The sequence below is a fragment of the Bidens hawaiensis genome, unplaced genomic scaffold (genome assembly GCF_021521415.1).
Source record: "Bidens hawaiensis isolate Kalapana, Puna unplaced genomic scaffold, B.hawaiensis_p1.1 tig00006061_1, whole genome shotgun sequence".
Lineage (NCBI taxonomy): Eukaryota > Viridiplantae > Streptophyta > Magnoliopsida > Asterales > Asteraceae > Bidens > Bidens hawaiensis.
In genome coordinates this window covers 565166-675811 of record NW_027491400.1, presented here as the reverse complement: position 1 = coordinate 675811, position 110646 = coordinate 565166, and the positions used below count along the sequence as shown (strand labels likewise).

General features: G+C 39.7%; 3 protein-coding genes, 1 long non-coding RNA gene and 4 pseudogenes across 9 annotated transcripts; 4 read left to right on the top strand and 4 right to left on the bottom strand.

Annotated features, from left to right (window-relative positions):
* The first annotated feature begins 1681 nt into the window (after positions 1-1681).
* On the top strand, positions 1682-3453 carry LOC143631355 (wee1-like protein kinase; annotated as a pseudogene). The gene is made up of 6 exons (XR_013153337.1): positions 1682-1715; positions 1844-2029; positions 2178-2245; positions 2328-2556; positions 2644-2997; positions 3105-3453. The product of XR_013153337.1 is annotated as a wee1-like protein kinase (transcript).
* Positions 3454-4573: 1120 nt separating this feature from the next.
* LOC143631332 (cullin-1-like) lies at positions 4574-21698 on the top strand. 2 transcript variants are annotated; one of them, XM_077100126.1, is made up of 20 exons: positions 4574-4861; positions 4947-5046; positions 6134-6319; positions 6400-6447; positions 6524-6727; positions 7524-7601; positions 7871-7960; positions 8043-8123; positions 8201-8260; positions 9036-9065; positions 9151-9237; positions 9317-9466; positions 9556-9611; positions 9699-9819; positions 10039-10200; positions 10275-10418; positions 10556-10774; positions 10859-11026; positions 11174-11277; positions 21687-21698. In XM_077100126.1, the coding sequence occupies exons 1-19, from the start codon at positions 4668-4670 to the stop codon at positions 11273-11275; spliced, it is 2280 nt and encodes a 759-aa protein (XP_076956241.1). In that variant the 5' UTR covers positions 4574-4667; the 3' UTR covers positions 11276-11277; positions 21687-21698. The 2 variants fall into 2 exon arrangements, with proteins under 2 accessions (XP_076956241.1, XP_076956239.1); XM_077100124.1 differs by lacking the exon at positions 21687-21698 and having other exon boundaries at positions 4575-4861; positions 11174-11573.
* LOC143631295 (bifunctional 3-dehydroquinate dehydratase/shikimate dehydrogenase, chloroplastic-like) lies at positions 13914-18280 on the top strand (annotated as a pseudogene). The gene is made up of 9 exons (XR_013153324.1): positions 13914-14120; positions 15868-15985; positions 16115-16686; positions 16870-16933; positions 17026-17134; positions 17288-17437; positions 17511-17659; positions 17750-17912; positions 18080-18280. The product of XR_013153324.1 is annotated as a bifunctional 3-dehydroquinate dehydratase/shikimate dehydrogenase, chloroplastic-like (transcript).
* LOC143631333 (rho GTPase-activating protein 2-like) lies at positions 19838-21861 on the bottom strand (annotated as a pseudogene). The gene is made up of 3 exons (XR_013153333.1): positions 21579-21861; positions 20813-21285; positions 19838-20398 (listed from the first exon to the last, which is right to left on the bottom strand). The product of XR_013153333.1 is annotated as a rho GTPase-activating protein 2-like (transcript).
* Positions 21862-45924: 24063 nt separating this feature from the next.
* Positions 45925-50688, top strand: LOC143631331 (nodulin homeobox-like). Its single transcript, XM_077100123.1, has 19 exons — positions 45925-46165; positions 46278-46327; positions 46397-46490; positions 46587-46627; positions 46690-46848; positions 46892-46975; positions 47098-47214; positions 47318-47507; positions 47617-47738; positions 47830-47925; positions 48054-48215; positions 48293-48569; positions 48963-49085; positions 49169-49238; positions 49359-49419; positions 49530-49745; positions 49827-49973; positions 50063-50097; positions 50208-50688. The coding sequence occupies exons 2-19, from the start codon at positions 46301-46303 to the stop codon at positions 50644-50646; spliced, it is 2460 nt and encodes an 819-aa protein (XP_076956238.1). The 5' UTR covers positions 45925-46165; positions 46278-46300; the 3' UTR covers positions 50647-50688.
* Positions 50689-51967: 1279 nt separating this feature from the next.
* LOC143631294 (uncharacterized) lies at positions 51968-52729 on the bottom strand. Its single transcript, XR_013153323.1, has 3 exons — positions 52615-52729; positions 52276-52306; positions 51968-52188 (listed from the first exon to the last, which is right to left on the bottom strand). It is a non-coding gene; the product is annotated as an uncharacterized LOC143631294 (long non-coding RNA).
* Positions 52730-55060: 2331 nt separating this feature from the next.
* LOC143631354 (putative E3 ubiquitin-protein ligase RF298) lies at positions 55061-57612 on the bottom strand. Its single transcript, XM_077100147.1, has 3 exons — positions 57545-57612; positions 55793-57176; positions 55061-55719 (listed from the first exon to the last, which is right to left on the bottom strand). The coding sequence occupies exons 1-3, from the start codon at positions 57610-57612 to the stop codon at positions 55240-55242; spliced, it is 1932 nt and encodes a 643-aa protein (XP_076956262.1). The 3' UTR covers positions 55061-55239.
* Positions 57613-60547: 2935 nt separating this feature from the next.
* LOC143631335 (hyperosmolality-gated Ca2+ permeable channel 1.7-like) lies at positions 60548-64976 on the bottom strand (annotated as a pseudogene). The gene is made up of 10 exons (XR_013153335.1): positions 64407-64976; positions 64207-64342; positions 64037-64138; positions 63852-63971; positions 63692-63772; positions 63261-63601; positions 62934-63179; positions 62306-62618; positions 60990-61223; positions 60548-60897 (listed from the first exon to the last, which is right to left on the bottom strand). The product of XR_013153335.1 is annotated as a hyperosmolality-gated Ca2+ permeable channel 1.7-like (transcript).
* Between the last annotated feature and the right edge of the window lie 45670 nt (positions 64977-110646).

Genomic DNA, 110646 nt, shown 5'->3' with positions numbered 1-110646 from the left:
TAAGCGGAAAAACAAAGTAGGAGTCACCTGCTTTGCTGCCACGCCATCATGTGCTCAAAATAATGAAATATCTTGCTTCTTGGAATTGTGCATTGTTTTTGTTTATATTATATTGCATGAATGATCCCTTGTTTTGGTATATTATAACAACCATAGATTGACTAGGCCATTGGTTCATAATACATCATAAACCAACTTTGAAAGAAGAGTATATTATAAACTTAGATCCAAGGACAATAGAATGTGTTATTTGTCATAATATATATATATATATATATATATATATATGTATTTCTTCTAATAATTCATAAATGTCGATATGGTTATCCGACAATGCATATGTAAAAAGGGTTATCCCTCAACGGATAAAAGTTACACTATTGATAGCATCATGGTTACCTTCTACAAGAGCTCACTTACACCAAAAGAATTGACGTTGTAATGTCGGGTGTTAGCCCCCAAGTGTAAATTGTGCAAGGTTTGGACAACAGTGTGTTACTTGGGGTTAGAATTGTTCGACAGTTTGTTTTATATTCAATGTGTACAATAATGTAGTGAAATGCCATTTTCCTAGCACGGGAGGAGCAAGAAGGATGCACCACGAATGTACTCATAGTGAATGCTATGTATGTTGGGTCGTATCAAATAATTGTTGAAAGCATTCGAAGGAAATCATGTATCCATATTGGGATATGAGAGCTGCGACCAAGAGCAAGATGGTGAACTAAACTCTCATAAACTTGGGTGCGACTATTCAATGCAATAAATATATGTTTCTTATTATTTCTTATAAACATGTAAAAAAGATTATACACATTAATCCATTACTCGTCAATGTTATCTTTTACACATGTAGTATTTTCTCATCAAGATGGAAAAACTAAATACACATTTATTTACTTAAGGAGTTTTCATTAAAAAAAAACTTAGTACATAATCTGAATAGTTGATACATAATATGGTTTTTATATCTTGAATACTTTATTTAAATGATGAAGTTAAATCTTAGCAAGATCAGTGAACAAATTCGTGTGGAAATAAAATTTAGATTTAACAATCTTATTTATATATTTTGGATATTTATTTTAATGATGAATTGATTATTTTAATTCATAGTCATAGTCAGTCTAGCTATGGGCTTTCAGTAGTTGAGTTAAACGGCCTTACATCATATGAAATGGAGATATAAATACATGAAAATGATTGATAGTATTAAAAAAATAATACATAATAGAAGAAAAAAGACTTGAAAATATAAAAAAATTAAGAGTTCGATACGGTTTGGTTCGATTTCATCAGTTTTAAGGTCTTAACCCATAGCTTAGACAGCAGACTAGCTGGCTGAGTGGACGATGGGCTCCACAATCCACAGCAACTTGGATAATAAAATAACAATTAAAAAACGGACGGTTTCGATTGAATAAAAAGAAAACACATCGCACAAATCAACGTGCCTCGAAAGAAAAAACATTTAACCCGCGCATATTTTGAATCCATTTCATTTCACCCCCAAAACCAAACACACAACGGAGATTGTGTTCCGGTGATAGTGATAGATTGATTGATGAAGAGCACAAGCACAGCCGTGAAGAGGAAGCAAGCTCATGAAAGGCTCACTCGCAGGTCATCTCTCGGTAAAATTAGGTGGAAGAGCTGCCATGCCCAAAATCACCAGAAAAAGATGAAGTCTGTTAGAAGCAAAAGGCAAAGAGAAGGTTAGTTTGCTGGTTGATTTATTAACTCTTTCAAGTGGCTTTAGAATTCTCATATGTATTTGTTTAACGGTTTCAAGTAGCTCTAGAATTTTCATGTCTCTTAGTTTGCAATTTAATATGCTAACCAGAAGAAGCTGAAACTGATAATCAACCATTAACTGAACCTAGCATAAACAAGCAGGGCTATGTTTCCCAATCTGCTGTGGCATTACGTTGTCGGGTAATGCCTCCACCTTGTATGAAGAACCCTTACATTAAGGATGATTCAGGAAATGATGTCGATCCATTTGGAGACCGCAGATCAAAGTGTGCAGGTAGATACATCTGAACTTGTTTGAAGTATCACAAAAGTTTGTATCATAACTCATAATACTCGTGGATGATATCTATACTTTTACTGAACAAGTTAGGAGTTTGGAAGTCTGTTTTCTCTAACTGTTTAGTCTACTTTTGAATCAACAGTTTTCTTTCCTGCTGCACTTGGTGGTGACGGTCTTTCTCGCTATCGAACAGATTTTCATGAAATAGAGGTAAAAAAGATGTTACCATTGTCTTACTATTTTTTTAAAGTGTGCCACCTACAGTTTTCGAAACTAATTTCCTCTCTTACAGCAAATTGGCACTGGAAACTTCAGTCGGGTATTTAAAGTTTTGAAGAGAATTGATGGTTGCATGTATGCTGTCAAATGCAGGTTATCATGAAAACATTGTTGGATATAATACTTCTTGGTTTGAAAATGAGCAATTATACATTCAAATGGAACTCTGCGATCACAATATATCTACCAACCATTCCTCTAAAATATGTTCAGAAGGTGAAGTGTTGGAAGTAATGCATCAGGTTAGTATGCTTTATACCACTCATGTGTTAAGTTTTGTTACATAAAGTCTATAAGGTCAGTTATAACATTTATGGTGTTGGTTACAGATAGCCAAGGCATTGCAATCTATACACGAAAAAGGGATAGTTCACTTGGATGTGAAACCCGAAAATATATATGTGAAGAATGGTGTTTATAAGCTTGGTGATTTTGGCTGTGCAAGTCTTCTTGATGGGAGTTTACCGATTGATGAAGGTGATGCAAGATACATGCCACGAGAAATCTTGAATGATAACTATGATCATCTAGATAAAGTTGATATATTCTCTCTTGGAGCTACTATTTATGAAATCATAAGGGGTTCAACATTGCCAGATTCTGGGCCCTATTTTCAAAATCTCAGGGAAGGAAAACTTCCTCTTCTTCCTGGTCATTCGGTGCAGTTTCAGAATATACTTAAGGTACAACTAATTTCTCGATTTACATGTTAAAGTGGCTATTTTTCGTATGCTTTATTCTTGATGGTGTATTTTTATTGAACCATGTATTCATCAATCTGTTGTTGCAGGCAATGTTGGACCCTGATCCTGTTCGGCGTCCGTCTGCTAAAGAATTAGTAGGCAACCCAATTTTTAACAGGCCTCACAGACCCTTTAAAACCAAATAAACTTAATTCTGTATCGGAGAGCACGAAGTACAAAAGCCGTAAAACTTGTTTGCACCAAATTTTGTACTCTAATGGTGCTTCTACATCCCCTTTTTTGTAAAAAGAAACCTTGTGCTATGATTGTTGCAATATCAACATTGTTACCTTCTTTGTAACTTTGTTTAATCTTATGGGGGTTATTATTGTTTGATGAGTTTTAGAATGATGGATTGAGGTTGAAAATGATTGTAGTTGTTTGGTTAGGATTTAAGTTCTGAGTATAAAATTCATGTTTAAAGCTAAATAAAAACTGAAGGTAACAATTGTAAATAGCCAAATCAAAAATTATGTTTGATTCTGATTATTAAACTCAAATTAATTTTAATATTCAAGTCGTTCAAAGCTATTTCAATAGAATTAAAAGCATAAGGCCAAGGTGTATATTTTAAACCCTCTTAACTTCGTATAAGCAGCACATTACTAATTTTTCGCTCTTTCACTACATCAATCCATCTCTCATTCTCGTCCAAAGGAAATGGTTTAATATATTATTCTTTGTCTTTTTAACCTATGAAGAGCACAATCCATGGCCCCATTTTTAACAAATTTAGCATAGGTGAGAAGTGGTTTAATCTATATTGAAAGTGTCATGTCATTCTAATTTATGTTGGGCGTTAGAGCATACCAGTAGGCCTAACTATCACCGGTTTAACTTTCACAACATTTATTTAGTTTAATGATATTGGTGAATTCTCATTCAATGACATGTATAAATAGTATCTTCAAGAGAAAATATATCAAAACCACACACAGATACAATATGTTATATTGATAAATCACGTGAATAAAAACCGTATTTAACTTGACTCAAATATAGAAATAAAACAAAGGTGGAGTGGAGTCCGGCTTGGCAGTTTGATTATTTGCTTCTTCCACCACAAACACAAATACAAACCCTAATACTCCTAATCTAATCGCTGATAGATTGATTGTTACAGCAGGTTCTCATCATTACTCTTTTCACTAGCTTTATTTACGATTTCACGCTATTATTATTCTTATTATTCGATTTCATATTGCTGATTGATCGTAAAACGTCTTTCGATTTCATTTTTGGGGATTTTATTTGTCGTCTGATTGTAATTGTTAGGCTTAGTTGGTGTACTTTCCTGTCACACACACACACATATTGTTGAAGAAAATACATGTCAGGTAGTGTAAACTAGGGTTTGACTTTGATAATTGTATTGATTTGTTTTGCTCATAAATGTTTAGGAAATTATTAATTTTCACATCAATTCAAATTCATTATCATTAGTTGTTTGATACTTTAATAATTTAATTAATTTGAGAGTATGCTCATTTATGTTATGTGCTAACTAAAATTCTTAATGTTTATCGAGATGTCTTCCTTCATCTGCAAGTAAATGCTGGCAGATTTTACATACTATACTCTTATTCTAGTATGACCTTGAGTTTTCTGTGATGAATCAGTTTTTCTCGTTCGGTTTCTACTTTGCTGAAGGAAGGTTTACCGTCTCAATGACGATGTCTAATATCAAGACAGTGGAATTGGATGACGGTTGGAATTTCATGCAGACTGGGATACAGAAGCTCAAGAAAATCTTGGAAGGACAACCCGAACAATTTACTTCTGAAGAATACATGATGCTATACACGTATCTTTATTTTTCCTTCATATATGTTTTTTTTAAATTTTTATTAGTAGAAAAAGATTCCGACTTGCTCTTTTTTCTCGTGCAGCACTATCTATAACATGTGCACTCAAAAGCCTCCTCATGACTATTCTCAACAGCTGTATGAAAAATACAGGGAAGCCTTTGAAGAGTATATTAGATCAACGGTAAACCCTTTATTCCTGTTGTGTTGAGTTCAGTATAAGTTGCTATTTATTTGTAAATCAGAGCATGTGAATTGTGATGTAAATATGAAAATAATACATACGTAAACATCATGATAGCAGTAAACCTATTCAAAAGGGGATTGGGCCTGGACCTGGACCAGATATGAAATATGGGTCAAGTGGACAAAATGGGCCAGTGGGTACCGGGTTGAAGTTAATTCAAGTGGAGCCCCATGAGGGAGGTTGAAGAACCCATGGGTTTCCAATACCCACGTTGCCACCATGAGTGGGTTATCCCCACTCCTTTTTCAGTTTTTATGTTCCTGTCTTTTGTTTTAAGCTTTGGCTAGTTGTTCTTTATGTTTTTTAGGTAGTACTTTTATTTGTTTGTTTTCCTAGAATTAGAACGTGGGTAGGGTTCTTTACTTCATATATGTACTGTTATTTTATTGAATGGAGGCAGTTTTGTTATGATTCAATTATGTTGTTTCTCTCTCGTTGAGTAACCAACTTATTATTTACATTGCTAATCCAAGCTTGGCCCCTTGGGTGGTGTTCTTTGGAACCCTAAGTCCTGAATTGGGTGGTGTTTCTGTATCCTAATTCATCTTAGGTTTTGCCCAATCGATCCAATTGAGTGGTGTTTCTGTATCTCAATTGAGTCGTTTGATTCAAATTCAAATTCCCTATACGTTTTCATACTCTGACTGCTATCACATCATGCATACCATACAGTGAGTGGTAGTTAATAGACAGCTATATCTAGTCTCTACTTCATTAGCTCAAACTACTGTGCACGTCATGTTTCTTTTACTACTGAAAATGTTAAGGTGGTTATCATAGATGTTAAATTCAAAAGATTCATGGTTCAGGTTGTACTTTGACAAATCTGGATTTTGTCTCTTTTGCCATGTTATTGATAAACTGCCAGATTAATCAATTATAATCATATCATATTACAGTATTATATAAATATTTCCCCAAGTCTTTTAAGGACTTTTGGGTAAAGCATATGCACCCACATGTAAACATAGCTTACATATTTTTGCTATCTTTTCTCATGGCTGCGTTTGACTTCGTTTTTAAGGTGCTGCCATCGTTAAGAGAGAAGCATGACGAATTCATGTTACGGGAGCTTGTGAAACGATGGTCAAATCATAAAATAATGGTCAGGTGGCTTTCACGCTTTTTCCACTATCTTGATCGCTATTTTATTACTCGGAGGTCCCTACCTGCCCTACATGAAGTTGGTCTAACTTGTTTTCGTGATTCGGTTAGTATTTAATTTAGTTACTTGAGCATATTTCCTTACAGGTTCTGGTTCTTTTTTTTTGCTAATGATGTTTCATACAGGTTTATGAGGAGACTAAGGGTAAAGCTAGAGATGCTGTTATTGCCCTTGTAAGTTATATGTTATTCAGGCAACAATTTCTTTGTCTGTCATGTGAAGTTGATATTAATAATTGTTGTGATCCAGATTGATAAAGAACGAGAAGGAGAGCAGATTGATAGGGCATTATTAAAAAATGTTCTTGGTATATATGTTGAGATTGGGATGGGACAAATGGATTGCTATATTAATGATTTTGAAAATCATATGCTTGCTGATTCTGCTGCTTATTATTCTCGAAAAGCTTCTAACTGGATTGTGGAAGATTCTTGTCCTGATTACATGTTGAAGGTACAATTATTTTAAAGCTTTTTGTTGTCGTTTTTGCTATAATCATTGTCGATTAGAGGTAGGGGATTTTGACCCGTTTACTTTAATTGGGTCTGTTTTGGCTATGTTTTTATAACTTATGGATTAATCATAAGCATTTAACTAAAAAGGTGATGGGTTAAATGGGTCAGATTGGTGACACGGGTTGAAAGTCATTTGGAGTATATTCAAATTTGTAAAAGTTGGTAATTCACTAAATCACTTTAATAAAGACTAAATTATCTTTTGTTATTTAGCATGCTATTGCTATATTTCGTATGACATAAAAAACTGTGGGTTAAATGGGTCAGATTGGTGAAACGGGTTGAAAGTCATTTGGAGTATATCCAAATTTGTAAAAGTTGGTAATTTACTGAATCACTTTTATAAAGACTAAATTATCTTTTTGTTATTTAGCATGCTATTGCTATTTTTTTATGAAATAAAATTGTATGAAACGGCTTTAGAGGTTGGCTTAACACTGAAATTGACTCTTTTTGACTTGCCCTTTCACCATATCTATTAATAATAGTTACTGCTGACTACCTTGTCAGTGTTAGAATGTTTATCGTATTATGTATTAGTTTATCTTATTTGTTGGACCAAGGTTAGCTTAACACTTGAATTGACTCTTTTTGACTATTATCTGTCTCGTCTCTTTGTCTTTTTACCATATCTATTATGATAATTACTGCTGACTACCTTGTCACTGTTATTATGTTTACCATATTATGCATTAGTTTCTTATTATTTGTTGGACTTCTATTGTGGAACACAGGCTGAGGATTGTTTGAAGAAGGAGAAAGATAGAGTCTCAAATTATTTGCATACAAGCAGCGAACCAAAGCTCTTAGAGGTTAGTTTTTCTGATGAATGTTGAAGTTTAAAAAATTTGGTGCGTAGATATTGCAGGATTATATCCACCAGAATAATGACAAGAATACAGTGATTGGTCTTACATGTTAATTTTCTATCCCAGTTGTAGTTTTCATGATTTCTTTCATTTAGTTGACTAGTTGTAGGAGATCATTTTATATATGCTCTTTAGCACACAGAATTTCTTCCGTGATGATTTAGCTGTTTTATACTTAGTCTTATCTATACTTTGCTTTTTTTCTTTCATAGAATGTGCAAAATGAGTTGCTGGTCGTATATAGCAGTCAATTGCTAGAAAAAGAGCATTCTGGATGTCGTACCTTGCTTCGAGACGATAAGGTATAGTGATTTTCACGTTAAGGGTTTGCCATCGAGCATCATATCAGTTTATTTATCAAATTCATAATTTTCCTTAAAACAGGTGGATGATCTCTCAAGGATGTATAGGCTTTTCTCTAAAATTCCCAAAGGGCTGGATCCCGTTGCTAATATGTTCAAGCAGGTATTATTTTGCTCATAAGTAGTGTGCATACTTTTTATTATAGTGCTGACACTTTGTGTTATTTTTTGGGGTGCCAGCATGTTACTGCTGAAGGAATGGCCTTAGTCCAACAGGCTGAAGATGCTGCAAGTAACAAGGTAGGCAGTAATCACAGTTTAAATGCGCTTGATTTACATATCAACTGCTAGGGTTGACTGATTGGGTATCAAGTCAAAATGGGTTTAGGTTAAAACAAGCATTTTTTTTAGTTCAGGTCGGGTTGAGCCAAACCACACAGCTTCTGTTCTTTTTTAATTCTTTTGTTGTAAATAATTAATGTGTTAGGTATGATTACAAAACCATTTGACCCGCTCAACCCTTTCGATCTTTTTGAGATAAATTCCAACTAAATGACACATTTGTATATGATTGGGTGATTGGGTCAAAATAGCCACCTTTAGTATCTGCCAGCCTGTTTTCTCATATTAATTTGGCGCTTTTCATATTCTTGGTGGTACTGTAATCAGTTCTAGAATTTTCATGACCCTTACAGCTAATTCAGTTTATTTACCAGCATAATTTGTTATATTTAACATGCTACTTCATAGTTCATTTTAAGGTTTATAATTGTAAGCATTTTTGTAAGTAAGAAAAAAATGAGATTTTTAAATCAGAGGTCAACTGTGAGCACATTGATGTTTAGAAAGACATTTTAAAGTTGTACATGTCATAGGGGTCACACTTGTGAGTACTATGGTTTGGATTATGGCTATTTTTGTAATGGGTTAAGTCATTAAAAACCAGCTAAAAGAGAAGCAGTCAGAACCCCTTTTAAACCCTGGACCAGCCCATCTTGCCACAACATTCTTGTAAATTCTTGAATACTCCTTTATAGTAATTGATAAATTTCTGTTTTATGTGTTTGCACCATAGGCGGATAATGCTGGTGGTCCACAGGAGCAGGTAATATTCTCAATTTATAATTCAGTAGAAAATATACATATGGCTTTAGGTGATTACTTACGAACTAAAGTGGTCGACTTTTCAGGCGTTTGTCAGGAAAGTAATTGAGTTGCATGACAAGTTTATGGCATATGTTACTGATTGTTTCTCGAATCACACGCTATTTCACAAGGCCAGTCTCGTATTTCGCTGCCTAGTTTATACGTGTTTTCTGTTAGCAAAGTTTTACCCTGTTTTTAATTGTTCTTTAGGCCCTGAAAGAGGCATTTGAGGTTTTCTGCAATAAAGTTGTGGCTGGTTCTTCTAGTGCTGAGCTGCTGGCTTCATATTGCGACAATATTCTTAAAAAGGGAGGTAGTGAGAAATTAAGTGATGAAGCTATTGAGGAAACCTTGGATAAGGCATACCCTTTAATCCTTCTTTAAGTATTGTTTTGCTGTCATATCATTCTTACATTTCGTTGTGTTGACATGCTTTTTCTTTTTTCCAGGTGGTTAAGCTCCTCGCTTACATTAGCGATAAAGACCTTTTTGCAGAATTTTACAGGTCACCATCGTTTTTTAATAATCTTCAGAATTGGTGTAACATTGAAATTTAAGATAAATTAAATCCATTTTTCCAATGTGTTTGCAGAAAAAAACTTTCACGGCGTTTACTTTTCGATAAAAGTGCTAATGATGATCATGAAAGGCTAATCCTTTCAAAGCTAAAGCAACAATGTGGTGGGCAGTTCACTTCAAAGATGGAGGGCATGGTAATTAATTGACTGACTTTGTGTCATATGTAGTGGTTGCAACTTTTGACCCATTTACCTATAGATGGGTCGCTTTGGGTTATGTTTTGTTTGAAATGTGCAAAACTTGGCCTGGTTTTAACCCAAACCTATACTTGTTGCCCAACATGCCTATCTTGCCACCGTTGGTCATGTGGATGATGTTTTTGTGTCTTGACAAACTTTGGTCATTGCTCACAGGTAACAGATTTGGCATTGGCAAAGGAGAATCACAGTCAGTTTAATGAGCACCTTTCCAATAATCCTTTAGCCAATCCCGGGATTGACTTGACTGTCACGGTTTTGACTACGGGTTTCTGGCCGAGTTATAAATCTTCTGATCTTAGCTTACCTATAGAGATGGTAAATTGCTTCCAAAATATTGATTGATGCACAGTTGGATATTTAAAAGGTACTTAATGTTCATTTGGGTTTAGGTGAAATGTGTTGAAGTATTTAAGGAGTTCTATCAGACTAAAACCAAGCACAGAAAGCTCACATGGATCTATTCTTTGGGGACATGCAATGTGAATGGTAAATTTGATCAGAAAACCATAGAGCTGATTTTGGGAACCTACCAGGTAAAACTTGAGTGTGAGGGTGTAATACTCGTGTGCACAAATTAGACAAAAAAAAACAGTTGTAAATCCTTTTGTAGTTTTGTTTTTCATATTATACACTCCCAGCTATGCATTAATTCTCTTGTTTTCGTTTCCAGGCAGCAGCTCTCTTACTGTTCAATGGCTCAGATAGACTAAGTTTTTCAGAAATAAAGACACAGTTAAATCTTGCTGATGAGGACGTGGTTAGGTTACTCCAGTCGCTATCTTGTGCTAAGTATAAAATTCTCACCAAGGAGCCAGCCTCAAGAACTGTTTCGGACACTGATTATTTTCAGTTTAATTCAAAGTTCACTGATAGGATGAGGAGGATCAGGGTGCGTGTCCTACTTAACAACTTGCTATATCTGGTTATTTTATTTTTCTTTTGTTTTTAATAACTGTGTAAGTTGATTTATCAGATTCCTTTGCCACCTGTGGATGAGAGGAAAAAGGTTGTGGAAGATGTAGACAAGGACCGGAGATATGCAATAGATGCTGCCATCGTGCGCATAATGAAGTCTAGAAAAACTCTTAATCACCAACAGCTAGTCTCCGAGTGCGTAGAGCAGCTAGGCCGCATGTTCAAGGTTTGCTATTTACTCATCTTAACTTATGAGTTGTATTTTTTTGTCTTATTGCCTATTAAGTTTACCTTAATTGATCGTTGCCTTAATTTTGAGCTTTGTTTTTATTAATATGGAGTTTTTAAAGGTTGTGTTGTATTTAATGTGCAGCCTGATTTCAAAGCAATCAAGAAGAGGATTGAAGATCTGATCACAAGAGAATACTTGGAAAGAGACAAGGAGAACCCTAATGTCTTCAGGTATTTGGCATGATCGAAAAGCCCAATTATCCATGTACTTGTTTGGCAAATTCACTTTCTTTGCAGAGGAGTCTTTTATGGTAACCATCGAGACACTGCCACTTCCTACATCATTCGATCAACGACAAGGGTCGACCCATTATCTATGGATATATTTGATTGGTTGGTTTTTGTGTATCAAGAACCTTTTTTAGATGCCACGAAGTTTATGCTATTTGATTAAACCGCTGTGTATTATACAAGGTATAAGTTTAACTAAGTGGGTATTTGAGGTCTGGGATTGTGTTATTTGAAAATGCCATGATTGCGTAGTTACGATCCTTGATCAGCGAGTGTGCTTTGGTTCAATTGTGCTTTATGTATTGGTTGCTTTATGTTAGCAAAATTACACCGAGCGTCTTTTGTTTTGAAAATTTATCACACTCGGGTTCCTTGTTGCCATGGTTTCTGATAAACAAGGAACCCAAGTGTTAACTTCTTAAATCTTAACACAGCCATTAGATTAGACTGCCTATTTTTGAAATTTTGAAAACACACTCAAAAACAGGATTCAAGTGAACAAAATGTCATCACAAGGGACGCCCACGTTGAGGCTTTTAACCAAATCAGATCAAGAGCGAACAGTGTATTCGACAAAGTTGTAACCAAATTCATAAAACAAAGATTTCCAAATTGATGTCATTCTCATACATATAAAGTTCCAAGGTTCACATGGTGGGTCATGTTCTATACAAGGAACTATAAATACAATACAATTATTTGCCAATGCTTATCATTTTATTTTATGGTTAAAGTGAATCTTTTTTATGATCTTGTGGGCATCTGAAAGTAACCTATCATGAATAGATACATGCAATTATCAGTGGAAGCCAAATAATTCAGTTAATCAGTTACAATTATAAGAGAAGTGATTGATATATAGTTTGATAATGCAAGTTTGTAGGTTGTGGCCATTGAGCCAACACCTCATGTAACGTAGGGTCATAACTCTCACATGTCTTTTGTATCTTAATATACTTTTTTCAATGAAACTTCCAATCAACAAAAGATGTCGGCCCATACTTGTAGAAACATACATATTATGGTTTCATTTTCGGTTTGTATACGCACGTTTAAGTTGTCATGTCTTAAAAACTGCTATGGCTTGTGTTTCGATACGATGTTGCATTTACCATTCTGATATTCCAACTCTAGTTCCAATAATTGTTTAATGATTCAATGCAAATAATTAGCACATTTTAATGTGGTGGCCGGCTAACATGTAACGGGAGTGGTGAATACACCGTCTTGGACCAAAACTGTGTAACGGGTCAAAATCGTTTTTATTTGACCAGTTTCATACACCGAATATTTTAAGCATCATATACTAAGTACGTACTAACAGGATCACATTTGATTAGCAATAAAAAGAGACATTCATTGTACCACAGACTGGACTCTCCCGCTTGTAGGATTCTAATTGAGAGTTATTAATAAAAAAATTAGTTCTAACTGTAGAAAGCAGAAATAAAATAAAATATACATCTAGGAAGTCGTACAAAATGTATTATTATTCAAAGTGAAAATGCTTAAAAGAATAACTTATTTATTTATTTTAAGTGATTGTTTGAAAAAGATTTTGGTTGTTAAATGGTCAATTCTTCTCTCTTCTGTTATTTAATAATGAACCAAATCTTATATTATTATTATTATTATTATTATTTGTTGTAATTCAAGTCTATAACTATGCTTTAGAAATTTTGTTAATAATTAAGTAATATTTTTTAAGACTGATTGATTTTTGGTAGTAAAGAATGTTTTTTTTAAACACAAAAGAACTTCTAAAACTGATAAAGGGCTTATCGAATGAAACACCAACGATTAACAAATATTACCCAAATCACGGAAAATGGCATACACACGTAACACACTCATATTGCAGTTTGGTTTAACGGTTTTTTTATAAAAAAGAAAAAAAAAACAGGCTACGAAACATCTAGTCATGGTTGCATTTTTTTTAAGTTAATTACATCAAACGATAGTTTTTATAAGTTCATATCAAAATTCATATTTAGATAAAGTGCACTTTGTTGCATATATAAAAGATCTATATATACCTGCAAAAGGTGGTATCTTTTTCCATATTCATAACACTGGTTCATCCAAAATTGCTTATTTCTTCATGAAAGGGTAATTAACTCCATAGGGGATATATATATACATATTCAATCTTATACATGTGTTATTGTATACTTTGGGTTTTAAAACTCATCAAAGCTAGGTGTGTGTATTTAAGAGAAAGAATGAAACTTTGTGTAAATTTGTAAGTTGAATTATTTAATGAAAAGACAAGAAGATGAAATAAGCACATGTTGTTTGGAGATTAGATTATAAATAATCTTATATTTAGATTCCCATGTTTCTTTCTTTCTTTTGTGTTTATGAATATGGACAAACATAGAAAAGCTAAAAGGAAAGGAGGGAGGGAGGCAGGCAAACTCCAACCTCTGAGGGAGAGGGGGGTAGGTAGCAATATATATATCTATCACCTTTTATTTATAAATTGTGGCCATATAATTATATATAATGCCACATATACGTACATATGATATGACATATTGATTTTTGCCTATATAAGGCACCTTAGTTATACCACTGTGACCACACACACAGATGGGCTTCAAGAACAAACTATTGGTATGTGCAACAATAGAAAGTGAAAGTAAAAAAGAAATGGTGAAATCTATGGAGAAAGCTAAAGAAGAAGGGGCTGATATTGTTGAGCTTTGTATCGACTCCATCTCTCACTTTCATATTTCTGATCTTCAACTTCTCTTTAAACAAAGAACTCTCCCTGCTATTGTTTCGTTCAGGTACCTGTCTGTCACTTTATTGTAATCAGATCGTTGAATAGTTATAAAACAGTTAAATCTCACCTAGCTCTTATCTGGTGTGTGTCGTTGTTCACAGTCCATTGGCTAGGGATATTATATTACGCTCATATTTTTGTGCAACAAAAAAGATACAAAATGATATTAATTTCCTAAATGTCATTGACCGTGGCATAATACGTTCTACCCATTATTGGATGTGAACCAATGACTCCTATAGTTAATGTTTTTTTTTCTTTCTTGTAAAAAAAAAAGCGTCACATATAATAAAAAAGCGAGTGTGTATTCGCCATATGTTCTCGTGGACATGTTATCTCCATTTTGGCAAAGGCTGTTTAGTTTATAATTTTGTGTTGTTTAGAGAAAAATACCCATTTCGCCCTTGTGATATATTGTAGACGATGTTTGGTCCATAGAGATCGAAAAACAAAAAGGATTAGATTAATATATTAATGGTGGGGATAAATGCTTAAAACAATTAAAGTTGGAGTAGACGACGAAAGTGCACATGGAAACTAGACATACGCCACCAGCGGTAGGTGACTAGGTGGCTTGGCTTGGCTTGCCTTGGCTATGCAGCAGCCATGTCTCGCAAATAAAATATATTATATATTATAAGTTTATAAATATAATAACTAATTAAGCCACTCTATTTTATCAAAAGTTTACACTGCATTCAAGTATCATTTACTTTTATCTTGTATTTTTGGTTGTATGTAATATTTTTTTATTATAAGTAACATGTAAATGATGGCGTGGCATATATACATCACATCATAAAAAGGTATGATATTTTGTCACCATTTAATCAATTATAATTGTTTGTTTTTAATAAGAACTTATTTGTAAGAAGAAAATCTTTAATAATCTGTTTTACTTATAAATAATCAGATAAGTATTTAATTTAAAAAACTTATTATTTTCATATTATATATGGTACCTTTGTTATCATTTATTAAAAGGACATGTGTTGATAGATAGATTCTCTTTTCTTAAACAAACTCGTGAATGCATTTCATGATAATGAAATCTGTAGACAACCAATGAGAAATGAGCATCATATAATAATTTACAAGTCCACTTTCAACCAAAACATAATAATAATAATAATAATAATAATAATAATAATAATAATAATAATAATAATAATAATAATAAGTCAAGTGGCATCAATGGCTGCCAAACACATGGTGAGAAAAACCAGTCAGTCAGTCAGTCAGTCAGTCAGTCGATAGTTGTTGAGCCCAAAGAGACTGCCTGAAAAGTAAACTCGATCATGTTGTAAACAATAAGATAGCCTAGTGGAAGAAAAAACATCAAAATCTGAATTTTGGTTTTTTATTTTTATACCATGTACTACCAACACAATAAACAAAATGATTATCCATTCTAATAACACATCTCTTAACTTCATAAATAACTTAATCATCTGCTTACTTTTTAAATTTCAAGGTAAGCTGGTATTGAGACCAACTACACTTGAGCTCAACTTGGTTAATTGAAAGAAGGCGATTTCAATCATTATTACGTACGAACTTTAAATCTAAGTTTAGCTCATGAGTACTTTTAAAAGCTCGAGCTATCATTTGGCTCGATTCATTGTTTACTTATTTTTGTTTATGTATGTACTTACACATTTAATTATATTTATAATAATAATAATAATAATCAAAGTTTATTTAACTGAAAACCGGTTTTGACTTTTATTTGACCAACCCCGAACATGTTTTTACAGATTAAATTCGCTACAGAAAAGTGGATGCAAAGTAGGAGTAGATTTAAAATACAAATGCTTACAGATATTGAGGCTGGCCGTCGAATTGAATGTTGAATTTGTAGAAATCGACTTTGAGGTTAGTTAGTTAGTTAGTTAGTCATATACAACTGTTTGTTTGTTTGTTTGTATATATATGTAAACGTAGCTATATAATGCTGCTGCTGCTGCTGCTGCTGATTAATTAGTTAAATTTCGGTGCGTACAGTTGGCTTCCGATGTGAATGTGATGGATGAACTTATGCAGAAGCGAGTGAACAGCAAGATCATTGTATCAGGCTATGTGAAAAATAATAACATTACTCGTTGCTGCAGAGAAAAACTCGGCAATCTGCTTGTAGGCCTTCAATCAACCGGAGCAGATATAATAAAAATAGTGACAGAGGTGGCTTACATTACAGACGTTGCGCCTGTCTTCCATCTCCTTACTCATTCTCATGTTCCTGTGATTGTAAGAGCGGTTGGAGATCGAGGTCTTATAAGTCAACTATTGGGCCCAAAATATGGTGCCTTTATGGTCTGCGGTTCACTAAGAAGAAAATCCATACCTGGTTTGCCGCCTCTTGTCAGCATCAAGAATGTTTATGAGCTTGATAACATGGATGCCGATACAAAAGTATTTGGCGTTGTCTCCAATCCAGTAGGTCATAGCAAAGGCCCGTTGCTGCATAACCCTGCTTTCAGATATTGAGGTTATAATGGAATTTATGTCCCACTCCTTGTCGATAATATTAAGGACTTCCTCAGAATCTACTCTTGCACAGACTTTGCTAGTTTCAGGTATGTATGTACTTCATCTATTAACAATGCTTGAAAAATGAATAACTGTTAGCTATTTATTTAATTATATTAAAAAGATATATTTGTTTATGTTTGGTTAAGAAATGTAACACTGTATATTGACTAGGTTATTCTAATGCATGCTTGTTATATATATATATATATCTTTGATGGAACACGTAGTATTGGACTGCCACATAAGGAAGCAGCGGTTGCGTGTTGTGATGAGGTTGACCCCCTTGCTAAGGTAAATATATAAATTTCACAGTTGTTTTATCCATGCCACTAAATATGAAAATATTATTATCCGCATATATACTGATTTTTGATTGTTATCAGTCAATAGGAGCTGTAAACACCATTGTTAGGCGGCCCTCTGACGGAAAGCTGGTTGGTTACAACACAGATTGCGATGCTTGTATCACTGCGATAGAAGATGCGCTGCGAGGTAACATAATAAAGTTTGAAATTTGAATAAGAAAAACTCTAGTTTTCACATATATACTTTGCAATGATAAATAATAATAATAATAATAATCAAAGTGTGTTTAGTCAAACAAGCCATATAGATAGAACTTAAAGAAAGTGCATTAACTAACAGAGAGGCAGAAGTCAAATGGAGAAGTCGGAAACGGGTCCCCCATTGCGGGAAGATTATTTGTATTGGTTGGAGCAGGAGGTGCAGGAAGAGCACTGGCTTTTGGTGCCAAAAGCAAAGGAGCTCGTGTCGTCATATTCAACCGCAATTTCGGTAAGCCCTTTCATTTTATTACATGTTGACTAATTAATTTGTAACTTTTCTGACCTTAAAACTTGTTGGACAGATAGAGCAAAGTCTCTTGCACGGGCAGTTTCAGGCGATGCGTTTCCTATTGAAGAGTTGGATACGTTTTGTCCCGAAAATGGAATGATACTTGCAAATAGTTCTGCGATAGGCATGGAACCAGATGTACACCTAACACCCGTATCCAAGGTAAGTATGCATGTGTGATTGTGAATGGATTGTTTTCATTAAGTATATATATATATATATATATATATGACGTTGCAAGTTGATGATTAGGAGCATTTAAGATCATATGATCTTGTATTTGATGCGGTTTACACACCTAGAAACACCCGACTGCTGCAAGAGGCTGTAGCGACTGGAGTCACGGTTGTGAGTGGTGTTGAGATGTTTATCAGACAAGCCCTTGGCCAGTTTAAATTGTTCACCAATGGATTAGGTACATGATTGATTCGCGACTTATTATATCTTTAGGACATGATATATATAATATATAGTATTTGTCCATTTTTATAAACAACTAATGTATTCGGTATGATTAAAAAGCAATAATATTATAATTATAATAGTAATCTGAATTGAGTTGTTTATGTTATGTAACTGCAGCTCCAGAGGACTTCATGCGCAAGGTTGTATTAGAACATTTTTGATCATCCAACCATTGTCTCGGCTTTCTTCACTAGAAAAAGATAAAAAAAAAATAAAATGATATCCATTGTGGACGAGTACAAGCAACAAATGCATATACCGAGTTACCAAAAGAAAGAGAGAATGAATTATGTTGAGAGCATGATATGTGAATTATTATTAATGTCTCATTAATCTTGTATTTCTATTTCTATTTCTATTTCTATTATTGTTGAAGCTATTGGAGTTATGCTCTCCTCTCCTCCTGTATATAGCTTTCCATTGAACCATGGTTAGAACATCTTCGGGTCGGCCCCAAGTAGTAATACCTTTTTGGGTTGGCTGGCTGGCCATAAGTAATAATACATTAGATGATGTTTACGATAATTCTGTTGAAAACAGTACATTGTAAGTTTCTAGTCATGGATCGTTTATTATATATTTATATGCATGGTACAAGAGCACTCACATTTCATTCTCTATTTCATCATAATTTGATCCTTTTATATATAACACAAACCAAACTACATCTGGATAATGGGTAAGCGAGCAACAAGCTGAGCCGCTATCCCCTTTTGAATCGCAAAGCCTATTCTACTAAATATAAATCCTTGGTTCCTCGGGCTCTGCGAGTCACTGTGGACCACTTTCTGCACCCGTTCAAGAAGCGAACCGCCTCGGGAGCTAGGGATCCAATATAAGTTGTTAAGCAACATTAATTATATTAATAATTGTTTGAAAGTAAGTAACATCTTTCTTTTGTTATATATTCTACATGTCCTTGTCTTTTGTTATATATAATCTCTGGTGTGCTGGCTACAGTGGAGCACAGGGCTGCTGCTGGGGTGACCTCTGCTGCCACTGTTGCAGAATGCGTGCAAAAGTTTCCCTCTGCTTTCTGATTTGTCAGGGTCATTGAACAAGTTGTCGATTTTACCCCTGGATTTTGAAGGGAAGACGAAGATGAAGGAGTGGATCGGACAGCTGGAAAACATGGGGGCTGCGGATGAGCTGACTGAGCAGCAGGCTAGGCAGCTTCATTTTGACCTCTTATAACTCATTTATGGCTGCATTGCCAACAACTGGGGCATCATGGTTCTGACGTGTATGTGTGTGCAGGTGATTATCAAAAGAAATTTTTTTTTGTTATATAGAAACATATAATGTGTTTGTGGATTTTGAATGGTTGTAACTTGTAAGGTTAAATTTTATCATCTTTTGTACAACTCTTTAGTTTGAGATATTATTATCATTTCTCGTTACAACCAGTCTTTGTGCTAAGTTTCGATTGTATGTTAGGTGATCGTTGGTTTGGATGTCTAGTTGTCGGGAATTGCATAAAAGCGCTGAGGACTATAGCTTGTTAAAGCAGACAGTACTTCTGTTTGTATGTAGCTGGTAGCATTGTAGTGTTTCGTTGGTGACGACTGTGGAACCTCGGTCAAAGTAATTGGGACTGGTTTGAATATTTTTAAAATAATTGTTTCCAAAAGGTTGGTGTTTAACCCTGGTCAACATAGTAATCAGAGTTATATTATGTAAAAAGTGAGTCTGTTGACTATTGAGACTTGCATTGGACTATTTCTACAATCAAAATATACATGGGGGTTACAACTACTGCAGGCCTGCAGCATACAGTACCTGGATTAATTATCCAATGAAAAGTTACAAAATAACCAGCTGGTGAAATACATGTTCAGCCGCCAGCTGAACCACAAATTAAGTCAATCCAAACGCTTCTCAAAATACATAACCACTAGCTGCTGCTACTAAACAATTTACAAGGAAAACAAACATAAAAGCATGACCAGTTTCAGTTGACACATTCCACAATCTTGTTCACCTTTTCGACTTGTGACCCCACCCCGGGGCTAACACTCACACTCATACCTGATGACATGTATCCATCAGTCATCACAGACGATTCCTCCTGGAAATCAAACCCGCTTGTCGAGCTAGACCGTTGTTGTTTCACCAGATTTCCTAACTCTTTCTTGAAACAATCTTTTGCATTTTCATTTTCAATCAGTTGTTGTAGGAAGCTTTCTTCCATTTCACTTAACGATTCAACCTCATCTTCATCTTTTCATCTTCCTCAATCTCATCTTCTGATGACGGTCTTCTCAGTTCACAGCTAGTTTCGATTTCTTCTTGACTTTCAGAACAGTACGACATGGGGGAATACCCACCATCCGTTGTACCCGCCTCTTCACGCTCTCGTAGTGTTTTTGTAATCAGGGTTTTGAGCAAGTTCATGACTTGTACCGCATGCATCATGGCTGTTAACGGATCCGACATCTAATCCAAATAAAAGGGAAAAAAGAAAGAACAGTTATATTAGTATACGATATATATAATACTAAGATGATTACATCAAAATGGGCCTAAATCTTTAGTAAGAAAGCTCCCTACAACAATAAAAGGAGGCACATTATGCCATTTCTATATAAAAATGGTCCATTGTTTATCATCATAAATGAAAACTTTATAGAATCTTGAATATTTAGTCTTTCTAGCCTGATTTCATACAACAAGAAGGATTGTGTGATCGTGTGAATGGTCCAGTTTTTGTCATAAATGAAAACTTTATAAAATCTTGAATTGAGATAAGAAGGAACATGTGATCATGTGAATTGGTCTGGTATTCATACCATTTAAAAAGAATTAAAGTATGGTACAGTTATAACATGAGGATTAATTAAAGAGATTTACCTGAGTCATGTTTGGAGCAAAAACCATGGCAATGTTTCTGGCATTCATTTTGTTGGACTCTTCATGGTCAACAACATCTGACATAAGATCAACCGCCCAATTGAGCAATGCAGTTTCGGTTGGCTTCAAATGTTTGACAAGCTCAGCGCACTCGTCTTCAGTGTTACACTGCAACACCTTCTTCAGGAGAAAGGCCATCAAGCACACCACATGGCAGCTCTCTAAACCATGCTTTAATCAACCCTGCTAGACAGTGAACCTCAATGTCCTCAGGGACGGTGCCTCGGTTTAGCTGGTCCCTCACCTCTTCCTCTTTGCTGTTTTCGGCATTGATACGAAAGATCCCCTCGGCCTTGAGACCCCCTTGGGCGTACAATCTTTGCTGCATGAGTAAAAGGATTGTAGGGACACTGTTGCCTCTAGAGTCATAAGAGCATTGCATTGATTCTGCTGAGACACCAAACACACTAACACTGCATAAAGGAGATGATAATCAGTAATTAAGTAGTTGTATGTATGTTGATGAAAATACTAGTAATAAATTTGGTAGGTGTTGAAACTAACTTTGAATACTGAATAATTATATTAGTTGAAGTAAGTAAGTAAAGGAAATTAAAATGAAACTGACAATCTTGATAGATAGATATTGGGTTTAAAAATGAATGAAGTTAAAATTCCAAATCTAATAATTGAAGCACCTTTCTTGTGATGAGTTAATTAAATTAAACAAAACGCTCTACATTAAATGAAGCAATTAGACTTCAACCTGGCACTGGGAACGCGAGAGGGGATTTGGACTTGGAACTCAATGGAAGCGATCGAAAGTAACATGAGTCAGATGTTGAACATTTGTAGGCCATCCGATTTCCATCTGATGCTGCAGAGCTGTCTGGTCGTCTCCTTCGTTGACTCGACAGGCCACCATTGACTTCCTTAAAGCTGAAATCAGCAAGGCTACCAGTGACACCTCCTGCTGCTGCTGGTTTTGCTCTTCTTCAGTAGCAGTAGCACAGCGAGTGTTTTCGTCACCACCTTGTTAGCATCACCATACCTGTCATACCTCAGCTTCTTTCTCTCTCTAGGGTTCTGAAGGTATTGAAATGAAATGGAAGACTGATTTTGAGTGCTGCTGCACAAATAGAAATAATGAATGAATGTGTTGCTTTTATTATTTATTTATCTGGGTGGGTACGTAGGATTCTTTCTTTCAAACGGCCATCAGTTTTCAAATTTTTACCTTTATGTTCCCAATTTACCAATATACCCTTCCTCCTAATCTTTATTATTATTATTATTATTATTTTCTCAATTGCTAACTTCATTTCACTGACTTGAAATGTCAAATGTGTGGATTGTGACATGTGAAATTGATATCTAATATGCGTTTATCTCCTACTTACTTTCAGTGTAACAAGATGTTAGGGGGTAGTTGTAGAGTCATTGAAGAGGTAGGTCCCAGCAGAGCCCAGTTGGACCCGCAAGACTCACCTTAAACAGGGACGTCTGCGCAGAGACCAACTGGATCCGCAGGACCAACCATGCTCAGAGAAGTGACGTCCTTACGCGCAGTATGCAAGCTGGTCCCGCAGGAAATGCCTCCCATGGTGAAGGACTCCGCCTGTTCCCGCAGCCTCGGATACAAGCCATGAGGGAAGGCCACCCGCGCAGCATGGCTACACGCACTAGGTACTTAGCTCTCGATCATTCAGTGTCACCTGAAGGAATGAGCAAAGCCGGGAGCAATCCCGCACAGAGGCGGGAGGGGGAATACTCCTGCCCAAATAAGCCAGTCTATACTGAAGGACCTTTCACTGTACCTGACGAGGTATGGGCGAAAGATCTGATCAGGGATACGACAGCTCACTGATACAGTATGGCGAGCAGCATGCTCCTGTACTGTATCACTATTAAGCCGCTGCCTACTCACCAACTACTGTCATACCACGTGCGTAGCCGGCAGTTGGTAGAAAGGGAATAGTGTGCAGCAGGCCTGGTCACTATCAGCCACTGCCTACCCACCAACTACCAGCAGGGCACGTGCGTAGGCTACTGTTGATGAACAGGAACACTGTTGCAGCCGGCCATACCTCCTTGGAAACCTACCTTCGGCTATAAATACCCCAAATGGTATGACCATCTGATCTTATCTGGTATTATCCAACAACATATCTTACTACATTATCATCATATTATACCTGATATCTGCTCTAGCAATCTCTTAATATACTTTTATATTTAAAGAGCAATCTAGTCTGATTCTCACGCCGGAGGGTGGTCACAAGGAGGAACCCCCCCCTTCTCAGTGACGAGCTCACGGTGTCTGTTTTGCAGGTTATCAGAAGAACCATCTTCCAAGGGTCTAACCCCTCGTGGGAAACAGCTATCCAACCCCCAGGTTACCAGTAATCTGTCCGGGGTCAGGTTAGTGTTTCTTCATTGGCGCCATCCGTGCATAAAGCTAGAACTTTATTTTTCTCCAGTTTTTTCAAACTTCTACAAAGATGGTTAGAGAAATTCCGGTAACCACAACCCCAGCTACTGGGGGGAATACCGGCAACACAGTTTTTACGAACACTACCCCGGCTACCAAAGCCGGGGCAAGTGAAGTAAATTTTACGAACACTACCCCACTTACCAAAGCTGGGGCAAGTGCAGTAAATGATCGCCTACTGGGATCCACCGATACCCAGTTTGAGAAACGAAGACTCCCCCGCCAGACTCTCGATGAAGTTAAGGCATGGGCGGAGGCACGACAAAAGGAATTCCAGGCTGAGTTGGACGAACGCTTGCGTTCCGTGCAACAGGCCGACGAATTCGAATACTGGGAGGATGACTCGGAGGAATCCGACTCCGACGCGAACCCTCGCCATAGGGCAAAAGGGAAGCATAAGGAAACGGAATCCCAACCGAAAAGGCATTTTGGACAAGCCTTCAAACCAAAAAGCACAGGTGGAAGTCCACGAGACTTCTCTAAAACGTTCAGACCAAACGTTGCAAATGCAGGAACGTCCAAATTTGCGAGGGACATTGCTGAAGCAATCGCCCCAAGGAGTGCCAAACAAATGCCCAACATAGGCACATATGACGGTATATCTGATCCAGACGATCATTTGAACAGGTTCATAGCAGGGGCAACCGTCAGCAATTGGACGGAACCCACGTGGTGTTACATGTTCCAAATGACGCTGGTTGGGGCTGCTAGAGCATGGTTCGATCGTCTACCGGTCAACCACATCTACGACTGGGCAGACTTCCAACAAAAGTTTAGCCAACACTTCAGCCAGCAACGGAAGTATACCGAGGAGCAATGGACAATCCTCAAATGCATACGAGAGGAAGACGAATCTCTGCCAAACTTCATCACTCGCTTCAACTCAAAGAAGCTAAGTTTGGGCAATATCAGTGAAGATCTTGTTCGCGCTGCCTTCATCCAGGGCGCACATGACCCAGAGCTCATCCGCACCCTAACGGGTAAAGATGGCATGCCATCCACATGGGATGGCATCATGACAGCAGCAAAACGCTATGCGGAAACAGAGAAGCAACTGGGTAGAGATCTCCCACAGAGCACAAACCTCTACACCCAGAGGACGAGAGAAGACAACGTCCTCACCGCCCGATTAAATAAAAAACGAAAGCTAGGCATCTGGCAGTCAAGGGTAAACTTTGACACCTCATCCGGCTTGCAAAATCGGTTGGGCGGAAGGGATAATGTACAGTCGCACCGGAACTCCAGATGGACGCCACTCACCAAAAGCGTCACTGAGATATTCGCCACTGAAGGGCTCCCATGGCCAAAACCGCCAATAATCCGACATCGTCACGATGCAGATCGGAACAAATACTGTGACTTTCACAGGACAAAAGGCCACAACACCGAAGAATGCATAGACGTAAAGGACATGGTCGAAGCATTTGTCAGAGATGGGACGCTCGCGCACCTCGTGGCGTAATAAAGGCTGAGCAGGCGGGTGCGTATAGAACCCCAGCTGGGGAAAACACGAATCAATTCCAGCTTCAAAATCGAGACTACATGCTGCGTAAAGAACGAGATCCCGAACCAGGTGCGTATCGGCTCGATGGCACTCCCATCCCGACAAGGAAGGGAGCTCATTTACACAGTTTGCATGTAAATCAATTCCAATTTGTAAAGAAAAGGCCAAGAGCCACTTCTAATGGAAATGATTCTCTTAAGAATATCGAAGCTGATGATTTTACATTTAATACTTTTCTGGACACTAATATGCCGGTTTTCACCGCATAATTACGTGAAGTCATTGCATGGGAAGGCGGTCCTAACCGCCCGAACCCAATAACGTGACAAACCTTCACGCAGGTCAGTTGAAGGGGAAAAAAAGTTCAGCACCCAAAAATGAAAGTGCCGGTCTATCCGCATGAATCATTAAGGAAACTGAATAATAACCTATCAACAACCGAGCGTCGAACGGTTAAAACTATCCAACACTGGTGACGGCATTCACATTACGTGAAGTCGTTGCGTGGGAAGGCGGTCTTACCCGCACGAACCCAATAACGTGGCAAACTTTCACGCAGGTCAGTTGAAGGAGTTCAATTATTCCATTAAATGAAAGTGCCGGTCTATCCGCATGAATCATGAAAGGAAAATGAACACTAACCTATCGACAACCGCGCGTCGAACGGTTCAAAACAAAATTCTTATAAAGGTAAGAAAAACCTACACGCAGGTCAGATAAGGGTAAAGTTTTGCCATCCTACTAAGTGCAAGTGACGGTTCTACCCGCACAATCACGAAAGAGGAAGCAAAACTTCACACCTATTATCAACCACGTTCAAAGGTTAACTTATCCTCAAAAGGTAAGAAAAACCTACACGCAGGTCAGATAAGGGTAAAGTTTTGCCATCCTACTAAGTGCAAGTGACGGTTCTACCCGCACAATCACGAAAGAGGAAGCAAAACTTCACACCTATTATCAACCACGTTCAAAGGTTAACTTATCCTCAAAAGGCAAGAAAAACCTACACGCAGGTTAGATAAGGGTAAAGTTTTGCCATCCTACTAAGTGCAAGTGACGGTTCTACCCGCACAATCACGAAAGAGGAAGCAAAACTTCACACCTATTATCAACCACGTTCAAAGGTTAACTTATCCTCAAAAAGTAAGAAAAACCAGCACGCAGGTTAGATAAAAGTTAAAGTTTAGCCATCCTACCAAGTGCAAGTGACGGTTCTACCCGCACAATCACGAAGGAGGAAGCGAAACTTTAACCCACTATCAACCACGTTCAAAGGTTCTTATTCTAAACACTTGGAAAATTGCTAATTTAAACTAAGTATGCAAGTCATAAGTTTATAAAGCAAGGAACCCAAAGAAGGAAATAACAATCTTATACGCAAAAAGATTAATATTTCAAGAATATATTACAAGAATGGCCGGGTAACTACCAGCCTAAAAGAAAAAATAAAAAACTATACAAGTCTTAGCAATGGGAAGGGATCTTCAGGATCAAGCCTCAGGGCCGCTACCACTTGGACCCGCTCCGTCAGAACGGGGTGGTTCGAGGAACGCTTTGAGGACAGCTAACCCATCATCAGCAGCAGCTACTTCGTCCACCTTCTCCACCACTGGATGCGGGAAGGCGGCGTATTGGTTCAATGCTTGGTCATAAATGGCTTCAGTATCCACATTGAACAAAGGGAAGTTGGAAGGCGGGACGCCTTTCTCAACAAACCCTAGACCAAGCATGAAGCCGGCCTTTTCCCCATCATCATGAGAAGCGTTGAGGGCTGCGGTCATAGCATCATCGTAAGAGGTCTCTGAAAAGACCCGACGCACAACCTACAAAGAAAACACAAGTATTAGAACCTTTTCTTACAAAAGAAATGCGTGAAGATAAATCTAAACATACCTGAGGCAACGCTTCTCGAAGAAGCCATCGGAGGGCAGCTTGAGCTTCGGTATGGGCGCGTTCGGCTTCGCTCTTGTTAAGGTTGGCAAGTAAAACTTCCTTAGCGGCAGCCTCTTCGACGCCCTTAAGCTTCCGCTGGGTCTGGTCAAGCACCCCCCTTTGGTCCAGGATTTCCTGGAGTTTCTTGGCATCTTCCATTGCCAAGGCATCATGAGCGCGTTGGAGAGCCTCTAATTTGGCCTTGAGCTCCTCATTCTCCACACGCAAAGGCTCAGCAACGGCTTCAGCCTTGGCAGCCCTCTCGGTTGCGTTTCGCGCAGTCTCCCTGGCCAACCGAAGCTGTTCATTCACAGCTTGGGCAGCCTTGGAGCGGGCCTCGAGTCGCGCCTGAACTTCAACCTCGAGGGCCTTGAAGGCCTTCTCCTTGTCGGCGGCAGCTGCCGCCAGCTGTTGGTTCTCCTCCCGAAGAGCACGCGCCTCAGATATGTCCTTGGCGTGAGCTGCTTTCAACTTGTCGTTTTCACGACAAAGCAGCTCGACGCGCGGCTGCATCCGGGCCTGGAGAACCCGAAGCTCATTAGTTAGCCTACCCTCCTGGTAGCTAACCATGGCTTCCCCCAACGCGCCCGGAGGAGCAGCGTGGCGAACCCAGTCCACGCACTCCACGGGTGTGCGAAGGGTTGTTCCTCGGCGTATGTTCCATCGAGGAACATACACTTCATTGGAATCCGACACTGCAAAAGAAACAAAAGCAGTAAGGAAAAGATGATGAAAAACATAAGAGAAAAAGAAAGGAACCCTACGCACCTGTAGGGTCAATGACAGGCCGATAGCCGCCAAACCCATCACCTGAACCTAAAGGAAATCCATCCAACAGGTCAGGCAGACGGGAAGGTGGCAAAGATCGGCGTGAAGCCCTGCGCGTACCTGATGGTCCGGCCATTGGTGCCGGTGGCGCGGGCATGGTGGCAGCCGCCGTGGTCGCCGTCGTTGTCTCCGCCGCGGTCGCCGCCTCCTTAAAAGCAGCAGTAACCGCCGGTTCCGTGAAGGATGCTGTAAAAATCGCACTCACGGCCGGCGGTGACGTCATCTCGGCCGGAACAGTTGGCTCGACGGAACGACCAACTGGACCAGCGGATGCAGGCGCAGGCGACTGGGTCGACGCCTCAGGAAGGCTGACCGAGCCTACCATCATTGGCGAGGAAGTACTCCCCTGCGTTTCACCCAGGATTGCGTCAACATCCACGCCTGCACAAAGAAGAAAGTGTTAAAAGAAAATTATTGACAAATCTACAAAGGCATTATGATTATACTTACGGGTTTTCTTGACCCTGAACGTACGGACGGGCGGGGAGGAACCCGATGGAGCCGGCCTCTTGGTACCGGTCACCGTCGTCTTCGTTGGTTCTCCGGAGGTAACGGTCGTAGCCTCCGGAGCAGTGGTCTTCTCACCACCGGGCTTCCCCGCCACCTCTTCACTATCTGACTCCGTGTCAGATAGAACCACTGGATCAGCTGTGGCCTTCTCCTTCCCCTTCACGCCGGCAGCAGTCTTTTTCTTCCGCACCAACGGAGGACCTTCTGCGGATTCCTCAGAAGAAGAAATGTCAAGAACTCCAGCAGCAGGCACAGCATTGAGGGGTTCAGGGTAGAAGATAGGCTTACCAGGCCGTCGGTGGCTCAGGATCTCTTGGCCCGGCGGGTAAACCTCCACGAACCGACACGCAGTTTGCTCTAGGATGGGCAACTCGTTCTCGTCCAGAGCACGAGTACCCATCCGTGCGGGACCATCTTCCTCCCGCGGATTCAGGAGCGACTGTAGGTCGTTCCCCTCTGAAATAAACAGGAAAGTTAGAAAAAAGTCAAAATCAACAAAAAGAAACAAGACATACCATAAGGGACAGAGTTCGAACCATATTCAAGGACAATCGGAACCTTCTGCGCATTCGCCGCCTTCCACACTCGGCTCATCCCCAGCATTACCATCGCTGACTCCGGAAAACGGAAAACCGGGGATTGGACCCGGGATATCTTCGAGAACCATTCCGCCTCCTCGTAGTTGGGGGCGTGAAGGCTCTGAAGTGCCTGGCCGTTCTTGAACTTCATGGCAATGGGGATGGCGCGAGCGGATATGAAGAAGAACTCTCTTCTCCACGAGCGAAGACTCCGCTCGGTGGTACAAATCTTTAAACCCTTAATCCGGGTTGTAAGACTGTACCACCCCTGGATGCACCTCCAAGTGTAGAAGGTCATCAGGCGGTCCACATGGGGCTCGATGCCCAGAATCCGGCACACCCACTCAAAATGACGAATCTTGGCGATCGCCATGGGGTGCAGCTCGGTCAAATGAACGCCGTGCCTCTCAAGGACACGGTACACAAACTTTGTCAACGGGAACCTAAGGTTCCCGTAGACAAAGAATGCAGCATAAACCCCGATCTTGCCACTAGGGGCATCGTACACAGTATGGTGGGGTTCAGGAAACTCAGGCTCAAGAGACTCGAGCATGAACTTCCTGACGATATACTGGTACAGATCGACAGGAAGAGAACACTGGCACTCGCCAGCAGTCTTCTGATCGTCGGCATCATGAGAAGACATTTTTGCAGAAAGAGAAGTGATTTCGGGAAAATGCTTGCCTGAAAAAGGGGAGTATTTGCCGGAAATCACTAAGAAGAAGAAGAAGAAAGGTGAAAGTGTGAATTGCAAATAACCCTCTTCCCCTTTATATAGTAATCGCAATTAATGCGGTGAATTTAATGCGGAGGAGAGAGAAATCGAAGGTGCAATGAAACTATGACACGTGGCAAAAAGCAGGCTGGCAACAGCTGTTGACAGGACGCGTGCCAGTAATTTCGCGGCCACGCGCCCGAAAAATCGTGCCCACGCGCCAGGAAAAGCGTCTGGAATGACCATGTTCTGTTACGTCACCATAACTTCCTGCACGTCCTGACAGTCAGAAGAAACCGTCGCACGACGTTTCAGAGGTTTGGACTGTTCTTATCTTTCCACCAACTCTTCGAATTTCAAAATTCAAAATTTAAAAAATATTAAAAAGTAAGCGGGAAAATACCCCTTACCCCTTGGCAAACAAGTAACCGTTAGACGGATGCGGGTACAGTGTAAAGGCAAAACCCTTCACATACCTAGCACCCGCAGGGAATTGAAGCCAAGTAAACCTTGGCAAACAAGTAACCGTTAGACGGATGCGGGTACAGTGTAAAGGCAAAACCCTTCACATACCTAGCACCCGCAGGGAATTGAAGCCAAGTAAACCTTGGCAAACAAGTAACCGTTAGACGGATGCGGGTACAGTGTAAAGGCAAAACCCTTCACATACCTAGCACCCGCAGGGAATTGAAGCCAAGTAAACCTTGGCAAACAAGTAACCGTGAGACGGATGCGGGTACAGTGTAAAGGCAAAACCCTTCACATACCTAGCACCCGCAGGGAATTGAAGCCAAGTAAACCTTGGCGAACAAGTAACCGTTAGACGGATGCGGGTACAGTGTAAAGGCAAAACCCTTCACATACCTAGCACCCGCAGGGAATTGAAGCCAAATATTCCTCGGCAACCAAGTAACTATAAGACAGGCGCGGATACAGTGTAAAGGCAAAACCCTTCACGTACCTAGCACCTGCAGGGAATTGACGCTAGGAATACCTTGGAAGTAAAGTAACCGTAAGACGAGCGCTGGTACAGTGTTAAGGCAAAACCCTTCACATACCTAGCGCTCCGCTGGGAATTGAAACCAGGAAGGATCTTCTGGGCAATGCTTGCGGAAACGGAAATAACATCCCCGCATAGCGGGAACGTTGAGAACTACGTTGTTTGAAGCGCCAGGATGGAATTGGTGGTTTTAACATAATTGATCACTATGTTCAAAACTACCAAAACCTCATGGAGAATCCACACAACTGGGACTCAATGCTCCTGACTTGCGAGGAGGTTACAGACCTACCCGCATCATACCCAAAGACCAAGCAGGAAACTCGGGCATTTCTGCAAGTGACAAGGACTTCCCATGGAAAACCTTACAAAACCCTTTTCAAAACCCTTTGCTTAAGTCCAAAAGTTCACCTCACTTTATTAAACACGCATGAGAAGAACATTGGACTGGGGGGACTTGAAGAGGTAGGTCCCAGCAGAGCCCAGTTGGACCCGCAAGACTCACCTTAAACAGGGACGTCTGCGCAGAGACCAACTGGATCCGCAGGACCAACCATGCTCAGAGAAGTGACGTCCTTACGCGCAGTATGCAAGCTGGTCCCGCAGGAAATGCCTCCCATGGTGAAGGACTCCGCCTGTTCCCGCAGCCTCGGATACAAGCCATGAGGGAAGGCCACCCGCGCAGCATGGCTACACGCACTAGGTACTTAGCTCTCGATCATTCAGTGTCACCTGAAGGAATGAGCAAAGCCGGGAGCAATCCCGCACAGAGGCGGGAGGGGGAATACTCCCACCCAAATAAGCCAGTCTATACTGAAGGACCTTTCACTGTACCTGACGAGGTATGGGCGAAAGATCTGATCAGGGATACGACAGCTCACTGATACAGTATGGCGAGCAGCATGCTCCTGTACTGTATCACTATTAAGCCGCTGCCTACTCACCAACTACTGTCATACCACGTGCGTAGCCGGCAGTTGGTAGAAAGGGAATAGTGTGCAGCAGGCCTGGTCACTATCAGCCACTGCCTACCCACCAACTACCAGCAGGGCACGTGCGTAGGCTACTGTTGATGAACAGGAACACTGTTGCAGCCGGCCATACCTCCTTGGAAACCTACCTTCGGCTATAAATACCCCAAATGGTATGACCATCTGATCTTATCTGGTATTATCCAACAACATATCTTACTACATTATCATCATATTATACCTGATATCTGCTCTAGCAATCTCTTAATATACTTTTATATTTAAAGAGCAATCTAGTCTGATTCTCACGCCGGAGGGTGGTCACAAGGAGGAACCCCCCCCCTTCTCAGTGACGAGCTCACGGTGTCTGTTTTGCAGGTTATCAGAAGAACCATCTTCCAAGGGTCTAACCCCTCGTGGGAAACAGCTATCCAACCCCCAGGTTACCAGTAATCTGTCCGGGGTCAGGTTAGTGTTTCTTCAGTCATCGACAAGAGAGTTGGAAATTCCAATCATTTGGTTGAATTTGAAAGAAATATTCAATTTTTTATAACAAGACAAATTTCAATTTCATTTATATCTCAACCAAATACGTTATCTTTAGAATATATATCTTAACTCAAACATGATAGAAATGAAATTCAACTTACATTAAAGTTACATTATGAAAATATAAATACGCTCTAAATTCATACCCATCTTATATTCAACTTTAGAATTATAATCATACTTAAAATTCCGCTAAGTGAGTATGAACTAATGTTTATTTCTATCTATTATTTTGTTTTGTTACTTTAATAATATAAGTAGTTATGTACCTCTTAATGTTCATTAAAAAATGACACCACGAGATATTAAAAGGGATGAAAATAATAAATGGTCAATGACGGACAAGGCAACATAATATTCATGGTCAGTATCACTACTTTAGTCTATTAAAGAATAACAAATATGTACACTTAAAATTAAATATAAACATTTGATTCTTCTTTATTTTATTTTTCATATATAAATAACTCATTGTTAATTTAATATCATTATAACAAAGACCATTACACCTAACGGTAACAAAGTGTTAAATAAGTATTTACCCTCTATAATGGTGAATGTTATAATCAAAAAAATATGTGTAATTTTAGAAGTATAGACAAAAACTGTGTGAGTAGTCGTTGTAAAAAATAAATTATTATATGCGTCGCTATTGCTAATGATAAAACTCATTCCACGACATCACTTCTATATTTTATAAACAAGCATTACCAACTTAAACTTTTTTTTTTGTTCATTTATTATTAGATTAATTTATATATAACACAAACCGAGCTACATTTGTATAATGGGTAAGCGAGCAACAAGCTGCGCCGCTAATTAATCGCAAATATTAATTATAATTCAGTAATAACTTATAAAACAAGTATTTTTTTTATAATAATACTTTCTAATATTTTTGAAATCTATACTAAGCTATATCATTTTATGAACTTCATATGAGCTATATTTTATTAAGAAACATACGAATAAAAAATTAAGCACACTTACCTTTTATGTTTGATGAAGCCAATGCCTAAGATATTTACCGTGGCAAAAAGAAAATTTGAATTTGAGTGGACGAACGTTGGGCTCATACCCAACCCCACAAGTGAACAGTGGCTTGGACCGACATGCGGGTCAAGACAAGATCCAGGATCCATTTATCATCACTGGTTTTTTGCTTTTTACTAAAAGAATAGCAAATGCATTCCACTTTGTACAACTCACTTTTCTATATATTTTTTTTATAAAGAATTACAAATTTATTTTCTATAATATTCTTTGTCGCATCGGAAACATTGACTACGACAATTAACTAACAAATATACTCATACCCTCATCAATAACAAACGTATGACAAGAATGACTTTTTACCAAAACAAAACTTATTTATACAAATTTGCAACTATAGCAAATCTTGTCTATTGTCCAATTTTTCATCCTAATTCAAGTTGGTTTGTCACGACTCCTCCCTACATAGTGAGGTTTCCACAGTTCGAATCAATTTCGTCGTGTATCTCCGCTTTGCATGCCTAAATCATCTTGATGTTTTCTCATTTATCTTACCAGATATTCGAGTCGTAGTTGGCCTTCTTGTCTAATTGCATGTGTGTGATGGTTAAAGCTTGAAATATTAAGATCTCAAGTTCAAACCTAACTCAATAAAGATTCAACACTTATATGATCTTAATATGTATAATGAGGGGGTGTTTAACTTATTAAAAAGTTAAAAAGTGTATGTGTTTGCTTAATATGTGAGAGGAAAACTATCATAAGTTACAATAATGTAATTTATGACTTTGCCATTAGTCATATGAAGATAAAAATAAGAAATCCCAAACGTTCATTGAGTAGAGTATATCAATAATTTGTGCCTAATAAATAAGTTAACTGTTGTTTTTGATATTACAATTTCATGAGCCTATATTGTTTTTCTTTCTTCTCTCATTTCACCAATTTGTATTTATTTATAGTAAATAAATAGAAGGGACGTGTTCAAAAACCAATAAGATACTTGGAACTTATAAAAACAACTTTTAAACACCAATCCTTTATTTATTTAATTTTCTTCATTCTTTTTATATGTTTTTAATCTTTATCAAAACCATAAAGAAATAAAAAATATATATATATGTTGCTCTTGAAAATACATTTATGTAGTTCATATATATATAAATATAGCAAGGTACATATATTACACCTATGTAATCAACATAATTTTTTTAAATTCTTTTTTATTTTGGTAAAATTTAATAGCAAATAAAATGTATATGAAAAAAATAAAGATTGTTAAAAAGGGTTTTTTACAATGTGGGTTTTATTGAAACCCTCACCTAAAACAAAATATATTAAATATAGCAATTTATGTGAGATATTTGACTTCAAATATATTAAATTATTAGTTTGTAGCTTATAAGTAATTTCAGTTATTGGATTTTTTAAAATATCGTTTTAAAATTCTATTTTCATTACTAACCATTAAATATTTCTTTTACTCAACTCGTATAATACACAAGTTTATAACCTTATATCTAAATGATCATTTGTAGTTAGCGTTTTCTAAATTAGTGTCAAGTCAATGGTTTATGTATTAGAGTGTCGACTCGATATGCATATATACTTTCGTACATTGTACATTCGCATACACAATTTACAAAACTTTTATGGTTTACGAGTTGAAAGGTTTTATAACTATCTTCAAATGAACTAAAGAAAAATTGAGTTTTAAGTTAGCATAGAGAACTCATTTGTTAACAAAGACGTATGAATGATCTAACTGGATAATGATCCTCGTAACATGATGTATTATCAATTGGATAGTTATCCAATCTTCTTTTAATAGTTGATGTGGAAGTCTATGAAAGCAACCTACCTAGCAATCACAACTACCAAACTAGGCTGTCAACAAAATCGTCAACACGCACACTAGGTCTTATAATGGCCGCTCCAATAGCACAATTGTATAATATACAATGTTTTCAAACCCTAATAAATCCTACATGACATGATTTCCTTCCGAAACACTGATATGACATCTCTTCTTCAGGCTCCACGTAACGTCTTGTTTTCGGGTAGAAATTCACGAGGTAATTATGGTTATATATACAGGTCTTATTTACATTGAAACCTTTATTAAATTACGCCAATTTTGGTGATGATAAGGGTTAATGTAATTCAAGTGCTAGCTTTAGAGTACAATGAATGCATGTAAGTTGAGTTAGTAAACACACATTGGGAAACATGAGCAACTGAAGCGACTAGTTGGAAAACATATCTTCTAACATTTTTAATGATGTTTTGGTCGTGCAGGGGTATCGATGTATAACTCAACAAGGGCCTCGGCCCGGGAAGGGGAGAGTGAGAACACTAAAAGCTCGTTCACAAGCTACACTAAAAATGAGCATTATATATCCATGTCATCAACAATCGGTAAAAGTAATTCGTTTCGTATCCAGAACTTTGTCCTGAAAATGTCAGCACCTTATTGACAATCTTCGACGAAATAATCTTCCATAAGATGTTTATGAGTAGCTACACAACCTCTATCTATCAATGTCCCCATGCTCGAAGTTGGTGCATCCCTTTCAGTCATACAATTATTCCAATTCTTTTTCAATTTCAATTAACCTGTATTGGTAATCCTCCCTTGTTGTTGTGACATATATTCCTATAATCGTACAAAGGAAAAAAAGATCATTGGAACAAAATCGAGTTTGATTACTATAGTGACACATAGTGGCAAAACAGATAACATGTAACGAAGGGGTTATACATAACCCACATGTACAACATGCTTTAGAATCTATAAGAAATAAATTACCAATGTTGTGAGTAGCAGTCCCAGGGTTGTTTTTTAACCGGACTTGGCACACAGTCATCTAAATCCGAATGAGAGAATACTCGAAAAACCCAAACTCGAATCTTAAATGGTCCGGTTATCAAGTCTTTTTTTCTCAACAAAAAACCCGAACAACCTGACCAAAACAACTCGAAACACATAGCCCGAACATTTATTGTGTTTTCTTTATAAATGCGTTTTGGTTTGTAGTCTTTTGTATTTGAAACATAATGCTTTATAGTTTGTTTTGAAATTTTTAAACATTATCTATACTATATATAATGAGGGAAATATGAGCAAATTAAGACACTTCTTTTTAAGTAAAATACAAATTATAATACATAAGTTACAACCTAACAGAGCATGTTAAAAAGGGCAAGATAGTCTTTTAAAAGATAAATATCACAGCACTTTCATATCATTAAATATACTTACAATTTATTCTTTTAACTTTAATCACCTTTTGTAAATTTAAACAACACTTACAACTATAGCCCACAATGTTTTACATATATACTCTTTTCATTTTACTTTTAACCCAACTACCCCCACGAAAGTTTAACGACCATAACCTTTTTATACGTTAATATTTTTTATAAAGCATTGCACCATAAAAACGGGTATTTTATTTTCTTTAAATTGAGTATCATATTGCTATAGTTTTTTAAGTTAAAAAAACAATATTTTACGTATGAGTGTTTGTGGTCTGGTTTTTGATGGTTTTTAAATTAAACCATGAACCAAAACGTTAGTAACATTTTTTTGTCGTCGAAAACCGAAATCACCCCGTTGAAAATTGAAATCGGCTGGCCAAAAGTTAAACAACAAAATCAATCGTGAAATCAAACCAATAACCGGTTTGAACGTTTCATGGTTTCAAACCGAACAATGAACATACGTACACTTGTAATGTGATTACCGAAGTCTGTATTTCCTGCTGCATCATGCGGGCACCCGTCAAGTCATAAAATATGGTGATGTTTGAACTTTTATGCTATTTATATAGTATCATGATGATACTTGTGAATAAAACATTTTTTTTTCAATTTTGTCCCTTTGGCTTTTGATACCTGAAGAGGTAGGTCCCAGCAGAGCCCAGTTAGACCCGCAAGACTCACCTTGAAGAGGGACGTCTGCGCAAAGACCAACTGGATCCGCAGGACCCACCATGCTCAGAGAGATGAAGACATTACGCATAGTACGCCAGCTGTTCCCGCAGGAAAAGCCTCCCAGTGGTAAAGTACCCCGCCTGTTCCCGCAGCTGCGGATACAAGCCATGAGGGAAGGCTACCCGCACTAATAGTAAGGCTACACGCACAAGGCACTAACTCTTAATAATTCAGTAATGTCACCTGAAGAAGGAATGAGCAGGGCGGGAATACTCCCGCCCAAATGAGCCAGTCCGTACGTTTCTGGAAGATCTTTTGTACCATACCTGCCAAGGTATGGACAAAATAGACAAGATCTGACCAAAGCAGCCCATGAACCAATCACAGGGTGACAGCTCACCAACAATAGTACGAGGAGGAGCATGCTCCAGTACAAAATGTCACTATCAGCCGCTGCCTACCCACCAACCCTCATCGTGGCACGTACATAGCCTGTAGTTGGTGGAAAAGGAATAGTACACAGCCGGCCATGTCACTGTCAGCCGCTGCCTACCCACTAACCACCAGCATGGCACGTACGTAGCCCACAGTTGGTGGAAAAGGAATATTATACAGCCGGCCGTACCTGCTTGGAAACCTACCTTCGGCTATAAGTACTCCAACACCTTGGAACGGTATCATCATCTTATATCATCTGATATTATCTTATCGTCTAGTTATTTCTCTTAATATACACTTATATTCAGAGCAATCTAGTCTGATTCTCACGCCGGAGGGTGGTCACAAGGAGGAACCCCCCCTTCTCAGTGACGAGCTCACGGTGTATGTTTTGCAGGTTGAGAAGAATAACCATCTTTGCCGGACCTAACCCTCGTGGGAAACATCTACTTAACCCTAAGATTATCCGTAATCTGCCGGGGTCACTTAGTGTTTCTTCATTGGCGCCATCCGTGCATAAAAGCTAGAACTAATTCTTTTTCAGTTTTTTCAAAACCTCTGGAAAGATGGTTAAGGTTACTCCGATGCCAAGGCCAACGAGTGACCAAGAAACTCCGGTAACCACAACCCCAGCTACTGGGGGGAACATCGGCGAGTACACAATTTTTACGAACACTACCCCGGTTACCCAAGCCAGGGCAAGTGCAGTAAACAATCCTTCACTGGGATTCACCGATACCCAGTTGGAGAGACAACAGACGAGGCTCCCCCGCCAAACACTTGATCAAGTTAAAGCGTGGGCGGAAGCACGTCAGAAGGAATTCCAAGCTGAGTTGGATGAACGCTTACGTTCACTCCAACAGGCTGACGAATTCGGAAGCACTCGACAACAGCTCAACATGAGCAATGAGTGCGAGTACTTGGACGATGATTGGGAGGAGTCCGATAGTGACGTAAACCCTCGTCATAGGGCGAAAGGGAAGCGCAAAGAAACGGACTTCCAACCGAGAAGGAATTTGGAGAAACCTTCAAACCAAGGAAAGCGGGGGGAAACCCACGTGACTTCTCCAAAACCTTTAGACCAACTGTTGCAAATGCGGGAACGTCCAAGTTTGCAAGGGACATTGCGGAAGCAATCGCCCCGAAGAGTGCCAAACAGATGTCCAACATCGGCACTTATGATGGTATATCCGACCCAGACGATCAATTGAACAGATTCATAGCGGGGGCAACCGTCAGCAACTGGACGGAACCCACGTGGTGTTATATGTTCCAGATGACGCTGGTTGGAGCGGCCAGGGCGTGGTTTGATCGTTTACCGGTCCACCACATCTATGATTGGGCGGACTTCCAACACAAGTTCAGCCAGCACTTCAGTCAACAGAGGAAATATACTGAAGAGCAGTGGACGATCCTCAACTGCGTTAGAGAGGAGGATGAATCTTTACTAGACTTCATCACTCGCTTCAACTCGAAGAAGCTGAGTCTGGGCACCATAAGCGAAGATCTTGTTCGCGCCGCTTTCATCCAGGGCGCCGAATACCCAGAGCTTATCCGCACGTTGACGGGTAAAGACGGCATGCCATCCACATGGGATGCCATCATGACGGCGGCCAAGCGCTTTGCCGAAACGGAGAAGCAACTGGGTAGGATTCTTCCCCAGAGTACAAACCTCTACACGCAGAGGACTAGAGAAAACAACGTCCGGACCGCCCGGCAAAACAAAAAGAGGAAGCTAGGTATTTGGCAGTCAAGGGTAAACTTTGACACCTCATCCAGCTCTCGCCCTCTAGTAGACGGAAGGGATAACACGCACCCATCAAGCCGGAACCCCCGGTGGACGCCACTCACCAAAAGCGTCACGGAGATATTCGCCACCGAAAAACTCCCATGGCCAAAAGCTCCAATGACCCGGCAACGACATAACGCGGATCAGAGCAAATCTTGTGACTTCCACTGGACAAAGGGTCACACCACTGAGGAGTGTACATCCTTGAAGGATATTGTTGAAACATTCGTCAAGGATGGAAAACTTACACACCTTGTGGCATCAATCAAGAATGGAGGGAGGAATGATAACCGATACAAAGGCAACGGACGAAAGCCCGTTGACATCAGCATCCACATGGTTCATAGTAACGTCAGAGGAAGAAAAAGACGAACGACAGAACCATGCGCGTGGAAGGAAGCTGAGGTGCGCTTCCCGCGAGTGCCAGGAGGACCCAGCAAAGAAGGCCCTATCGTCATCAAAAGCCAGCTGGGGCACTACATCACTTCCCGCACTCTTGCTGACAACGACGCCTCGTCAACAGTTATGTACAGGCAGTTCTTCGACAAGCTAGACGACGAAGACAAGGAACGCCTGGAAACGGTCTACGCCTCGATGGAAGGGTTCGACGGCAGCACAAACACCCCCCTGGGTATCCTATCTTTCCCCGTCATTCTCACGGACGGGAAACACTCCCGCACAGAAGACGTGGACTTTGTCGTAATGAGGAAGCCACACCACACATACGACATTCTCTTCGGGAGAGACGGGATGGCAAGATTCAATGCCGTGGTATCTTCAGTCCACGGCATGATGGGATGGCCAACAGCTGAGGGTGTAGCGATGATCACCGGTATTCCCCAGGTATGCATCGCATCTGTCTCATCTAAACCCAAACCAAATATGGCTAAACCAACCATCACCGAACCAGAAGAATGGGCCTTCAATGGCAAATACCCTGACCAGGCTGTTACCATTGGCCCAACAGTCACTGATCCTACGCGCACCTTACTCAAACGCTTACTACAGAAAAACGCTGACATCTTCGCGTGGACACCAGCTGACATGACTGGTGTACCTCGAAGTAAGGCAGAGCATAAGCTCAAGTGTGACCCGGCTTTTACGCCAGTCATACAAAAGCGCAGAGTAATGGGGGCGGAACAAGCTAACGCGTGTAGAACCCAAGTCAAGGAACTCCTTGACGCGGGCATCGTACGCGTTAGCAGATATCAAACATGGGTTGCAAATCCCGTCATGGTACCGAAATCTAACAAACAATGGCGCATGTGCATAGATTTCAAAGACTTAAACAAAGCATGCCCCAAAGATTGTTACCCGTTACCCGAAATTGACCTTAAGGTAGATTCGTTAGCACCGTTTCACCTTAAATGCTTCCTTGATGCGTATAAGGGGTACCATCAAATCCACATAGCCGTTGACGATCAGGACAAAACCGCATTTCGGACGCCCGATGGCACATTTTGTTATCAAATGATGCCATTCGGACTTAAGAATGCCGGGTCCACATACCAACGCCTGATGGACAAAGAGTTTCATGCCCAAATTGGGAGGAACTTGGAAGTCTACATGGATGACTTGGTCATCAAAAGCCCTGAGCCAGAAGCGATGTTGAAAGACATCGAATAAACTTTCAACACGCTCAGAAAGATAAACATGAAGCTCAATCCGAGCAAGTGTTCATTTGGGATGGAAGAAGGGAAGTTCTTAGGAGTCATTGTTACTAAAGATGGCTTCAGAGCGAACCCTGAAAAGGTCGAAGCCATTATCAAAATGGAATCACCTACTACCATCAAGCAAGCTCAGACACTGAATGGACGACTAGTCGCACTTAACCGCTTTTTGGCAAACCATGTAGATAGGTCGTTCCCATTCGTGTCAACATTGAGAAACTGTTTAAAGAAAACGCACTTCCGCTGGACACCAGAAGCGGAAGCAGCTTTTCAGGAAATTCGGTTACGCTTGATCGAACTCCCAACGCTCACAGCACCAGAAGCGGGGGAGGAATTAATCCTATACCTTTCCGCCACAGATAGAGCAACCGGGGCAGTCCTGCTAGTAGAGCGAAAAGGCATCCAGATGCCAATCTACTATGTTAGCCGTGTCCTAACAGACGTAGAAACCCGGTACTCTACCCTGGAAAAATTAGTCTTAGCACTTGTACAGGCTTCACGCAGGCTAAGACGATATTTCCAAGGTCACCCAATCACCATTCTCACCAACTTCAAACTTGCAAACGTTCTAGGCAAACCCGAATTGTCAGGACGCCTAGCCAAATGGGCAATAGAATTGGGAGAATACGCGATAAAGTACAAGGCAAGAACAGCTATAAAAGGCCAGGTCTTGGCCGACTTTATTGCAGAAGTCTCTGCTTCGCCGGAGAAAGAGTGCCAGGAGGAGGCTTAACCCTTTCCAGCACAGGACATCGATGATGTCTGGCGACTCTACACTGATGGAGCAGCCAACAACGAGGGTTCAGGCGCAGGGTTGACACTAACCAACCAAGCAGGCCAAGAATACACTTACGCTATTCGACTGGATTTTCCAAGTACGAATAACGAAGCGGAGTATAAAGCATTCTTGGCCGGGCTGAGAATTGCGCGTAAGATGGGAGTGAAAAACTTGGAAGCCCACGTGGATTCCATGTTAGTAGCCAACCAAATAAACGGGACGTACACGGCCGTGAACGACACAATGGCCCTGTACCTCGCACAAGCAAAAACCCTTATGCGCGATTTTAACGATTGTAAAGTCATACACGTCAAGCGTAGCGAAAACAAATCTGCGGATGCGTTAAGCAAGCTTGCATCATTAGCTTTCACCCACTTGGGAAAGGACATCCGCATTGAACTCCTTGGAGCACCATCAGTCCCGCACAAGGAAATCTGTGTCATCCAAACCGGCATAGAAACGTGGATGACACCAATAATAAATTACCTTGCGGCGGGTATACTACCAGAGTCAAAAACACAGGCAAGAAAAATACGCTGTAAAGCACTGAACTATCAACTCATCGATGACATCCTTTACAGATGTAATTTTCTTGGCCCACTCCTAAGATGCGTGGACAACCAAGATGCTGGCTACCTCCTAAGGGAAGTGCACGAGGGCATCTGTTGAGTACACGCAGGTCCACGCGCTGTTGTAGCTAAGCTAAACAACGCGGGATACTTTTGGCCGGGGATGCATACGGATGCGCTGGCATACATCAGAAAGTGTAGGTCTTGCCAACTCTAAGCACCCAACACGCATCGCCCGAAGAATGAACTTGTTCCAGTCACCTCTTCATGGCCATTTCAGAAGTGGGCCATCGATGTGACAGGCCCATTTCCCACAGCAGCAGGGAACGTTCAGTTTCTAGTGGTAGCCATCGATTACTTCACCAAGTGGATAGAAGCAAAACCATTAGCCCAAACAACCGCAAAGCATATCAAAAAATTTATTTGGGAATTTATTATTTGTCGTTTTGAACTTCCACAGAATTTGGTGAGCGATAACGGCACCAACTTTGCTGACAAGAAGCTACAAAAGTGGCTGGAAGAACTTCAAATCACCCACACCTTTACCTCAGTGGCGCACCCGCAGGGTAATGGTGAGGTGGAAAGAGCAAATAAGAGCATCGTCGACGGCATAAAGAAAAGACTCTTGGAACACAGATCCGGCTGGGTGGACGAAGTTCCACACGTCCTTTGGGCAAACAGAAAGCTGAAAAAGGCAAGTACGGGAGAAACCCCGTTCAGCCTCACTTATGGCACTGAAGCCATGGTCCCGGTCGAAATTGGTCTACCCTCACCAAGGGTCTTGACTCAGCCCGAAGACAATGATGCAGAAAGACGGTTAGACCTTATGCTAACCGAAGAACGCAGAGACTTAGCCGCAGCGCGTGAAGAGAATTACAATCGACAAATGCAAAAATACTACAACACGCGGGTAAAACTCTGCAACTTCAATGTAGGAGACTACATACTGCGTAACAACGAGGCTTCGAACCAAGAGCGCCCAGGAAAGCTGGCCCCGGTCTGGGAAGGACCATACATTATCAAAGAAGTTTTGGGAAAGGGCGCATACCGGCTCGAAAGGCTCGATGGCACCCCCATCCCAAGAACATGGAATGGAGCTCAATTACGCAAATGTTACATGTAGATCAGTTCCAAACTTGCAAAGAAAAGGCCTAGAGCCACTTCTAATGGAAATGATTCTCCTTTATCACATTGTGTTGATAGCCTTACCTTTATACTTATGAACTTTCCACACTGATATGCCGGTATTCACCGCATAAATAAGTGTGAAAAGAAGTAAGTCGTTGTGTGTGAAAGGCGGCAAAACCCACATAAGCATAAAAACGGTAAAAATTTATAAGGAAAAGATGAGGAAAACCTTCACGCAGGACAGATATAGGTAAAGTTTAGCCATCCTACTAAGTGAAAGTGACGGTCTCACCCGCACAATCACGAAAGAGGAAGCAAAACTTTAACCTATTATCTGCCACGTTGAAAGGTTAACTTATCCAAAGTACTCAAGAAATTGCTAAGTTAAACTAAAATATGCGTGAAACAAAACATATAAGGTTTACAAGACAAGGCATTAACAAATAATTTATATTTCAAAAAGATTCAAAAAGATTCAAAAATAAGAGGAAATATACCCCCTTACCTTGGTAACCAAGAAACCGTAAGACGAGTGCGGGTACAATGTCAAGGCGAAACCCTTCACATACTTAGCACCTGCAGGGAATTGAAGCCAAGAATACCTTGGAAACCAAGAAACCGTAAGACAAGTGCGGGTACAGTGTCAAGGCGAAACCCTTCACATACTTAGCACCTGCAGGGAATTGAAGCCAAGAATACCTTGGAAACCAAGAAACCGTAAGACGAGTGCGGGTACAGTGTCAAGGCGAAACCCTTCACATACTTAGCACTTGCAGGGAATTGAAACCAAGAAGGATCTTCTGGGCCATGCTTGTGGAAAGGGAAATAACATCCCCGCATAGCGGGAACGTTGAGAACTAGATTGTTTGAAGCTCCAAGATGGAATTGGTTGTTTAACATAATTGATCACTATGTCTAAAACTACCAAAACCTCGTGGAGAATCTACACAAGTGAAACTCAACGCTCCTGACTTGCGAGGAAGTTACACACCTACCCGCATCCCCCAAAGATCAAGCAGAAAAGTCGGGAATTTCTGCACGTGACATTAGGAAAACCGCGGGAAGAATCCCCACGGAAAACCTTAAAACTAAAAACCCTTTTCAAAACCCCTTGCTTAAGTCCAAAAGTTCACCTCACTTATTAACAATTCATGAGAAGAACAATGGACTGGGGGGACTTGAAGAGGTAGGTCCCAGCAGAGCCCAGTTGGACCCGCAATACTCACCTTGAAGAGGGACGTCTGCGCAAAGACCAACTGGATCCGCAGGACCACCATGCTCAGAGAGATGAAGACCTTACGCATAGTACGCCAGCTGTTCCCGCAGGAAAAGCCTCCCAGTGGTAAAGTACCCCGCCTGTTCCCGCAGCTGCGGATACAAGCCATGAGGGAAGGCTACCCGCACTAATAGTAAGGCTACACGCACAAGGCACTAACTCTTAATAATTCAGTAATGTCACCTGAAGAAGGAATGAGCAGGGCGGGAATACTCCCGCCCAAATGAGCCAGTCCGTACGTTTCTGGAAGATCTTTTGTACCATACCTGCCAAGGTATGGACAAAATAGACAAGATCTGACCAAAGCAGCCCATGAACCAATTACAGGGTGACAGCTCACCAACAATAGTACGAGGAGGAGCATGCTCCAGTACAAAATGTCACTATCAGCCGCTGCCTACCCACCAACCCTCATCGTGGCACGTACATAGCCTGTAGTTGGTGGAAAAGGAATAGTACACAGCCGGCCATGTCACTGTCAGCCGCTGCCTACCCACTAACCACCAGCATGGCACGTACGTAGCCCACAGTTGGTGGAAAAGGAATATTATACAGCCGGCCGTACCTGCTTGGAAACCTACCTTCGGCTATAAGTACTCCAACACCTTGGAACGGTATCATCATCTTATATCATCATATATCATCTGATATTATCTTATCGTCTAGTTATTTCTCTTAATATACACTTATATTCAGAGCAATCTAGTCTGATTCTCACGCCGGAGGGTGGTCACAAGGAGGAACCCCCCCTTCTCAGTGACGAGCTCACGGTGTATGTTTTGCAGGTTGAGAAGAATAACCATCTTTGCCGGACCTAACCCTCGTGGGAAACATCTACTTAACCCTAAGATTATCCGTAATCTGCCGGGGTCACTTAGTGTTTCTTCAATACCTTTGGCTCCTTGGCATCGGAAGCTATCCGTTTCCTAACCAGGGTCCAACGGGTTGTGCATAGCAATGTGTCGACTTCAAAGGGGCAGGTTATGTCTTTAGCAGGTTAGGGTTTGCAATTTAGAAAGGGGTGGCGGCGCAGCTTATTGCCCGCCTACCTGCTATGTTGATGTAATATCTATGTTTTTTTACTAATTTCACCTAAAAAAGAATTTATATTTAAACCTAAAAACCGAACTACTCAAAATTTAAAAAATTAACTCAAAAAACACCTCTAAGTATCACGATGATTCACAATAACTAATAATCTGTAAATAAGTTTGAAAATATGCATAACTTTTAAATTTCTAGTATGATATAAAATAATATTACATTAGATTACATACATATAATTTGGTTCCCAATATAACATATTTTATTTGAGAAGACACAATATTCACATGATATCCCTTGGTAGTTTAGTATTCATTCATTCATTCATTCATTCATTCATATACCGCACGCACGTCTCCCCTCCTAATCTCCTATAATAATAATAATAATAATAATAATAATAATAATAATAATAACTACTTACTACTACTTGACTTCCGCAACGATTGTATCTATCTATATCTATCTGTATCTATCTATAGTCAGTCAGTCAGTCAGCCAAGACGGACGACGACATCATCTCTACTCTTCATTCGGGATATTATTATAATAATATTATTATGCAGCAGCAGCAGCAGCAGCATTTCATTCATCATCAACATCATATTTAGCCTCAAATTCCTATCTTCAATTATTATCATTTCATTGCAGCAGGTATGTACTTCTACCTTTCATTCTCTTGTCTTTCCAATTATTATTATTATTCACACCTTTACTTATAATTTCTAATTCCCACCCCCTTACAATAATAATAATAATAATCTAGGGTTTTTTCTTGATGCTAATCAAATGAGGCCTGCAAATGGAGATACACAAGTGAGTCACAATTTGATCCTGCTGCTAACACTCATCTTATTAATTAATTTTAATTGCTTTTGTATGCAGCAGCCTCCTATTGATTTGGTTTCAGCTGTCAAGGAGTTACATGTATTCACTTCTCAGGAGCTTACCAACTTAATCAGGGATGCACCTGATGATAATAATAATAATAATAATAATAATAATAATAATAATAATAATAATAATAATAATAATAATAATAATAATAATAATAATAATAATAATAATGATCATTATATTCACTGGACTACCACTAATATTGGATCATCCAAACAGGTTCGTTGGGTGCTTTTTCGTCCCATCATTTTCATTTTCGGCAATTAATATTCTTATTTCAGATTAATTTGGAAACCCTAGCACGGCATTTGACGTGGCACCTAAACGCAAAGCTTTTGGAATCCAAACGAGACCAAGAGCTTTTCAGATATTTGTTAGCCGGGATTAGACTTTTGCATGCCTTGTGCGATCTTGCACCGCGCAATTCCAGACTTGAGCAGGTCAATGCATTTGTTTGTTTATTAACTGTTTTACGCGATACAGGTTTTGCTTGAGGATGTGAAAATATCTGAACAGATGTTTGATTTGATTTTTTTCATCATGCTGGTTCTTAGTGGATTTACACAGGTTTATGTAGTTCTATGGTTTACATAGTTTTGGCTCTGAATTATATATATATATATATATATATATATATATATATATATATATATATTGTTCTGCATTGACACGTATCTTTGTTGACTCAGGACAGTCAACTGGTTCTACTGCATTCAGCACTGTTGACCTGCAGTCTATATCTGTTAACAGCATTTGTTTCTTCACAATGGAACGAGCTCGCACAAGTTCTGCTTGCACACCCTAAGGTGACATGTTAATGTAGAATACATCTTTAAAGCATACAGGTCCAGCAATAAGCTGTTCTGTTGAAAAAGTCTTCTAAAACTATGGTCAACGATTACGTGACAGGTTGATATATTTGTGTTTGGAGCATTTTCTGCTGTTCATAGAGACATTCAGTTTCTTCAAGTGAGGCTGACTGGAATGCAGTCAGATCTTACTGAAGTCAACCGCCTGTGCCAGCATTGTGAGGCATCTCTACAGTTTCTTCAGTCGCTTTGCCAACAAAGCTTCTTTAGAGAGCGTCTCGTTAAGAATAAGATTTTCCATTAATTAAATATGTATATCTATTCGTATAAAACTGCTACAAGTATCCCCTTTAGGTTCTTGTTATGTTGGAATACATATGTGATGCTGTTGTTTTCTTCAGGATCTATGTGAAGAAGGTGGAATTCTTTTATTGGCTCATGACATCATGAAACTGCCATTTTGTGAAGACTCTTATCTAATGGCTGTGGTTTCTAGACTGAAATCGAAAATCTTATCTATTGTAAGATCTTTTTATTAACCGTGCTTTATGAATTTCACCTGTGTTTATATATTAATCGTTTCGTGAATATATGCCAATACTCTTTATGCAGCTGCTGCATCTTTGTGAAGTAGAAAGTGTCTCTTTCTTGGATGCGGCTGCCAGCACTACGAAGAGTTTGAATTTAGCAAAGTCTACTGTATCCCAGGTCCCATTCATATATATGAAGATTAAAGTTTATTTATCTACCAACTAGTTACCCTTGTACCTTTTTATAGTCTCATATCAAGGTTCCATGCATTATGTGCTCACTGTTTTACTGGCGAATATTAATAGGTTCTTGAATTGCTGAGGACCATGTTTAGGGGAGATCTGAATGGGCTTGTTGCTTCCTCAGAAAAAATCTATCCAAGGGGACTTCTGCAACTCAATGCAATGCGATTGACAGATATTCTTTCTGATGATTCTAATTTTAGATCTTACATCACCCTGAATTTTGTAAGCTTTTTACAACTACATGTTAATTTGATTCATATTTTGGTCCACAATTAATTTATTGCCCTTATTCTATGCAGACTGAAGTTTTGACCACTATATTTTTGCAACCACATGCGGATTTCTTGTCTAGTTGGTGCTCTTCTGAATCTAGGCCTTCTGAAGAAGATGCTACTATTGATTTTGATTCTTTAGCAGCATCTGGATGGGTTTTGGGTGTGCTTACACCATCAGATGTTTCAGAATCCACTTTCAATGCATATCGTGTTCCTCGGACTTCGTATGCATTTCAAAGAACGTCTTTACTGGTTAAAGTTGTGGCAAATCTCACTTGTTTTATTCCTGATATATGTAAAGGTGAATACTTTAACCATTTGTTTTCTGCATGGGATATTAGTAATGATCACACTTTTGGCCCATACACCATGAATCATGAATGGGTTGATTTGGTTATGATATTATCCTAATGGGCTAGATAGAAAAGTTTAGCTGATGGTGTAATGGGTCGAGCAGGTTCATAGTTGTCCAAACTTATTTTAAATACTCTTTGCCTATCGTTTTTGTAGAGTTTGATTTTTATTGTAATAACATGTAATCATGCTTAACGTGTTAACTTACAAAATTTGGATAAAATGGCCAGAAATTTGCAGGTCAAATCCTTTCAACTTGACCACGTGTTGTGACCCATACTGCTAAACTTGGTATCCAGTGTGTGTTCTTAACAAAGCTATTTTCTTTTTCTTTTCACAGAGGAGAAGGATCTCTTCCTTAACACATTCCTGCAGTGCTTACAGAAGGAACTTCCTAATTTACCATATGGAGTTCCAGATGATTCTAGAACTGAACGAGCGGCTATCATTACCCAAAATCTGCGTATCGATCGTTTCAATAGCTCTTCTAGTTTATTAAAAACATATGCTTTTGCTTTACATGATAAAAATTCTTTATGTTTGCAGGTTCTCTGTTCATTCATGCGGAATCTTTAATTCCTGCATTCCTAAATCAAGATGATTTACAGCTGTTTAGGTAAATTCAAATCTTCTTCCTTAGCTTGTAGCTTACATAAATTATTGGTTATTTGGTAATTACAGTCCGTTTCAACTTAAATCGACCTATTTTCATTTCATATATATTTGGTTTCTATAGGGTTTTCATTACACAGTTGGAGCCACTAATTACTCAGGAATTTAGTATCGACCGAGTTACAGTAAAGTCTTCATTACTTGTCTATATTTTTTGGCGAGTTATAATGTTTGTAATAATTGTCACATTTAGTTCAGATGACGAATGTAATAAAATTTAGACCTCATTGCGTAGGAGGCCAATGGTAGAGGTCAAGAATCTCCAGATGCATGTGGGAACAAGGGTCTGTATGACAATTCGCCTTTGGAAGAAGCGAACCAGTTAAATATCCATGGAAATGAAGACCAGAGGACAGATGTACCTCAAATTTTAAGTGCTAGGGGTGTTCACGAGAGTGATGGAGATGCTCAAAATGTTGAAACCAATGGATTGGATCCAAACACCATGGGGGTAAAGAATTTGTTTAAAAAAATAAAATATTTGGATTTTTCCAACAAGCAATGATGAGATCAGAGTTTTGAAAATGTGCAGGGTGATGAAAAGCAGTTTAGAAAAAGGAAACGCAACATAATGAATCACATGCAAATAAGCATGATCGAACAGGCATTACAGAACGAGCCTGATATGCAGAGAAAATCGGCCTCAGTACAATTTTGGGCTGAAAAAATTAGTCTTCATGTATGTAAAGATTTACATTTTTTAACTCGGGAAAAAAGCTTCACAATTGTCTGAAGTAATAGTTGAAGTTTCCTCATTTGATTTTGCAGGGTTCGGAGTTATCTCCCTCACAGCTGAAGAATTGGTAAATATGCATATTCTTGTTTTCACAGTAAAGCCTAATTTTTTAGCCTTCGTATTATAAATTACCTTCACTTGTTTTACTGTTGTTTCTTATATGATTGTTGTCAACAGGTTGAACAACCGTAAGGCCAAACTAGCACGTGCAGCTGCTAAGGACATCTGTGCACCTTCTGGGGGTGACAACAATGACAAACAAGGTGGCTCAGGAACCGATGCTGACCCTGAGGAGTTCTTTGACCCGACCCCATCTACTACCCAACCCCAAGGGATTCACGAGCCAGGGCAAATGGTGGGGCTTACAGATGGTCAAGGAGAGGAGATTGGTAAGGGTTGTGTGCACCAAGCAAGCGGCTCATGGTCTGGCACCAATCTTGATGAATCTGGGTTGTGTGTTGTGGATGTTACTTATCTTAAGGTGGATCAGTGGTCAAACCTTCCACACCCGTGTGATGCTACTGGCACGTCCTTTGGCCATTCTGAACAGATTACTGGTGTAAAGAGAGTGCTGTGGGATTCCAGCAAACTTGTTCTACAGCACAATCCTAGATAGATCACAACTTTTCTTTTTTTCTTTTTCTTTTTCTTTCCTGTTGGTTGAACATAACATAAGTTATAAATATTAATCTTATATTCTTTTATATATTAATAAAAGATTGTACAAGTACTTGTATTTTACTATAGGTTGAGCGTATCAATTGTCAAGATGCAGTAGAAAACGCTATTGCGTGTTAAGAGTTGGCAATGTTCAATAATTTACTGGTAAGCTTGTTGCTAAAAAGTCACTGTGAAATACTTCATTAGTAATTACATACCTTTTTATACCTTTACCAAGTGCAACAACGATCAAATAGTATCATTCATTGTTCTTGATTATTGCAAGGTGCCAAGGTTGTATATTGTTATTAAAGATTGTATAACCGTTTAAAAGATTAAAATTTATGTTGTTCAAAAGAGTTGCTACAAACTACCGTTAATGATTTTGGTGTTTAATGTCATTTTAGTATAACCGGATATACTTTAAGCCGGTGAGCACTCCTACGGGGTTATACATGCACGGTTTGTTCATGCAAGAGCGATAACACTTCACGGGTAATAGAATACGTGTCAAGACTCGGAAGCCTCATCAAGAATCAGTTTTGATGATAAAGATTTTGAACCCAGAAATATGCTATTACTCTTCCTCTTTTTGGTTAAAATGAGTGACATCTCTCAATATTATGATATAACAGTTAAAATGAGTCACAAATATGAAACTTTATAAAAAGGATATCATAACGTAACATAACATCCCACATCGCTTGGTTAGAGAACGCATAGGAGTGAAACTGACTATTTAAAGCAAGCTGGTAAGGGGTTGTAAGGCATGCAGCGTTTGCTCGCTGCGCTAAGTGGCATACGCCTATTTTTGAAGAGACCCTTCTTCTTCAGTGAAGATAGGGCTCCAACCAATATCAGTCCTAAGTTTGTTAAGTATTTTTTCAGCTATCTCTCAACTTCTTTTTTGAAATTCATTTGACTTTCTACTTGGTATTCCACATATATTATCGAGTCACTATTAGAGTATGATGTACAGCTTGTGAAGCATGTATGCAGTATATATTAATAAAAAGGTCAATTTTGGCCAAAGCTTTGGTATGTATGATGATGAACTTTAGTGTTCATTTTTAACTCATATTATTCTAAGATTGATGTGTAGTAAACACAATTAAACTTGGTCCGACCAAGACATCATATACATAATGACATTAGTTGAAGACGATTGACCGGAATGGTTCACGCACGAGTAGTATATATAAATACAATTATTTGTGAATGATGTGTAATAATAGACAACAATAGCTTGAAATATGCTAATAAACAGGAGAGATTTATTGGATACCATCTTAAATCCCAATGACCCTAAATATGGGTTATGGGCATTTAGGTTTACCATCTCGTGTTTTTCGATCTCTGTAACAAGGACATTCATCTTTATGCCCAACAACGCCTGAAGGTACGCATAAGCATGCTCGACAACAACTATTACATGTATCTAGACAATTTCCACGATGATGCGTTTTAGAACAACGGATTTCACATGCATGCGGGCATTCTGTATAATCCATATCATCTTGATTTTAGATCTAATTTCGGTAACCTTAATTAACAACAATAATTTACATTGAGAAAGAATACTTACGAGCTCGCGTTAAAGATCCTTCTCCTCCGGCCTAATTCAATTCAAAACAAAAAGAACTCTTATTTTTCTTGTTAGAACAACTAAATGACAGATGGAACTGTAACAAGTTTTCAAATAAACTGAAAAACAAGTAAAGCACATAAAAAAATTGTGTAACAATAATATCAACAATTTCAGATTATATTAGTAAAGCACATAAAAAATACATGTATGCTTTAATCACAAGAACGATCCATGTAATTTATACAAGTATAATAATTTTCACCACCTAAGTTAGTTTTATGAATATTTTATTTAAGGAAGTTAAGACATATAACCGGGGAAAAAAAACTTGCTTACATATGAAACGTTGACGATGGCGAAGGAGACGAGAATGAAGATGAGGAACGTCAAACTTACTTCGAGTTTGGCCATTATTAACACCACAAAAATGAAACCCGTTTGTTCACAATCTAGCCAGATAGTACGTACACCTGGCCGATATATATATTTACATTGTAGTTATTTTCTATGTAGAAGTTTTATGGCATTAAGCTAAATTTTAGCTAAGGGTTAATTCAATATTCTATGTTTTAAACATACACATCATAATGACATAAAAATATATATGTTTGGTTATTCGTAATAAACTTGTTTTGTATGGTTTGTAAAGTTCAAACAAGCACAATAAGGAGACAATGACGAACACAAACTTCAGTTGCCTAATCCTTTTGTTTTATTACACCAACTATATACATTATATGATGTCTTTGTCAAATATCTCTAAGAACACGTGCGATTAACAAAAGACCAACGACTAAGACTGAACACAAAAGGCCGTAAACTTTGTTAGACCGCATCGAAATCATCATCCATTCATCCTAGCTTTATGCTTTGCATTTTGGTTTTAAGTTTTTAACTCATACTATTTTATTATAAATTGTGTTTACAAACTGATAATCACAAGAAAAACATTCATTCCTAGTATTAAATATAGACAAAGATGGAACAAATTAAATTAATTAGATATATATTAAAAAGTGTGGAAGTTTGAAACTTACAACTTTGATCACAAAAAGTTTAAAATGCAAGTTAAAAAGTTTTGGTTGCCAAAGTTGGAAATTTCCAACTTTCCCACTTCTTTTTATTATATATTAACTAATTAATTAATTTTGGTCACAGGATTTATATATTTGTTTCTATAAATTTTAGCAACCTTTCATACATTCACACTTTTGGCCTAAGACTTTTAGCACTTCAACTTTGGCCACAACACCTTTCTTTACAATAATGTAACGGATCGAACTAATACTGACCAAGTTAGCGCCCAACCCTGCCGCAACACACCAGTTTAAAGCATCTACAAGGAGAGGGTTTAAATCCTTTCGGGCTTCGACGTAAGCAACTGCCTTTGCGAGTTAAGTTCAAATCGTTGCAACGCGCGTGTTCTCCAACTTGTTACAATAGATAAGGTAACTATCTAACTAATTGATTCTATGTAAATCATATACAAAATTACAAATAAATCAAGAAAACTAGATGGTTAAATTCAGTTAACAAGGAAGTTGTTTTGCTTAAAGTATTCAAAGATGAGACTTACATAATAAGTACTGAGCTGCATGACAAAGCTTTGAAGTAGCAGGCATAGGAATTGCAAGACACTTACATCAAGCGTGTTCGTTCGTTCATAGAATACTTACTACTCGCGCGGTTGTTAACCATTGCTATGCACGAAGCTTCTGAGGGAGATCAATGTATAATGTGAGCGAATTCAAACATAAAAGATGGTCACAACATGGTCAAACACACAAAATCCTCAAAATCAGTAATTGCTAAACACATCTAATACTTCGCAAAAGAAAAACGAACATTCAATTTGATGTACACCAAAATGAAATCAATATATACACAAAGAAACTAAACGAAATAATGAGTCGGGTATTCATGCTCATAACTGTATAATCACAGTGAGCAGCCGCAATGGGCCAGTGGTGGACTCATGGGGCAGACGGTGACTGCAAAGGCAAGTAGTGGTGCAGTGTGGTTCTGTGGTTGACTGGCTGTGCAGCGGAGGAGCAGGCATCATCTAAATTAGTAACTATTGCTTTTTACAATGACTGTGTTTAGAGAAAGTGGGAGGGGTGGCAGCAGTAATATAAGGCAACGGTGAGTCTAGTTCTAAATGTGATTGATCACATCTAGTACTGTGGTATTTAAAGATGGCAAAATAGCTGAAATTGTTATATGGCATTTATTTCAGATGTCAAATAATATATTTCTACATGCGATTAAAAGACTTGAAAATTTAATCATTATAACGTTACAGTTAGCCAAGGACTATATTTCTACAGTGAGTCTGGTTAAACAGGCTTGAACGCTTGATGATTTTTACTGCAAATGTTATTTTGCATTTTAAGTTAATTTTTAGTGCCAAATAATATATATCTTGGGAGATCTCTTAAAATCTGTTTTTGCTTTAAACAAGTGGTTTTTGCTATTTTCTAGCATGAGATCTGCATTGAACTTAACCAAGAAATTTGCAGCCGTAACTAAACAGTCCCAAGTTCTCAGAAACATGATATGCAGTGTGAGAAGAATGCGTTTCTTGCAGGAATCCAATCAGAAGTGTTCACTTCAGTAAACATTTTGCCAAGAATAATGTTTTTCGGTCTTTTAGGTTAAAGAACTGGATAACAAACCACAATAAGCTTCATACATTGATCACCAATAAACAATTTTAGATGTAAAAGAGACAAGAAATTTAAACATAAACAAAATCCTAGGGGCAATAAAACAACTTCATATAAATACCAAAGTTCTTAATGTACAGGTTTCTGTTAGCTATCTTAAGAAGGCAGTAGTTAACCTCTGTCTGCTATACCCCTAAACCAACTTTCTATCTATTTCTTTAAGGTGTGCCATAACAACACCCTCTTGCCAAAAGAAGCAACATAACCAACACTCAAAACAAGTCAATCACTAGCATTAAATCTTGATGGTTTTAGCAGCAAACAAGCAGTTGATCCTCTTCTGAATTGGAGTCCTGCAAGACGGACACTCCTTCATTCCATTATCTTCATGGACCAGATTGCATTCACCACACAAAACTTGATGACCACATGGAACAAAAAGCACACTCGTTTCCTCAGTCAAACACATCACACACTCGTGATGTGTGAAACTGCTTCTGGAACATTCAGACGGTGACATCCCTTCAGAAAGCTCCCAGCTCATGCCTGTTAACACTGCAATTTTCTTGGTTTCTGCTTCTAAGTTCAGTGCAGCAATCTCATACTGAATTCTTTTGATTTCAGTTTCAAATTCATTCAACTCTTTGCCAACCCTTTTTATAGCCCTCTCATCACCTGCATCTGCCAATGCCTGTAGGCGTTCTCTTTCATTTCTTATTGCTTCAGCCTGTTCATGAAACTTAACTGCTTCTTCTTCTTCCCTTGCTAATCTTGCCTGAAAATTATCAATTTTGAGTTAGTTTAACATATTATTCATTAAGTTAGGCGGTAGCAAAAAACAGATGTACCTCGGTCTCTTTAAGAAGATGCTTAGCCTTCTCAAGATCCCGTTGCTTCGGACCCACTTCCCGTTTCAGTGTTTTAAGACCCTCCTCCAGTAAATTCTTTTCAGGCCCACACAATTCGGACTTCTTCAAAGCTTCTCGCTCTTTACATAGAGCTTCCTCCAAACTTTTAGCTTCAATCAGGGTTTGTTTTTCGGCTATTTCCTTCTCATGTTTCAAGGCTGAATTTTCAGACTCCAGCCTAGCAATGGTTGCATTAGACATCTTAAACTGGCAGTCAGTATCAGTCAGCGCAGCTGTCAATTCTGAGAGCTTCTTGTTTGTACTCTCTTCATCTTTCTTTGAATTTTGTGCGTCTGCCTTTTCTGCTTTCAGTCTTTTTATTTCGGGCCCGTCTGGACTAAGCCTCTTAGCTACTTGCATCACCTTCACACTGGCCCAATCCTCCCAACTTTTAACTTCTTTCTGCAATGATTGAAGTCGACCAACTGCAGCCAGTATGATTTTATCTTTGTCATCTTGTGGCACATGGACTCCCTTCGACTCATCAAAGGGGATTCCCGCCAAATAATAAGCGGCAGTCGTACAAGGTTCGGGTGGGACTCCTTCGGGCTTTGGTGCCGTGACTTTTGGCAATTTCGGGTCTTTCTTGCTTACATAAGAAGGCCCAGATGGTGACTGTTGATTATCTAAACACAGATTTCCCAAGCTAGCAAACTTTGCCTTTAGGGCCTTTTTTGACATTTGTCCCATAAGTTTCTTTTCAAAAGAAAATGCTTTATGTCGAAGAGCGTCTCTTTTGTTCGATGAGCACCATTTTTTACAGCATCGGCATTTTTCCTCACTTACCTCGGGTTTAGAAACATTTACGGGTATGGATTCTTGATCTTGAGACGGGATTTCTGTTTCAATTTGGGGTTTTGAAGACGTGAGCTCTTGTTGGGCGGGTTTAAAATCACTTACCAAGAACTTGTTAAGGTCAATTTCAGCCACAGTTGCAATGAGTATATTCAAATCACATATCAAAAGAGTCCACATTGCTTGATGAACAGATAGATACGGTTTAACATATCTTATTATAGTCACCATCTCCAGCATCATATACTCCACCAGGCTATTGATATCTTTAAACGTATACCATGTATGACATCTTCTCCTTTCAAGGGAATCGAAAGCACGGTCCACTATACATGAGACCATGTCTTTGAGGCCATAAAAAGGACCACATTTCAAAAGGGTGTCCTCAGCGGTCTCCTTGCTGTAACCAGTGTCAGTGATCTTTTTGAGAGCGGTTTGAAAACATGTATGTAAGTTTTTAGAAAAGAGTTTAGAAAGGTCAACTACAGTTTCACAATCCCAACGGAATCCCGAGCCATAACTTAAAATTCTGCATATTAAAAGCCTAAAGTTAGAGATTTGATTTTACAGGGAAGGCGAAAAATAATATTGAAACAGGAGCGATATGGTTATCTGATAAATGAAATAAATTTGAAAAATTTAAAAAGTTTGGTTTGGTTGAGTAAATAAAACAAACAGTTGGTGTGCATAGATAAAAAGCAATGATAAACATAATCATCTTCTTATAGTACATTAGATTAGAATGAAATGATAAACAGCAGCAGCAGCAGCAATTAAGAAAGAAATTAAGAAATTGAAGAAGCATATTATACGAGTGAGTGATGATGTTTGTTGAAGCAGACAGACAGACAAAACCCAACTCAACTTCTCCTCCGTTGATGAAATGATGAGTTTTACAACACAACTTCTTCTTCTTCTTCTTCTTCTTCTTCTTGGAGAAGAATACCAACAACAAGAAGAAGCATTAATATGATGAAATCAGACTGTAGAAGAAGAGGGTTTTGTATTGAAGGACCAATTTCATTTATTTATAAACCCATTTCTTTTCATTTCAGGGTTTAAGTCAAAACTAATAAAAGGGGCCACTTTTTCAATATTCACCAAATTTATTGTATTTAAGTTACCACGTTGCTCAAATTTAAAGAGATTTGTTGTCTTACTTTAATCATACTATATCGTCTTAACCCGAGTCAGTATTATATAATAATAGTAATAATCCCCTCAAAATATTGACATATTTGAGTCAATTAATTAAATACAAGTTTTTTAAAACATCAATATATACATATACTGATAATATTTTTACTTTTTTGGAACGGATGATACTTTAAATATTAATCCATTAACGATGTAAAATTTATTATTAATTAGTGTCGCTTAAATTATTACAAGTAATGAAAAAAAAAAACAAATATACTTATTATGCTTATTATAATGACATTAATGATCATTAAATGCTCAATATAATTCGAGGAATATATATATTTTTATTATATAGGGGAATGTTAACGTAGAAATAAAACTAACGTGTTAAACGTGAGAATCAAGTAGAGTAATTATGTAATTACATTATAGAGTAATTATGTAATTACATAATTACTTTACTTGTATATATTATTACTCTAATTGATTCTTACATTTAGCACGTTAATTTTATTTGTATTTGATTCAAACCCTATCTCTAATGTACTCGTAATTTAGGAGAGAATGGTAGATCAAGCAAAATAACTATTTTGATATCATTGAGAAAAAGCATTTTGTATTCTTAGAATATTGTTACTTGAAAAATATAAGATAATGTAGCCTAAATATAACAGGAACCTATGGAATATTTTCATTAAATGAATATAAAATAAAGTGGTTTATATTCAAAGTTATTTAGGCAAATTTATTTAAAGATTAAACAAAAAGAGTCAACAACCACATAAAAGATACAACAATTATTACAATTTCCAAAACATTGTTAGTTTTACTTTATTAATTTGAACGTCAATATTACTCATTGTTAGTTTTAAAGACAGAAATAAAATAATTCAACTTTTTAAGATATACATTAAAATTAAAAATAATGATAGCTTAATATCTATTATTTATTTTTTGTTTTGTTAAAACTGCTATTTCACACATCAGTGGGCTAGAAAGCTTAACTATTATTACACACTAATAGCTAGTCTAGAATAGTAGAATCCCTTTGGTAACATGCTATTAACGAGTTGAAATCGCACCGGAGCCATGTTGATCATCTTGTTGAAACCGCACCATTACCGCACTCACATCATCTAGCTCGTGTTGACCGCGACTCGAGCATCACCTCCGAGTTATGTCTTCTTTGTATGGTTGGTGGATCCGTCTTTACCACCCGAAGCTATCTGCAAAAGTGCACAAACTAAAGTTTCCGGTTGTGGCTTAGGATTTCTGTTAAACAGAGGTCCATTAAAACAGATTTCGATCCACCTCCACGAGCCCGTCTGTTTCCCATGGTACAATAACCGAAGCAGTATGTACTGCCTAGATCGCATTTGCAACGCGAGTTCGGGATCATGAAAGTTAGAAACGAACTGAACTATCTTTGGTGCATGACAACCGTGACTTGCTTGTTGTGTGTGCATACGGGTTGTGGCAGGTCTACCTGACCCTACCACCAAAAATACCAAGTGCAAAGTGTGCCATCAAAACGTCACATTACGCACCCGAGCCCATGCTCCACAAGTGTGTGTAGTCACATAAGAATAGAATCTTGTGAGCCCTCCTACTTGTAAGGAGCTCACAAGTTTATCATTTTACCAATATGAGACAAACCCATTTCCCATTCCACCGAAGTTTAAGTTCTCTACATACTTTATAGTATTGATATTGCATTCATCTATACTCTTTACACTTGTTTATAGCTAGATTATTAGTAACACAAACTAATAAATATTATTAATACAAAAATTTTCAACACAAACAAGCATATGTTGTATGTGAACTTAACATTCTTATGTGTAAGTGATATTTTGATATAAAAAACAGTAGCCGATTAAGTATACATTACATTCATATTATTGTATGCAACAACCTCACTCGCTCTTTGGAGCGGGGACGTGAAGTTGTGTTAGTTGGTTAGTGAGAAAACCAGACGCGTTATTGGTTCACTCGGATGCATATATATTTTCAAATATAAGAAATTGAATTGAATGTTTATAAAATACTACTACTAGTACTAGATCTGGTGAAATAATAAGTGGTTAACTAAAAATAGATTTGAGAGTTTGATTTTGAAATAAAGAATGAATAGTTGTTTGTTTGTTATCGGCGGGCGGAAAATGGAGGAGAAGAAGAAGAAGAAGAAGAAGAAGAAGAAGAAGAAGAAGAAGAAGAAGAAGAAGAAGAATGGTCTCCAAATCATCGTTGGCGGCTAAGATCCTCAATTTCTACTTTCTTTCATTTACTAGGGTGCTTAGCCCGAGCTTCACTAAGCTAGAGCTCGGCTTGTGAGTTATTTTTTCAAGCTCGGGCTTGACTCGTTTATTATTTATCAAGTAATAATTTATATGCGTTTTTAATTATTTTGACAAGACCGTTAAACGAGCCTAAGCTCGTAAAGTACCTTAAATCAGGCAAAGCTTGACTTGAGCTCGGCCGTTCAGTGTGAAATTAATATATTCAAGTCCAAAAGAGGTAATACTTGAAAATGCACAAGGCCTGAGATGGATAACTAAATAAGCTTTATTTAAGGCTCACTCAACCTCAAGCTTGGCTCGTTTCGAGGTTTTTATCTATCGGTAGCTTGGCTGAGTTCGTTTGGAGTGCAAGGGTGATGTGGAGTCGTTTTGGTGCTTAGCACGCCATTATTTTAACACGAAAGTAGTACTCGTAGCATACACTCGCTTATCATTTTAAATCTAAAAGACAAAATATACGAAAACATTTTAAATGCATGCTCCGAAATCAAGAACTGGACTCATATAACACACAAAAGTTAAAACTTATTTATACAAAGAATAAGATATGATGAATGTTTAAACAACATATATACCCATTCTATAATCCTCAGGACTACCTTCCTGAGTTCCAGGTTGACTTCCCCTACGCGAAGTCCTCTTTGTAGGAACTAAATTATAATGATCATCGTCGTCTTCATCGTCAATATCCATCAGTTCAGCCTCTCCCCCTTTAAAAACCGGATGTATATAAGCATCTTTTAAATATGCTTTCAGATCGAATTGCGGTTCGGTTGCCCTTTCTAGAGTATCTTTGATCATTGCATCCTGTTAGTTAACAAGCTAGCAATGTCAAAACATAAAGGGTAGTTTTGTCTTTTCCACTCGGGTATACATTAAAGAATAAAGAGATTTGTAACCTGTAATGGGAATTTCCTGAATGCAGACTCGAAGCGGTTCTTGCAGAACCTATGGAACCAGAAGGTTAAGATAGGGAGTGCGACTAGAAAAGGTGTCGAGTTTGTTGCCTCTTTTGTGCTCAGCAATCCTAACAATGTAATCTGTGAAATCATCAAACCGATTAGAATACGCCGATGAACACCTGGCCAATATGATGCTGCACTCTCATACTTCTGGTGGTATACATTGATCACCTAACAAACACCATATATTTATGATATATCCAACCGTTAGTCTGTCACACTGGTAATTCAATCAATCAATCAATCAATCATGCCCAGTAAAATCCCACCGACAGCAAAGCTATAAGTAGGGTCTGGGGAGGGTGGGATGTAGGCACACCGTACCTCTATCCAAAGGAATAAAGAGGTGGCTTCCAGAGAGACCCTCGGCTCTAAGTACATGTGTATGAAGCAAAATAAAGGAAATCAAAGTTTAACAGTTATATAAAAACTACTACTAATTATAATAATATTAATAATAAGATCACAGTTTAACAGCTATATAAAAGCTAATAATAATTATAATAATAATAATAATAATAATATATGTAAGGGAAATACCATTATGGTATGTGACCTAAATAAGTTAAGTCTAAGCCCTAAGGTATTCAATTCTCTCTAAAAATCCTTAACTTTAATTCTACTTCTCCACGAATTCCTATCCTCAACCATGTCCTCGGAGAGGTTTAGGTCTATAAAATCCTGCCTAATCCTCTCATCCCAAGTCAATTTCGGTCGTCCTCTACCCCTCCTCCCCTCTATAGTAATGTTTTCTACGGATCTAACAGGATTCGTCGTCTGTCTTTTCTTTACATGTCCAAACCATCTCAATCTCCACTCTCTTATCTTGTCTGCTATGTTCGCCACCCCTAATCTCTCGCGAAACACAACGTTTCTTATTCGGTCTAGCCTTGTGTGCCCACACATCCAACGTAGCATTCTCATTTCTGCTACCTCCATCTTCCGCACTTGTGCCTTCTTGATGGCCCAACAATCTGTTCCATATAGCATTGCAGGTCTAACTGCCACCCTATAGAATTTTCCCTTTAGTTTAGTCGGGAAACTCTTGTCGCACAATATACCTGTGGCTGCTTTCCATCTACACCATCCTACCTGAACTCGTTGGGTCACATCACTGTCTAATTCCCCATCGCTCTGTACAAAAGATCCTAAATACTTGAACTTCGTTACCTGCGGGACCACCTGCCCTTCAATTGTGATCTGTCACACTGGTAATTAAACGAGGCAATTAAAAATGATAGCTATAATGTTACCTGATGACGAAAAACCAGATAGGCGAAAGCAAAGAAGACGATTATGAAAGGGAGGAGTATAGGAGTGACCGTAGAGTACACTAGTCCAAGTAAGAAGTACAACTGTAAACGAGACTCGGTTATAGGCCAAAGCAATGAGCCAGGATCCATTGCTTCATCTCTGTCCTTTGGTGAAAACGTTCTTCAAGTGATAAATACTAATGGAACAACTCTCAAGATCTCAGCAGCCACACCAGCCCAGCCATCAACCATAATGTATGTAATAAAAAAAGTTGCTTTCATTGGAATCGACACACCCGCGGTTTCTGGAATCCTGAAGCAAAATGAAAAATGGCTTGATTTAGAAACTAAAACTTTTTAAAAGCCCAACATGTCAAATGGACAAATTTTTTTTTTTTGACTTAAAAGCTCTTTAAATCAAGCGGGTTGAAAGTCGGCCAGTATTATTAGAATGTTTTGAGCATACTCAAATCAAGTTATTCAAACAAGCTAAATATTATTCAGATAATACTGTTTTGTTAATCATCTGCAAAATTCGAAAGTGTTAACCTGTTTTGACCCGCTACCCATTTTGACACATTACCCAACCAGGCAGTTAGCCATGAAACTGCAAAGGATAACAACATACTTGGATGCTGACTGTTTCAAGAATTCTTTAGGTTGCTGAAGAGCGGTTCCTGTGACAATGCTTCCAAAAAACACATTCACTAGCAAAAAAAGATGATATTTTCCAGCCGATCTTGCTTCTAAAGCCGAAAATGCAACATAACCTTCTATTTTAGACATTTCCATTAAAATCATTGGAAGAATAAGGAGAAAGATCTTCAACACTATCCCAGGAAGAAACCCTTGAATGAAAGACTTGACGGATCGTCTACAACATGATCACGAAATCAAGATTTAAGAAAAAGAAAAAAAAAAGGTATAAATTTGATAAAGACGGGTTTCTACTTACGTGTTGATAAGGGGTTTCAAAAAGGGAAGAACTTTCCCGATTGATTCGATGTTGGCTAAAGTTTGAACAATGGCGATTGGGATCATGAAACAGAAAGTAAGACCAAATAGAGCGACCGCCATGATCAACTTTCTCAAATTGAGTTCCACAAATGGTATGGCTAAGTTGTTCCAGTAAACATCGCGTGGTTCAGGAGCCCAATCTGTGAGCCAGCGGGTCGGGTTCCTTGTTTGCTGGGTTTGAGCACATACGGCCGCACCCCATCGTGATCTAAACGAAACAAATGCAGCCGGGAGTACGGATTTTGGGTCATCAATCACCCGCTCTCGTTCTGCTAGTTCCTACTTTACAAAATCATTTCATGTAAGAACTAAAAAAAGGTTAAGAGGTGACAAATTATGATCTATATATTTTTGAGGATGAATGCTCACTTCTTTGCTCAGCTTTTCGATTTCTGCAGTATAGTAATCAATTGCATCGATCTTGTCTCCCCAAAGAGCCCAAAAACCTGTCTATACAGATAACCAAACATGAAATTATAAACTTCAAACTAAAGGTAAAGAGAGTATTAGAAAAGGCTTAAACTCAAACCTTTGTGGTTGGCCTTTTATTGGGCTTCCTCTCGTGCTTATTAGTGTAGTAAATAAGCCGATTCTGCAAATCCTTTTTCTGTTCCACCATTTTTGCAAGCTTGTTTGCATTGTGCACCACCTAAGAAATTTAAACCAATATATAAAAACCATTCATTAGGAAATAGAAAATATTGGAAAGCCAACCTTATGTAGAAAATATTGATCAGGGTGATTAACACGGAAAAAATGATCAACATGTTCACTAACAGACTCATCAGGGTCCGAGGGGACGTTTCTCACTAGAACCTAAACAAGAAACAGAATAATCAAAGCATATTATTTTCAAGCAACATTCATATATGAATTTGACTTACAGTAAACTGATCTGGACGACGGCTTTGAGAAGCAAGGAAATGCAGTCTCATGTCAGTGACATGTTTGTATTCCTTGTAAAGAACGTAACACGTCCAGAATGTGAAGACATATGCCATTAATATATGTGCAATCAACCTGATAAAGACAGAGTCGGTGTTTCAAATGCTTGCAACTAGAAACAGTTACTGCGTGTTGAGACCTTTTAGATGCAGGGGGGACATTGGATATTGAAAACTTGTCTATCTCGCCGTATGTCAAGTCTTTCATACTAGCGCTCATCGTCTGGAAATTTCCGCCTGTATAATTGACAGGTAACAGCACAACAAAAGCAAGTAGAGAAATAGGAACAAATATTTTCAATCTGCATAGAGTTGGTGATCAACATTAACAAACAAGTGAAGCAAGCAGTGAGTACGTTTAGGGTAAGAATATTACTAACCCGAGAAGATAGATTCTAATGTAGACGGCAGAATCAAGGCCTGCATGATCTATAAGCTCGGGTTCGGGCATTCTTAAAGCAGCAGGCACCCAATTCAAGAACCTTAGATACATTCTAACATCTAAATTGACAAAGTGTTTTACAAGAGGTCCGGAAGTGCTTGGATTTTCTCGAATGCCTTTGAGATACCATTTGGGGAAGTAAACTCGATCGTTAATGGGCTGAAGACGTAGGATTGCAAAGGCCACGAGAAAGAGTAATGCAGATAGACTGTTAATGGCAGCAGAGACGGTGATGTCGGAAACAGTCGCCATTCCAATTCCAAATGCACTAGCTGCTGCTACCTTAATTGCTTACTTACCTATTATTATTATTATCATTATTATTAGTTTAGAATATGATTGATTATTAATGAAGCATGCATGATCTAGATATATATGCATTAAAAGAAAGAAAGTGAGATTCAAAGAATTAATAAGAAAATTGATTTTGTTATCAAGGAGTGAGTAATGAAACAAGATCCAATTATAAATTGGATTAGAAACAAAGACTAACCAAAATGAATGAATGATTCAACCCATGCATAAATCCGGTGTGGGTTTTTGAATTGAATGATGAAATTAAATCTTAATAATATACCTTTTCTTTGTTTTGTGGGCTGGCGAATGATACAATGATAGATAATAATATAATAATAATTAAATATAGAAGAAGAAGAAGAAGAAGAAGAAGAAGAAGAATGCAGATGGCAGTTTATTTGTTTTGTTGAAAGACGGCAGCACCGGTAAGGTAACGACGAGTGTGCCACCAAACCAACATCATATTATTATTATTATTATTATTATTATAATAGCTTGCTTAACCGCTGCCTAGCCTAAGTAATAATAAATAAATATTATAACTATAACAATAAAAATATTTATTATTATGACTATGTATGTATGCATTTTTTTTTTATTTTGGTATCAGAAATGACATGAGGAATGAAATGATTTATTACGTGAGAATGAAGAAAGTGGTGTTTGATTACTCAATATAATTGAATCATCTATTACACATGGAATCTCATTCCATCAAAAATCATTCATTCCCACCTTTTTTTTTTCATTTCATTCCTCTCTCACCCTACTTTCTCAACACCACTACCACCTAACAACAATCACCACCACTACCACCACCGCTACCATCGTCACCACCACCACCACTTGACCATCACTGCCACTGTCGCCACCACCTTCGCCCTACCACAGGCGCTACCACCACCACCTGACCATAACCGCCACCACCACCGCCGCCGCCACCCTATCATCGCCATCACTACCAATGCTACTACCGCCACTCCCACCACCACCACCACCACCCCGCCTAACCACCACCACCCCCGTTTTCGTCGCTGGAGTTACCACCACCATTGTCGCTATTTCAGTTTATTTTTTTTTGGAAAAAAAATACATTTTGGAATAAGAATATTTTTATTATTTCTATTTCATTCCTACAATTTTTTGGATACCAAACAACATATAGTAATTATTCATTTCATTCTTATAGGTTAACCAAACGAGACAAATGGATGGTAATGATCCATTTCATTTCCTTGTTCATTTCATTCATTCTCTCACTCCATTCCCTATTCATTCAATTGCTTCCAACCAAACATACTGATGTACATAGAAATATACATCTTTTCGGCATCAAATAATATCTAAAAACTGCAATTTCTATCTAATAACATAGCATAAAAGACTACTTATCATAATAAAACATAATTTCAGGTGAAACCAATCCCCAAACGAAGAAACAAGCAAAAAGACGAAGAAAAACAGAAGAAAACACAAGAAAACAAAGAAAACACGCCCCCGTGCTTCTAACACAAGAAAAGACAAAATCTGGAAGCAAAAGCACGGGGTTGTGGACGAGAATACAGAAAAGACAAAGAAGAATTGATCACATGTCACTAAAAAACACTGGGCCGTGCCTACCAACCACGGGGCCGTTGCCACCTCACAGAAAAGACAAAACAAATCTGGCACATGTCATAAAAATGTACGGGGGCGTGCTCATCAAGAACGAGGTCGTGCCTCACTATCCAGATTGCCTATAAATAGTGGCTCATGTTGCACTCATTTCGTGTGCCTTGATAAGAGTTCTCTCCGGTTTTCACTTATAAAAACGCACACTAACACTCACTTTGAAGATCTAGTGAAGAGTTTGAAGGCTTGGAGGTCATCACCTAGAGGTGCACAAATCGGTTTTTTTAAAAAAACTGGTTCGGTTATTAACCGGACCGGTTTTTTTTGGCCCGGAAAAAAACCGGTTCGGTTAATAACCGGACCGGTTAATAACCGGTTTTTGTCTGTCAAAACCCTAACCGGTCTAACCGGTTAGGACCGGTTTAGAAACAGGTTAGAACCGGTTAATAAACCGGTTAACCGGTTTTTTTTTTTTTTTTTAAATAACCATTATTTTTTCACAGTATAAAGAAACCGGTAACTACAAGGCAAACCGGTAACTACAAGGCAAAACGGACTGACCGAAGCCATTCTTTGCTTTCGTTGTTAGGGTTCTTTGCTTTGAAGATTAAAAACACATAACTTTCATTTATAGTTTTTACATTAAAAATACAAACATTAAATCGTTATCGCATATTCGTAACTCAAAAATACAAACATTAAAGAATGCTTAGACACGATTACATGAACAACTTGCTGTTTCTTACTCATTATTTGCCTCCATGTTTGCTGTTTCTTTAACTAATTTTCTTCGCTACCCGATCCCGAGCTATTCCTTAGGTAATCGTCGTACACGGCTTCTTCATCGGTCATTGGTTGAGTGTGTCCTTCATTGACCTCGTCTTCATACAAGCCCGCCTCATATTCCATTTCCCCCTCGAGTGAGCGTTGATGTTGTGCCCTATCTAAAGAGTCCAAGTAATCCTTGTAGCAAATCGACATCTCTATAGCTGGTGGAGTGAGTCGAGTCCTCCTAATCGATATAACCCTGCCAGAAACAGAAAAAGCAGACTCCGAAGCTACCGTGGAAGCTTGGACCGTTAGTAAATCTTTGGCCATGGCGGCGAGGATCGGAAACTCATCCTCCTTACCTCTCCACCAAGCCAGCAAATCAAGACTTCTAAATTCATCCGGAGTCATGTGTTTCACAAAGTTGGTACCACCATACCTTCCAAGTTCACTGCTTGGGGTGTTTACCTTTTGACGTTTACCGGCGTCTTCCCAAATCATGTAGTACATCCCCATTTCAAGGTCGGTTTGGAATTGGGATTGGGCAACAGCTCTTAACGAGTCATGAATTTGGGAAGACGACCCGTATTTTGTAAGGTAAACATCATACATGTTTGACAAGGTGGTGTTGAAAGCATTCTTAAAAGTTTGGCAATAATAGGGGTTTTGATCGTCGTTTAACTCTAGCTCATCACAAATTTTTTCTATTAAAGCTTCAACACCACCAACATTGATGCAAGGGTTTAACGCAGCAGCACATGTCAAAACAGCGGGTAGTTCTTGAAAATATTTTCTAAATTTTTCTTTCATTTTTACACCCATATCAAAATAAGGTGCACCCCTACAATGAAGTTCACTCAACTTTGTGCACATGACAGCAATTTTTGGTAAAGCAATGGGGCTTGTTGGATAGTAAACCCCGGATAAACTAGTTGTGCAAGATTTAAAAATTTGAAGGACCTCCGTAACGATCTCAATCAATAACCAGTTTCTAGGATCGTACGGTGCACATTTACCCCTACTTGACAAAATTTGATGAAACGCAATTAATGATTCTTTTTGTTGGATGGCTTTCTCAAACATATCACAAGTCGAGTTCCATCTTGTTGGACAATCCCAATTTGGCCCCAACCATTGACAATTAGCTTCTGCACAAAATTTTTTGTATCTTGAAAATGTTTTATTGTTGCTAAAAACATCTCGTAACATTCTTTTAAAATTGTTTCTTTGCGTTTCGATCACGTTTAACCCATCTTGCACGGCCAAGTTGATAATATGTGCAATGCATCGGCTATGAAAAAACGCTCCATCACAAATAGGTTTATACTTTAATTTTAAATGGCCAACCGCGGCCGTATTGTTGGACGCGTTATCAAACGAAATTGAAAAGATTTTATGTTCAATCTTGTATTGTCGAATGACTTTATCCAAGAGTTTAAAAATATTTCTACCCGTGTGCGGGTAATCAAACAATTGAAACGCAACGGTTCGTTTCATCATTTGCCACGACTCGGGGTCAACCCAATGAGCCGTCACACAAATGTATGAGTCGGGCGAACCATGAGGTACCGACCACACATCCGTTGTTAAGTTTACACCAGTTTGTAAGTTTGAAAAGTATGAAATTAGTTCGGATTTAGCGTTTTTCCATGCTTTAAGACAATCTCTTCTAAGGGTCGAACGACTTACGTGTTGGTAGCGTAGTTGAACATACTTTTGCATCATCTCCGTGAATTGAGGGTTGTCGAAGTGGTTGAAAGGAAGTGTTTGTTGAATCACAAAGTTTGAAAACTTTTGACGTACCGCTTCAAGGTCGTACGTAAACACCGCTCCTTGATTCGTCATCTCCGGCTGCGAACTACTTCCCGATTCGTCCTTCAAGGCCTTGCAAAAGGGCCTTTGTACATGCGCTTTTAAAGTGGAGTTTGCATCTTTGCCATAAAACTTCAAACAATGTTTGCATCGAGCTTTTTGGCTACCTTTAGACATTTCGCATAGGTCGAAATGTTGCCAAACATCATGGTTTCGTTTCGTGGGGATGACCCGAACGACCGTTTCTCCCGTGTTCGAGGCACCCATGTTGACGGATGAAGCAGCACTTTGGGAGGCCATGATAATCGACTACGAAATAAGAGCGTATGGAGTGTTAATGTGGTATAATTGAGCGTGAGATAACAAAATAATCGCGTATGAAATAAACGTTTAGAGCGTTTGGAGTTGTATAATCGAGTGTGATCTAACCAATACCCAACCTAAACTATATATAGATGTTTGTGAGGGTAAAATGGTAAAAAAAAAAAAACGGTCAAAAAAAAAGGGCCATATAGCCGTTATACAACGGTCAAAAACCGGTTTTTAACGGGTTAACCGGTTATGGAGAAACCGGTTAACCGGTTTTTCCACAACGGTCAAAAACCGGTTAACCGGTTTTTCCATAACCGGTTATTAAAAAAAACCGGTTTTTTCATTAACCGGTTTGTTAACCGGTTTTGGATCAAAAACTTGAAACCGAAATACGAACCGGCGGTTTGTAAACCGGTCAAACCGGTTTTTAAAAAACCGGTTTTCGTAAAAACCGGTTTCCGGTTTAAACCGGCAAACCGGTTCCCCAACCGGTTTTTTTGACCATCTCTATCATCACCATCAATCATCATCATCAACCATCATTACCATCATTAAGAAGAAAGACTCATCTACATTTGGTTAGATTGTTCCAAGTTTAATCATGTATTTGTTATTATCAATCATCTTAATGTTTATCATCATGCTCATTATGAGCTAAACTCCTTTTACCATCTAAAATCTATGAAGAAGCTTTGCTTTACTTGATAATTAATTAAGACATGTGATGTAGTCTAGTAAAGTACATGGTTATATTATAATTATCTTTTGATGAGAAATGTTTCACCATTTTAAATCACTAATTCAAAGTTGATGGTTGTCAATTTCATTGGCAATCGTTCATGATCGATTCATGTTCTTGAAAGATAGAAATACTTTGATACATTATCGAAACATGGATCCTTATATTGTACTTAGAAATGATGAGATATAAGTTATGATGTATTTTTTTAAACCTTGGTAATCCGAAAATGGCTTTGCTTAGGATATCAAATTAGTTAAAGAAACAATATGTTAACGGAATGTGTAATTATAACCTACATAAATCAACCAAGGGGAGGTTGTGTGATGAACTACACCCACCCGAAGTTGTTAGAATTGGTATTTGAGAAATCGAAGTCAATCCTAATCTTTCTACTTTACGAAACTACTTGCCAACTTAAATTGACATCATTGAGATGGTATGACATTAGGAAAGGGTGGACTTTAAATGCGCATGCTATCTCCTTAGTGCCAAAGATGCTCACTTAAGGTTTAAGGAGCTATCTATCATATATTGCTATGGCAAGTTTATCACATGTCCAAATGTTAATTATCAATGTTAAAATTGAGTGAATTCTTGATCTTAGATGGTAACCTTCGCATAATTGAATAACTCGTTTAGAATTTCTTATCTTGGTCACCTATATATTATATATAAGTATTTACATTTTATAAAAAGTTCAAAAATTAACCCCAAAATGATTAAAACCTCCGATTAAAGTAAAACAACGATTTATTATTAGAAACCTTTGTGTCCACGGATCGATACTTGGTTCTTACCAATACTATTCTACATATACGATATGTACACTTGCCTATTTTGTGTGTGTTTAGTCTTTATAGAAATCACTTTTATAAATTTAAAACACGATCTCGAGCAAAAACAAATCATCCCATCTCTTTATATTTTACGCCACGCGCAGCACACATCACATACCTTAAATTCCATATGCCACTTTTCGTTGCGTTCATCAAACAATTATAAATAAATAAACACAATATGCATGTATGTATGCATTTCTTTTCTTTACTTTATGTTTCTTGATTTTATCATTCGTAATTCTTCACTTGACAAATATAATATTTCACTGATAAGTTTTTTTTTCTCTTTCGTAATGTACATTCTCAATCTAGTAATTGCCTCCAAACACTCTTTAATTATTAGCCGGCAAGATTTTCAACCAATAAGATTAGCCGCGTGTCAAAGGAAAAAAAATCATGTCATAATACAAAAATATCTCAATAACCCGGCGGTTTTATGACGCCTTGTGGAATTTTATTGATTAAAAAATCTCGTAGGCTAATGACTAAATAGTGTACAGTCAACGAGATTGAAGAATGACATTATAAGAAAAGTTTATAAATGAAATTTTATTTACTTTAACGGGTCAAATGAACATTTAGATCATTTTCCTTTAACGCTACTCATGATGTGTAGTGGAAGCCATAAGAGGCTACTCATGATCATGTGGCTTCATCTGATTGGCATAGCCCTCTCTTCCCCCCTTAATGCCCACCAGTTTACCAACGTCTCACCCTTTGACACCCGTATATAATAACGTTTAACGCTCTGAAAAGTGATGGGTAGCATCCAAAGTTTTTTAGAATGGTGACTTCTTGTGTGTTAGGTCATCGCATTCATTAATTTTGAGAGCTCCCTTGCCTCACTCTAGTCAGATTATGTTGTCTTAACCGTGCCCACGCTGACTTCAGAGTTTGGCTTGTGCATTCCTCCGGAAAACCATACCGCCGGCTGTAATTTGACAGTTATTGTGCCATCACAAGAGCAGTTTTTTTATGGCGTAACACATAGTGAGACAAAAACACGAGTGAGATCAGGATTCGAATTGATAACCTTACAATGCCCAGCTCAAATCTTTAACCGTAATGTCACAAGGAAAGATTAACTTAGTCTCCATTCACCGAATGGGTGGCATCATCAAGATGTCCTGCCACAACACTTTCCTTAAATCAATCCCATTTTTTCATTATTTGAGACAAGATTGTACTTATTTATTTTCTTTGTTTACACATTGCATTTTGAAGCACAAGATAAAGTAATTTAAAAGGGTTCTGTTAAATATACCAAAAGTATACCAAAGTCATTAATGATGTTTGATTCCAAGAAGCTTTTTTGCTCAATTTCCAAATTTCACAAAATTCAATGACATAACTTTGGTGAACCAATCATGAACACATCTCCCAAAAATTCAACTTTTAATTATTAAGTGTATTATTTATTTTTTTATTAACTAATATATTATTAACTTTTTATTATTAAGTTTTTTATTAACTTTTTATTATTAGGTGCATAATTTATTCTTATTATTATTAACTTATGTACACATGTTTTTATTAACTTTTTATTATTAACTTATATATACATGTTTTTATTAACTTTTTTATTATTAGGTGTATCATTTATTCTTTTTTATTAACTTATATATACACATTTTTTATTAACTTTTTATTATTAAGTGTATTATCTATTCTTTTTATTAACTTTTTATTAATTTTTAGGTGTTCGGGTCCCATGAAGAATTGATGAATTGGGTACAAAACTTGGCACGCTCTCTTGGTGTTGTCGTCGTCACTAAAAGATCGAACAAATATCCTAATGGGTTCGTGTATAAAGTTGTAATCATGTGTGATCGTGGCGGAAAATATAAATTTAAGGATTCAAGTAAAGTTTCTGGCACAAAAAAAAAACTGACTGCCCATTCGAATTAGAAGGGAAATATTCAATAGAAGACTAGTAATAATTCATAATTGTATAATAAAATATTTAATATACTATTATTAATACTAGTATTGCAAAAAACTAATTACAATAGTCTTTAAAAAACCTAATTAAAAAATAGATATTAGTAGTTTAAATAATTATTATGTAATGATTAGTAGTTATATTTAAATAAAATAGAATAAAAATGATGATTGATATGATTAGTAGTTGATTGAATGATTAGTAGTTGATTAATAGGGTTGACTTGGTATACCAAATAAAAACTTTTGGTATATTTAAAGCCCCCCATTTAAAATTAACAACCTCGGTTATAGCAACGTAAAGTGTCTTGTTTTTTCCACCAAAATTTCCTCTCACATAATTAAATATGCATGTGAATCAACTTTTATCTGATTTGATTTTATTTATTTTTTTGTTATTTTTACCAAATTAGTTTAGGTTATTGTAAAAACATCTGAATATTATGAATAATAATGTCACTTATTATTGTATTTTAGAACTTAAGTAGGAATCAACATTTGCTACTAATACAGTATCCATACCATACCGATTTTGTACAATACCAATAAATTCTGTACAATATTCGTTACCCACTTTTTCATATGCTCGATATCAATATTTTTGGTACCGGTACGATACCGTACCATAAACATTTTGTAATGAGTATTGTACTATACCAAACTGATACTGAACCAATAGATTCAATACGATATTCACTATTCAGTGCCTAGTTTTTTCAGAAATTTAATACTATGTATTTTCGATATCAATAGCCACATCATAATCATAATGTGAAGCTAATAATAGAAGCTAACCTATGAGGGTGAATTTGGAATAAATGAAAATAGGAGGGATAGCGTAGAAGTTGCTAATCATGTTTACGGTTGGTTTATATATCTTTAAAGTTAAAAAAATGATGATATCTTTGTGATTACCAATGTTAAAGAGATGGAATGGAGTAGTTTATTTTGGTTTATTGTATTGTATTATGCGCCCATAAGTCACGGTTGTGCGAGGACATAATTGTTAGATCATGTGTAGTCATAACTCTTCACATTCAGGCATTATGTGCTACGTGGCGTCCGATCAGAGTTATGATTTTTTACAAAAACAGGCTGTAGTCATAACTTTTCACCCCCAGGCATTATGCGCCACGTGGCGTCCGGTCACCATTAACTATTTTTGTTTTTTTAAATAATAATTCATTTAAATAATAATAAATACAAAATTGTATATGTATCTTTCTTTTAACCCACCACCTACCAACCCTAAAACCAAAAAAAAATTCTGCCATTTTTACACCTTCATCATCACCTGGAAATCTCAACCCTTTTCCTCGCCAATCTCTGCAATTCTGACCGAAGGCAAAGACCCCAAATCGTTTGATTTAAATTCGTACAAGTCGTACATGTTGGAGCCATTCCGGTGGAGGCATTCCGGTGAGAGATCCGGTCAAAATTCCGGTATCTATGTTGGAGAAAGCTAATATGGTGAATCAGGCCTTGAAAAGTGAGCCACTTCTCGCGTTTTAACAAAACGCCGGAAAAAGAGAAAACCCAAAACGCCGGAGGGGGGCGGTGTACCCCGGCGTTATAGGGCAAAACGCCGGGAAAACGTCCCGACTACTCTTGGTCTAAGACCAATGTTTCATAGTTGGCAGTGACCAACTTCAACACCAATGTTTCAAAGTTCTTTATAAATAAGAAAACATTAATTTGGTTGTTACGTTTTAGTTTTGTTAATTTGATATGTTATCCTTCAAAATTGGAGTACTTCTTTTTAATATTATAATCTTTTAAGGTTTACTTCCCACCCCTTTGACTCGTATGCTAAATTATCTGGTCGATGCCTATCATGTGAGGGCTACATTCATACACCGATCAGTTGAAATAAATAAAAAATAGATAGATCGAGTTAAATATTAAGAAAACAAAATTAAATCTCATGACATGATATGCTTAAAGATTACTTTTTTCCTTTTAAGTAATGAGAATATATTTGTGTAATGAAATGATCATTAAGGTGTTCAAAGAATTCTTGGCGGTGATCGATCTTTAATGAGGCCTGGGATGAGAGAAGAGGTACATGTGGCAAACCAGCTTCACGTCCAGATGTAATGAATTTGTGTTTCATTCAAGTAATGAGAATTTGTGCAACACATTTTGGATTATTCTATTATGTTTCTAGCTTATAGTAAAGTTTCGGGTCATTATGTTTTTCTTTGCATCATATGAAGGAAAAGGTTACTTGTTATATTTCACACGTACAGCTCAACAACCCAAAATTCACTTTTGTAATCACGTACAGAATTCTAATTTCTTGTCAAATTTGGATCAAAGTTTAGCTTTGAGGGAGGAAGTATCGGTCTGGTTCTGGTTCTTGCTTATAATCTAAAGCTCGGTTACAAGCAAGAAATGTAGCCAAAAGTAGTACTTAAAATTAAATTATTTCTACGAGTACGTTGTTGTATTTTCTTTTTAATCCTAAGCCATAACCACCTCTTCTTATATTTGTCATCTTGAGACACGCATAGATTAATTTGTTGGTTTTTCGGCAATATTATTCTCTAAAAATAAGTTTCTGGGTCTATTGAATCATTCATACATACTATTAAACTAATAGGCTTTAACTCAACTTTTCTTCTTCCTATTGGATGTTGCTTAGACTTTCTATGTATATCTATCACTTGTCTAATTTTTATGTTAATAAAATAAATCATAAATAAATTAAATTACTAGACAATCAATGATTATTAGTAATTCATGTGAATAAAAAAATGTTAAAATAAATTAAAATACTAGACAATCAATGATTATTAATAATTATTAAATATTTTTAAAATCTGGCCAAACATCATAATTAACCTATTAATGTAATTATTTTTAAAATCTGGTAAAACATCATAATTAACCTATTAATGTAATTATGATATTAATTATTCTAATTATTATAAGAATTCAAAAACTTACTAAATCATCTCATTTACATTATATAAATCTCAAGATTAAAAAACTCTAACCATTTTAATCTCCCTCTCTCCCTCTCTCTCTCTCTCTCTCTCTCTCGGCTTATTCCTCCACCATATCTTATATTCCGGTAATGGTCGATTTTGTTATATATTTTTCGGTAAGGTTACATTGTTTTCCGGTAAGGTTTTCTGGTAATGTTTTACATTTATTTTAAATGTTATATGATTTTTTTATAATCTCTTTAGGTTGTAAATCAAAATCCAAGATTTAATTGATATGTTGAAGTTATTACGGTTTTCCAGTAACGTTTTCCGGTAAGGTTTTATATTTATTTTAATTTTTATATTACTTTGTTATAATATTATTTCGGTAAGGTTTTATATAAATTATAATTAGTTTTAATAGTATAGTAATTATGCATAAATTAAGAATCAGTTAAAAATATTTGTGTTTATTTTAAACATTCATTTTAACATAATTAAAATTTTTTAATCTTCTTACCACTATTATATGCACATATTAAGGACTAAATGGCCTTATTTTAAGCCATAATTTTGACATAATTAAAAGACTTTATAATAATCTTGCATTAAAATTCTAACAATATTATATAATGATTAATTTTAATAAAAAGATGGAAACTATTTTGAGGATGAAAAAGTTTTAATACTGGTTTTATTTTTACAATTAATTTTTCCATAATTAAAAAATTCAAAATTTCATTTTACAACTATTATATGAATAATTATGTATAAATTAAGGATTAGGTAGTTTTATTTTAAGCAACATTTTTGACATAATTAAAATATTTTAATATTATCTTAAATTATTCAAATAACATTAACCTGGAAAGTATTTTGAGATTTAAAAACTTGTAATGAGAGTTTTATTTTAAGCATTCAGTTTTACATAATTAAAAGGTTTTAATCTTACAACTATTATATGCATAATAATGCATACATTAAGGAACATGTGGTTTTATTTTAAACAATAATTTTGACATAATTAACATATTATTATAGGATAATATTGAATTCAAATTCAATTAGAATCGTGTAATCATTAATTGGTATTTTAATGAAATTCTAAAAAAGTATGATAATATTTTGATATTGGAAAATATTTAAATGTTGATTTTTAACTTCAAATAAAACTATGTAATCATTAATTGGTATTATAATGGAATTTTAACCTTAAACTGGAAAGCATTTTAAGATTGGAAAATTTTTAATGCATAGTTTTATTTTAAGTATTCATTTTGACATAATTAAAATGTTTTAATATTAGAACTATTATACGAATCTATAATTTTGAATAATTTAAGGACCATAAGGTTTTATTTTAAGCAATAATTTTGAAATAATTAACATATTATAATATAATATTGATATGGAATTCAAATTCAAATAAAATCATGTAACAATTAATTGTTACCTTAATAGAATTCTAAAAAATGTTGGAAAGATTTTGAGATTGGAAAACTTTTAATGCGAGATATTTAACTTCAAAATGTATACAAAATGGAAAGATTAACATAAACAATTCAAATTTAACAAACATATTATGACGATAATACAAAAATAAATACAAGAAAATATCAATACTTTATAAATTCAAAACCAAGACAAATTATAAAAATGGTTAATTACAATACCTTTATTTGATACAACTTATTAAAAGAAAAAGAAAATATGGTTAATTACAATGAATAACTATAAATAAATAAAAATGAAATACATAATTACTGAAATCTACCAATTTGCAGTTCATTTTATGAAGATTGTATAACACAAGGGCATCGAAAAACCAGTTGACGTTGCCTCCTTGGATGGAGTTCTAACTGTCCATTTGTTGTCATGTTCATTTAAAATAAATATAATCAAAAGTATTTGACGAACTCATGTCAGCGAGTATTTCAACCAATCCATTTGCAAATCATACACCTTTACAATATTTGTTAACAAAACATTATAAGACGACACCGTATAATGTTGAATTTGAAGTGTTTGAGACATATCTTTAAGCTTATCGTACCAAAAGTTTATTAATATTCCAAACGTTTATTAATTTTATCTTTGACCCAATCTAAATTTATTTTATGTTAATTAACATGTAAAACTTTATTTAATTAGATAGAAAAAAATATGTCTTATATGAAGCTATAAAAAAACATTTTATAATGGCTAAAAAAATAAATAATATAATATTCAAATATATAATCAAATTTCTTTACGTGACGAATTTCCTAATTTCCACCTGTGTACTATACGGGTTAGTAACCTAGTATGTATATATTGTTGGAAAATTTAGAAAATGTGAATGGAAATTAATTATTGTAATAATAATATAAAACTCTTAGTTTGGTGAAACTCTTGAGTAAAGTGGCTTGATGACACTTAATGAGTTTTTATAATTACATTAAGTCACTAATTAAGTGAGACACTTGTTTTCTTTCAACTCTTGAATATATTAGTTGGTTTTGTGCCTCATTTGAAAGTACTAGAAAAAGGTGTTCACTCAAAAATCCATATGGTTAGGGAGGAGTACTCTCTACTTGATTCTTTCATCACATTATTCTAGCATATTCATTTTCAAGAATACCGATATACCCGATGTAACCTCGGGCGCGTAGCCTTTCCCGGCAGTACATACTGCTTCGGCTGTTGTACCCTGGGAGACAGACACACTCTTTAGTAGAGACCCGGAATCTGTTTTAAGGGAAGTATATTGAATACGTGCCTCAACCAACGCTCAATATATGTTACTATGTTCATGTTTTGTTGTAGCCAATAGAGTTGGGTCAAGGGTAAGAATCTGTAGCCACACCAATGAAAACTAAGACAAATGTGAAGATACTCAATGTGTGGAAGACTCGAGTCAAGAAGTTTCTGATGAAGTTCTCACCAAAGACATCAACACGAATCTATATTAATTGTTCTCTATATTAATTTTATTTTTGGTTTTGTACACGGTATTCTACTACGATATTTCCCTTGTATAACGAGACTATCGTTATACTTATTTTATTTTATCACTTTAAATATTATTGTGACCCATGTCCTACATATATATCATGCAATTGCAATGCCTCACAAAGTTATATATTCTTGTTGCAGTTCCTTTAGTTTTAACTGATCATCTCGACCTACCAAGATCATATGAATGCTATGAATTCCATAATAAAATGAATGCACAATGCCTTAGCATTATATATGAGCATAAGCAAAGCATAATTCATGCAACGCCAAAGACTATGCGCACTATAAAATGGGCATTTTTCACATTATTTTCTCTAGTCACCGCGGTTCCTATTCCGCCTTTTGCCCCTCGGCCGCTCTGTAATTTCCAACTGGCCCTTGCGAATCAAGCATGCGCATATCTTCCATCGTTGCAGCTTCCGCCCCCACCCGTTCACCCCTGCCCCACCATCGCCACCTGAACAGCAGCACAGTAGTCATAAACATGGTGATCTACAAGAGCATGAGAGCGCAAACAATCAAACTCATCATGTGCACAAGCATGGTCATCATCATATTCATAAAATTCATAAGCATGGGGGTCACCATCACAAACATAAAATGTCGCCTGTAGAACAACAATGTTGTAAATGGTTAGCTCAGGTTGATGATGAGTGTGTGTGTGAGCTTCTTGGGCGCTTACCGCCTTTTCTTGTTAGACCCATTCATGAATACACTGTACGAGTTGCCGGCTCTTGCAATACCACATATTCGTGCGGACCCCAATTTAGGCTTTAAATCTCCATCCAATGTCTTTGTAATGATCTATATATACTGAAAAGGTTTATATATATATATATATATATATTCTTCATGTTTCCCTTTTGTTTCTTTTTTATTTTTATCATTTGAAGTAACACTTATCCACTACTTTTTAAGAAATTAACATCAAAGATTGCATAAACCAAGCACGTACATAACTTTGTTTGTTTTTTTAAATACTTTTCTGATAAATTAATTAACAGAGGATGTGAAGCTATGGAGGTATGTTATTTCTTCCTTTGTACATGGGGTTGGGGTGTATGTATAAGAAAAAATTAAGGTTACAGTGATGTATGCAGCTGCGAGCATATATCATTTTGTGTTATTATACTTGCTTTTGTATGGGTTGTTCTAATGTTTTTTTTATTACCTTTCTAACGTATGTATAAAATATAAAAATGATCACTAATCCTTAACTTTTTGAGAAATCCTATATTAGTGGTTGTGAATGACGCCACAGTTTACGTTCATGAATAACATCATAAAATACCACTTTGGTGTCTTCAGTTTTGACTCTTTCTGTTTTCTCGCGTGTTAAAACCACATACTTTATAAATATTGTTGATTAATCTATGAGTATTGATACTTTATAAATATTGTTGATTAATCTATGAGTATTGATGTTTAATATTGTTGTGCATTCAACCGGTTTAGGTTTACGTTAATCAGATTGATTAGTTTGTCGGTTGCTACAATAATTGTTCATAGGATTGCTTGATTAGTTGAATACAAAGAAGCATACAATTTCCCTTAGTGGAGTCACACTGACAATGACTGTTTGATAACCAGTGATGTGTGTTAGCGATTGTTGATGCCTAAGATTTAGTTCGTTAATCAGTCTGTGTTAATCGGTAATAGTTAACCTGTTAGATTGCATGAGATTACTGTTTGTATGCATTCTTGAACCCCGGGTGTGATTTGCTTTAATTAATTGCTTGAATTTGTTAAATTGCTTAATCATTATAAAAACTAAACTATTTGCTTGTGTGATCAGCACTACCAGTCATACTTCATAATATTAGAAACTATTTACACGATTACATTGACCACATACTCCTCGTGATTCGACACCCTTACTTACCCTAGCTTGCTTAGGTGATGAGGAACTTGTTTTAATTGTTTTTTACTAGATAGCGACAATCTAGCATCAAATGTACGTTAAGCAATTATTGTATTCTCTCTCTCTCACACACACATATGTATAAATTCGCGATCATGTTGTGTAATCAAAATCAAACTTAAGCAACAAGTTCTAAACGTCACAAGTGTTGTTTTAAATTGTTGATGTCTTAATCAAGTTTGATTTTCAAGTGTAAAATGTGCAAATATCTTTCTAAACTTGATTTTTCTGTTTTTCTTGCTTAAACCTTTGCGTAATGTGATTTCAACTTCTTATTTTATTATAATAACTGGTGAGTATGTCTTTCCGGTCACCTTAACAAGCTAGTGTAAAAAATAACTCATGAAGCCAGCTGAAAGATGATATGGTTTAATCCCTTGAGATCTTTTGTATTTCACCAATCAATATATAACCAGAATACAATGAGATATACTTGGAATGTAATTATACAATAACTACAAAATCAATCTAGATCCTACATTATAGCCTATTATATCCCAGTAGTCGAAGCAATAGGTGAACGGATGCTGAGAGTGGATCTGAAGTCTTCAAACAGGTGACGAGACAGGCCTTTGGTGAAGATGCCCGCGATTTGAAATCGAGAAGAAATGTGATGCACGCGAACTAATCCATGTTGAACTTGCTCTCTAACAAAGTGTATGTCAAGCTCAATGTTTTTGGTCCGCTATGGACAATATAAAATGGTGCAACAGTACATGAAGTAGAATTAACGAAAGGCAAACGAGTACTTTTTCCCAAAATGCAAGAGTGACAAACAGTTTTATTTATTGAATAAAAAGAAATAGAACTAGAGTTTTTCAAAGATTGCAATAACGTGGGTCATGGGTGGCCTAGGCGTTGATGCCAAAGGCGTTGGGAGAGGGCAACGAAGACAGTTGGTGAAGTCCTTTGTGAGGTAGGAGGAGGGAAGAGTGGGTAAAGATCACCGCTGTTGTTGCACCGGAGGATAGGGATCCGGGTCTTGAGATACTCCACAAGAAAACCAAACGGGTCAAATTCAATATATAGTGAGTTGACGGTGGTTAGGTGACGTACAGAAATGAGATTTTTAATAACCTTTGGTGAGTATAAGATATTGTTCAAAGGGAAAGCTCTAAGGATATCAAATCGATCCGATTCTTTCGTAGGGTCACAAAATATTCGAAGCAGGTCACCAGGACGGAAAATCTGGTCATTTTGGGTGAATAGCCCCATACTCAGTTTTTTCGGGCTGACGGTGAACATACCCCTTTGGCCGTAGTTGTAAAATTTCGAACGGGCCACGGGGGAGGTCTAGGGATATCAAATTGATCCGATTCTTTCGTAGGGTCATAAAATATTCGATGCAGGTCTCCAGGACGGAAAATCTGGTCATTTTGGGTGAATAGCCCCATACTCAGTTTTTTCGGGCTGACGGTGAACATACCCCTTTGGCCGTAGTAGCAAAATTTCGAACGGGCCACGAAAAAGCTCTAGGGATATCAAATCGATCCGATTCTTTCGTAGGGTCATAAAATATTCGAAGCAGGTCTCCAGGACGGAAAATCTGGTCATTTTGGGTGAATAGCCCCATACTCAGTTTTTTCGGGCTGACGGTGAACATACCCCTTTGGCAGTAGTAGCAAAATTTCGAACGGGCCACGGGGGAGGTCTAGGGATATCAAATCGATCCGATTCTTTCGTAGGTTCATAAAATATTCGAAGCAGGTCACCAAGACGGAAAATCTGGTCATTTTGCGTGAATAGCCTCATGCTTAGTTTTTTCGGGCTGACAGTGAACATACCCCTTTGGCCGTTATAGCAAAATTTCGAACGGGCCACGGAGGAGATTTAGGGATATCAAATCGATCCGATTCTTTCGTAGGGTCATAACATATTCGATGCAGGTCCCCAGGACTGAAAATCTGATCATTTTGAGTGAATAGTTCCATACTCAGTTTTTTCGGGCTGACGGTGAACATACCCCTTTGGCCGTAGTAGCAAAATTTCGAACGGGCCACGAAAAAGCTCTAGGGATATCAAATCGATCCGATTCTTTCGTAGGGTCATAAAATATTCGAAGCAGGTCTCCAGGACGAAAAATCTGGTCATTTTGGGTGAATAGCCCCATACTCAGTTTTTTCGGGCTGACGGTGAACATACCCCTTTGGCAGTAGTAGCAAAATTTCGAACGGGCCACGGCGGAGGTCTAGGGATATCAAATCGATCCGATTCTTTCGTAGGGTCATAAAATATTCTAAGCAGGTAACCAGGACGGAAAATCTGGTCATTTTGGGTGAATAGCCCCATACTCAGTTATTTCGGGCTGACGGTGAACATACCCCTTTGGCCGTAGTGGTAAAATTTCGAACAGGCCACGGGGGAGCACTAAGGATATCAAATCGATCCGATTCTTCCTTGGGTTATAAAATATTCTAAGCAGGTCTCTAGGACGGAAAATCGGGTCATTTTGGGTGAATATCCCATACTCAGTTTTTTCGGGCTGACGTGGATCATACCCCTTTGGCCGTAGTAGCTAAATTTCGAACGGGCCACTGGAATGCTCTAGGGATATCAAATCGATCCGATTCTTTCGTAGGGTCATAAAATATTCGAAGCAGGTCTCCTGGACGGAAAATCTGGTCATTTTGGGTGAATAGCCCCATACTCAGTTTTTTCGGGCTGACGGTGAACACACCCCTTTGGCCGTAGTAGCAAAATTTCGAACGGGCCACGGGAAAGCTCTAGGGATATCAAATCAATCCGATTCTTTCGTAGGGTCACAAAATATTCGAAGCAGGTCTCCACGACGGAAAATCTGGTCATTTTTGGTGAATAGCCCCATACTCAGTTTTTTCGGGCTGACGGTGAACATACCCTTTTGGCCGTAGTTGTAAAATTTCGAACGGGCCACGAAGGAGGTCTAGGGATATCAAATCGATCCGATTCTTTCGTAGGGTCATAAAATATTCGAAGCAGGTCTCCTGGACGGAAAATCTGGTCATTTTGGGTGAATAGCCCCATACTCAGTTTTTTCGGGCTGACGGTGAACACACCCCTTTGGCCGTAGTAGCAAAATTTCGAACGGGCCACGGGAAAGCTCCAGGGATATCAAATCGATCCGATTCTTTCGTAGGGTCACAAAATATTCGAAGCAGGTCACCAGGACGGAAAATCTGGTCATTTTGGGTGAATAGCCCCATACTCAGTTTTTTCGGGCTGACGGTGAACATACCCTTTTGGCCGTAGTTGTAAAATTTCGAACGGGCCACGAAGGAGGTCTTGGGATATCAAATCGATCCGATTCTTTCGTAGGGTCATAAAATATTCGATGCAGGTCTCCAGGACGGAAAATCTGGTCATTTTGGGTGAATAGCCCCATACTCAGTTTTTTCGGGCTGACGGTGAACATACCCCTTTGGCCGTAGTGGTAAAATTTCGAACGGGCCACGGGGGAGCACTAAGGATATCAAATCGATTCGATTCTTTCTTGGGTTATAAAATATTCGAAGCAGGTCTCCAGGACAGAAAATCGGGTCATTTTGGGTGAATATCCCCATACTCAGTTTTTTCGGGCTGACGTGGATCATACCCCTTTGGCTGTAATAGCTATTTCGAACGGGCCACTGGAAAGCTCTAGGGATATCAAATCGATCCGATTCTTTCGTAGGGTCATAATATATTCGAAGCAGGTCTCCTGGACGGAAAATCTGGTCATTTTGGGTGAATAGCCCCATACTCAGTTTTTTCGGGCTGACGGTGAACACACCCCTTTGGCCGTAGTAGCAAAAATTCGAACGGGCCACGGGAAAGCTCTAGGGATATCAAATCGATCCGATTCTTTCGTAGGGTCATAAAATATTCGAAGCAGGTCTCCTGGACGGAAAATCTGGTCATTTTGGGTGAATAGCCCCATACTCAGTTTTTTCGGGCTGACGGTGAACACACCCCTTTGGCCGTAGTAGCAAAATTTCGAACGGGCCACGGGAAAGCTCCAGGGATATCAAATCGATCCGATTCTTTCGTAGGGTCACAAAATATTCGAAGCAAGTCACCAAGACGGAAAATCTGGTCATTTTTGGTGAATAGCCCCATACTCAGTTTTTTCGGGCTGACGGTGAACATACCCTTTTGGCCGTAGTTGTAAAATTTCGAACGGGCCACGAAGGAGGTCTAGGGATATCAAATCGATCCGATTCTTTCGTAGGGTCATAAAATATTCGATGCTGGTCTCCAGGACGGAAAATCTGGTCATTTTGGGTGAATAGCCCCATACTCAGTTTTTTCGGGCTGACGGTGAACACACCCCTTTGGCCGTAGTAGCAAAACTTCGAACGGGCCACGGAGGAGGTCTAGGGATATCAAATCGATCCGATTCTTTCGTAGGGTCATAACATATTCGATGCAGGTCCCCAGGACTGAAAATCTGATCATTTTGGGTGAATAGCCCCATACTCAGTTTTTTCGGGCTGACGGTGAACACGCCCCTTTGGCCGTAGTAGCAAAATTTCGAACGGGCCAAGGGAAAGCTCTTGGGAAATCAAATCGATCCGATTTTTTCGTAGGGTCATAAAATATTCGAAGCAGGTCACCAGGACGGAAAATCTGGTCATTTTGGGTGAATAGCCCCATACTCAGTTTTTTCGGGCTGACGGTGAACATACCCCTTTGGCCGTAGTTGCAAAATTTCGAACGGGCCACGGGGGAGCACTAAGGATATCAAATCGATCCGATTCTTTCGTAGGGTTATAAAATATTCGAAGCAAATCTCCTGGATGGAAAATCGGGTCTTTTGGGTGAATATCCCCATACTCAGTTTTTTCGGGCTGACGTGGATCATACCCCTTTGGCCGTAGTAGCTAAATTTCGAACGGGCCACTGGAAAGCTCCAGGGATATCAAATCGATCCGATTCTTTCGTAGGGTCATAATATATTCGAAGCAGGTCTCCTGGACGGAAAATCTGGTCATTTTGGGTGAATAGCCCCATACTCAGTTTTTTCGGGCCGACGGTGAACACACCCCTTTGGCCGTAGTAGCAAAATTTCGAACGGGCCACGGGAAAGCTCTAGGGATATCAAATCGATGCGATCCTTTCGTAGGGTCATAAAATATTCGAAGCAGGTCTCCTGGACGGAAAATCTGGTCATTTTGGGTGAATAGCCCCATACTCAGTTTTTTCGGGATGACGGTGAACACACCCCTTTAGCCGTTGTAGCAAAATTTCGAACGGGCCACGGGAAAGCTCTATGGATATAAATCGATCCGATTCTTTCGTATGGTCATTAAATATTCGAAGCAGGTCTCCTGGACGGAAAATCTGGTCATTTTGGGTGAATAGCCCCATACTCAGTTTTCTCGGACTGACGGTGAACTCACCCCTTTGGCCGTAGTAGCAAAATTTCGAACGGGCCACGGGAAAGCTCTAGGGATATCAAATCGATCCGATTCTTTCGTAGGGTCACAAAATACTCGAAGCAGGTCACCAGGACGGAAAATCTGGTTATTTTGGGTGAATAGCCCCATACTCAGTTTTTTCGGGCTGACGGTGAACATACCCTTTTGGCCGTAGTTGTAAAATTTCGAACGGGCCACGAAGGAGGTCTAGGGATATCAAATCGATCCGATTCTTTCGTAGGGTCATAAAATATTCGATGCAGGTCTCCAGGACGGAAAATCTGGTCATTTTGGGTGAATAGCCCCAAACTCAGTTTTTTCGGGCTGACGGTGAACACACCCCTTTGGCCGTAGTAGCAAAATTTCGAACCGGCCACGGAAGAGGTCTAGGGATATCAAATCGATCCGATTCTTTCGTAGGGTCATAACATATTCGATGCAGGTCCCCAGGACTGAAAATCTGATCATTTTGGGTGAATAGCCCCAGACTCAGTTTTTTCGGGCTGACGGTGAACACACCCTTTTGGCCGTAGTAGCAAAATTTCGAACGGGGCAAGGGAAAGCTCTAGGGATATCAAATCGATCCGATTCTTTCGTAGGGTCATAAAATATTCGAAGCAGGTCACCAGGACGGAAAATCGGTTCATTTTGGGTGAATAGTCCCATACTCTGTTTTTTCGGGCTGACGGTGAACATACCCCTTTGGCCGTAGTAGCAAAATTTCGAACGGGCCACGGAGGAGGTCAAGGGATATCAAATCGATCCGATTCTTTCGTAGGGCCATAAAATATTCGATGCAGGTCCCCAGGACTGAAAATCTGATCATTTTGGGTGAATAGCCCCATACTCAGTTTTTTCGGGCTGACGGTGAACACACCCCTTTGGCCGTTGTAGCAAAATTTCGAACGGGCCACGGGAAAGCTCTAGGGATATCAAATCGATCCGATTCTTTCGTAGGGTCATAAAATATTCGAAGCAGGTCTCCTGGACGGAAAATCTGGTCATTTTGGGTGAATAGCCCCATACTCAGTTTTTTCGGGCTGACGGTGAACACACCCCTTTGGCCGTAGTAGCAAAATTTCGAACGGGCCACGGGAAAGCTCTAGGGATATCAAATCGATCCGATTCTTTCGTAGGGTCATAAAATATTCGAAGCGGGTCACCAGGACGGAAAATCTGGTCATTTTGGGTGAATAGCCCCATACTCAGTTTTTTCGGGCTGACGGTGAACATAACCCTTTAGCCGTAGTTTTAAAATTTCTAACGGGGCATGGGGAGGTCTAGGGATATCAAATCGATCCGATTCTTTCGTAGGGTCATAAAATATTCGAAGTAGGTCACCAGGACGGGAAATATGGTCATTTTGGGTGAATAGCCCCATACTCAGTTTTTTCGGGCTGACGGTGAACATACCCCTTTGGCCGTAGTTGTAAAATTTCGAACGGGCCACGGAGGAGGTCTAGGGATATCAAATCGATCTGATTCTTTCGTAGGGTCATAAAATATTCGATGCATGTCTCCAGGACGGAAAATCTGGTCATTTTGGGTGAATAGCCCCATACTCAGTTTTTTCGGGCTGACGGTGAACATACCCCTTTGGCCATAGTAGCAAAATTTCGAACGGGCCACGAAAAAGCTCTAGGGATATCAAATCGATCCGATTCTTTCGTAGGGTCATAAAATATTCGATGCAGGTCTCCAGGACGGAAAATCTGGTCATTTGGGGTGAATAGCCCCATACTCAGTTTTTTCGGGCTGACGGTGAACACACCCCTTTGGCCGTAGTAGCAAAATTTCGAACGGGCCACGGGAAAGCTCTAGGGATATCAAATCGATCCGATTCTTTCGTAGGTTCATAAAATATTCGAAGCAGGTCTACTGGACGGAAAATCTGGTCATTTTGGGTGAATAGCCCCATACACAGTTTTTTCGGGCTGACGGTGAACACACCCCTTTGGCCGTAGTAGCAAAATTTCGAACGGGCCACGGGAAAGCTCTAGGGATATCAAATCGATCCGATTCTTTCGTAGGGTCATAAAATATTCGATGCAGGTTTCCGGGACGGAAAATCTGGTCTTTTTGGGTGAATAGCCCCATACTCAGTTTTTTCGGGCTGACGGTGAACACACCCTTTTGGCCGTAGTAGCAAAATTTCGAACGGGCCACGGGAAACCTTTAGGGATATCAAATCGATCCGATTTTTTCGTAGGGTTATAAAATATTCGAAGCAGGTCACCAGGACGGAAAATCTGGTCATTTTGGGTGAATAGCCCCATACTCAGTTTTTTCGGGCTGACGGTGAACACACCCCTTTAGCCGCAGTAGCAAAATTTCGAACGGGCCAATGGAAAGCTCTAGGGATATTAAATCGATCCGATTCTTTCGTAGGGTCATAAAATATTCGAAGCAGGTCACCAGGACGGAAAATCTGGTCATTTGGGTGAATAACCCCATACTCAGTTTTTCCGGACTGACGGTGAACATACCCTTTTGGCCGTAGTTGTAAAATTTCGAACGGGCCACGGAGGAGGTCTAGGGATATCAAATCGATCCGATTCTTTCGTAGGGTCATAAAATATTCGATGCAGGTCTCCAGGACGGAAAATCTGGTCATTTTGGGTGAATAGCCCCATACTCAGTTTTTTCGGGCTGACGTTGAACATACCCCTTTGGCCGTAGTAGCAAAATTTCGAACGGGCCACGAAAAAGCTCTAGGGATATCAAATCGATCCGATTCTTTCGTAGGGTCATAAAATATTCGAAGCAGGTCACCAGGACGGAAAATCTGGTCATTTTGGGTGAATAGCCCCATACTCAGTTTTTTCGGGCTGACGGTGAACACACCCCTTTGGCCGTAGTAGCAAAATTTCGAACGGGCCAAGGGAAAGCTCTAGGGATATCAAATCGATCCGATTCTTTCGTTGGGTCATAAAATATTCGAAGCAGGTCACCAGGACGGAAAATCGGGTCATTTTGGGTGAATAGCCCCATACTCAGTTTTTTCGGACTAACGGTGAACATACCCCTTTGGCCTTAGTAGCTAAATTTCGAATGGGCCACGAAAAAGCTCTAGGGATATCAAATCGATCCGATTCTTTCGTAGGGTCATAAAATATTCGAAGCAGGTCAACAGGACGGAAAATCTGGTCATTTGGGTGAATAGCCCCATACTCAGTTTTTCCGGACTGACGGTGAACATACCCTTTTGGCCGTAGTTGTAAAATTTCGAACGGGCCACGGAGGAGGTCTAGGGATATCAAATCGATCCGATTCTTTTGTAGGGTCATAAAATATTCGATGCAGGTCTCCAGGACGGAAAATCTGGTCATTTTGGGTGAATAGCCCCATACTCAGTTTTTTCGGGCTGACGGTGAACATACCCCTTTGGCCGTAGTAGCAAAATTTCGAACGGGCCACGAAAAAGCTCTAGGGATATCAAATCGATCCGATTCTTTCGTAGGGTCATAAAATATTCGAAGCAGGTCACCAGGACGGAAAATCTGGTCATTTTGGGTGAATAGCCCCATACTCAGTTTTTCCGGACAGACGGTGAACATACCCTTTTGGCCGTAGTTGTAAAATTTCGAACGGGCCACGGAGGAGGTCTAGGGATATCAAATCGATCCGATTCTTTCGTAGGGTCATAACATATTCGATGCAGGTCCCCAGGACTGAAAATCTGATCATTTTGGGTGAATAGCCCCAGACTCAGTTTTTTCGGGCTGACGGTGAACACACCCCTTTGGCCGTAGTAGCAACATTTCGAACGGGGCAAGGGAAAGCTCTAGGGATATCAAATCGATCCGATTCTTTCGTAGGGTCATAAAATATTCGAAGCAGGTCACCAGGACGGAAAATCGGTTCATTTTGGGTGAATAGTCCCATACTCAGTTTTTTCGGGCTGACGGTGAACATACCCCTTTGGCCGTAGTAGCAAAATTTCGAACGGGCCACGGAGGAGGTCAAGGGATATCAAATCGATCCGATTCTTTCGTAGGGCCATAAAATATTCGATGCAGGTCCCCAGGACTGAAAATCTGATTATTTTGGGTGAATAGCCCCATACTCAGTTTTTTCGGGCTGACGGTGAACACACCCCTTTGGCCGTAGTAGCAAAATTTCGAACGGGTCACGGGAAAGCTCTAGGGATATCAAATCGATCCGATTCTTTCGTAGGGATATAAAATATTCGAAGCAGGTCTCCTGGACGGAAAATCTGGTCATTTTGGGTGAATAGCCCCATACTCAGTTTTTTCGGGCTGACGGTGAACACACCCCTTTGGCCGTAGTAGCAAAATTTCGAACGGGCCACGGGAAAGCTCTAGGGATATCAAATCGATCCGATTCTTTCGTAGGGTCATAAAATATTCGAAGCGGGTCACCAGGACGGAAAATCTGGTCATTTTGGGTGAATAGCCCCATACTCAGTTTTTTCGGGCTGACGGTGAACATACCCCTTTGGCCGTAGTTTTAAAATTTCTAACGGGGCATGGGGAGATCTAGGGATATCAAATCGATCCGATTCTTTCGTAGGGTCATAAAATATTCGAAGCAGGTCACCAGGACGGAAAATCTGGTCATTTTGGGTGAATAGCCCCATACTCAGTTTTTTCGGGCTGACGGTGAACATACCCCTTTGGCCGTAGTTGTAAAATTTCGAACGGGCCACGGAGGAGGTCTAGGGATATCAAATCGATCTGATTCTTTCGTAGGGTCATAAAATATTCGATGCATGTCTCCAGGACGGAAAATCTGGTCATTTTGGGTGAATAGCCCCATACTCAGTTTTTTCGGGCTGACGGTGAACACACCTCTTTGGCCGTAGTAGCAAAATTTCGAACGGGCCACGGGAAAGCTTTAGGGATATCAAATCGATCCGATTCTTTCGTAGGGTCATAAAATATTCGATGCAGGTTTCCGGGACGGAAAATCTGGTCTTTTTGGGTGAATAGCTCCATACTCAGTTTTTTCGGGCTGACGGTGAACACACCCCTTTGGCCGTAGTAGCAAAATTTCGAACGAGCCACGGGAAACCTTTAGGGATATCAAATCGATCCGATTTTTTCGTAGGGTCATAAAATATTCGAAGCAGGTCACCAGGACGGAAAATCTGGTCATTTTGGGTGAATAGCCCCGTACTCAGTTTTTTCGGGCTGACGGTGAACACACCCCTTTGGCCGCAGTAGCAAAATTTCGAACGGGCCAAGGGAAAGCTCTAGGGATATCAAATCGATCCGATTCTTTCGTAGGGTCATAAAATATTCGAAGCAGGTCACCAGGACGGAAAATCTGGTCATTTGGGTGAATAACCCCATACTCAGTTTTTCCGGACTGACGGTGAACATACCCTTTTGGCCGTAGTTGTAAAATTTCGAACGGGCCACGGAGGAGGTCTAGGGATATCAAATCGATCCGATTCTTTCGTAGGGTCATAAAATATTCGATGCAGGTCTCCAGGACGGAAAATCTGGTCATTTTGGGTGAATAGCCCCATACTCAGTTTTTTCGGGCTGACGTTGAACATACCCCTTTGGCCGTAGTAGCAAAATTTCGAACGGGCCACGAAAAAGCTCTAGGGATATCAAATCGATCCGATTCTTTCGTAGGGTCATAAAATATTCGAAGCAGGTCACCAGGACGGAAAATCTGGTCATTTTGGGTGAATAGCCCCATACTCAGTTTTTTCGGGCTGACGGTGAACACACCCCTTTGGCCGTAGTAGCAAAATTTCGAACGGGCCAAGGGAAAGCTCTAGGGATATCAAATCGATCCGATTCTTTCGTTGGGTCATAAAATATTCGAAGCAGGTCACCAGGACGGAAAATCGGATCATTTTGGGTGAATAGCCCCATACTCAGTTTTTTCGGACTAACGGTGAACATACCCCTTTGGCCTTAGTAGCTAAATTTCGAATGGGCCACGAAAAAGCTCTAGGGATATCAAATCGATCCGATTCTTTCGTAGGGTCATAAAATATTCGAAGCAGGTCAACAGGACGGAAAATCTGGTCATTTGGGTGAATAGCCCCATACTCAGTTTTTCCGGACTGACGGTGAACATACCCTTTTGGCCGTAGTTGTAAAATTTCGAACGGGCCACGGAGGAGGTCTAGGGATATCAAATCGATCCGATTCATTCGTAGGGTCATAAAATATTCGATGCAGGTCTCCAGGACGGAAAATCTGGTCATTTTGGGTGAATAGCCCCATACTCAGTTTTTTCGGGCTGACGGTGAACATACCCCTTTGGCCGTAGTAGCAAAATTTCGAACGGGCCACGAAAAAGCTCTAGGGATATCAAATCGATCCGATTCTTTCGTAGGGTCACAAAATACTCGAAGCAGGTCACCAGGACGGAAAATCTGGTTATTTTGGGTGAATAGCCCCATACTCAGTTTTTTCGGGCTGACGGTGAACATACCCTTTTGGCCGTAGTTGTAAAATTTCGAACGGGCCACGAAGGAGGTCTAGGGATATCAAATCGATCCGATTCTTTCGTAGGGTCATAAAATATTCGATGCAGGTCTCCAGGACGGAAAATCTGGTCATTTTGGGTGAATAGCCCCAAACTCAGTTTTTTCGGGCTGACGGTGAACACACCCCTTTGGCCGTAGTAGCAAAATTTCGAACCGGCCACGGAAGAGGTCTAGGGATATCAAATCGATCCGATTCTTTCGTAGGGTCATAACATATTCGATGCAGGTCCCCAGGACTGAAAATCTGATCATTTTGGGTGAATAGCCCCAGACTCAGTTTTTTCGGGCTGACGGTGAACACACCCTTTTGGCCGTAGTAGCAAAATTTCGAACGGGGCAAGGGAAAGCTCTAGGGATATCAAATCGATCCGATTCTTTCGTAGGGTCATAAAATATTCGAAGCAGGTCACCAGGACGGAAAATCGGTTCATTTTGGGTGAATAGTCCCATACTCTGTTTTTTCGGGCTGACGGTGAACATACCCCTTTGGCCGTAGTAGCAAAATTTCGAACGGGCCACGGAGGAGGTCAAGGGATATCAAATCGATCCGATTCTTTCGTAGGGCCATAAAATATTCGATGCAGGTCCCCAGGACTGAAAATCTGATCATTTTGGGTGAATAGCCCCATACTCAGTTTTTTCGGGCTGACGGTGAACACACCCCTTTGGCCGTAGTAGCAAAATTTCGAACGGGCCACGGGAAAGCTCTAGGGATATCAAATCGATCCGATTCTTTCGTAGGGTCATAAAATATTCGAAGCAGGTCTCCTGGACGGAAAATCTGGTCATTTTGGGTGAATAGCCCCATACTCAGTTTTTTCGGGCTGACGGTGAACACACCCCTTTGGCCGTAGTAGCAAAATTTCGAACGGGCCACGGGAAAGCTCTAGGGATATCAAATCGATCCGATTCTTTCGTAGGGTCATAAAATATTCGAAGCGGGTCACCAGGACGGAAAATCTGGTCATTTTGGGTGAATAGCCCCATACTCAGTTTTTTCGGGCTGACGGTGAACATACCCCTTTGGCCGTAGTTTTAAAATTTCTAACGGGGCATGGGGAGGTCTAGGGATATCAAATCGATCCGATTCTTTCGTAGGGTCATAAAATATTCGAAGCAGGTCACCAGGACGGAAAATATGGTCATTTTGGGTGAATAGCCCCATACTCAGTTTTTTCGGGCTGACGGTGAACATACCCCTTTGGCCGTAGTTGTAAAATTTCGAACGGGCCACGGAGGAGGTCTAGGGATATCAAATCGATCTGATTCTTTCGTAGGGTCATAAAATATTCGATGCATGTCTCCAGGACGGAAAATCTGGTCATTTTGGGTGAATAGCCCCATACTCAGTTTTTTCGGGCTGACGGTGAACATACCCCTTTGGCCATAGTAGCAAAATTTCGAACGGGCCACGAAAAAGCTCTAGGGATATCAAATCGATCCGATTCTTTCGTAGGGTCATAAAATATTCGATGTAGGTCTCCAGGACGGAAAATCTGGTCATTTGGGGTGAATAGCCCCATACTCAGTTTTTTCGGGCTGACGGTGAACACACCCCTTTGGCCGTAGTAGCAAAATTTCGAACGGGCCACGGGAAAGCTCTAGGGATATCAAATCGATCCGATTCTTTCGTAGGTTCATAAAATATTCGAAGCAGGTCTACTGGACGGAAAATCTGGTCATTTTGGGTGAATAGCCCCATACACAGTTTTTTCGGGCTGACGGTGAACACACCCCTTTGGCCGTAGTAGCAAAATTTCGAACGGGCCACGGGAAAGCTCTAGGGATATCAAATCGATCCGATTCTTTCGTAGGGTCATAAAATATTCGATGCAGGTTTCCGGGACGGAAAATCTGGTCTTTTTGGGTGAATAGCCCCATACTCAGTTTTTTCGGGCTGACGGTGAACACACCCCTTTGGCCGTAGTAGCAAAATTTCGAACGGGCCACGGGAAACCTTTAGGGATATCAAATCGATCCGATTTTTTCGTAGGGTCATAAAATATTCGAAGCAGGTCACCAGGACGGAAAATCTGGTCATTTTGGGTGAATAGCCCCATACTCAGTTTTTTCGGGCTGACGGTGAACACACCCCTTTGGCCGCAGTAGCAAAATTTCGAACGGGCCAAGGGAAAGCTCTAGGGATATCAAATCGATCCGATTCTTTCGTAGGGTCATAAAATATTCGAAGCAGGTCACCAGGACGGAAAATCTGGTCATTTGGGTGAATAACCCCATACTCAGTTTTTCCGGACTGACGGTGAACATACCCTTTTGGCCGTAGTTGTAAAATTTCGAACGGGCCACGGAGGAGGTCTAGGGATATCAAATCGATCCGATTCTTTCGTAGGGTCATAAAATATTCGATGCAGGTCTCCAGGACGGAAAATCTGGTCATTTTGGGTGAATAGCCCCATACTCAGTTTTTTCGGGCTGACGTTGAACATACCCCTTTGGCCGTAGTAGCAAAATTTCGAACGGGCCACGAAAAAGCTCTAGGGATATCAAATCGATCCGATTCTTTCGTAGGGTCATAAAATATTCGAAGCAGGTCACCAGGACGGAAAATCTGGTCATTTTGGGTGAATAGCCCCATACTCAGTTTTTTCGGGCTGACGGTGAACACACCCCTTTGGCCGTAGTAGCAAAATTTCGAACGGGCCAAGGGAAAGCTCTAGGGATATCAAATCGATCCGATTCTTTCGTTGGGTCATAAAATATTCGAAGCAGGTCACCAGGACGGAAAATCGGATCATTTTGGGTGAATAGCCCCATACTCAGTTTTTTCGGACTAACGGTGAACATACCCCTTTGGCCTTAGTAGCTAAATTTCGAATGGGCCACGAAAAAGCTCTAGGGATATCAAATCGATCCGATTCTTTCGTAGGGTCATAAAATATTCGAAGCAGGTCAACAGGACGGAAAATCTGGTCATTTGGGTGAATAGCCCCATACTCAGTTTTTCCGGACTGACGGTGAACATACCCTTTTGGCCGTAGTTGTAAAATTTCGAACGGGCCACGGAGGAGGTCTAGGGATATCAAATCGATCCGATTCATTCGTAGGGTCATAAAATATTCGATGCAGGTCTCCAGGACGGAAAATCTGGTCATTTTGGGTGAATAGCCCCATACTCAGTTTTTTCGGGCTGACGGTGAACATACCCCTTTGGCCGTAGTAGCAAAATTTCGAACGGGCCACGAAAAAGCTCTAGGGATATCAAATCGATCCGATTCTTTCGTAGGGTCATAAAATATTCGAAGCAGGTCACCAGGACGGAAAATCTGGTCATTTTGGGTGAATAGCCCCATACTCAGTTTTTTCGGGCTGACGGTGAACACACCCCTTTGGCCGTAGTAGCAAAATTTCGAACGGGCCAAGGGAAAGCTCTAGGGATATCAAATCGATCCGATTCTTTCGTTGGGTCATAAAATATTCGAAGCAGGTCACCAGGACGGAAAATCGGATCATTTTGGGTGAATAGCCCCATACTCAGTTTTTTCGGACTAACGGTGAACATACCCCTTTGGCCTTAGTAGCTAAATTTCGAATGGGCCACGAAAAAGCTCTAGGGATATCAAATCGATCCGATTCTTTCGTAGGGTCATAAAATATTCGAAGCAGGTCAACAGGACGGAAAATCTGGTCATTTGGGTGAATAGCCCCATACTCAGTTTTTCCGGACTGACGGTGAACATACCCTTTTGGCCGTAGTTGTAAAATTTCGAACGGGCCACGGAGGAGGTCTAGGGATATCAAATCGATCCGATTCATTCGTAGGGTCATAAAATATTCGATGCAGGTCTCCAGGACGGAAAATCTGGTCATTTTGGGTGAATAGCCCCATACTCAGTTTTTTCGGGCTGACGGTGAACATACCCCTTTGGCCGTAGTAGCAAAATTTCGAACGGGCCACGAAAAAGCTCTAGGGATATCAAATCGATCCGATTCTTTCGTAGGGTCACAAAATACTCGAAGCAGGTCACCAGGACGGAAAATCTGGTTATTTTGGGTGAATAGCCCCATACTCAGTTTTTTCGGGCTGACGGTGAACATACCCTTTTGGCCGTAGTTGTAAAATTTCGAACGGGCCACGAAGGAGGTCTAGGGATATCAAATCGATCCGATTCTTTCGTAGGGTCATAAAATATTCGATGCAGGTCTCCAGGACGGAAAATCTGGTCATTTTGGGTGAATAGCCCCAAACTCAGTTTTTTCGGGCTGACGGTGAACACACCCCTTTGGCCGTAGTAGCAAAATTTCGAACCGGCCACGGAAGAGGTCTAGGGATATCAAATCGATCCGATTCTTTCGTAGGGTCATAACATATTCGATGCAGGTCCCCAGGACTGAAAATCTGATCATTTTGGGTGAATAGCCCCAGACTCAGTTTTTTCGGGCTGACGGTGAACACACCCTTTTGGCCGTAGTAGCAAAATTTCGAACGGGGCAAGGGAAAGCTCTTGGGATATCAAATCGATCCGATTCTTTCGTAGGGTCATAAAATATTCGAAGCAGGTCACCAGGACGGAAAATCGGTTCATTTTGGGTGAATAGTCCCATACTCTGTTTTTTCGGGCTGACGGTGAACATACCCCTTTGGCCGTAGTAGCAAAATTTCGAACGGGCCACGGAGGAGGTCAAGGGATATCAAATCGATCCGATTCTTTCGTAGGGCCATAAAATATTCGATGCAGGTCCCCAGGACTGAAAATCTGATCATTTTGGGTGAATAGCCCCATACTCAGTTTTTTCGGGCTGACGGTGAACACACCCCTTTGGCCGTAGTAGCAAAATTTCGAACGGGCCACGGGAAAGCTCTAGGGATATCAAATCGATCCGATTCTTTCGTAGGGTCATAAAATATTCGAAGCAGGTCTCCTGGACGGAAAATCTGGTCATTTTGGGTGAATAGCCCCATACTCAGTTTTTTCGGGCTGACGGTGAACACACCCCTTTGGCCGTAGTAGCAAAATTTCGAACGGGCCACGGGAAAGCTCTAGGGATATCAAATCGATCCGATTCTTTCGTAGGGTCATAAAATATTCGAAGCGGGTCACCAGGACGGAAAATCTGGTCATTTTGGGTGAATAGCCCCATACTCAGTTTTTTCGGGCTGACGGTGAACATACCCCTTTGGCCGTAGTTTTAAAATTTCTAACGGGGCATGGGGAGGTCTAGGGATATCAAATCGATCCGATTCTTTCGTAGGGTCATAAAATATTCGAAGCAGGTCACCAGGACGGAAAATATGGTCATTTTGGGTGAATAGCCCCATACTCAGTTTTTTCGGGCTGACGGTGAACATACCCCTTTGGCCGTAGTTGTAAAATTTCGAACGGGCCACGGAGGAGGTCTAGGGATATCAAATCGATCTGATTCTTTCGTAGGGTCATAAAATATTCGATGCATGTCTCCAGGACGGAAAATCTGGTCATTTTGGGTGAATAGCCCCATACTCAGTTTTTTCGGGCTGACGGTGAACATACCCCTTTGGCCATAGTAGCAAAATTTCGAACGGGCCACGAAAAAGCTCTAGGGATATCAAATCGATCCGATTCTTTCGTAGGGTCATAAAATATTCGATGTAGGTCTCCAGGACGGAAAATCTGGTCATTTGGGGTGAATAGCCCCATACTCAGTTTTTTCGGGCTGACGGTGAACACACCCCTTTGGCCGTAGTAGCAAAATTTCGAACGGGCCACGGGAAAGCTCTAGGGATATCAAATCGATCCGATTCTTTCGTAGGTTCATAAAATATTCGAAGCAGGTCTACTGGACGGAAAATCTGGTCATTTTGGGTGAATAGCCCCATACACAGTTTTTTCGGGCTGACGGTGAACACACCCCTTTGGCCGTAGTAGCAAAATTTCGAACGGGCCACGGGAAAGCTCTAGGGATATCAAATCGATCCGATTCTTTCGTAGGGTCATAAAATATTCGATGCAGGTTTCCGGGACGGAAAATCTGGTCTTTTTGGGTGAATAGCCCCATACTCAGTTTTTTCGGGCTGACGGTGAACACACCCCTTTGGCCGTAGTAGCAAAATTTCGAACGGGCCACGGGAAACCTTTAGGGATATCAAATCGATCCGATTTTTTCGTAGGGTCATAAAATATTCGAAGCAGGTCACCAGGACGGAAAATCTGGTCATTTTGGGTGAATAGCCCCATACTCAGTTTTTTCGGGCTGACGGTGAACACACCCCTTTGGCCGCAGTAGCAAAATTTCGAACGGGCCAAGGGAAAGCTCTAGGGATATCAAATCGATCCGATTCTTTCGTAGGGTCATAAAATATTCGAAGCAGGTCACCAGGACGGAAAATCTGGTCATTTGGGTGAATAACCCCATACTCAGTTTTTCCGGACTGACGGTGAACATACCCTTTTGGCCGTAGTTGTAAAATTTCGAACGGGCCACGGAGGAGGTCTAGGGATATCAAATCGATCCGATTCTTTCGTAGGGTCATAAAATATTCGATGCAGGTCTCCAGGACGGAAAATCTGGTCATTTTGGGTGAATAGCCCCATACTCAGTTTTTTCGGGCTGACGTTGAACATACCCCTTTGGCCGTAGTAGCAAAATTTCGAACGGGCCACGAAAAAGCTCTAGGGATATCAAATCGATCCGATTCTTTCGTAGGGTCATAAAATATTCGAAGCAGGTCACCAGGACGGAAAACCTGGTCATTTTGGGTGAATAGCCCCATACTCAGTTTTTTCGGGCTGACGGTGAACACACCCCTTTGGCCGTAGTAGCAAAATTTCGAACGGGCCAAGGGAAAGCTCTAGGGATATCAAATCGATCCGATTCTTTCGTTGGGTCATAAAATATTCGAAGCAGGTCACCAGGACGGAAAATCGGGTCATTTTGGGTGAATAGCCCCATACTCAGTTTTTTCGGACTAACGGTGAACATACCCCTTTGGCCTTAGTAGCTAAATTTCGAATGGGCCACGAAAAAGCTCTAGGGATATCAAATCGATCCGATTCTTTCGTAGGGTCATAAAATATTCGAAGCAGGTCAACACGACGGAAAATCTGGTCATTTGGGTGAATAGCCCCATACTCAGTTTTTCCGGACTGACGGTGAACATACCCTTTTTGCCGTAGTTGTAAAATTTCGAACGGGCCACGGAGGAGGTCTAGGGATATCAAATCGATCCGATTCTTTTGTAGGGTCATAAAATATTCGATGCAGGTCTCCAGGACGGAAAATCTGGTCATTTTGGGTGAATAGCCCCATACTCAGTTTTTTCGGGCTGACGGTGAACATACCCCTTTGGCCGTAGTATCAAAATTTCGAACGGGCCACGAAAAAGTTCTAGGGATATCAAATCGATCCGATTCTTTCGTAGGGTCATAAAATATTCGAAGCAGGTCACCAGGACGGAAAATCTGGTCATTTTGGGTGAATAGCCCCATACTCAGTTTTTCCGGACAGACGGTGAACATACCCTTTTGGCCGTAGTTGTAAAATTTCGAACGGGCCACGGAGGAGGTCTAGGGATATCAAATCGATCCGATTCTTTCGTAGGGTCATAACATATTCGATGCAGGTCCCCAGGACTGAAAATCTGATCATTTTGGGTGAATAGCCCCAGACTCAGTTTTTTCGGGCTGACGGTGAACACACCCCTTTGGCCGTAGTAGCAACATTTCGAACGGGGCAAGGGAAAGCTCTAGGGATATCAAATCGATCCGATTCTTTCGTAGGGTCATAAAATATTCGAAGCAGGTCACTAGGACGGAAAATCGGTTCATTTTGGGTGAATAGTCCCATACTCAGTTTTTTCGGGCTGACGGTGAACATACCCCTTTGGCCGTAGTAGCAAAATTTCGAACGGGCCACGGAGGAGGTCAAGGGATATCAAATCGATCCGATTCTTTCGTAGGGCCATAAAATATTCGATGCAGGTCCCCAGGACTGAAAATCTGATTATTTTGGGTGAATAGCCCCATACTCAGTTTTTTCGGGCTGACGGTGAACACACCCCTTTGGCCGTAGTAGCAAAATTTCGAACGGGTCACGGGAAAGCTCTAGGGATATCAAATCGATCCGATTCTTTCGTAGGGTCATAAAATATTCGAAGCAGGTCTCCTGGACGGAAAATCTGGTCATTTTGGGTGAATAGCCCCATACTCAGTTTTTTCGGGCTGACGGTGAACACACCCCTTTGGCCGTAGTAGCATAATTTCGAACGGGCCACGGGAAAGCTCTAGGGATATCAAATCGATCCGATTCTTTCGTAGGGTCATAAAATATTCGAAGCGGGTCACCAGGACGGAAAATCTGGTCATTTTGGGTGAATAGCCCCATACTCAGTTTTTTCGGGCTGACGGTGAACATACCCCTTTGGCCGTAGTTTTAAAATTTCTAACGGGGCATGGGGAGGTCTAGGGATATCAAATCGATCCGATTCTTTCGTAGGGTCATAAAATATTCGAAGCAGGTCACCAGGACGGAAAATCTGGTCATTTTGGGTGAATAGCCCCATACTCAGTTTTTTCGGGCTGACGGTGAACATACCCCTTTGGCCGTAGTTGTAAAATTTCGAACGGGCCACGGAGGAGGTCTAGGGATATCAAATCGATCTGATTCTTTCGTAGGGTCATAAAATATTCGATGCATGTCTCCAGGACGGAAAATCTGGTCATTTTGGGTGAATTGCCCCATACTCAGTTTTTTCGGGCTGACGGTGAACACACCTCTTTGGCCGTAGTAGCAAAATTTCGAACGGGCCACGGGAAAGCTCTAGGGATATCAAATCGATCCGATTCTTTCGTAGGGTCATAAAATATTCGATGCAGGTTTCCGGGACGGAAAATCTGGTCTTTTTGGGTGAATAGCTCCATACTCAGTTTTTTCGGGCTGACGGTGAACACACCCCTTTGGCCGTAGTAGCAAAATTTCGAACGAGCCACGGGAAACCTTTAGGGATATCAAATCGATCCGATTTTTTCGTAGGGTCATAAAATATTCGAAGCAGGTCACCAGGACGGAAAATCTGGTCATTTTGGGTGAATAGCCCCATACTCAGTTTTTTCGGGCTGACGGTGAACACACCCCTTTGGCCGCAGTAGCAATATTTCGAACGGGCCAAGGGAAAGCTCTAGGGATATCAAATCGATCCGATTCTTTCGTAGGGTCATAAAATATTCGAAGCAGGTCACCAGGACGGAAAATCTGGTCATTTGGGTGAATAACCCCATACTCAGTTTTTCCGGACTGACGGTGAACATACCCTTTTGGCCGTAGTTGTAAAATTTCGAACGGGCCACGGAGGAGGTCTAGGGATATCAAATCGATCCGATTCTTTCGTAGGGTCATAAAATATTCGATGCAGGTCTCCAGGACGGAAAATCTGGTCATTTTGGGTGAATAGCCCCATACTCAGTTTTTTCGGGCTGACGTTGAACATACCCCTTTGGCCGTAGTAGCAAAATTTCGAACGGGCCACGAAAAAGCTCTAGGGATATCAAATCGATCCGATTCTTTCGTAGGGTCATAAAATATTCGAAGCAGGTCACCAGGACGGAAAACCTGGTCATTTTGGGTGAATAGCCCCATACTCAGTTTTTTCGGGCTGACGGTGAACACACCCCTTTGGCCGTAGTAGCAAAATTTCGAACGGGCCAAGGGAAAGCTCTAGGGATATCAAATCGATCCGATTCTTTCGTTGGGTCATAAAATATTCGAAGCAGGTCACCAGGACGGAAAATCGGATCATTTTGGGTGAATAGCCCCATACTCAGTTTTTTCGGACTAACGGTGAACATACCCCTTTGGCCTTAGTAGCTAAATTTCGAATGGGCCACGAAAAAGCTCTAGGGATATCAAATCGATCCGATTCTTTCGTAGGGTCATAAAATATTCGAAGCAGGTCAAAAGGACGGAAAATCTGGTCATTTGGGTGAATAGCCCCATACTCAGTTTTTCCGGACTGACGGTGAACATACCCTTTTGGCCGTAGTTGTAAAATTTCGAACGGGCCACGGAGGAGGTCTAGGGATATCAAATCGATCCGATTCATTCGTAGGGTCATAAAATATTCGATGCAGGTCTCCAGGACGGAAAATCTGGTCATTTTGGGTGAATAGCCCCATACTCAGTTTTTTCGGGCTGACGGTGAACATACCCCTTTGGCCGAAGTAGCAAAATTTCGAACGGGCCACGAAAAAGCTCTAGGGATATCAAATCGATCCGATTCTTTCGTAGGGTCATAAAATATTCGAAGCAGGTCACCAGGACGGAAAATCTGGTCATTTTGGGTGAATAGCCCCATACTCAGTTTTTTCGGGCTGACGGTGAACACACCCCTTTGGCCGTAGTAGCAAAATTTCGAACGGGCCAAGGGAAAGCTCTAGGGATATCAAATCGATCCGATTCTTTCGTAGGGTCATAAAATATTCGAAGCAGGTCACCAGGACGGAAAATCGGGTCATTTTGGGTGAATAGCCCCATACTCAGTTTTTTCGGACTAACGGTGAAAATACCCCTTTGGCGTTAGTAGCAAAATTTCGAACGGGCCACGAAAAAGCTCTAGGGATATCAAATCGATCCGATTCTTTCGTAGGGTCATAAATTATAAGAAGCAGGTCTCCAGGACGGAGAATCTGGTCATTTTGGGTGAATAGCCCCAAACTCAGTTTTTTCGGGCTGACGGTGAACATACCCTTTTGGCAGTAGTAGCAAAATTTCGAACGGGCCACGGGGGATGTCTAGGGATATCAAATCGATCCGATTCTTTCGTAGGTTCATAAAATATTCGAAGCAGGTCACCAGGACGGAAAATCGGGTCATTTTGGGTGAATAGCCCCATACTCAGTTTTTTCGGACTAACGGTGAACATACCCCTTTGGCCTTAGTAGCTAAATTTAGAACGGGCCACGAAAAAGCTCTAGGGATATTAAATCGATCCGATTCTTTCGTAGGGTCATAACATATTCGATTCAGGTCCTCAGGACTGAAAATCTGATCATTTTGGGTGAATAGCCCCTTACTCAGTTTTTTCGGGCTGACGGTGAACACACCCCTTTGGCCGTAGTAGCAAAATTTCGAACGGGCCAAGGGAAAGCTCTAGGGATATCAAATCGATCCGATTCTTTCGTAGGGTCATAAAATATTCGAAGCAGGTCACCAGGACGGAAAATCTGGTCATTTTGGGTGAATAGCCCCATACTCAGTTTTTTCGGGCTGACGGTGAACACACCCCTTTGGCCGTAGTAGAAAAATTTCGAACGGGCCACGGGAAAGCTCTAGGGATATCAAATCGATCCGATTCTTTCGTAGCGTCATAAAATATTCGAAGCAGGTCTCCAGGACGGAGAATCTGGTCATTTTGGGTGAATAGCCCCATACTCAGTTTTTTCGGGCTGACGGTGAACACACCCCTTTGGCCGTAGTAGAAAAATTTCGAACGGGCCACGGGAAAGCTCTAGGGATATCAAATCGATCCGATTCTTTCGTAGCGTCATAAAATATTCGAAGCAGGTCTCCAGGACGGAGAATCTGGTCATTTTGGGTGAATAGCCCCAAACTCAGTTTTTTCGGGCTAACGGTGAACATACCCCTTTGGCCGTAGTAGCAAAATTTCGAACGGGCCACGGAGGAGGACTAGGTATATCAAATCGATCCGATTCTTTCGTAGGGTCATAACATATTCGATGCAGGTCCCCAGGACTGAAAATCTGATCATTTTGGGTGAATAGCCCCATACTCAGTTTTTTCGGGCTGACGGTGAACATACCCCTTTGGCCGTAGTAGCAAAATTTCGAACGGGCCACGAAAAAGCTCTAGGGATATCAAATCGATCCGATTCTTTCGTAGGGTCATAAAATATTCGAAGCAGGTCACCAGGACGGAAAATCTGGTCATTTTGGGTGAATAGCCCCATACTCAGTTTTTTCGGGCTGACGGTGAACACACCCCTTTGGCCGTAGTAGCAAAATTTCGAACGGGCCAAGGGAAAGCTCTAGGGATATCAAATCGATCCGATTCTTTCGTAGGGTCATAAAATATTCGAAGCAGGTCACCAGGACGGAAAATCGGGTCATTTTGGGTGAATAGCCCCATACTCAGTTTTTTCGGACTAACGGTGAAAATACCCCTTTGGCCTTAGTAGCAAAATTTCGAACGGGCCACGAAAAAGCTCTAGGGATATCAAATCGATCCGATTCTTTCGTAGGGTCATAAATTATTCGAAGCAGGTCTCCAGGACGGAGAATCTGGTCATTTTGGGTGAATAGCCCCAAACTCAGTTTTTTCGGGCTGACGGTGAACATACCCTTTTGGCAGTAGTAGCAAAATTTCGAACGGGCCACGGGGGATGTCTAGGGATATCAAATCGATCCGATTCTTTCGTAGGTTCATAAAATATTCGAAGGAGGTCACTAGGACGGAAAATCGGGTCATTTTGGGTGAATAGCCCCATACTCAGTTTTTTCGGACTAACGGTGAACATACCCCTTTGGCCTTAGTAGCTAAATTTAGAACGGGCCACGAAAAAGCTCTAGGGATATCAAATCGATCCGATTCTTTCGTAGGGTCATAACATATTCGATTCAGGTCCTCAGGACTGAAAATCTGATCATTTTGGGTGAATAGCCCCTTACTCAGTTTTTTCGGGCTGACGGTGAACACACCCCTTTGGCCGTAGTAGCCAAATTTCGAACGGGCCAAGGGAAAGCTCTAGGGATATCAAATCGATCCGATTCTTTCGTAGGGTCATAAAATATTCGAAGCAGGTCACCAGGACGGAAAATCTGGTCATTTTGGGTGAATAGCCCCATACTCAGTTTTTTCGGGCTGACGGTAAACACACCCCTTTGGCCGTAGTAGAAAAATTTCGAACGGGCCACGGGAAAGCTCTAGGGATATCAAATCGATCCGATTCTTTCGTAGCGTCATAAAATATTCGAAGCAGGTCTCCAGGACGGAGAATCTGGTCATTTTGGGTGAATAGCCCCAAACTCAGTTTTTTCGGGCTAACGGCGAACATACCCCTTTGGCAGTAGTAGCAAAATTTCGAACGGGCCACGGGGGAGGTCTAGGGATATCAAATCGATCCGATTCTTTTGTAGGTTCATAAAATATTCGAAGCAGGTCTCCAGGAAGGAAAATCTGGTCATTTTGCGTGAATAGCCCCATACTCAGTTTTTTCGGGCTGACAGTGAACATATCCCTTTGGCCGTAGTAGCAAAATTTCGAACGGGCCACGGAGGAGGACTAGGTATATCAAATCGATCCGATTCTTTCGTAGGGTCATAACATATTCGATGCAGGTCCCCAGGACTGAAAATCTGATCATTTTGGGTGAATAGCCCCATACTCAGTTTTTTCGGGCTGACGGTGAACATACCCCTTTGGACGTAGTAGCTAAATTTCGAACGGGCCACGGGGGAGCACTAAGGATATCAAATCGATTCGATTCTTTCGTAGGGTTATAAAATATTCGAAGCAGGTCTCCAGGACGGAAAATCGGGTCATTTTGGGTGAATATCCCCATACTCAGTTATTTCGGGCAAACGGTGATCATACCTCTTTGGCCGTATTAGCTAAATTTCGAACGGGCCACGAGGAGGTCTAGAGATATCAAATCGATCCGATTCTTTCGTAGGGTCATAACATATTCGATTCAGGTCCCCAGGACTGAAAATCTGATCATTTTGGGTGAATATCCCCTTACTCAGTTTTTTCGGGCTGACTGTGAACACACCCCTTTGGCCGTAGTAGCAAAATTTCGAACGGGCCAAGGGAAAGCTCTAGGGATATCAAATCGATCTGATTCTTTCGTAGGGACATAAAATATTCGAAGCAGGTCACCATGACGGAAAATCGGGTCATTTTGGGTGAATAGCCCCATACTCAGTTTTTTCGGGCTGACGGTGAACACACCCCTTTGGCCGTAGTAGCAAAATTTCGAACGGGCCACGGGAAAGCTCTAGGGATATCAAATCGATCCGATTCTTTCGTAGGGTCATAAAATATTCGAAGCAGGTCTCCAGGACGGAATCTGGTCATTTTGGGTGAATAGCCCCATACTCAGTTTTTTCGGGCTGACGGTGAACACACCCCTTTGGCCGTAGTAGAAAAATTTCGAACGGGCCACGGGAAAGCTCTAGGGATATCAAATCGATCCGATTCTTTCGTAGGGTCATAACATATTCGATTCAGGTCCTCAGGACTGAAAATCTGATCATTTTGGGTGAATAGCCCCTTACTCAGTTTTTTCGGGCTGACGGTGAACACACCCCTTTGGCCGTAGTAGCAAAATTTCGAACGGGCCAAGGGAAAGCTCTAGGGATATCAAATCGATCCGATTCTTTCGTAGGGTCATAAAATATTCGAAGCAGGTCACCAGGACGGAAAATCTGGTCATTTTGGGTGAATAGCCCCATACTCAGTTTTTTCGGGCTGACGGTGAACACACCCCTTTGGCCGTAGTAGCAAAATTTCGAACGGGCCACGGGAAACCTTTAGGGATATCAAATCGATCCGATTTTTTCGTAGGGTCATAAAATATTCGAAGCAGGTCACCAGGACTGAAAATCTGGTCATTTTGGGTGAATAGCCCCATACTCAGTTTTTTCGGGCTGACGGTGAACACACCCCTTTGGCCGTAGTAGCAAAATTTCGAACGGGCCAAGGGAAAGATCTAGGGATATCAAATCGATCCGATTCTTTCGTTGGGTCATAAAATATTCGAAGCAGGTCACCAGGACGGAAAATCGGGTCATTTTGGGTGAATAGCCCCATACTCAGTTTTTTCGGACTAACGGTGAACATACCCCTTTGGCCTTAGTAGCTAAATTTCGAATGGGCCACGAAAAAGCTCTAGGGATATCAAATCGATCCGATTCTTTCGTAGGGTCATAAAATATTCAAAGCAGGTCAACAGGACGGAAAATCTGGTCATTTGGGTGAATAGCCCCATACTCAGTTTTTCCGGACTGACGGTGAACATACCCTTTTAGCCGTAGTTGTAAAATTTCGAACGGGCCACGGAGGAGGTCTAGGGATATCAAATCGATCCGATTCTTTCGTAGGGTCATAAAATATTCGATGCAGGTCTCCAGGACGGAAAATCTGGTCATTTTGGGTGAATAGCCCCATACTCAGTTTTTTCGGGCTGACGGTGAACATACCCCTTTGGCCGTAGTAGCAAAATTTCGAACGGGCCACGAAAAAGCTCTAGGGATATCAAATCGATCCGATTTTTTCGTAGGGTCATAAAATATTCGAAGCAGGTCACCAGGACGGAAAATCTGGTCATTTTGGGTGAATAGCCCCATACTCAGTTTTTTCGGGCTGACGGTGAACACACCCCTTTGGCCGTAGTAGCAAAATTTCGAACGGGCCAAGGGAAAGCTCTAGGGATATCAAATCGATCCGATTCTTTCGTAGGGTCATAAAATATTCGAAGCAGGTCACCAGGACGGAAAATCGGGTCATTTTGGGTGAATAGCCCCATACTCAGTTTTTTCGGACTAACGGTGAAAATACCCCTTTGGCCTTAGTAGCAAAATTTCGAACGGGCCACGGGAAAGCTCTAGGGATATCAAATCGATCCGATTCTTTCGTAGGGTCATAAATTATTCGAAGCAGGTCTCCAGGACGGAGAATCTGGTCATTTTGGGTGAATAGCCCCAAACTCAGTTTTTTCGGGCTGACGGTGAACATACCCTTTTGGAAGTAGTAGCAAAATTTCGAACGGGCCACGGGGGATGTCTAGGGATATCAAATCGATCCGATTCTTTCGTAGGTTCATAAAATATTCGAAGGAGGTCACCAGGACGGAAAATCGGGTCATTTTGGGTGAATAGCCCCATACTCAGTTTTTTCGGACTAACGGTGAACATACCCCTTTGGCCTTAGTAGCTAAATTTAGAACGGGCCACGAAAAAGCTCTAGGGATATCAAATCGATCCGATTCTTTCGTAGGGTCATAACATATTCGATTCAGGTCCTCAGGACTGAAAATCTGATCATTTTGGGTGAATAGCCCCTTACTCAGTTTTTTCGGGCTGACGGTGAACACACCCCTTTGGCCGTAGTAGCAAAATTTCGAACGGGCCAAGGGAAAGCTCTAGGGATATCAAATCGATCCGATTCTTTCGTAGGGTCATAAAATATTCGAAGCAGGTCACCAGGACGGAAAATCTGGTCATTTTGGGTGAATAGCCCCATACTCAGTTTTTTCGGGCTGACGGTGAACACACCCCTTTGGCCGTAGTAGAAAAATTTCGAACGGGCCACGGGAAAGCTCTAGGGATATCAAATCGATCCGATTCTTTCGTAGCGTCATAAAATATTCGAAGCAGGTCTCCAGGACGGAGAATCTGGTCATTTTGGGTGAATAGCCCCAAACTCAGTTTTTTCGGGCTAACGGCGAACATACCCCTTTGGCAGTAGTAGCAAAATTTCGAACGGGCCACGGGGGAGGTCTAGGGATATCAAATCGATCCGATTCTTTCGTAGGTTCATAAAATATTCGAAGTAGGTCTCCAGGACGTAAAATCTGGTCATTTTGCGTGAATAGCCCCATACTCAGTTTTTTCGGGCTGACAGTGAACATACCCCTTTGGCCGTAGTAGCAAAATTTCGAACGGGCAACGGAGGAGGACTAGGTATATCAAATCGATCCGATTCTTTCGTAGGGTCATAACATATTCGATGCAGGTCCCCAGGACTGAAAATCTGATCATTTTGGGTGAATAGCCCCATACTCAGTTTTTTCGGGCTGACGGTGAACATACCCCTTTGGACGTAGTAGCTAAATTTCGAACGGGCCACGGGGGAGCACTAAGGATATCAAATCGATCCGATTCTTTCGTAGGGTTATAAAATATTCGAAGCAGGTCTCCAGGACGGAAAATCGGGTCATTTTGGGTGAATATCCCCATACTTAGTTATTTCGGGCAAACGGCGATCATACCTCTTTGGCCGTAGTAGCTAAATTTCGAACGGGCCACGAGGAGGTCTAGAGATATCAAATCGATCCGATTCTTTCGTAGGGTCATAACATATTCGATTCAGGTCCCCAGGACTGAAAATCTGATCATTTTGGGTGAATATCCCCTTACTCAGTTTTTTCGGGCTGACGGTGAACACACCCCTTTGGACGTAGTAGCAAAATTTCGAACGGGCCAAGGGAAAGCTCTAGGGATATCAAATCGATCTGATTCTTTCGTAGGGTCATAAAATATTCGAAGCAGGTCACCATGACGGAAAATAGGGTCATTTTGGGTGAATAGCCCCATACTCAGTTTTTTCTGGCTGACGGTGAACACACCCCTTTGGCCGTAGTAGCAAAATTTCGAACGGGCCACGGGAAAGCTCTAGGGATATCAAATCGATCCGATTCTTTCGTAGGGTCATAAAATATTCGAAGCAGGTCTCCAGGACGGAATCTGGTCATTTTGGGTGAATAGCCCCATACTCAGTTTTTTCGGGCTGACGGTGAACATACCCCTTTGGCAGTAGTAGCAAAATTTCGAACGGGCCACGGGGGAGATCTAGGGATATCAAATCGATCCGATTCTTTCGTAGGGCCATAAAATATTCGATGCAGGTCCCCAGGACTGAAAATCTTATAATTTTGGGTGAATAGCCCCATACTCAGTTTTTTCGGGCTGACGGTGAACACACCCCTTTGGCCGTAGTAGCAAAATTTTGAACGGGCCACGGGAAAGCTCTAGGGATATCAAATCGATCCGATTCTTTCGTAGGGTCATAAAATATTCGAAGCAGGTCTCCTGGACGGAAAATCTGGTCATTTTGGGTGAATAGCCCCATACTCAGTTTTTTCGGGCTGACGGTGAACACACCCCTTTGGCCGTAGTAGCAAAATTTCGAACGGGCCACGGGAAAGCTCTAGGGATATCAAATCGATCCGATTCTTTCGTAGGGTCATAAAA

Bases quoted from the DNA above. Each gene is read 5' to 3' on its own strand.
- LOC143631332 (XM_077100126.1), top strand. From the start codon at position 4,668: ATGAATCAGTTTTTCTCGTTCGGTTTCTACTTTGCTGAAGGAAGGTTT. The intron at 6,728-7,523 runs GTACAATTATTT...TGTGGAACACAG, and splicing joins GTCCTGATTACATGTTGAAG to GCTGAGGATTGTTTGAAGAA. The intron at 9,612-9,698 runs GTCACCATCGTT...ATGTGTTTGCAG, and splicing joins CTTTTTGCAGAATTTTACAG to AAAAAAACTTTCACGGCGTT.
- LOC143631331 (XM_077100123.1), top strand. From the start codon at position 46,301: ATGAGGCCTGCAAATGGAGATACACAA. The intron at 47,739-47,829 runs GTAAGATCTTTT...CTCTTTATGCAG, and splicing joins AATCGAAAATCTTATCTATT to CTGCTGCATCTTTGTGAAGT. The intron at 49,974-50,062 runs GTATGTAAAGAT...TTGATTTTGCAG, and splicing joins CTGAAAAAATTAGTCTTCAT to GGTTCGGAGTTATCTCCCTC.
- LOC143631354 (XM_077100147.1), bottom strand. From the start codon at position 57,612: ATGCTTCTTCTTGTTGTTGGTATTCTTCTCCAAGAAGAAGAAGAAGAA. The intron at 57,177-57,544 runs GTAAAACTCATC...TTTAATATGCAG, and splicing joins GAAGAAGAAGAAGTTGTGTT to AATTTTAAGTTATGGCTCGG. The intron at 55,720-55,792 runs GTACATCTGTTT...GATAATTTTCAG, and splicing joins ATCTTCTTAAAGAGACCGAG to GCAAGATTAGCAAGGGAAGA.